Source organism: Colias philodice, chromosome 14 (assembly GCF_061535455.1).
Source record: "Colias philodice isolate Cphi_HAF_F1 chromosome 14, ilColPhil1 Martin Lab GWU primary, whole genome shotgun sequence".
Lineage (NCBI taxonomy): Eukaryota > Metazoa > Arthropoda > Insecta > Lepidoptera > Pieridae > Colias > Colias philodice.
In genome coordinates this window covers 10,959,834-11,104,012 of record NC_143099.1, presented here as the reverse complement: position 1 = coordinate 11,104,012, position 144,179 = coordinate 10,959,834, and the positions used below count along the sequence as shown (strand labels likewise).

General features: G+C 33.5%; 5 protein-coding genes across 5 annotated transcripts; all 5 read right to left on the bottom strand.

Annotated features, from left to right (window-relative positions):
• Positions 1 to 52,204: 52,204 nt before the first annotated feature.
• On the bottom strand, positions 52,205 to 55,253 carry LOC149483066 (uncharacterized). Its single transcript, XM_089703130.1, has 2 exons — positions 55,170 to 55,253; positions 52,205 to 54,106 (listed from the first exon to the last, which is right to left on the bottom strand). The coding sequence occupies exons 1-2, from the start codon at positions 55,228 to 55,230 to the stop codon at positions 53,472 to 53,474; spliced, it is 696 nt and encodes a 231-aa protein (XP_089559256.1). The 5' UTR covers positions 55,231 to 55,253; the 3' UTR covers positions 52,205 to 53,471.
• Positions 55,254 to 61,577: 6,324 nt separating this feature from the next.
• Positions 61,578 to 134,925, bottom strand: gogo (thrombospondin-1 like protein golden goal). Its single transcript, XM_089703226.1, has 17 exons — positions 134,896 to 134,925; positions 92,297 to 92,389; positions 86,981 to 87,612; positions 85,896 to 86,027; positions 81,928 to 82,106; positions 81,427 to 81,566; positions 81,025 to 81,161; positions 78,020 to 78,205; positions 74,939 to 75,079; positions 74,386 to 74,524; positions 73,682 to 73,882; positions 73,026 to 73,185; positions 71,196 to 71,385; positions 70,491 to 70,661; positions 67,530 to 67,695; positions 62,820 to 62,935; positions 61,578 to 62,501 (listed from the first exon to the last, which is right to left on the bottom strand). Exons 2-17 carry the CDS (start codon positions 92,343 to 92,345, stop codon positions 62,034 to 62,036), a joined length of 3,207 nt encoding a protein of 1,068 aa, XP_089559352.1. The 5' UTR covers positions 92,346 to 92,389; positions 134,896 to 134,925; the 3' UTR covers positions 61,578 to 62,033.
• Positions 78,625 to 80,490, bottom strand: LOC149483065 (cilia- and flagella-associated protein 157). Its single transcript, XM_089703576.1, has one exon. It carries the CDS (start codon positions 80,488 to 80,490, stop codon positions 78,625 to 78,627), a length of 1,866 nt encoding a protein of 621 aa, XP_089559702.1.
• On the bottom strand, positions 107,072 to 107,712 carry LOC149483064 (uncharacterized). Its single transcript, XM_089703229.1, has 2 exons — positions 107,684 to 107,712; positions 107,072 to 107,335 (listed from the first exon to the last, which is right to left on the bottom strand). Exon 2 carries the CDS (start codon positions 107,333 to 107,335, stop codon positions 107,102 to 107,104), a length of 234 nt encoding a protein of 77 aa, XP_089559355.1. The 5' UTR covers positions 107,684 to 107,712; the 3' UTR covers positions 107,072 to 107,101.
• On the bottom strand, positions 109,479 to 110,674 carry LOC149483063 (uncharacterized). Its single transcript, XM_089703232.1, has 2 exons — positions 110,655 to 110,674; positions 109,479 to 109,764 (listed from the first exon to the last, which is right to left on the bottom strand). The coding sequence occupies exon 2, from the start codon at positions 109,762 to 109,764 to the stop codon at positions 109,510 to 109,512; it is 255 nt and encodes an 84-aa protein (XP_089559358.1). The 5' UTR covers positions 110,655 to 110,674; the 3' UTR covers positions 109,479 to 109,509.
• Positions 134,926 to 144,179: the final 9,254 nt, after the last annotated feature.

Below are 144,179 nucleotides of genomic sequence, written 5' to 3'. Positions count from 1 at the left end.
ATATGCAGTCACTATTCCACGCGGACGAAGTCGCGGGCACAGCTAGTCTATACTAATTTTATAAAGAGGAAAGTTTTGTATGTATGTATGTATGGTTTTCACGCATAAACTACTGGACTGATTTTGATGAAATATGGCACAGATAATTAATCTTTAGACCCTGAGAAGGAACATAGGCTACCTTTTATTGCGAAATATGTACCACGGGTGAAGCCGGGGCGGACCGCTAGTCCTATATAAACATTTGAAACCAAGTCTATTATTTTATAAAATAATGCTTCATCTCTACCTACTTTAATTGTCCTTCTGAATAAAAAAGAAAATAAATCAATGTCCCTATTCAAGTATTTTTACCAGTTATATATGTTCAGTATCTTTTAGTTTTAATATATTTTAGATTTCGCGGTTTTCGTGGCCCAAGTTCGCTCAATTTAACTTCTTGTTATGCTCGACGTTAATTAATTTAAATTATATTTTTCGACAGACGTTGTTAGTAGCGAATATTGAACTCATATGTGGGAGTTCTGGGAATATTATAACATTCGTTTTTGATGTTTTTATTAGGTTTATATTCTCGTTTATGAGTTTTAATTAACCTCTAGAAACATGATATTATTTTCTACTTATAAGTAAAGTATTATTTGTGACAGTAGTGGCTGAAGAACATCTCTAACAAAAAATTTGGCGACATGTGACATCTGACTACCCGTATTTGGTAGCAACACTGCGAGAATAAAGATGAAAAAGCTTGAAAGTGTTGAAATAAAAGATGAATTTTGTATATGTGTTACGGCTAAAGGTAGGTGAGAACATAAACTTAAGATTAGCCGGCTAAACTTAGGTTTATTTTCGACGAGGTGTTAATGTTAGTTTGTTCTATCTTTAGCCGGCTAAACTTAAGTGTAACCGCAGGCCCGTGGCTAAAAATGTCGGGGTGGGTAGATTTGGTTACTATAATACATGCAAGGAACAGGGCGAGTGTTTTCTGGCACTTCGCCGGCTGCTGCCGCAGCACGCTCGCTGCGCTCGCTTGGCTCGTGCGGGTCTTAAGAGTTCTAACCTAACCTAACCTAGCCACCAGCTTTCTGCCCTGAGTCGGGGTGGGTAGATTTGGTTACTATAATACATGTAAGGAACAGGGCGAGTGTTTTCTGGCACTGTGCGGGCCCCTCAAGCCCTCCACCGGCCCGGCGCTAACCAAATCTACCCACCCCGACATTTTTAGCCACGGGCCTGCGGTTACACTTAAGTTTAGCCGGCTAAAGATAGAACAAACTAACATTAACACCTCGTCGAAAATAAACCTAAGTTTAGCCGGCTAATCTTAAGTTTATGTTCTCACCTACCTTTAGCCGTGACATATGCATATAAAATGCATGCAAGCACTCAAATATCTTATATATAAAATTCTCGTGTCACAATGTTAGTCTGCATACTCCTCCGAAACGGGTGGACCGATTCTCATGAAATTTTCTGTGCATATCGGGTAAGTCTGAGAATCGGCCAACATCTATTATTTTTCATATGTACCACGGGCGAAGCCGGGGCGGACCGCTAGTATTAATATATGAGCGAGAAAGCAACACACATATAAAACACTATCCAGTATGTATCATACCTATTAAAAGCAAAACACATTGAAACATATTACTTACTAGCTGAGCCGCGTGGTTTCACCCGCATTGCTCCGCTCGTGTTGGTTGTAGCGTGTTGAAATATACCCTATAGCCTTCCTCGATAAATGAGTTTTCTAACACCGAAAGAATTTTTCAAATCAGACAAGTAGTTCCCGAGATTAGCGCGTCCAAAAAAACAAACAAACTCTTTAGCTTTATAATATTAGTATAGATTTAAGTACTATCAGTTATCACTACTACTACACTATCTACATAGTATTATAGTAAAACCAAAACGCACATATATAAAAACATATTCTCTATAAGTAGATATAATTCAACACATCAAAACCAAAGCTACAATGACAAAGCTTTGCCATTACAAGCCCATCCAGCAAAACATCGTTTAAACGAGACTAGTTATCTATTCAGGTACCTTTTGTCTCGGTACACAAAAGGCCACGGAAGTGGGGGAGGGGGGGAACTAGTAGTGGGAGGGAGGGGGGTACTAATTGCATCCCGCCTGCAAGTAATTAGCAGATCTGGATACCTTGCTCTGTGATTAGCGTGGAATGGTTTTCGATATTTGCAAGTTTGGGTGCGGGATTATTTAAATATGATAGTTTAATGGGAAATGTTTTGAATAGACGCAAATGTAAGCAGTTTTAGTTACTAGGAGATAACTAGATAAAAATAATTTTATCTTACATTTTACACTATAATTTATATACTGGATTACATTAAGAATGTTTGGTTTTCCAAGTGTTTTCCTATGTTTCTTGATTACCAGATAATTGAATCACTCAATTTAACTTCTAATATTCAATGATTTTCTACAATTTCAATTTATACAACCCGGTTGAATTCAACGCGTGTGCTTAATCAATTAAAAAAACTAGTTCATACACTTTGAATGTTCTATTCGAAACAAACGTTAACTAATTTTAACTGCATAATTACTAGTTAGAAATTCTAATAAACAAGAAATAATTGTTGACCTCTTTTATTAAATCAAGTTGTATTTACAGTGACCGTAGGAAGTACCTATTTGTTTAGTTCCTAGTTTCTAATATTGTGGATGACATGACATTACTTCATTTTATATTTAATTTTTTGTGTGGAGCGTAGTTCGTTAATAGTTTAAATAAATATCGAAAGAGGCAAGAAATTATAAGATTAAAAGATTAATTAATTATTAATAGGTAAGACAAAATATGCTCAGCATTTTGCTGTCAAATGTTTTAATAAATGTTGACAGCGCTGATTAGTTACCCCGAACGTGCGTGAACATTTTTTTCTATTTGCATCTAAAAGTAATTAAAAACTTAAAGGATAAAACGAAATAACATGACATAGATGTGACATAGATTTATACTTTTAACAAATCCTCACTGTAAAGTATTTTAATTCCCCGTTTAATAACATAGATTCAGCGAATAATACACGCTAACGAAGTGTCATGTCCAGTCGCCATATTTATTTCTACAAAACATAGAAGCCAGTGCAGTGATCTGGGCTGACCTAATTTTATGGACGGCAAAAACTTAGCTAATGGTACTGTGTAGTGATACATTCGTTGATGTAGAGTACTGGATGTGGCGCTATTACTCTATTTTTTTTATACAGTGTAAACTCTATATAACGACACTCGATTTAACGACAAACTCTCTAAAGCGTCAAAATCAATTGCCTTTGGTTGGTTTAGCTTATCTACCATACAATGATACACTCTACATAGCATCACATCCACTCTCAATAACGACAACAATTAATTAATAAACTCGACGTCATGCATACCGAACTTTCTAAGAAATTCGTTCTTTTGTTTACAAATTGGGATTGCTTGCACGTGTAGACTGTTTTTGACCATGACTAATAAGTATGAGTCATGGATTATCTATACGTTATCATATTCTTAGTTGCTCACAAACTTTCAAACTGTAAACATGGCTAGTAAAAGAAAATCATTGTGTATTGACGAAAAAGTTTTATTGATACGCGCAATAGAAACGGGAGAGAAGATAAGTGATGTTGGCAAACGCTTTGGATTTAGTCGCTCTACCGTGTCCACAATATGGAAAATTTTACAATATCACAAGATATAAATAAAATAAGTAAAAAAATACAACAAAATTACTGGTGCAGCAAAAGACGTCAAACAAAAATAACAGACTATACACAATAGCGTTCAAGTAACATTCTTTTTTATGTACATAACTACTAACACTAGTCTGAAATAAATTTTCTCTTTTTCTAATTCTGAGTTTTCTTCTCTCCATTTAACGACAACTCTATATAACGCCATAAAATGCACAGTCCCTTCGGTGTCGTTATATAGAGTTTACACTGTATTTGTTATGACGTCGCGTTTAATTCATATATATATTTATAGACATTAGACAGCCCAGTTTTATTTGACCAGGGTTTTGAATAAAGATTTAAAAAAAATATGCTTTTTTCAGGTATTCTAGCTTTTATCATATTTCAGGGTTCCTACGACAAACTATTTATCGTAGCACGTCTACAGACTACGTTCCACTGCTACGAGCTACGTCACATGCTACGTTCGAAATAACTGACAGTCCTAATTACTTCAGTCATAGATGGCGCTGTAAGAAAACACCCTTAAATCTTATCCAGTACTAATTTAGCACTAGATCTTCGTTGGCTAAGTGACCATTAATTCGGGGCCACTCACCCGGGACAATCTAAATGACCAACCCCGAATTATCCCCTGCAACTATGAATTTTGTATTTATAATATGAAATAGTATGTACTTGTCTTTGGTTTAATGAGGGTATAAAGGGACGCTTCAAGTATTTGACTGGTTTAAATATGAAATAATAAATTGAAGATCAATTGCGGTGTTAGTTAAAATTTTAAATTATATGCTACGATTTTGTTTGAGGTCTGTATTACAATTCAAAAGTAATAATATTTTACTGACTACTTATTCATTTGAAAATAATAAGTCCTTTAATTTAGAGGACACGTATTGCCTCAGATCTTAATACTTCACCATTAAAATAATTTGACAAAAAAATTACAAATTATATAAAAATTGAGTAGAACTTTTCATTGTGAAATTTAAAAGCACCTAGTAGTTATTTTTGTCTATTTTACAATTGTGACATAAAATTTGAGATATCATGATGAGTAATGTAACGAAAAATCATTATAGATATACTTATGTTACTATAATTGTATGTGTGAGTGACTAACTGCGTATGTGTTTGTCAACTAATTGTGCCTTTAACGGTTTAAGGGGATTACTATGGTCAAAACCGAAAAACAACTTATACATATTGAATTTTGTTGAGGAAACTGTTGGTACGATTGTGTTAAAAAAAATATATGTGATACTCAAGGATATAATTAACAAAGTGTATTGTTTACTTTTCATTTTAGAACGGCCTAAACATAAAAAAAATACATACAAATCAACCCCTTTTTGAACATAAAACACATTTTGTTAGGAAAACGGCTACATATTTATACATGAAATTTATACCAAAAAATATGTTATGATATTTGTAATAACTTGTATTCTTTATTTTTTCAATTTTCATTATTATCGTTAAATTAACAAGAAAAAACTCGAATTTATAATAAAACCCACATAAAACCTCACCTCTATTGCATATTTTCGACGAAATTTGACGGTGTCAGTTCGACTCGGACGGGGGACTGTACGTGCGGTTTTTTTTGCAAAATAACGCTAAAATTCACCGAATTGAATGTTTTGTTAAATTAAACCAGATTGTAATAGGTATTTACATGAGCAGTTCATGAAATGAAAGTTAAAATTAGGTATGTAAAGATATAAAAATCTGTTTGTAAATTAGTTTTGTTTTTGAAAGGCGTCATTGAATAATATCCAGTGTAGATAATTTTTGACAGTAAATATTATCAGAAAACACATACCTATAATAAAACAGTAACCAGACTTTCCCTGTGCCTTGAATATTTTTTTTTAAAAGATTAATTGCTGCTCTATCGTATATTTTAAGCGTCCAAAACAATCCATATACTATAGGCCGGGAGATACTGACACAAAATTTTGGGTCATTTGTAACAGGATGGCGGTTCTACGGGGGTCTTAGTACGCAATGACAAAAAGAAAAATGATGGTCAGAATAGTGGTACCGGCAGACAAGTCGCGTGGGCGTAAGTCGAACTCGTCGGATAAATTACGGAAGTCAAACGATTTGTAACACAAAAATTTTAGGATTTACCGATAGCCCATAAAAAAGAAGTAGGCGGAAGTGTCATGCCATATTTTTCCGGTGTGATTTACAGCCCACAATACCGACGTGAATGCGTTGATTAAAAAAAAATTCAATCATTTGTACCAGGCTAATTTTTGCACAGGTAATCATCGTCAAGTAGCCATGTACGAAAATCACCATGCCATACTTTTCAGACAGTTCCAAATGGTCGCCATACCGCCGAAAATCAGCAATTTTTTTTTCGCTAAACGATTTATACCAGTATTGCATTTGGATTTTTGGAAAGTATTTGATAAAATGTGTCCATTATTATATTTGCCATACTTCTAGTAGGGGGCAAAGTGCTTGAAAAACTTATTTATTCGACACTTTTCAAAAATACGATTGTACAAAACGTAAAATACTTGTTATAGTATGGGATCATTAAATTCTGTTTGTATACAATTCTACCTACAAAAAGTTATCCCGGATTGCAAACATTTTTTTTCAAACAAACAAACAAACATCGAAACACATTTTTTTTCTCGTCATCATTTCAAAGACGTAAGGGATTTAAAAAATTAACCTCTAACTAACTACAAAATACATAGCAAGTCGAAAAAAAGGTGATTCTTGTCCGTTCCCCTATTTTTTTCGTTGTGTGTAGGTTGCATGCATATATTCCTACTAGGTATGAAGAGATATACCGAGAACGCTAAATACATTTGCCTGGTCACCATTACCATTAGATACACCATGACATGGTAGAGGCCGTTCTATAGAATTACGTCAAATAATGTACTCCATCTTTTATATCTCTGTAGATGAGATGTTCTCCACCCTAGTAATCATCAGGTCTCCAGAATATAGTAGAGTCCGTGTTGAATAAAATTAATTTCTAAATCGGTGCTTTCTTAACTGTTCCCCACTCTAGAACTTATAATTACTTGCTTAGTCATCTTAAGGTCTCCAGAATGGGTCACGTAGCAAAGACTTTGCTTAATACGGTTAATGTTGAAAGATGAGTCTTCCTACATTACATTTACAACCTACATAGTACACAATATTTACTATTCATAAAATGTAATATGTTACTGCCTCTCAGAGAAAGTATAAATTAGGTAGAAACTACTAACACATTACGATCAATACGATACATTTTACAATTCCATAATCTTTGGTCACTTTTACTACAACAACGATGTATATTATAGAGGGCGGTTAAAAAAACAAATTCAAATGTAGTGACAGAATCATTAAGGTCGTTGAACCGCGTAATTACGCGGTTCAACGACCTTAATGATCCTTTAAGGCAATTGCCTTAAAGGATTTCTTTGACAGACAATCCTCACGTGGATTCCGTAATTAAGTACTTACATAATGAAACATCTGGGCCTTATCCCTTTACATTACAATAAATTAAATGTTAAGTGTAGCTTCACTTAACCGAGTAGGTTTTATGAAATTGACCGAGATCATTAATGATTTTTAATGGACTTCAATCGCTAGTGTAGTATCGTAATTTATAGGATAGGATACTAACTGTTTATTAAGTTGTTATAATTAAGGAATCACGGGGCGGTTAATTTAAAGTGAGTATTTATTAGAAAAAATTGACAGAGTTTAAGGACAGACGTCTGTCTTACATCGAAGTTAAGTAGGGACTCCCTCTTCTAGTCCCATACAATTAGATTCTTACTTACTACCTGGGTTTCTCACCCCGCAACATACTTCGTTCCCACGTATACAAATTATTCTCTAAACTATCTTATCTAAACATCTGTTATTTGGGAATTTATCTTAATCACTTTATTTTACAACCTTCTCTCAAACAATACTTACGGCTAAGTACAAAGGTGCAATAAAACAATAAAATAGAGAAACTTATTTCTAAAAATGACCATTCCACATTCGGCCATACTGCTAAGAACAAAGGTGCAAAAAAACAATAAAATAGAGAAACTTATTTCTAAAAATGACCATTCCACATTCGGCCATCCTGTATCGACAATTGCCCTCAATGGAGAATGTTCACTAATTTTGATTATTAGCACTCCATATTCTCTGTCAAAAATAAAAAATACTAGTGAAAAAATTACTTCGATACGTCAATTAGTTTCCGATTTAGAAGTAAAACAAGTTGTAAACGCCCGGTGATGGTGTGACGTCACACCACAACACGCTCAATCTGGCTCACTCAGTCCGCTAGCGATCGCGCGCCCGTGCCGTCGAAATTATAATTAAATACTTTTAAAAATGTCCAATCCAAATACCAGAAAATCATGTGTTGTTCCTAAATGTAAAAATACAACTACCAATTCGCCGGATAAGTTGTTTTTTATAGTTGCAAAGGACGTAAACAAAAAATGGTCAGAGGTGTAAAACCTTTGGTGTCAGAATTTTCCGTGTTCTTACATAGTACTACATATTATATTAACATATTACAAATCTGCGTAGGAGAAATAGCCTGTTCAGAACTTCTTAGCTTAATAAATTATCGCATCCCATCCAGATCAACACGCTCAAAAGACTTATTTCATATACCAACCGCCAGAACCAATATGGGTCTTCGTGTGCCTCTTCACAGAATGTCTAGTTTTTATAATACCTATATCAATGATCTTGATATATTTTCTTGTTCCTCTTCGTCTTACAAAATGAATGTAAAAAAATTGCTATTGAACATGTAAGAATGTTAATATGTAAAGATTTTGCAAATACGTAGACCTATTTACCTCCGTCTTTATGTACGCATGAAAATATTAATCAACGATTGTCTTTTGTGGTTTTTTCCTTGTCTTTCCTACTGCTGGGTGTTGGCAAAAATAATATTATATGTTCACAGTGAAACCACTATAAGGAGGCATTTTCATGTATTTTTAGTTAATAAGATTTTTTTTTTGTTTTATATATCTCTGTCTTTGTCTCTGTATGTTTTCCAATAAAGAAAATAAAATAAAATAAAATAAAAAATATTTTGAGAACATTGCAGCTGTTTTGCGTTATCCTTTGTTTTCTATACAAGTTTTAATATATACTAGACTGTGCTTCTGCTCTGCTCGTATGGGCTAGTATAGGTAGATGGCTAGTAAGATTTTTTCTTGTTTTAAGTTGAGAATGATATGGAGAACTATACTAAAATATAAGTTGGTCGGGGGAAGAATTAAACAAAAACAGGGTATAGTTCCACACAAATTCAAATGTCAGCAGGAAAATGAAGATAAACCTCAGAGATCAGCAGTGCAAAAACGCCATCGTATAGAATATTTTGAGAAACTTTTAAATAAAGATGAAACTTTGGCATGACTGTTATTTTATTAAACGAATAATAATTACTATTATTGGACTATTAACGAAATTCGCGGACGAAAACCCATCAAAATACTGCGCAAGCTATAACACCTACTACAGCGCTGCCGACTTGATAAGTTGATACTAAGCGCGGGGGCGCGGCCGCGCGGCGCGTTGTGACGTGACGTCACAAGCGGTCACGTGACTTTAGCGGGACTCGATATTTTTCGAAACTTTGAATACGTATAAAATCAAAACTACTTGGTATTTTTGAATACGACAAAAACTAGTGTATTTGTATACATACAGGCTTTACTGAGACACAATTTCAAGGGATTTGGCATACCTAGTAACATTCTTCATTGTCCTCGTCGGCTGCTACATCTGTTGTTGTGTAGCTTTTTTCCAGACCCATTTTCTTGTGCACTTCTCAATCGCGCAATCAACCCATTGTCCTTTTCACAAACATACAATACTTCCGGTAAGGAATGTCTACTAAGCGCATCAACATGTGGCATATTTTTACCTGGTCTATGCTCTATTGTATAATTAAAATCAGCAAGCAAAATTACCCATCTCGCAACTCGCAAACATACTTTCTCTTTACTTACAGTAGCAGTAAAAGCTTGACAATCGGTTACAATCTTAAACGCTATATTAATCAGATACACTCTAAATTTCTCTAGCGCTTTTACAATAGCCAATACTTCTAATTCATAACTACTATATCTAGATTCAGCATCCGTCGTTTTTCCACTTGCATAATATACAGGATGAAATTTGCGGTCATTACAATCTTTCTGCATTAATATCATACCATACCCTAAACGAGATGCATCTGTGTGCAACTCGGTCTCTGTACCATGACGATACAATTTTAAAACAGGCTCACACACTAATGCAGCTTTTAATTTCTCGAAGGCTTCTATCTCTCTCATACCAAATACAAATTTAACGTCTTTCAGTAAATCAGTCAACGGTCGGGCAATTAGTGAATATCCAGGTATAAATTTACGAAAATACCCTGTCAGACCCGAGAAACTTTGAAACGATTTTACTGTCGTAGGCCGCGGGAAATCTCGTACAGCTAATGTTTTTCCCTCTGACGGGCGAACAGTACCCCGGCATATAAGATATCCTAAATAATCGACAGTCGTCTTAAAAAATTGACATTTCTCCCATTTTATGATTAACCCATACTTAGCTGCGTCTTTAATCACTAACTTTACTCTTCGCAAATGCTCTTCAGAAGTTTTAGCTTTAATAATAATGTCATCCATATACACTACTACAATTCCTTCACGTATTAAAGCTTTAAAAATGTAATTAATATAACTTTGGAATACCGTTGGACCAATGCATAAACCAAACGGTAATCTAACAAACTCGTACTGACCGTCGGGTGTTACGAAGGCTGTATACTTGATACTACCTTCGTCCATCCAGACATGAAAAAATCCGTTTTTCAAATCTATTAATGTAAACCAAACATCTTCGGCTAAAGCATCCATTGAGTCTTCAATAAGTGGTAATGGAGAAAGAGGTCTTAACATAATAGCATTTATCTTCCGATAATCTACACAAATTCTAAGCGTATCGTCCTTTTTTTTTAATCAAAACAATCGGACTTGCATATTCCGAAGTAGAGGGACAAATAATACCCTCTTCCAACCGTGAATTCATTAAGTCATTTACTTCTTGTCGCTCTGAAGGAGCCAATCGGCGCGGTCGTGATACTACTGGCTTATCTGATGTCAAAATTATTTTCGCGCGTATACCAACGTCACGCGTAGCTTCCGGTTTATAATTTGAAACGATCTTTTTAATTTTTTCACGATAATGCTCCTCCTTAATGTGTTATAATTCAAGTTCTTTCGTCTCGTCTATAGTGTTTATTTTATAAATGTACGGCTTTGTCTCCTCGTCTGTACTTTCGTCAGCGTCTAATTTAAAAAAAGTAACTGTACCCCGTCTAACTCTAAGTTCTACCTGGTCCAAAAAGTCAGTGCCTAGTATAACCGAACGTCTAAGTATTGAGTCGGGTACAACATGAAAATCTACATTAAACTTATAATTTTCTGCCATCATGCTGGTAGTAAACATACCTAAGGTCTCAGTCATCTCAGCTCCCAAACCTTCAAAACATACCTGCCCCCCTAGTCAAGTGGCTTTCTGTTAGCGTAGCGTTCAATAGAATAGACTACGAATGTATGAGATTGACGTAGGCTGTAGATAAACGTATCTACAGCTTACGTCAATCTCATACATTCGTAGTCTATTCTATTGAACGCTACGCTAACAGAAAGCCACTTGACTAGGGGGGCTGTTTGTTACACAAAGGTGGTGATCCTAGATTCTTGTACTCGTTCATACTAATTAACGTTAAATCGCTACCAGTGTCTACTAATGCTAAAATCTTACTGTCTTTAATCTTAATTTCCTTCTGGTATTTTTCCTTAGCAGGACGCGACACTATATACACTTCCTTCGACTTCGGTGGACACTCGGAGGCTATATGCCCAAATTCTCCGCACTTAAAACACTTTTTCCCTTTTTCTTTTTGGGGACACATCACACTCACGTGGTCTTCTCCGCCGCAGTTGTAACACTTTGTACTCGTCGTCTTACCCGAAGTTGAAGCTGCACCTCCTGGACTTCCTTTTCTTCCTTGGTTGTAGCTCTGTGGTCGTCCTGTCTTCTCCAACTTCTTCTCCGGTGGTCGTGCTTTTGATTTGGACATCTCTTGTTTCATTTTCTCGTACTGTCCAAATTTCTCTTTAGGCTGTTTAAAATCTTTAGCTCCATATAACACAGCTTTATTTACGACATCATCAGGAATACCCTCTATTATGTATTGTATCACATCTTGTATCTTTAGCTTCGCTGGTGCTGCAATCTGCAACATTTTATATGCGTATTCCTGCAGAGTTTCCTCACTCTTCTTCTTTCTCTTGCTCAGCTCTCGATGAATTTTTAAACAATCGACAGCTTCCTCGAACTCTTCTTTCAAAGATTCTTTTAGCTTCTTCCACGTTTTCGCGCACTTTTCGTAGTCCACGAACATTTTTGCTGATCCGTCTAATAACCTTTTGGCGTAGATAATCTTCTGGATCTCGTTCCACTTACAAAGCTCCGCCATTTCCTCAAAATCATCCAACCACTGCTGGACATTTGTGTGGTCATCCCCACTGAATTTCTCTAACGAACCTTCAACGTCTTTAAAGGTAAGTAATACTCGTGATTCTTCACGTCTTCGAATCACTGGAGTACGATTGACACGCTCACTATTTGTGCCATCGTCGTCGTCTTCGTCGTTGTATCCTCGGCCATCATTCACAGGATTTAGGATACGTTCATCATGGTTTCCTCTTCCTGGGAGTCCCTCAACATTGACAGCTCGAGCGTCTTCACAGTCGTCTTCTTCTTCGTCGTCTATAAGGTCTGCAATATTTTCTTCTTCATCGTCGGCTACATGATCCCGTTCCACCAACAGTGCAGCTCTTAGCCTCGCCAACAATTCTGGTTTTCGACCTGTCACCCGGAGGTTCCGGCGCCTTAGCTCCTCTCTGAGCTGTGGGACTCTCAGTCGCGGAAGTTGGTCGTCTTCCAAATCCGCCGCGGCAACACCTCTTGCAACCTGGTCAATTACACCTTCCATGGCTTACTAACTCGCGCACGTATACGAACTTTCACAAAACACCGACACGTCTTTTACACACTTTTAATTTTCCAATTTTCCGTGATCCTTGACCGTTGTGATCCCGGACGAGCCCCCAAAATGTAGTATCGTAATTTATAGGATAGGATACTAACTGTTTATTAAGTTGTTATAATTAAGGAATCACGGGGCGGTTAATTTAAAGTGAGTATTTATTAGAAAAAATTGACAGAGTTTAAGGACAGACGTCTGTCTTACATCGAAGTTAAGTAGGGACTCCCTCTTCTAGTCCCATACAATTAGATTCTTACTTACTACCTGGGTTTCTCACCCCGCAACATACTTCGTTCCCACGTATACAAATTATTCTCTAAACTATCTTATCTAAACATCTGTTATTTGGGAATTTATCTTAATCACTTTATTTTACAACCTTCTCTCAAACAATACTTACGGCTAAGTACAAAGGTGCAATAAAACAATAAAATAGAGAAACTTATTTCTAAAAATGACCATTCCACATTCGGCCATACTGCTAAGAACAAAGGTGCAAAAAAAACAATAAATTAGAGAAACTTATTTCTAAAAATGACCATTCCACACTAGTGTATTTAATGAAAAGTTATATTAAATTTCTTTTATAAATATGTAAAAAATATGGAACTACTTTATATTATGCCACTAGCTGTACCCCGCAGTTTTACCCATCACATTGCTCCGCTCCTATTGGTTTTTGCGTGATAAACTAGGACTCCAGCCTTCCTCAATACAAAGGCTATAGCTAACACTGAAATAATTTTTCATATCGGTCCCCTAGTTCCTCAGATTAGCGCGTTCAATCAAACAAACAAACTATTTACTTTTACTTTACTTTATAATATTAGTATAGATTCTCCTTTATTATCTTTTATTTTACTAATAGTTGAAATTAGTAATTATAACTTCCATAGCTTTTGACATTTTATGCAGTTAAGTTACTTGACATGAAAAATAAAGAAACAAAGATTGTGAAGTGATTAAACAACGACTTAAAAGTTTAAAAGAAAAGCGAGTTGTAGAAATGGGTTGGCAGGTCAGGCACACTGAACTTTATTAGAAGTGTGTATTTATTCTATATAAAACTAATATAATATTTCAGTTTAAAATTGAAACCCTTAAATTGTGAGAAATACAACTCAACTCATCTCAACTCAAACTCAACACTCTTATCATCTTGACTGAGACTTGACAAAAAATCCATTCAAAAGAATCGTCAAATTTCATCTATATAGGTGATACAAATACATACTGGACATTATTTTAAAAACTCCTGATAGCATAGGGAATAATTTACACTATTCAAATTGTTTAAAATTTGTTATTATGTTCCAAATAAAGAATTTTAGATTTTTTTTTAATTAATTCCACTTATAAAATGTGTTGTATGCCATAATTATATTTTACAGTTACATACTAGCGGTCCGCCCCGGCTTCGACAGTGGTACATGTTTACGTTGTCTCTATATAAGAACCATCCTCATACTTCAAGAAATATTATAAAAAATTACGAAATCGATCCAGGAATTAGAATAACGATCAGATATTCTAAAACAGAACTTTTCGGTATATTGAACAGTCACACTTATATTATATCTAGACTGCTGAATCTCGTCAATTGGCATTGTTTCAGAACTGTTTCCTGTTTTGCGCCACAGTGATAGCAATGATATTACTCATTCGAACAAAAATAAATTTATTACATGTATTATTATCATTTGGTTAATTTGTACAACTCGCCGTTAAATGACAGACACCATCAGGTATTGATCGAATTTACCTTAAACGTTGTACCAATTCTTATAAATTGGGGATATGGAAACGTTCTATTCAATTGTTAGATATTGTCATTATTTTTGTCACACATGACATTGATACGATGCCTTTATCTCTTACTTACTACAACATATCCTGATTCTTTATAAAGAAAGGTTTTAACTTAGATTAAGACATCAATGTTTTCTGTGGAAGTAAAACAACAAAAATTTCTTTCAAAATTTTATTTAACTTTCAGTACATATGCATGGGACAATTACTGAGTACATATCTTAATAAGTAACTATCAATACAATACACTTTAAATTGTTTAAGTCACAAAACTATACAGCGTTAAGACTAAATCTAATTAATACTTGAAAAAATAAAGATCATTCAATTTAATTACATTCTACAACTTATTGCCTGAATCAAAATATCCCTGAAATTACAATTTGTTTTGGCACGCTTACTTATAACTACTTATCATTACACTAATCAGTCTTGCCGAATATCTTCTTTGTTGGGCAGAGAATTAAAACGCAGACTTAGATCACATCGTATATTCGTATCACAATCGACAGCCATATTGAAAAGCGAATGAATACAAGAAAAAAAGTAAAGCGCGAGCTATACGTTGCAAGCACAGATAACAAAAGTATATTTAATCTGTAAATGACGCGCGAACTTCGTTTCACACACGAACACCTCCCCTCGAAGTCGCGAGTGCACCTTCCTTAAAAATGTCCACAACTCCAAGGTTGTTGATACATTCAAAATGCTTTCTTCTACTAAGGCCCTTGGTCAACACATCAGCAGGCATTTGATCTGTGGACAAGAATTTTAAACACACCAGACCTTCCTCACACGCATCTCTAATAAAATGATGTCTAACAGCAATATGTTTCGTACGAGGGTGGTAATGTCGGGTTTGTGCAAGTTTAATCGCACCCTGGTTATCATTAAATAATGTAATACACTCACACTCAACACACAAATTCCCAAACATGTCTTGTAAATACATGGCTTCCTTTGTTGCCTCAGAGAGAGCCATGTATTCCGCTTCCGTACTTGATAAAGCAATTGTTCTTTGTTTTGATGCTTGCCAACTGATAGGAGCACCTGCAAAAATAAAAGCAAATCCAGAATATGACCTACGGTTATCAACCGTATTTGAGCCCCAATCAGCATCTACCACACCAAATAATGGTAAACCTGTTCTTTCATACATTAATCCATAATCAAGCGTCCCTTTCAAATACCTCAAAACACGCTTAGCAGCCTTCCAGTGCTCACTATCATAATTAGTGTTAAATTGACTAAGATAATTAACTGTATATGTGATATCTGGCCTTGTGGACACGGCTAAATACATCAAAGCACCAATCAAACTTTGATAAGGATACTTACTCATTATATCATCATTCATGCATTCAGGTTTTTCTAACTTAACATTCATATCCATAGGAGTCATAATAGGTTTGCATTCACTCATACCAAAACGTTCTAAAATTTTCTCTACATATAACCTCTGATTAAGATACACTCTATTATTCTCATCACGAGTAAACTCAATACCTAAACAATGATTTATTCTACCCATATCTTTCATCTCAAATGCACATGATAGCTGAAACTTCACTTCTTTCATCCACACATTATCATTCGTTGCCAAAATAATATCATCTACATAAATTGCAATCAACATCATACATTCACCCTTTTGTGCTACAAACAAACAAGAATCTTGAGGCATTGCTTTAAATCCAATACTAGTAAGCTCTCGAACTAACTCCTTATGCCACTGCAACCCCGACTGATGCAATCCATACAAAGATTTTTTTAACAAACATACACCATTCTCACATTCATTCAAAGCATCATACCAACGTCTAGCTGTCTCCAATATTTTCTCATCATTAATAACCTTTCTCTTTGTTCCAATCTTTTGGTTAGACAGTATTCTACACAGAACATTGCCAAGTTGGTCTGGTATTTCCATGAATACTTCCTCATCTAATGTTCCATTCAGGTAGGCAGTAACCACATCCATCTGATGTATATCAAAAGCATATTCTGCTGATAAGGCAGCTATAATTCTTATAGATGAAGATCTCACAACCGGAGAAAAAGTCTCGTGGAAATCCTCCCCTGGCCGTTGTGCACATCCCTTTGCCACAAGTCTCACTTTCTTGCCTATAGTCTTCGAACCAAACACAAATCGACATCCAATAATTTTTCGATTTGTTGGTCGAGGCACCATTTCCCAAGTTACATTTTTAATTTGGGCCAGAAATTCATCTTCCAAGGCACGTCTCCACTCATCCACTCCACCCGTTTGCTCGACTTCCCTCCACGACGTAGGCTCAACAATAGCCACTCCAACTTCTTCACTATCAGATCCTCTATCTTCTATTTCTTTGTCTTTGTGTGGTACTTTTTGGTGTTGTACTTTTAATCCTGTTCTTGCTAATCTTGGTCTTCCTCTACCTCTTTTTGAAGGTGGTTCTACTAAATTTTCCCAAAACATAGTTGATGTTCTTTTTCTATTAGTTATAACCCTGTCTGTATCTTCATCTGTTTTTTTTTTCAGCTTCAAGTACTTTTCTTAACATTGTGTCATCTCTTCTCACTCTTCTTGGTCTAGGGACTATGGGTTCTATTTCTTTCTCCTCATCTTGTTTATGGCTTTCATTAGGTTCAAATAAATCGACTGTAATATTCTCTTCATCATCCAGTATTTCTTTATATTCATGTCTAAATGCAGTTTCATTCATAAATTTAACATCACGTGTCACAACCATTTTTCTGACTTTTGGATCATATATTCTATAAGCTTTTGACTGTAAATCATAACCCACAAAAATTCCCAATTCAGCGTTTGAATCAAACTTTCCTTTTTGAGTACCTTTATTCTTATAATATGCCTTCGATCCAAATATATTCATATAAATAACAGTGGGTTTCTTCCCTTTCCAAACTGTGAATGGTATATTTCCATTAAGTGCAGTAGTAGGACATCTATTCCTTATATAATTCGCCATTTGAATGGCTTCAGCCCAAAATGAAGGAGGACTCCCAGCTTGTCGCATCATACAACGCGCCATCTCAACAAGTGTTCTGTTCTTCCTTTCAGCAACACCATTTTGCTGTGGAGTGTATGGTGCTGTTAATCTTCTTCTGATTCCTTCCCTTTTTAAGTATCCATCAAAATCATTATTCACATATTCTCGACCATTATCGGATTGTAAAGTTTTGATCTGCTTTCCTGTAAATTTTTCAACATACACTTTATATTCCTTAAAAGCTTTTAATACATCGCTCTTATTTGCAAGAAAATAAACTTCACACCATCTTGACTTATCATCAATAAAAGTTACAAAATATCTTTTACCGCTGAAAGACTGACATCTCATCGGTCCACATAGATCTGTATGTACTATCTCTAATAGTTCACTTGTACGGTTCATGTTACTAGTAGAAAAGGACTTACATGTTTGCTTCTCTTTTATACAAACTTCACATTCTGACAGTTTTTCACCATCTTTTAAATTCAAACCATTTACTAAGCCGTGCTTAGCCATTGCTTTCAAGTCACGTTCATTTAAGTGCCCCAGACGTTCATGCCACATATCTATAGGCTTTTTAACCACCTGAGCATTATTTGCACTGTTTTCACTTAGTCTTACATGGTATAAATTACCTATCCGATCCGCACGCATATGGACCTGATCATTTTTATCTATGACTACTGCATCATTCTTTCTGAAACGAACTTCAAACCCACGGTCAGTTATCTTCGCCACGGACAATAAATTTGTTCTTAACTCGGACACATATAAAACCTTCTCAATATCCACTTGGCGCTCTTCGCAGCCTGTGTCAACAGATAGACTCACCTTGCCTGTACCAGATATTTTAATGCTCTCATTATTAGCTAAATGAAGTTCTGAATCTAGTCTTGAAAATCCCTTTATAATGTCTCTTTCATTACACATATGGCCCGTACATCCACTGTCGATACACCAAGTAATGTTTCTTCCATTACCTAACATCACCTCTTCGGTAGTGCTCATCAAAATAGTTGCCTTGTCTGAGTTTCGTTCTACATGTTGCGCGCTCTGCTTATACTTGTTATTATTATAAATATTTTTATTAATGTTTTTAGATTTGCACTCTCTCGCAATATGTCCACGACCACCACACCGATAACATTCAATCTGAAACTTATTATTGTGGCGTTTATTCTCATGAGTATACTTCTTTGCATAACGAGGCTTAATCAACATTGCACCTTGATCTATAGTTTTAGATTTACGTCCTTCATAGTCTTCAACAATTTTTACCTTTAAAATATCTGTTGATGGTAAATCATCTCGTGATTCCATAGCTGTACGAAACATAGAAAAGGAATCTGGCAAACTATAAAGCAACAAAATAGCAAGTAATTCGTCAATGACGTTTAGACCAATTTCTTTTAACTTCTTGACGGCGTCAAAGAAATCTGCAATGTGCTTGCGCAGGTCGTCTTCTTCTTGCATGCGCGTTAAGACAAGTTTCTTTAACAATGAGGCTTTGCGAGCCGGCCCACTCGATTCATACATCGATTTAAGTTTGTCCCATATGGCTTTGGATGTTTCTAAACCATCTAAAGCAATGAGCTCACTTGGACTTACGGCTAACAAAATGTCCGACTCGGCCTTTCCATCCAACTTCGACCACTCCAGATATTTGGCATCAGATTGCGCTGGGCGCGGGACCATCCCGCAAACATATTCCCATAAATCATTTTTCTTCAAAATGGCGCGCATGTGCACTTTCCACGTGTCGTAGTTATCACCAGTAACAGTAAGTGCCTTTTCACACGTACCGGTTGCCGGGTAGCCGGCGCCGGATACCCGGTGTCAAATAAGCTTTCACATGTCCCGGTTGATGCCGGCAGCATCGGCTAGAGAGCCGACAAGAGTACAGTCTCGTTCTATAGTTTTAAAGATGGACCGTGAACAAATAATTGCAATGTGGCTTTTATATCGAAGACGAAATTATCTGCGCCGGAAAGAAAAATCAAGAAATTATTGGGTTCATCCAATTAATATGAAAAGAGAAGCATTAGGTGCATTCTATACATTATTCCCAGATCTACGAGCACATGAAGACAGGTTTTTCAGTTTTCTCTCGCAGACTGTACCTGGGCGACTCACCGGCCGGCGCGTCTGAAAGCTAGTTGCGTGTTCCATACACCACTGTCAGTTCTGCCGCCGGCTAACCGATGCCCGGCGACCGGACGCACAATGGTGGTTCCGGCGCGCACCCGGCAACCGCCTGCCGGATAAATTACGCCGGTACATGTGAAAGCTATGTACCATGCCCATACACTTCATTACCGGGTAGCCGGCGCCGGCTACCCGGCAACCGGTACGTGTGAAAAGGCACTAAGAGGCTCAATTTTAATTGACGTTGCCATTTTATGTATGTAATTTCTTCAATTACAATACATACACCAAAACAAATATGTATTTGTACTTATTTTTCGTCGAATCGAAATCTTCTAATTAAACGCACGCTGTACCATTGTCTTTTTAAAGTATGAATACTTATGAAACTTATCTCAACTTTTACTTTAGTATACTTTATTATGTAGAATTAAACTCAAAAACACTTTTAGCAATCAACACTGGGCCCATAACCTGTTGGGCAGAGAATTAAAACGCAGACTTAGATCACATCGTATATTCGTATCACAATCGACAGCCATATTGAAAAGCGAATGAATACAAGAAAAAAAGTAAAGCGCGAGCTATACGTTGCAAGCACAGATAACAAAAGTATATTTAATCTGTAAATGACGCGCGAACTTCGTTTCACACACGAACATTCTTCACTGTGTTAACTCCGTAATTGGCATCAACAATCTTATCCCCATTATTCTTTTCATTTCCGTCAGATTTAACTCCAGTTTTCTTGTGAGTTACTTTTCCATACTTAAAATTGTTTCTTTCTTCAGTGATTTTTGCGGTAAGATAGTGCTCTTGATGAGCGCCCTGAAAAGTGCAACTGTCCCGTACGACTGAATGTTGATTTTCCAAAAACACACTGTCAGAATTTCCAATCGCTAATCCAACATCGTTATATTTTGAAAGGTTTTGAGAATGTTCCTCCCGAATTTGTTTAAGGCTTACCGCAGTGAGATTATGACGCTGGGGATTTCCAGAATGTGTGTCTAGATACTCTTCAATGTAATCTCCCATTATTACTTTATAACTCAATTTATCACCCACATAATCGTTAAATAAGGAAAAAACTGTCACCCCCACGGCTTCATAGGTTAGATTTTTCCCCAACAAACTTATTATTACGTAAAAGGACATCGTCCGCAGCTATGCGTATAACTTGGTTGCTTCCATTAAAAGTGTTGTCAATAAGCGTAATGTTCTTGGCTATTAAGTTAAGAACGGTTCCTTCGACAAAAATTATACTGTTTTCTATTAGTATTTCCTCTTTTGCTTTCATCTCGCAGAAGTTTTCCAGCTTAAAAATTTCACGTTGGGTGAAACGAATTTTTTTTTTTTTTTTTTTTTTTTATTGGTCTACAAAACTGGTTACAAATGTTTGTGATTTATTCTATTAATTATGTACTATCATGCAGTTGATTTATAACCTTCTGGATGTAGACACAGCATGCAAATTTACAAATTTCAATTGGATACCTTATCTATGTATAACAATAATTATAATAACTATTTATTTGATGAAATTTAATAATTTATTCCTTATTGAGACCAGAGAACCACTAAATATGTCTATTTCTGATCGGATACTATTTGCATAGGTACACATTCGAAACAAAGGTGCATGTTGACCAAGATTAGTTTTACTTGAAGCTGGCAGAAAACATAATCTGTTATGTAAACGAGTAGTGATACGCGGAACTGAAAGACAAATGCGCTCCAAGACATCAGGACAATCTGCTTCCCCATGTAGAACCTTATAAAGAAATAAGATATCTGCTACTTTACTGCGTGTATGTAAACCACTCAAGTTAAAGTACGATAGACGCTGGTCATAGGAAGTTAAAACCCTACATTTATGTTCTGAGTAACTAAGATAATACAAAAAACGTTTCTGGACTCTTTCAATTCTATCGGAATGGACTTGGTAACTAGGGCTCCAGACAGCTGAACAATACTCTAGTATTCCACGAACGAGGGTGCTATAAATTAAAATGGTAAGTTGAGGTTGTTTCAGGAATCTCATTTGTCTCGTGACGAAGCCGGATAATTGTGAAGCTTTTTTAACAATATGATCGTAATGGTTTCTAAAACTTAAAGAACTATCCATGATCACGCCTAGGTCACGGATAAAGCTCACTTCCGTGAGTGGTAAATTATTGATAAGGTAAGTTACGGGTGTTCGAATTTTCTTTCTAGAGAATGTAATGTGATGGCATTTATTAATATTTAAGCACATCTGATTATTTGTACACCATTTTTGTATATTATTTAAGTCTGATTGAAGTATATTAACATCTGTTTTATCCTTAATCGTTCTATAAACTTTTAAATCATCAGCGTACATTCTATAGTTTGATTGTATTACACGGGGGAGGTCGTTGATAAATATTAAAAAGAAGAGAGGACCGAGATGGGAGCCCTGCGGTATTCCCGATGGAATAGTATAGGGGGTAGATTTAAAACCTCGGATTGAGACAAGCTGGGAGCGGTTGCGTAAATATGACTCGCACCATCTTAATAAGGATCCGTGTATCCCCATATTTGAGAGCTTATGTAATAGAAGATCATGATTTACTAAGTCGAACGCCTTTCTGAAATCTGTGTACACGGCATGCACCTCGAGATTCTTATCAAGTGCTTCAGCTATATCAGATACATAACCTACTAGATTTGTGTTTGTTGATTTACGGGGCAGAAACCCGTGCTGGTTTTGATCAATTTTACATTTAATGTGGGCCAAAAGTTTAGTATTTACTATGTCTTCTAGAACTTTTCCAGGTGTACTTAGAATTGAGATAGGTCGGTACTGGGTAATCTCGTTTAATGAGCCTGCTTTGTGAATCGGAGTTAAGTGTGCGAGTTTCCAAGTAGATGGGAAGACGCTAAATTTTAATGATTCGTTAAAGATTAGAGTAAGTGGTACATATAGGCTTTTGGCACAATTTTTATAGAATATTGGTGGTATTGCATCGGGTCCTGGGCCTTTATTGGCATCTAAAAGTTTTAAGCGATTTAACACTTCTTTTTCAGATATCACCAACGTGCTAAAAGGGGCGACACCACTGTCTGTATCTGCATCATGCATATTTTTGGATAGTGTCGTTGAATTCGATGAATAAGAATATACTGATTGGAAAAAATCAGAGAAAGCATTACATATTTCTTGACCACCTTTAACAACCATATTATTAAAAACCATTTCATGTGGTAAATTTGTGCAGTTGCTCATTTTATCTTTAAAGAATTTCCAAAAATGCTTAGGACGATGACGTAAATGATCAGCCGCGTGATTTTTAAACTCTGAGTAGCAGTGGTCTAGCATGTCCTTACATCGCCTTCGAAGTAAATCAAACTGGAGCTTGTCTCTGAGATTCCCATATTTTAGGTATTTTGAATGAAACTTAGCTTTTTCTTTAAGAGATTTTATTAAGGGGCGACTAAACCATGTGGGATATTTTTCATTGCGTAGTTTGCGTACTGGAGTATTACTTTTAATAATATTTAATACAGTGTCATAGAAAGTTGTGACCATTTCGTCAACGTTGGAGGCGTTTATCCATTGGGAAGTCCAGTCAACTTGTTCCAGTTCGAAATTTATTACTTCGTAATTGCACTTATAAAAATCATATAAAACAATGTCGCTATTTGGTTTCAAATGACGTTGAGATGGATTTTCTATATTAATTTTAAGAGCGGGATGATGCGCATCGATCGAAACTAAAGGAAAATCAGCATTATAGACGTTGACATGCGACGGCTCGCTGGCTAAAACTAAATCGAGAATACGATCATTTGAATTCGCGACAGCATTGCATTGTTGTAAATTGTTAAATGCAAGGGAATCGAGGAAATATGTACTAAGTGAACTACAACGGGAAGACGTTTTTAGGTAATTTAAATCACGATCGCGTTGCCATACTAATTCCCACAGATTAAAATCACCTATCACAAAAGTGGAAGAGCGCTGAGAGTTCACGTCATTATGTATGATTTGAGTAGTATTATTTAAAAATGTTTCGAGGTACGACAAGTTAACAGGTGAAGGTATGTAAACAGCGCATATGTGTATTAAAAAACTATTATTAATTTTTAATGAGAGCCAAAGGTCTTCGCATGCTGATTCCCAGTTGGAGTTTCTTATAACACGAAAACGGTTATTCACTGCAACTAAGACACCACCTCCATCTCGTTTATTCTCACTAGAAGAAGTTGACGATCTATCTCGTCTGAAAACATTATAACGATGATCAAAAAGTTCATGGTCAAATACACTATTGTTAAGCCACGTTTCGGTTAAAATTATTACATCGTAGTTATTTAACAATACAGACTTGTAAAATTCTTCTGTTTTGGTTCTGAGGCCTCGTACATTTTGGTAATAACATTTTAGAGTGAATTTTAAAATAAATACAGTAAAGAGAAAATATGTTGTTGCTAAAGTTTACAAGGTTTTTAGAAAATCTAAATTTTTTACCCACTTTGCTTCTGATTTAATATCCTTACGAATAAAAATGCGGGCATTCCTTATCCAAATGAAGTCGTATTTCTTTTCTTTAGCAGCAAGTCTAGTGGCAGCGTGAAGTTGTTTATTGGCAGGGCTGAGATGCTCCGAGATGAATATTGGCGACTTAGCACCAGCTGCAAGGCCAATATGAGATGTGTTTAATTTCTCTCCGTTTTGGCGGTTAAAGGTTTTTACAGCGGCTAGGAAATCATCTCGGGTACGTTGGTTGTTCATTTTCAGTATAATATTGCGTGGGCGTTTTGATTCTGAATCCAACTTAGCTACTCTGTGGAAACCTGCGATGTAAGTGTCTTTTAGATCATACTTTACTGTGCTTGCTATTTTGTTTATAATGTTAAGAAGATTTTCATTTCGTTGTTCAGGGACACACTGAATTTCCAAATTGTTGTCTCTAGTGGATTGTTCTAGCTGAGCCATTTTTGTATTTAATAAATTTAATTCAGACCTGAGAAATGAGTTCTCGTCAAGAATTTTCGAAAGAGAACTTTCAGTATGTTCATTTATTTTTATTTGGTCGTCGTGTGCGTCTGATAAAAATTTTATAGACTTTACAGCTTCATCCAATTCTTCTCGTATTAAAGAAAATTGAGAGCCAAGATCCTTTAAGTCTTGTTGGACTTTAATAAGCGTGGAGTTATATTTATTTAGACATTTTTCTTGATTTTCGAATCTTGAATTCATTTCATCACGGAGCTTGCGAATTTCCAATATCACCGTGTCATTGTCTGAGGTCGTCGGCACGGAGCTTACTGGCATTGCCATCAAATCTCTAGGAACCTTGTCGTGAACGGGGGTATTGGTGTTGTCTCCCACCTTGGGTCTGGAAGCCACGCAGACAGGGCACACCCATTTTGAACGTAAACCAGTTGTTTCATTAAACTTGACACAATCCTGGTGATATAGGTGATGGCAGTTTCCATTGGTGCATTTAATTCTTTTTTGGGTTACTAAAATATTCACATTACACGCTGAGCAGGCTACCATCATGCAAATTTAAGTTGAACAATAAAAGTAATAAAAATAATTCAAAAGTCAAAGTAGCACAGTAATAAATGCTCCAATACTTCGGTGTTTTACCGGTTTTTGTAAAAAGCACACTTATAAATGCTCCCGGTTGATATTACGTTCTCAACTTGAGGGTATTCGAGAAAAGTCAGTATCATTCAACACAATTGTTAAACTTAAGTTTGTGTTTACCACTGTTAATTATTAAAACTTTTTAGATTGTGATACACTGAAGGTAAGTCCTTTGTGACGAACACGGATTTAACACAATATTTACACTTATTACTTTTTAAATTAATTATGTTCGACTGAGTGTTCTCAATACGTATTGACACAAGAAAGGTACCCGACGATCTAGTTTGCTTGTTTGAAGTTTCTCAGAGCAAATTTGATGAGAAGGAAGACTTGGTGGCGTTTTCATAACTTTTTCAACTGGTTGCCCTCCAATTGCTGGAAAAATGAAAAATTTGTATGATTAAATAAAATAAATAAAACCGGCCAAGTGCGAGTCGGGCTCGCGCACAAAGGGTTCCGTAGCAGCAAATATAATAAATTACAGTTAAATCAACCTATCTCAAAAACTATAAGAGATACTTTGATCAAACCAAAAATCGTTGAAAGAGTTAATTAGCATGCATCACCTCTATTTTTTTTAGAATTTTATACCCCGTAGTTATAAAAATAGAGGGGGGGGGACATACTTTTTACGACTTTGAGAGCTGATATCTCAAAAACCGTTCACTTTAAGAAAAATGTTTTTTAGAAAACTTTATATCATTTTAAAAGACCTTTCCATTGATACCCCACACGGGTATGTACATCGAAAAAAAAAATTTCATCCCTCAGTTACATGTATGGGGGGCCCCACCCCCAATTCTTTTTTTTACTATTTAGTGTCATATTTTTGTAGCGGTTCATACAACACATATTCCCATCAAATTTCATCACTGTAGTACTTATAGTTTCCGAGTAAATCGGCTGTGACAGACGGACAGACGGACAGACGGACAGACGGACATGACGAAACTATAAGGGTTCCGTTTTTGCCATTTTGGCTACGGAACCCTAAAAATAGTATCCAAATAATATCCGGAAAGATTTCCAATTATTATTTAATATCCTGTAATAAACAATTTTGATATGGTTTAATATCTCAATTTATGGTTTTTGATATGGCTGGATGTGAAAATTGACCGGATATTAGATCTAATAAAATTTTTTCAAGCCACATCACGTAAAACGGTAGAGTTAATACTCTATTCCTGACACGTCAAGGTCAAACAACTATGTGATCATCAAATGTCTCTATCAGAATCGTTTGCAATCAAACAATAACATAAGTGGTAAGTGGTGCCGCGGCTAGTAAATCGACGACATTTCGACCGAATGACAATTCAACTGTAGAAATTTTAAAAATCGTTAAATTAATTATTTAATTGTGTTATCTACACTTATGAGGGTTAAGAATAGTTCAATTACATACCTAACAATTTATTCTAACGACAATTGATCCGAGTTTTGAATAAACACATACAAAATCCATGATAAAAGGGCACAACACGGTAAAATTATTTGAAAATTAATCATAGATCATTTGTCATGCGGTTTAATTGCCGGGTGGATACTATTATTTTGTGATTTAATAAATTAATAATTTTCACGGTTGAACTCTTATCCAATTGAAATGTCCGCAGTTGAATTGTCGCAGTTAAAATGGCATCGGTTGAATTGTTATAGAACCAATATGAGTAGATGAACATCAAGAAAACACTTAAGAGGGCGTATAAAGCCAGATAATTCTACGATTAAGCCCCGCCCATTACGCGCCATGCCGCGCGCCCTCACAATACCCTCATACACCCGGCTCATCCAACGTACGTAAAGTTCATCGCACGCTAAATTATACACAATATTCTTCGCTCGTTCAACGCGTATTTTCGGTAGTTAGTAGGTATGTTGTCTAAAATAATTGTATAAAACAGTGAAGTTGAAATCATCACAAATTATGTAATATGTCTTTTTATTATTATTTGTTTATAATTATTAATGATAATCTATACATATTATAAAACAATAAAAAAACTGTCTGTATGTAATATATAAAAAAAAAACAATATTAGGGAAACAGTATAGAGCACGAATCCGTAAAAAAAGTCTGTCGAAATAGCGAGTATAGATACTATTTTTAAATAAACATACGCAGTCGACGACACACATTCCTCCAGAACTTTATTTTGATTAATTTGGTTATAGTCCATTGAATGAGTCCCTCCAAGGGGGGTCTAGAGTGCGTGAATTAGTAACGTAAGATGTTTCTTCGGAAACATGTCAAGAGTCCCTAGGTAATAAACATACTAAAACCCCGGGCCACTAGGAGGAGCCCCGGAGTGGGGGGAGGGGGGAAATGGGTCCATTTTTTCATTTTTCGCTTAAATCTCAAAAACGGTACATGTTAGAGAAAAACTTTCAAGGAAAAATTGAAAGGCCATAAAATTATCTACAAGTTATACCTGAATCATTTTTTCTTATATCCTACCGTTTCTGAGTTATACGCAGTAAAACATGATTTTGGCTCAAACAATTTCAACATCAATCGATCAAAAATATTTCTTTCTTCCAAAAAACTCAAATGTGCAACTTGTGACCAGTACTGATAGATTGCTCTTAATTAGGTCTATAATTGGTAAAATAAACACATTCCTCCATGGAAGCCTTTAGGAGGAATCGATTGTCAAAATATTATATTAGGGCAGTTTGAGTTACTGAACTTGATCTTTTTATTTTTTTCTTCCAAAAAACTCAAAAGTGCAACTTGTGACCGGTACAGATAGATTGCTCATAATTAGGTCTATCATTGCTAAAAATACCAGATTCCACCACGGAGGCGTTTACGGGGAATTGAATTTTATCAGGGTAGTTACGATACATGAACTTTTTATTTTTTTTCTTCCAAAAAGCTCAAAAGTGCAACTTGTGACCGGTACAGATAGATTGCTCATAATTAGGTCTATCATTGATAAAAATACCAGATTCCACCATGGAGGCGTTTACGGGGAATTGAATTTTATTAGGGTAGTTAGTTAAAAAGTTCATGTATCGTAACTACCCTAATAAAATTCAATACCTCCTAAAGGCCTCCATGGTGGAATCTGGTATTTTTATCAATGATAGACCCAATTATGAGCAATCTATCTGTACCGGTCACAAGTTGCACTTATGAGTTTTTTGGAAGAAAAAAATAAAAAGATCAAGTTCAGTAACTCAAACTACCATAATATAATATTTTGACAATCGATTCCTCCTAAAGGCTTCCATGGAGGAATGTGTTTATTTTACCAATTATAGACCTAATTAAGAGCAATCTATCAGTACCGGTCACAAGTTGCACTTTTGAGTTTTTTGGAAGAAAGAAATATTTTTTGATCGATTGATGTGGAAATTGTTTGAGCCAAAATCATGTTTTACTGCGTATAACTCAGAAACGGTAGGATATAGGAAAAAATGATTCAGGTACAACTTGTAGATAATTTTATGGCCTTTCAACTTTTCCTTGAAAGTTTTTCTCTAACATGTACCGTTTTTGAGATTTAAGCGAAAAATGAAAAAATGGACCCATTTTCCCCCTCCCCCCACTCCGGGGCTCCTCCTAGTGGCCCGGAGTTTTAGTATGTTTATTACCTAGGGACTCTTGACATGTTTCCGAAGAAACATCTTACGTTACTAACTCACGCACTCTAGAACTTTTTATTCAATGGACTATTAGATTGTACGACATTTTTCGACTCAGCAATTATTCTAAAAATAAAAATAAAAATTATCCTTTATAAAATATTACAAAGTTCTTCGAAATTTACGTATTATTTTATCGAGAGCTGGTTACTTTAGCAGGTACCTTTCTGGAGTATTTTTTTCTGCGTGGCAATAGTCAGTAGACACAGGTTGAGAGTGAGGGTCCACATTTTCCAAATTTAAAATTGTTCTGTGAAATTAGTAAATTACTTTCAAACAGGGTCAATTTGATTGATTGCATTTGCAAGGCGACCGTAGGAATTAGGTACCTACATAACTAAGTATAAAAAGTGTCTTTGTAAATTGTAGGTACCCACTATGAATGTAGGTATCTATAAATATCGTCGCATGAATACTCAACTCGCGGAAACGAATTTACAGAATTTACACAAATAATAATATCCAAACTCGCCTGGATAAACTTTCTCAAATGAATCTATAGTTTAGGTGGTCTGTTGCGGTTCTGCATCAGGTGTTTCAGTTTTCAAAATAAATTATTATTTTATATTTCCCGGATAATATAATAGTACCTACACAACAAAATAACTTTCATTCAAATCCGTCCAGTAGTTCCGGAGATTAGCGTGTACAAACAAACAGACAAACACAGACAGTTTTTTTTATTTACGGGATAAAACTCATCCTATGACCTTTCTCAGGTCTCAAGCTATATCTGCACCAAAATTAGAGCCCAGACATACATACAGACAGACATACAAAAATTCTAAAAACTATATTTATGTATAGATATGTACTACATATTACTATGTAATACAGATTATGAATATATTATATATATACATATACATATGTATATTATAAAAAAATACCTATTCAATGTAAGTACAGTTTTGACTTTCGTACGAATTTGTTATACCTATGTATAGATGTTATGTATGATTATCTAATACAGATTGTAAATATAATATATATGTACTATTCACAACCGGTTTACATATTATTTATATTATTATTTACTGGAGCGAACATAGGATCTGACTATAGTAATAATAATAATATAAATCTTTCTTGACTTGATTGATTGCACCGCGACTGTAAGAATTAGGTACCACTATGAATTTTATTTACCTATCTATAGTTGCTGCTGCTATCGCGTCAATAATCAGCCCGCGGAAATTATTTTACAGAAACTAAACTTTCTCAAATAGGTAAACCAAGACTTATCTTTTTATATTATACTTATTATTTATTAATATTATAACAATACTATTATATTATACATTATATACATTATTACCTTCGACATTTAGTTATCTTTTCAATTTGAATCTTCTTTAGTTCTCGTTTCTTAAGTCTTTTCATTTTGTTGTTTACCATTTTCAACAAATCAATATTCGGCGTACACGGCGCAGCAATTTTAGCGTGGTCTACTCGTCTCAACGGAGCGATAGCGTCTGATGTATGAAATAGAATTATGTTTTTAGCTCCCGGAACGTGCGATGGAAGATGATTTCTTGCGTAATTAAAAATATAGTAAGCGCCAAAAGTGTTTTATCGTGATTAAACCAAAACTAAAAGTAATTACACAAAATGCTCTGACAAATATCTTGCAAATGTTTTAATATAATTGTTTATGAAAAAAAAATCATAATAAGTATTACCATGTCCAGTAAAAAACGTAAAAGTGTGAAATTTAGAGGTAACTTCGTGAATTTTTTCTATCGAGTCAATTTCAATATTTTATGTTTTTGATCAGACAATATAATCGAAAATATCATCAAGTTTTACATATATTTTATTTTTTATATTTGGTCTTGAATATTACACGTATCAACTAAAAGTTGATTGGTGATTTGACTTTATACGCGCCCTTAAATTAAATTACTTTAAAAATTATTATTTTTTTTGGGATTTTGAAGAAAAAAATTTTTCATGGCCGTTCTGAGGTTCATTTTGTTTAATGAAGGCTAGCTCTATCCCGGCCATTTTTTCTCTTAGCTACATAAGGAATATTCTAGGCGTTATCAGTTGATGAGTCACCTTGTTTGCGCTTCAATTACTGGGAAAACCAAAATACTTGGTAAATTATTATAGGCATGCATTGATATCGTATTTCACAGTAAAAATGTGGAATACAATATTGTTGAAAACAATATCATCCGTTCACGTGAGTTGTATGTGACCAGTCTTCCCAAATGAGCGCTTTCGGTAGGTATTTGAAGAATATTGTAGGCATCAACAGTCGATGAGTAAACTTGTTTGTTTAAATGAACAAATCGATGGATGGAATATTCCTGTTACCAATCCTGGCATAGCAACATCATTCAAGGTCATGCAAAATATAATGAGGATAACATGAGGCTCATCCTCAAATGTATAACTTTAACTTTCTCGCTAAGAAAATCGAAGATTTTCAAAAATCAGGAAGTTATTTGTTTTACCCTGTTTTGCAAAAATCAAGTTTTTATCAGATCGGAACCTACCAAACGGCGTTCTAAAGAGTTCCCAAGGTATCAATTTTTTCTGTGGAAGTGAAACAACAAAAAGTTCTTTCAAAATTTTATTCAACTTTCAATACATATGCATGGAACATTGAACGCAGACAGATTTTGATAAATAACAATCAATACAATAAGATATCATCCCGATGTTACTCTCATCAAGAGCTTTCATTTGAGTACCCACATGAATTTTTATATATTTTTTATATATTTATATATCTGGGGGCACGGTAGTGCCCCCGCCAAGACGAGCCAAGCGAAAGCGAAGCGCACGGGCACTACCTACCTTTTCTCGAAGCGCTTCGACGTTTTTTTGAACCCTCATAACTTGGGTTTGGATTATGCTAGATCAACAAAATTTTCGGGATATATTGTCAATAGCGGACTTATTGAACATATTAAGTTTTAATTGCATTAGCTTTTATACTTCAGATTTTATTTATATCTAAAAAACGCTAATTTCGTCACTGACTCACTGATGATCATCAAAATTCTTAAGGTATTTCCTAATGTCCTAGAAAGCTGAAATTTTGTATGTAAGCTAGTTTTAGCACACAAACAACAAAAAAATTATAAAACTTGTAACTTTCATCCCCCAACCCCTTAAACTAGGGGATGGGAGTTTGTATGAGACCTGTAATTTTAAATTAAATTTTGATGACGCTAGAGGTCTAATCTAATAATCTAAAACTTGGTTCCCCTAGATATATATATGTATAGGTACTCCTTGTTAAAAAAAAAATTTAAAAATTTAATCGACATAATATATTGAGACATATACTTCAGATCAGATCATATAAATATGAATGAATAGAAGTGTTGCGAACGTCTCCTGCCTCTTACGTCCACACAGTAGCTAAAAAAAAAAAAAAAAATGTCCTTGACAAGAGAGTGGGCTATAAAAAAAGGCGTCTCTGATGTGCAAGAAATACACCCCAAAAAAAGAAGAAAAAAATAAAAAAAAATTTTGTTACAAACAACTTACAAAAAGAAATGAAATCCCACCAAAAACATTTTCATGTAAAATGTTGCCAAGACGAGCCCATATGACTCGCACTGTCAAAAAGTTATCAGATCTCATGTAGAGCCAAGCTTCTAACACTACACGCCCTAACTCTACAAGGCCTAACTTCACAAACTCTACACCTTAGTCAAAATATGTGGCTTGGCCGTTCGTTACTACAAGAACTATTGTATAATACAAAAGTAATGAACAGTGAATTAATTTTTCACCTTACGCCGATGTGAATGTAGCGAAATGGCCAAGCCACATATTTTGACTAAGGTGTAGAGTTTGTGAAGTTAGGCCTTGTAGAGTTAGGGCGTGTAGTGTTAGAAGCTTGGCTCTACATGAGATCTGATAACTTTTTGACAGTGCGAGTCATATGGGCTCGTCTTGGCAACATTTTACATGAAAATGTTTTTGGTGGGTATAATATATATAAATATATGAAAAATTGATGTGGGTACTTAAATGAAAGGTCTCGATGAGTGTAATGTCGGAGTGAGCTTATATAAGATATAAGCTCATCCCGATGTTACACTCATCAAGAGCTTTTATTTGAGTACCCACATGCATTTTGATATATTTTTCATATATTTATATACATAATATATATAAATATATGAAAAAATGATGTGGGCTATAACAGCGGTCACCCATCCAACTACTTACCTCGCTCAAACCTGCTTACTTTTGGTGATATTCGTGCAGCTTTAAGTTCCCATCTGCTGAGCTGCTATCTTCTGTGACAATGACTCTATGAAGTACATAACGTATCAAATGTATATAAACATATAAAAATTAATTTCATAATATATTTTGATGGGCTTTAATTATTTATTTTACCAAATCTCATTATTACATCACATTTATTTGAATAATAAAGTCAATAATGATGTTAATTTTAAGCAGGAGCAGAAAAGACCAAAACATCCCATAGGAAATGTTTTATGTTGTATGTGACCAGTCTTCCGAATTAAGAGCTTTCGGTAGCTGTATTTAAATAATATTGGAAGGTATGGAGGAAAAACCAAAATTACTGAATACTATATTTTATTGTCTAAAACAAAATTACATTATAGTTATTTATCAAATTTCAGCTCAATATCTCAAAAATTGAGCTGGCGCAAGGGGGGGTCCCCTTTCCCATTTAAATAACATTGTAAAATTTCTTTTTTGTTTATTTTTAAAATAACTACACGAATAAAATTTTTTTTTCAATTTTGCTCTCAACATTCTTATAGGAAATTTAATTCTCTACAAAATTGTTTATGTTCATTTTTTTCCTAAACTCAACAGAAACGAAGTTACAGAGGGCCGAATAGGAGGAAAAAAATAATTAATGAATTAATAACAGAAAAAAATTTATTAATTTAACTTATCAATGATTTAACTCAAAATACTTCATTATTCATCAAAAATTTTTAAATTTAATATTATTAACTTTATATTTCGAAATAATAAGAAAAAATAAGTTTGAAATAAAACAGAAATTAATTACAATTGACATATTTATACAGTTTTTTGTTCACTGTTGATTAGTTAGATTTATATAATATTATTTATTGCACGAAGAATTTAATGTAAATTCCTTAGTGTAAAGGCAATGTACAGTCAAATTTATTTCATGCTGGAAAATGCGACAATAATCGGAAATTATGGGCTTGAAGGCATTTGAACTTCGAGAAATCGCATCAGTTCTGGTATGGTCAATTGTCACATTGAGCCACATCAAAAATTACACATGGACATATCAAACCATAATTAGATATATCAAGCCATGTGAGAAAATTTTTTACGGGATATTAAATAACAATCGTGAAATGTTTCTGAATATTATTCTAACACTATCTTTTTTTAATTGATTCTACTGATCATTACTGTTTTGAAATGAGATATTAAAGTATGTTTAATTTAATTTGTTGAATTCTTTGTTTTTCCAGATATTGAATTGCATCAAGTTCAAACGAAATTGTCGACGCCAGCACCGACTACAACATCGACGACGATGCCGACGCCGACCCGACCAAATTATTCTCCTAATAGAGAGGACCAGTTTTTGAATTGCCCTCTTTTAATTTATGAAGAGATAATTATTAAGCAACAGAACATTTCTAACCTGCAAAATTCTTGTCACCTGCAAGCAAGTCATCGTATAATCATAGAAGACAGTACAATTTCGCAGGGAAATATACGTCTCGTCTTAATTGCCAATCGCATCGAGATTCGTAGAACTACCTTTATTGGAAACAACAACAATATAGCCATATATGCGGAAAGAATAGACTTGATTTCTAACCGATTCATTGGTAACCAATCATACTATAGAGCTCAGGGAATTAATATTTCTTCATCCGAGAACCACTATCGGGGTGATCATTTACATTATAATATGCTGGGATCTTACATTGAGGAAAAATCAGACATGTTTATCGGAAACCGTCAGCAACTTGAGTTAAAAACAGTCGATATACTACAATATTATTCTTCAAAAGGTAGGAAAATATTGCTTGCCACGCTTATTGGAGTTAGCATCGAAAATGCTCAAAGGATTACTGATGAAAGTAAATATATAGCGCGGCAAGGTTGCATCTTTTCGGGAAAGGTTCAATATAACAGGGTTGAAGCACCTCTCATCTGCAACGTTAATAATCAATTCATAGTTGATGACTTGTATCTCAAGGAAATCGGAACGAAATGCTAATGAATTACAAAATTACATGTTTACACTAATGATATTTTCAAGTTTAGAGGAAATGAGTATGATGTTTTGTAAGACTTTCTGTAAGCAGTTGTAATGATAGCTAACTATAATGTAATTTTGTTTTAGACAATAAAAAATAGCATTCAGTAATTTTGGTTTTTCCTCCATACCTTCCAATATTATTTAAATACAGCTACCGAAAGCTTTTAATTCGGAAGACTGGTCACATACAACATGAAACAATTCCTATGGGATGTTTTGGTCTTTTTTGCTCCTGCCTAAAATTAATATCATTATTGACGTTATTATTCAAATAAATGTGATGTAACAATGAGATTTGGTAAAATAAATAATTAAAGCCCATCAAAATATATTATGAAATTAATTTTTATATGTTTATATACATTTGATACGTTATGTACTTCATAGAGTCATTGTCACAGAAGATAGCAGCTCAGCAGACGGGAACTTAAAGCTGCACGAATATCACCAAAAGTAAGCAGGTTTGAGCGAGGTAAGTAGTTGGATGGGTGACCGCTGTTATAGCCCACATCATTTTTTCATATATTTATATATATTATGTATATAAATATATGAAAAATATATCAAAATGCATGTGGGTACTCAAATAAAAGCTCTTGATGAGTGTAACATCGGGATGAGCTTATATCTTATATAAGCTCACTCCGACATTACACTCATCGAGACCTTTCATTTAAGTACCCACATCAATTTTTCATATATTTATATATATTATACCCACCAAAAACATTTTCATGTAAAATGTTGCCAAGACGAGCCCATATGACTCGCACTGTCAAAAAGTTATCAGATCTCATGTAGAGCCAAGCTTCTAACACTACACGCCCTAACTCTACAAGGCCTAACTTCACAAACTCTACACCTTAGTCAAAATATGTGGCTTGGCCATTTCGCTACATTCACATCGGCGTAAGGTGAAAAATTAATTCACTGTTCATTACTTTTGTATTATACAATAGTTCTTGTAGTAACGAACGGCCAAGCCACATATTTTGACTAAGGTGTAGAGTTTGTGAAGTTAGGCCTTGTAGAGTTAGGGCGTGTAGTGTTAGAAGCTTGGCTCTACATGAGATCTGATAACTTTTTGACAGTGCGAGTCATATGGGCTCGTCTTGGCAACATTTTACATGAAAATGTTTTTGGTGGGATTTCATTTCTTTTTGTAAGTTGTTTGTAACAAAATTTTTTTTTATTTTTTTCTTCTTTTTTTGGGGTGTATTTCTTGCACATCAGAGACGCCTTTTTTTATAGCCCACTCTCTTGTCAAGGACATTTTTTTTTATTTTTAGCTACTGTGTGGACGTAAGAGGCAGGAGACGTTCGCAACACTTCTATTCATTCATATTTATATGATCTGATCTGAAGTATATGTCTCAATATATTATGTCGATTAAATTTTTAATTTTTTTTTTTAACAAGGAGTACCTATACATATATATATCTAGGGGAACCAAGTTTTAGATTATTAGATTAGACCTCTAGCGTCATCAAAATTTAATTTAAAATTACAGGTCTCATACAAACTCCCATCCCCTAGTTTAAGGGGTTGGGGGATGAAAGTTACAAGTTTTATAATTTTTTTGTTGTTTGTGTGCTAAAACTAGCTTACATACAAAATTTCAGCTTTCTAGGACATTAGGAAATACCTTAAGAATTTTGATGATCATCAGTGAGTCAGTGACGAAATTAGCGTTTTTTAGATATAAATAAAATCTGAAGTATAAAAGCTAATGTAATTAAAACTTAATATGTTCAATAAGTCCGCTATTGACAATATATCCCGAAAATTTTGTTGATCTAGCATAATCCAAACCCAAGTTATGAGGGTTCAAAAAAACGTCGAAGCGCTTCGAGAAAAGGTAGGTAGTGCCCGTGCGCTTCGCTTTCGCTTGGCTCGTCTTGGCGGGGGCACTACCGTGCCCCCAGATATATAAATATATAAAAAATATATAAAAATTCATGTGGGTACTCAAATGAAAGCTCTTGATGAGAGTAACATCGGGATGATATCTTATTGTATTGATTGTTATTTATCAAAATCTGTCTGCGTTCAATGTTCCATGCATATGTATTGAAAGTTGAATAAAATTTTGAAAGAACTTTTTGTTGTTTCACTTCCACAGAAAAAATTGATACCTTGGGAACTCTTTAGAACGCCGTTTGGTAGGTTCCGATCTGATAAAAACTTGATTTTTGCAAAACAGGGTAAAACAAATAACTTCCTGATTTTTGAAAATCTTCGATTTTCTTAGCGAGAAAGTTAAAGTTATACATTTGAGGATGAGCCTCATGTTATCCTCATTATATTTTGCATGACCTTGAATGATGTTGCTATGCCAGGATTGGTAACAGGAATATTCCATCCATCGATTTGTTCATTTAAACAAACAAGTTTACTCATCGACTGTTGATGCCTACAATATTCTTCAAATACCTACCGAAAGCGCTCATTTGGGAAGACTGGTCACATACAACTCACGTGAACGGATGATATTGTTTTCAACAATATTGTATTCCACATTTTTACTGTGAAATACGATATCAATGCATGCCTATAATAATTTACCAAGTATTTTGGTTTTCCCAGTAATTGAAGCGCAAACAAGGTGACTCATCAACTGATAACGCCTAGAATATTCCTTATGTAGCTAAGAGAAAAAATGGCCGGGATAGAGCTAGCCTTCATTAAACAAAATGGTTCCAGACCTCAGAACGGCCATGAAAAATTTTTTTCTTCAAAATCCCAAAAAAAATAATAATTTTTAAAGTAATTTAATTTAAGTAGTTTAATTTAAGTGTTTTCTTGATGTTCATCTACTCATATTGGTTCTATAACAATTCAACCGATGCCATTTTAACTGCGACAATTCAACTGCGGACATTTCAATTGGATAAGAGTTCAACCGTGAAAATTATTAATTTATTAAATCACAAAATAATAGTATCCACCCGGCAATTAAACCGCATGACAAATGATCTATGATTAATTTTCAAATAATTTTACCGTGTTGTGCCCTTTTATCATGGATTTTGTATGTGTTTATTCAAAACTCGGATCAATTGTCGTTAGAATAAATTGTTAGGTATGTAATTGAACTATTCTTAACCCTCATAAGTGTAGATAACACAATTAAATAATTAATTTAACGATTTTTAAAATTTCTACAGTTGAATTGTCATTCGGTCGAAATGTCGTCGATTTACTAGCCGCGGCACCACTTACCACTATTATGTTATTGTTTGATTGCAAACGATTCTGATAGAGACATTTGATGATCACATAGTTGTTTGACCTTGACGTGTCAGGAATAGAGTATTAACTCTACCGTTTTACGTGATGTGGCTTGAAAAAATTTTATTAGATCTAATATCCGGTCAATTTTCACATCCAGCCATATCAAAAACCATAAATTGAGATATTAAACCATATCCACTCAAGTGCTGAACGACCGGGAGCCGGTCGATCCACATTCAGGGGCTTGTGCGTTGCGACCGGCTCCCGGTCGATCAACAGTCGTGGGTTTTGCGTTCGCTTTATAAAACGGTCTAATAACCTTCCTCTTTCTAACTTATATGACATGTTAAGGAAAGAACAGGCTAGCTATAAATCAAGATAACAACATAACCACATGATTTAAGTGGCCCACTTTTCATGACACATTGAGTAGGTAGTTTTTTGTACAAAAAAATAAACAAGGAATGTGTAAAAAAAATGTATGGGAGGGTATGATGTTTTTATTTTCTCGTAAGAAGAGTGTAACAAAGGATCAATAAATATTAAAATCTCACTGAACAGCTGTTTTAATTTTTTATTAGCAGACAAAATGTAACAAAAATTACAAGGGTACATTTGCTTTGACTTACAAGTTGTTTTTATTTATTTAAATGTTACCATGTTTTGACAAGGCATAGACTATTTTATTATCTATGAATATACATATATACTTGCAAATGTGCTAGATAAAGGAATCTGAGATAATCGACTTTAAAAAAATATTGGACCGCCAAAAACCCCAACTGCGGCGGCACCGGGAGCCGGTTCCGCACAAGACCCGATTTTTGCAAAATGGCTCCCGCACTTGAGTGGATATCAAAATTGTTTATTACAGGATATTAAATAATAATTGGAAATCTTTCCGGATATTATTTGGATACTATTTTTTTATTTAATCATACAAATTTTTCATTTTTCCAGCAATTGTAGGGCAACCAGTTGAAAAAGTTATGAAAACGCCACCAAGTCTTCCTTCTCATCAAATTTGCTCTGAGAAACTTCAAACAAGGATTCGTTTCACCCAACGTGAAATTTTTAAGCTGGAAAACTTCTGCGAGATGAAAGAAAAAGAGGAAATACTAATAGAAAACAGTATAATTTTTGTCGAAGGAACCGTTCTTAACTTAATAGCCAAGAACATTACGCTTATTGACAACACTTTTAATGGAAGCAACCAAGTTATACGCATAGCTGCGGACGATGTCCTTTTACGTAATAATAAGTTTGTTGGGGAAAAATCTAACCTATGAAGCCGTGGGCACAGATTAGAGAATAGTTACTTCGTAACAGATACATCACTCCCATACAAAAGCTAAAATACCTACGCTATATTTACCTACAAAATGCGCCGCAACTCGGCTGCAGTAAGAAATGTACTCTACGAACACGCATCGAGAAGCGAGTTTCCCGCGCACGCCGCGTGATTGCGTCATCAAACGAAAACTTTAGGGTTGTACCGAGCGCGTAAATTAAACACAGAGTTGCTGAAACACTTAATTTTTTATTGTTAATTATATTTGTTACATTATACAATAAAAAAATGAAATCTTATTGATAGTAGTTGTTTCCTTCGGTTTCACCCGCGTGGACCCGCTATATGTGTCTCCTGGATAAAAAGTAGCCTGGTAGGTTTGTTCCTGTTTAGGCAATTGAAAAAAAGACAATTCCTTGTTATTCACTCTTGATCTTGAACTCCGACACCCGTCCACATCGCAAAAACCGGGCATCTTGGTAGCGAGCGCGGGAAACGTGACGCGGGTGCGCAGTCTCGCGTGTGCCAACCAACTGCCGCTTGGGTCGGTACCGACCTACTGTGCGGTAGGCACTTATAGCGCGACCTTGAGCGAGTGACGGAGGCCTGCCGTGGGGGTGACAGTTTTTTCCTTATTTAACGATTATGTGGGTGATAAATTGAGTTATAAAGTAATAATGGGAGATTACATTGAAGAGTATCTAGACACACATTCTGGAAATCCCCAGCGTCATAATCTCACTGCGGTAAGCCTTAAACAAATTCGGGAGGAACATTCTCAAAACCTTTCAAAATATAACGATGTTGGATTAGCGATTGGAAATTCGTAATTCGTAGGGTAGTTCCGTACCTACAACGGTTAACAGCTGTTTTGTATCGTCTTAAGTAATAAATTAATTTAAAGTGATATATGTATATGTTAAAGTGTTTTCTATTGCTAAAAGTGATCTTCTAAGTTCATCCCTACAAAATAAATGTAAAAGCCGTTGAAAGGGGACTTGTTTAAGGTACTGTACTGTGTCTAAAAATCGTTACAAAATCTCCACTTCCCGATTATACTCCAGAATTTATAACAATTTCCCATAAATACTTATTTATAATGCACTGCTCAGCTTGCTATAAAACAATGAAAAAGGAAGAGCTTGAATGTTCTAAGTGCAAGGGCTGCTATCATCTAATGTGCCTTAATATGAGCATCGCTTATTTCAATACAAATTATAAGGAAAGTAAACAAAAGTGGTTATGCCCTACTTGTTCCAATATTACTACTCGGAAAAAGGGAGAAAACACACCCGTTAGACGGCTTCATGAACCTTCTTTGGAGGATAGTATAATGTCCTGTGAGGACGTCACTCAGGACATGTCTATTGCATCCGTGCCCATAGATCAGGCCACTATTAGTATACAACAATTCTCTTCGTTGCTCGAGTCTAAATTTGAAAATTTGGAAATGAAACTTACCAAAAATCTTAGCATCGAAATTTCGGCAGCAATGGATATGTTGAAGAAAGAGTTAAATGATACTACCGACTTATTGTTTGCTCAAGTAACACAAATGAAAAATGATTTATGTACATACCGCGATCGGATAAATAAATTGGAGTCTGAAAACTCGTCGCTGCATTCTAAATTATCACAACTTAGTAAACAAAATCTCGACGCCGCCGCCACTTCTTCCATGCTTAAAACAATAAAACAACTTCAATCCGAAATAAACGAGCGAGATCAAGCAAGTTTACTCAATGACGTTGAAGTATATGGTATACCCGAATTTGAAGGTGAATCAGCTACGCACATCGCGATTACTTTGGCAAAAAAACTGGGAATAACATTAGAGGAACGCGATATAGTGTGTGCGCGACGCATCGGCCCCAAGCGCCGGTCAATTACTACCGGTGTTAGTAATGATTCATCGAGATTGATCGTAGATAAGGATCGCCCCACTCGTACGCGTCCCATTTCAATTAGTTTTACATGGCGTTCACTTCGAGATGAGCTCCTGAAAAACGCTCGTGTGCGACGAGGTACTTCTACTTCCGACCTAGGTTTACCTAATCATGATGTGAAACGCGTACATTTACATGAAAGGCTCACACACAAAAATCGTGTAATATTTGGTAAAGCCCGTGCCCTGGCCAAAATTAAGCAATGGCGATTTATCTGGACCAGGGATGGAAAAATATATGCCCGTCAATCTGATTCTAGTAACGTTTATGCTATTCGTTCCGAGGAAGATATTGAAAGTGTTTTTACTTTACTCCCTAATCATATACCAACTGTCTAATTCTATAGTTACATTAAAGCTGTTTTATATAATTAACAATAGTAATAGTACCTTGTCACTCTTTTACTGCATTTATATAGATAGTTTGTGTTGTTACTGTTCAACATTATTTTTCACACATTCCGCTCATTCAAATATTTGTAATATTTATGCCATATTTAAATTGTATAAATTTTTGGGTTGTTTAATAATGTACACTAATGGTCCGATTGTAACTTACTTAAACTTTCTTCAAATAATGATTATGTCAAATAAAAACCATTTTATTTTACTGAATTGCTATGATGATGAATATTATGTAATATTATGCCTGATATATTATAATGTAAATAATGCGTACTTTAATCTGAAAATTAACTTTGTGATTCTATATTTTGTGATAAAATATATTTATGCTATAGTTTCCAGATATATATCTATGTTTTACGTACATAGGCAAAACATTGTATTTTATAATGCTATGCTCAAATCATATTATAAAAATTTCATAATTTATAATTCATTTCACTACTTCACTATTTATTCACATCATTATATTATTATTTCCTATCTCAAATTATATTATAAAAATTTCATAATTTTTAATTCATTTCACTACATCACTATTTATTCACATCATTATACTATTATTTCCTATGTAATAATTTATATAGTTGCATCTAAATTATGTTATTATTCTATTGTTATTTTCCTATATATAAAAAATGGTTAAAAATATTTATTTAAAAATTGGTTTGTTTAATGCTGGATCATTATGTACTAACCATGATGAGTTCCAAGTCGCTTTTGAGAAACATATGCCAGATATCCTTGCAATTAATGAAACCTGGCTACGAAAAGGTCATGAAGGGCAAGCTCCGCGTCTCCCAGGTTATACTTTTCGTCACATTCCTCGCCCACAAGGCACGCGATCACGTGGTGGTGGAGTAGGATTTTTTATTAGTCAACAGCTTTCTTTTCGTATATGTAAACACCCTAATAGTAACATTAATCACTGTATTGAACAGATGTGGATATCTGTCAATATCAATTGCAACAAGATATTAGTTGGGACTGCTTATCGTCCACCTTGGCAAAGTATAGACATTTTCTTTGACGCTCTTTCGGAATCACTTTCTTATTTTTCCGATTTTGATAACATTGTTTTACTTGGAGATTTCAATATAAATATTCATAATAGTCAGAGTAGTATGTCGGTTAGTCTCAAACAATTCCTTCAGTGCTGCGGTTTAGATAACCACATCACCGAACCCACACATTTCACATCTCACAGCGAATCTACTCTCGATTTACTATGTACAAATATGTCTGTTTTTTCCACACACGTTTGCCACATCCCTGAGCTTGGCGGTCATGCTATGGTCTTTGCGAACTTTAAAATTAAAAAACCTAAATCAATTAGTACTTTTATCACTTACAGACCTTTAAAAAATATCAACTTGGTGGATTTCAATAACGACCTTGCCTCAATTCCTTGGAACGATGTTTACCAAATGCTAAACGTAAATGATATGGTGACTGCTTTTAATTCATATATTATTTCTCTGTTTAATAAACATGCTGCTAAAACCACCATTTCGCTCAAGAATAGACGCTCTCCATGGCTTACTAGTAATGTCAAACATCTGATGTCGGTTCGGGATGATGCTCTCGTTAAATACCGTAAAACAAAATGTGAGAAAGACAAGATCTATTATAAATCATTAAAAAGTTTTGTCAATATATGTTTGCATCAAGAAAAGATCTCATTTTATGATTCCCATATTAACGCTCATTTACAAAATAGCAAAGTTTTGTGGAAAAAATTAAAGAGTCAAGTTTTACCTAATTTTAAAGCTAGTGCCGTTTTGCCTGACCATCTTCGAGATCCTAATACGATTAACTCACATTTTTTGAATATTCCTGGAACTGGCAATGTAGATCAATCCATCCTTGACTACTTTAGTAATAATAATTACGGTAAAGGTGTCTTTAAATTTGATCTTGTTGATGAAAATGCCGTAGCTAAAATTATCATTACTTTGAAGTCCAATGCTGAGGGTTATGATGGTATTCCTAGAGATATGATTTTACTCACACTTCCTACGACACTTGAGGTAATTACAGCTATTATAAATCGCTCTCTAGCTACATCTACGTTCCCATCTGTTTGGAAAATTGCGCTCGTTCGTCCTTTGCCTAAAACTGACAACCCAGAGGACTTTAAAGATCTCAGACCTATAAGTATACTTCCATTTCTATCTAAGATACTCGAAAAGGTTGTTTACTTTCAAGTTGTGAAATACTGTGAAAAGCACAATATTTTTCCGGAGCTGCAGTCGGGGTTTAGAAGGCAACGAGGCACTACAACAGCTTTGCTCAATGTCACCGATGATCTACTAGCTAATCAGGATGAGGGATATGCGACAGCGTTAGTACTTTTAGATTTCTCTCGAGCTTTTGACTGTTTAAATTTGCAGCTTATGGTCGCTAAGCTTTCCTTCTATGGGTTTGACAATCGTTCCTTAGATTGGTTTCAAAGTTACCTAGGAGGTCGCTCACAGAAGGTTATTGTTAATAATAATGATGGTTCGACTTGTACATCCAGTGAACTTTTGGTGACACGAGGTGTACCTCAAGGATCCATCCTAGGTCCACTTCTGTTCATAATATATGCAGCAGATATTACTAATTGCCTTAACCTATGCAAATATCACATCTATGCAGACGATCTGCAGGTATATTTGCCTGTAAACTGTAAAGATTTGTCCTCCTCTTTAAATAAAATCTCTCAGGATTTAAATGGTATATCTCAATGGTCATATAATAATTCATTAGTGCTGAACCCTAATAAATCAAAATATATGATTGTTGGATCCAGGCGACAAGTGCAAGCAATAGAGAACTCTAATATTTCTCTTTATATTGAAAATGTTCCCATACAGAAGGTTGATGAGGCTCGTAATTTGGGTGTTACTTTCGATAAACATCTCAACTTTGAAAGCCATGTCCTTGAAGTCGTGCGTAGTTGCTTCTATCGATTAAAAGTGATATACAAATTTCGGCCTTACATAAACACTAACCTCCGTATCCTTTTGGCTGAATCTCTGGTATTATCTAAGTTAAATTATTGTATAAATGTGTATGGCCCTTGCTTACTTCAACGCTCGCAACGTCTTATTCAGAGAGTGCAAAATGCCTGTGTTAGATACTGCTTCAATGTCCCTCCGAGATCACATATAACACCTTTCTTAAACTCCGCCAAAATGCTTAACATGAAAGGTAGACAAGATCTATATTTGGCTTGTCTACTTTTTGATCTGTTCAAATCCAAGTGTCCTTCTTATCTGTACCAAAAATTAAGATGGAGGAAAGATCATGGTCGGAATCCAGTAAGGAGCGCAACTAATGCACTGTCCGTCCCTCGGCATCGATCGCGAGCATTCCGTGGTAGCTTTAAGTACTGTGCGACGAAGTGCTGGAACAATATCCCACCGCCGATTAAACAAGTGTGCTCAAAGTACTCTTTCAAAAAATTGTACAAAGCCCATTTACTTGATACACAAAGTAAAAAATAGATTTATATTTAAGTATTTCGCTCCACACCGCACAGACTTAGGGCTGCCACGAGAAATCTTTTCTTTTTATTACTATGATATTCTCACGTTTTATTTCTACACACTATCGTTATTTTATGTATTATCTTATTTATATTTTTATTTTATTCATATCACTTTTATGTATTTGTTTTTTCTTTAATCATATTTTCTATATTTTATTTCTATTATATACACAAATATTATTATTTCATACTATCTACATATTATATTAATTTATGTTTGGTACGCTGAACTTCCTCGAACGGGTCTTGGCAGAATACCAGCGTCATGGTTCAAAGAACTATGGCAATGTGCTGAGCCAAGACCTTTTCAGGGAATATTGCTTTTTATTTTTATTTTTTTATATATCAATGTAATTTTAGTTTTTAAGTAAGTAAGTATTTTTAAATTGTTTAGTCTTAAGAATTAATAATTTCCTGAATAAATGATAAATAAATAAATAAATAAATAAATAAAATTCTGACAGTGTGTTTTTGGAAAATCAACATTCAGTCGTACGGGACAGTTGCACTTTTCAGGGCGCTCATCAAGAGCACTATCTTACCGCAAAAATCACTGAAGAAAGAAACAATTTTAAGTATGAAAAAGTAACTCACAAGAAAACTGGAGTTAAATCTGACGGAAATGAAAAGAATAATGGGGATAAGATTGTTGATGCCAATTACGGAGTTAACACAGTGAAGAATGTTCGTGTGTGAAACGAAGTTCGCGCGTCATTTACAGATTAAATATACTTTTGTTATCTGTGCTTGCAACGTATAGCTCGCGCTTTACTTTTTTTCTTGTATTCATTCGCTTTTCAATATGGCTGTCGATTGTGATACGAATATACGATGTGATCTAAGTCTGCGTTTTAATTCTCTGCCCAACAGGTTATGGGCCCAGTGTTGATTGCTAAAAGTGTTTTTGAGTTTAATTCTACATAATAAAGTATACTAAAGTAAAAGTTGAGATAAGTTTCATAAGTATTCATACTTTAAAAAGACAATGGTACAGCGTGCGTTTAATTAGAAGATTTCGATTCGACGAAAAATAAGTACAAATACATACAGGTAAATTAGCTTGGAGAAATTTTTGCGTTTGTAGTAGTGTATGGTCAGCAAATAAAAAAAAAACAACATTTTATTTTTAGTTTTTATTCAAGTATACATATAATATTAATATTATTAATATTTTATTAGTTCCAAATATTACAAGCAGTGCCGATTTTTCTTCAGTGAAGACGTGTATGAATTAGGTGTTCTCCGGCCAAAAATGTAAACCACGGTAAAAGTGAAACTGTTCGAACGGTTCCGAACACTGCTTTGTGTAGCGCATGTCGCGTGACGGTCGGCTGCCGAGTGGGTATACCTACTCGGCAGCCGCGATACACGCGACATGCGCTACACAGACCAAAAAGTTTGAGACGATGTAATAAAAGTTTCACTTTAATAACAAACAATAACAACAATAACAAACAATAACAACAATCAACAAATACAAAATTTAACAATTAAACTACGTAATAATTATAATTTTCGAATGAAATGTGTGCTTTATGTTCTAACGGTACCAAGCGACTGACGCCGGACTGCACGAGGCACATGCGGACAGCGTAAACTGGTTTATTCTGGTTTTGTGCGTGTTTCCACTTTCCACTATCAAGTGACGATTTATTTATTTGTTTTGTTTCGTAATTATTATGGTCAAATATTAATTACGAAACAAATTATTATGAACAAGATATTTTATTGTTTCACGGTATTCGCCTTGTCATTGGCTCAAGGACGTAAAATTGAATGATATATTATTTTTTTTATAAAGTCAAAACCATTTTCTTTAAAACATAAATCAGAGTATTGCTAGGGATAAGTATAAAATTAAATAGTAATGTTAGGATATCGAAACATTTTTGTATAGGCTAGAACGATATAATGGAAACGCGCTCTAAGATCTGAGTAATATACACACCACTACATATGCAAAAATTTCTCGAGACTAATTTCACTGTATTTGTTTTGGTGTATGTATTGTAATTGAAGAAATTACATACATAAAATGGCAACGTCAATTAAAATTGAGCCTCTTAACTGGAGTTACTGGTGATAACTACGACACGTGGAAAGTGCACATGCGCGCCATTTTGAAGAAAAATGATTTATGGGAATATGTTTGCGGGATGGTCCCGCGCCCAGCGCAATCTGATGCCAAATATCTGGAGTGGTCGAAGTTGGATGGAAAGGCCGAGTCGGACATTTTGTTAGCCGTAAGTCCAAGTGAGCTCATTGCTTTAGATGGTTTAGAAACATCCAAAGCCATATGGGACAAACTTAAATCGATGTATGAATCGAGTGGGCCGGCTCGCAAAGCCTCATTGTTAAAGAAACTTGTCTTAACGCGCATGCAAGAAGAAGACGACCTGCGCAAGCACATTGCAGATTTCTTTGACGCCGTCAAGAAGTTAAAAGAAATTGGTCTAAACGTCATTGACGAATTACTTGCTATTTTGTTGCTTTATAGTTTGCCAGATTCCTTTTCTATGTTTCGTACAGCTATGGAATCACGAGATGATTTACCATCAACAGATATTTTAAAGGTAAAAATTGTTGAAGACTATGAAGGACGTAAATCTAAAACTATAGATCAAGGTGCAATGTTGATTAAGCCTCGTTATGCAAAGAAGTATACTCATGAGAATAAACGCCACAATAATAAGTTTCAGATTGAATGTTATCGGTGTGGTGGTCGTGGACATATTGCGAGAGAGTGCAAATCTAAAAACATTAATAAAAATATTTATAATAATAACAAGTATAAGCAGAGCGCGCAACATGTAGAACGAAACTCAGACAAGGCAACTATTTTGATGAGCACTACCGAAGAGGTGATGTTAGGTAATGGAAGAAACATTACTTGGTGTATCGACAGTGGATGTACGGGCCATATGTGTAATGAAAGAGACATTATAAAGGGATTTTCAAGACTAGATTCAGAACTTCATTTAGCTAATAATGAGAGCATTAAAATATCTGGTACAGGCAAGGTGAGTCTATCTGTTGACACAGGCTGCGAAGAGCGCCAAGTGGATATTGAGAAGGTTTTATATGTGTCCGAGTTAAGAACAAATTTATTGTCCGTGGCGAAGATAACTGACCGTGGGTTTGAAGTTCGTTTCAGAAAGAATGATGCAGTAGTCATAGATAAAAATGATCAGGTCCATATGCGTGCGGATCGGATAGGTAATTTATACCATGTAAGACTAAGTGAAAACAGTGCAAATAATGCTCAGGTGGTTAAAAAGCCTATAGATATGTGGCATGAACGTCTGGGGCACTTAAATGAACGTGACTTGAAAGCAATGGCTAAGCACGGCTTAGTAAATGGTTTGAATTTAAAAGATGGTGAAAAACTGTCAGAATGTGAAGTTTGTATAAAAGAGAAGCAAACATGTAAGTCCTTTTCTACTAGTAACATGAACCGTACAAGTGAACTATTAGAGATAGTACATACAGATCTATGTGGACCGATGAGATGTCAGTCTTTCAGCGGTAAAAGATATTTTGTAACTTTTATTGATGATAAGTCAAGATGGTGTGAAGTTTATTTTCTTGCAAATAAGAGCGATGTATTAAAAGCTTTTAAGGAATATAAAGTGTATGTTGAAAAATTTACAGGAAAGCAGATCAAAACTTTACAATCCGATAATGGTCGAGAATATGTGAATAATGATTTTGATGGATACTTAAAAAGGGAAGGAATCAGAAGAAGATTAACAGCACCATACACTCCACAGCAAAATGGTGTTGCTGAGAGGAAGAACAGAACACTTGTTGAGATGGCGCGTTGTATGATGCGACAAGCTGGGAGTCCTCCTTCATTTTGGGCTGAAGCCATTCAAATGGCGAATTATATAAGGAATAGATGTCCTACTACTGCACTTAATGGAAATATACCATTCACAGTTTGGAAAGGGAAGAAACCCACTGTTATTTATATGAATATATTTGGATCGAAGGCATATTATAAGAATAAAGGTACTCAAAAAGGAAAGTTTGATTCAAACGCTGAATTGGGAATTTTTGTGGGTTATGATTTACAGTCAAAAGCTTATAGAATATATGATCCAAAAGTCAGAAAAATGGTTGTGACACGTGATGTTAAATTTATGAATGAAACTGCATTTAGACATGAATATAAAGAAATACTGGATGATGAAGAGAATATTACAGTCGATTTATTTGAACCTAATGAAAGCCATAAACAAGATGAGGAGAAAGAAATAGAACCCATAGTCCCTAGACCAAGAAGAGTGAGAAGAGATGACACAATGTTAAGAAAAGTACTTGAAGCTGAAAAAAAAAACAGATGAAGATACAGACAGGGTTATAACTAATAGAAAAAGAACATCAACTATGTTTTGGGAAAATTTAGTAGAACCACCTTCAAAAAGAGGTAGAGGAAGACCAAGATTAGCAAGAACAGGATTAAAAGTACAACACCAAAAAGTACCACACAAAGACAAAGAAATAGAAGATAGAGGCTCTGATAGTGAAGAAGTTGGAGTGGCTATTGTTGAGCCTACGTCGTGGAGGGAAGTCGAGCAAACGGGTGGAGTGGATGAGTGGAGACGTGCCTTGGAAGATGAATTTCTGGCCCAAATTAAAAATGTAACTTGGGAAATGGTGCCTCGACCAACAAATCGAAAAATTATTGGAAGTCGATTTGTGTTTGGTTCGAAGACTATAGGCAAGAAAGTGAGACTTGTGGCAAAGGGATGTGCACAACGGCCAGGGGAGGATTTCCACGAGACTTTTTCTCCGGTTGTGAGATCTTCATCTATAAGAATTATAGCTGCCTTATCAGCAGAATATGCTTTTGATATACATCAGATGGATGTGGTTACTGCCTACCTGAATGGAACATTAGATGAGGAAGTATTCATGGAAATACCAGACCAACTTGGCAATGTTCTGTGTAGAATACTGTCTAACCAAAAGATTGGAACAAAGAGAAAGGTTATTAATGATGAGAAAATATTGGAGACAGCTAGACGTTGGTATGATGCTTTGAATGAATGTAAGAATGGTGTATGTTTGTTAAAAAAATCTTTGTATGGATTGCATCAGTCGGGGTTGCAGTGGCATAAGGAGTTAGTTCGAGAGCTTACTAGTATTGGATTTAAAGCAATGCCTCAAGATTCTTGTTTGTTTGTAGCACAAAAGGGTGAATGTATGATGTTGATTGCAATTTATGTAGATGATATTATTTTGGCAACGAATGATAATGTGTGGATGAAAGAAGTGAAGTTTCAGCTATCATGTGCATTTGAGATGAAAGATATGGGTAGAATAAATCATTGTTTAGGTATTGAGTTTACTCGTGATGAGAATAATAGAGTGTATCTTAATCAGAGGTTATATGTAGAGAAAATTTTAGAACGTTTTGGTATGAGTGAATGCAAACCTATTATGACTCCTATGGATATGAATGTTAAGTTAGAAAAACCTGAATGCATGAATGATGATATAATGAGTAAGTATCCTTATCAAAGTTTGATTTACAGTTAATTATCTTAGTCAATTTAACACTAATTATGATAGTGAGCACTGGAAGGCTGCTAAGCGTGTTTTGAGGTATTTGAAAGGGACGCTTGATTATGGATTAATGTATGAAAGAACAGGTTTACCATTATTTGGTGTGGTAGATGCTGATTGGGGCTCAAATACGGTTGATAACCGTAGGTCATATTCTGAATTTGCTTTTATTTTTGCAGGTGCTCCTATCAGTTGGCAAGCATCAAAACAAAGAACAATTGCTTTATCAAGTACGGAAGCGGAATACATGGCTCTCTCTGAGGCAACAAAGGAAGCCATGTATTTACAAGACATGTTTGGGAATTTGTGTGTTGAGTGTGAGTGTATTACATTATTTAATGATAACCAGGGTGCGATTAAACTTGCACAAACCCGACATTACCACCCTCGTACGAAACATATTGCTGTTAGACATCATTTTATTAGAGATGCGTGTGAGGAAGGTCTGGTGTGTTTAAAATTCTTGTCCACAGATCAAATGCCTGCTGATGTGTTGACCAAGGGCCTTAGTAGAAGAAAGCATTTTGAATGTATCAACAACCTTGGAGTTGTGGACATTTTTAAGGAAGGTGCACTCGCGACTTCGAGGGGAGGTGTTCGTGTGTGAAACGAAGTTCGCGCGTCATTTACAGATTAAATATACTTTTGTTATCTGTGCTTGCAACGTATAGCTCGCGCTTTACTTTTTTTCTTGTATTCATTCGCTTTTCAATATGGCTGTCGATTGTGATACGAATATACGATGTGATCTAAGTCTGCGTTTTAATTCTCTGCCCAACAAAGAAGATATTCGGCAAGACTGATTAGTGTAATGATAAGTAGTTATAAGTAAGCGTGCCAAAACAAATTGTAATTTCAGGGATATTTTGATTCAGGCAATAAGTTGTAGAATGTAATTAAATTGAATGATCTTTATTTTTTCAAGTATTAATTAGATTTAGTCTTAACGCTGTATAGTTTTGTGACTTAAACAATTTAAAGTGTATTGTATTGATAGTTACTTATTAAGATATGTACTCAGTAATTGTCCCATGCATATGTACTGAAAGTTAAATAAAATTTTGAAAGAAATTTTTGTTGTTTTACTTCCACAGAAAACATTGATGTCTTAATCTAAGTTAAAACCTTTCTTTATAAAGAATCAGGATATGTTGTAGTAAGTAAGAGATAAAGGCATCGTATCAATGTCATGTGTGACAAAAATAATGACAATATCTAACAATTGAATAGAACGTTTCCATATCCCCAATTTATAAGAATTGGTACAACGTTTAAGGTAAATTCGATCAATACCTGATGGTGTCTGTCATTTAACGGCGAGTTGTACAAATTAACCAAATGATAATAATACATGTAATAAATTTATTTTTGTTCGAATGAGTAATATCATTGCTATCACTGTGGCGCAAAACAGGAAACAGTTCTGAAACAATGCCAATTGACGAGATAAGCAGCGAACAGAACAAATAAGGAAAATGGGACTTGTGGGTCTACCCACATATAGAATCCTCTTGTCTCAGAAGAATTCACTAGATTCAGCAGTCTAGATATAATATAAGTGTGACTGTTCAATATACCGAAAAGTTCTGTTTTAGAATATCTGATCGTTATTCTAATTCCTGGATCGATTTCGTAATTTTTTATAATATTTCTTGAAGTATGAGGATGGTTCTTATATAGAGACAACGTAAACATGTACCACTGTCGAAGCCGGGGCGGACCGCTAGTATGTAACTGTAAAATATAATTATGGCATACAACACATTTTATAAGTGGAATTAATTCAAAAAAAATCTAAAATTCTTTATTTGGAACATAATAACAAATTTTAAACAATTTGAATAGTGTAAATTATTCCCTATGCTATCAGGAGTTTTTAAAATAATGTCCAGTATGTATTTGTATCACCTATATAGATGAAATTTGACGATTCTTTTGAATGGATTTTTTGTCAAGTCTCAGTCAAGATGATAAGAGTGTTGAGTTTGAGTTGAGATGAGTTGAGTTGTATTTCTCACAATTTAAGGGTTTCAATTTTAAACTGAAATATTATATTAGTTTTATATAGAATAAATACACACTTCTAATAAAGTTCAGTGTGCCTGACCTGCCAACCCATTTCTACAACTCGCTTTTCTTTTAAACTTTTAAGTCGTTGTTTAATCACTTCACAATCTTTGTTTCTTTATTTTTCATGTCAAGTAACATGCTAACTCCAATAAGCGTGGCAAGCAATATTTTCCTACCTTTTGAAGAATAATATTGTAGTATATCGACTGTTTTTAACTCAAGTTGCTGACGGTTTCCGATAAACATGTCTGATTTTTCCTCAATGTAAGATCCCAGCATATTATAATGTAAATGATCACCCCGATAGTGGTTCTCGGATGAAGAAATATTAATTCCCTGAGCTCTATAGTATGATTGGTTACCAATGAATCGGTTAGAAATCAAGTCTATTCTTTCCGCATATATGGCTATATTGTTGTTGTTTCCATTAAAGGTAGTTCTACGAATCTCGATGCGATTGGCAATTAAGACGAGACGTATATTTCCCTGCGAAATTGTACTGTCTTCTATGATTATACGATGACTTGCTTGCAGGTGACAAGAATTTTGCAGGTTAGAAATGTTCTGTTGCTTAATAATTATCTCTTCATAAATTAAAAGAGGGCAATTCAAAAACTGGTCCTCTCTATTGGGAGAATAATTTGGTCGGGTCGGCGTCGGCATCGTCGTCGATGTTGTAGTCGGTGCTGGCGTCGACAACTTCGTTTGAACTTGATGCAATTCAATATCTGGAAAAACAAAGAATTCAACAAATTAAATTAAACATACTTTAATATCTCATTTCAAAACAGTAATGATCAGTAGAATCAATTAAAAAAAGATAGTGTTAGAATAATATTCAGAAACATTTCACGATTGTTATTTAATATCCCGTAAAAATTTTTCTCACATGGCTTGATATATCTAATTATGGTTTGATATGTCCATGTGTAATTTTTGATGTGGCTCAATGTGACAATTGACCATACCAGAACTGATGCGATTTCTCGAAGTTCAAATGCCTTCAAGCCCATAATTTCCGATTATTGTCGCATTTTCCAGCATGAAATAAATTTGACTGTACATTGCCTTTACACTAAGGAATTTACATTAAATTCTTCGTGCAATAAATAATATTATATAAATCTAACTAATCAACAGTGAACAAAAAACTGTATAAATATGTCAATTGTAATTAATTTCTGTTTTATTTCAAACTTATTTTTTCTTATTATTTCGAAATATAAAGTTAATAATATTAAATTTAAAAATTTTTGATGAATAATGAAGTATTTTGAGTTAAATCATTGATAAGTTAAATTAATAAATTTTTTTCTGTTATTAATTCATTAATTATTTTTTTCCTCCTATTCGGCCCTCTGTAACTTCGTTTCTGTTGAGTTTAGGAAAAAAATGAACATAAACAATTTTGTAGAGAATTAAATTTCCTATAAGAATGTTGAGAGCAAAATTGAAAAAAAAATTTTATTCGTGTAGTTATTTTAAAAATAAACAAAAAAGAAATTTTACAATGTTATTTAAATGGGAAAGGGGACCCCCCCTTGCGCCAGCTCAATTTTTGAGATATTGAGCTGAAATTTTAGAAGAATTTTTTTTTATATTAAAGCAACTTTTAAGATAAGCTTAATCGAAAAAAAAAAAAAAAACTTATTTTGACACAGTCTAATACTACATACTGCCTTTACACTAAGGACATACATTAAAATATTTAAAAAAAATTAACTAATCGATAATGATCGTTAGAAACAATAAATATTTTGGAAGCGTTTAATAAACACAATTAATACTCACGCGGTGGTATGCACGTCGCCATGTGCACAGCGAGCACAAAGGCTAGTAATTTTGCGAACATCTTGTTGAAGGTGCTGGAACACAACTGTAAATTTCACAATTTGTTTTCAGCTTTTATAGGATCGATTATCAACATGCACTGACGTCAATTCTGAAGTCAAGGTCAAATCATAAACATTTCTATTATCAGCTTGTTCTTGGAATGGCTTCCGGACCAAATAATTCCTCTTATCAAATGACCTATAACCACACGAGTTTTATGTAACGGGTATTTCCAATTGAGTACTTTCGATAGGTATTCAGAAAATATTGTAGGCATTAACAGTCGATGAGTCAACTTGTTTGTTTCAATGAACAAATCGATGGACTAGAATTTACTGCATTATTTTCTCCTATCTAATCGATGCGCTTCCACAAACAATTAGTACCTGCTATGAATTGATAGCTTACTCCCCACCAATTGTATTGCATCTCTCCAAGGTTTGAAAAGCTTATCGTCAAATCAAGAACATTGATTATCAAAAAGGTTCCTTTCCTAGATTCAGTAGACTTTAAGTTATAGATAGACACTACTATTCAGCGGAACACTAAGTATTTGTTCCAGAACATTCAATTGTTAAGCACCGTTCAGGTGGACACTGAGGTTCTTAGTATCATAGCAACTGATGGGTAACTAATTTTCGTGGGGTGTGATTTTGAGTGGTGTATTTAGTCTTGGTAAAGAGTGAATTGTTGACGACCCAAGAGTCGATAAATGTGACAGCTGTTCTCGAGTTGTGCGCTTAGCAATAATTTTAGCGTTTCATTTTTTTATTATAGACTAGCTGTGCTGTGCGGTTTTACCCGCAATGCTCTGCTCCTGTTGGTCTTAGCATGATGATATATAATTATATGTACTTATAGCCTAAAGCCTTCCTCGATAAATGGGCTATCTAACACCGAAATAATTTTTCAAATCGTTCCTGAGATTAGCGCGTTCAAACAAACGAACAAACAAACTCTCCAGCTTTATAATATTAGTATAGATTTTAATTCATAAGAAGGGTTATATGTAATGTTTTTCAGTGTAAACCGTTGACTAAACCAAGAGATAACGTAGCCTATAAATTATTCAGCAATCAAAGGCTGCAATTCTCACTTGAGACACTTGCAGACATCTGTGTCTAGACTTTAAATACGTGTCTTCAGTCTAATTGTGAATCTCGAGAATTGCCTGAAGATTTTGGGAATTAAAGCTATTGGAACTTTAGTTACACGTATTTCAAATATCCATATTGAGTAACATAAATAAATTTCTAATAAAATTATGAAAGTAATTATATAATTCTGAAGAAGATTGGATATTTTCATAATTTAAATAATATGGAACTTAGCTAATTCGTCTCTTATTAATTATCTAATTACAAGCTGCGCTTCGCAGTTTCACCCATGTGGCTCTGTTCCTGTTGGTCAGCGTAATATTATATTATAGCCTATGCCCTATAGCCTACCTCGATAAATGGGCTATCTAACACCGATAGAATTTTTCAAATCGGTCCAGAAGTTCCTGAGATTAGAGCGCTCAAACAAACAAACTCTTCAGCTTTATAATATTAGTATAGATTTTCTTCTCCTACTATAATTACTAGACGCTAAATGGTAAGTTACTTACACATTCACGCGAAAACAACGGAACGAATTTGTATGTTTGACAAAGACATATATATAATACGTACTAGCTTTCCACCCGCAGCTTCGCCCGCGCAGTCAAAGAAAAACCCGCATAGTTCCCGTTCCCGTGGGATTTCCGGGATAAAACCTATCCTATTTCCCGGTGTAAAAAGTAGCCTATGTCCTTTCTCGGGTATCAAAATATCTCTATACCAAATTTCATGCAAATTGGTTCAGTAGTTAAGGCGTGATTGAGTAACAGACAGAGTTACTTTCGCATTTATAATATTAAGTATGGATTCTGCAATAGCATAGAGCATATTTCTATACACTACATATAAGTGACGTCATAAACAAGCATATATTTCAGCGTAATAAAAACAAAATCCTCCCATGAAAACCAACAAACAAGAATTTACCGCAAGCATACTGAAAAAACAAAATATTCAAAACTTCTGCTCCATTAATATGAAATTGCGTTGCGTCGTAAATTCCAGCTGTTAATAATAATATCACGTTATTAGTAAATAATTTAATATCAGTGCTCCAATTACGCTGCATGCCGCGTGACCACGGATCGATTAGTTCGAGACAAGCTTGTCAGTTCTTAGGGCGACTTTCCACCAGAGTTGTGCCTGTTGCCTTGCCATGTTGCCTTTGATATCCACCAATCAAATTCATGTGCATATAGTTTAGTACTGGTGGGAATGGATTCAACTAAAGTATGTTTTACTATGGATTGATTCGTGCTATGGATGTGCATGTGGGAGATTTTTATGAGGATAATAGTTTGACAATGAAAAATGCGCTGCGCTACGCTTCGCCATATCTGCGTCCTAACTTCTCTACAAAGTATAAAACAAAGTCGCTTTCTCTGTCCCGATGTCCCTTTGTATGCTAAAATCTTTAAAACTACGCAACGGATTTTGATGCGGTTTTTTGATTCAAGAGGAAGGTTTTAGTATATAATTTATTAGGTTTTAGACAAAGTGAGCGAAACCGCGGGCGGTAAGATAGTTCGGAATAAATTGGACAATGTTTTTGGGTTTGATTAAACATAAGTAAATTAAAAAAATACTGTGTGTGAAAATTACCGTGTTCTAGAAATTTGAACCTACTCAAAGTCAAAGACTACCGCTTCTGCATAGCTGAATCGTAGGTATATAAATAAATAAATAAATAAATCATTTATTTGCACCATTAGATATATCTTACAAAAATTTAATGACCCAGGCTCCTAATATAGTTGTAAACTGTTTTTCAGGAGTATATGACCACAATAATTTTGTTTATTATTTCAAAACTAGCTTACCGCCCGCGGCTTCGCCCGCTTTGTCTAAAACCTAATAAATTATATACTAAAACCTTCCTCTTGAATCACTCTATCTATTAAAAAAAACTGCATCAAAATGCGTTGCGTAGTTTTAAAGATTTTAGCATACAAAGGGACATAGGGACAGAGAAAGCGACTTTGTTTTATACTATGTAGTGATGATTGAATAAATTACATTACATTTAACGCTTCATTACGCAAACAAAAGCGTTTAGTTCGATAACAATGACGATAATAAAATCCTACTTTGTTTTATGTATAGACTAGCGGCCCGCCCCGGCTTCGCCCGTGGTACATATGAAAAATAGATGTTGGCCGATTCTCAGACTTACCCGATATGCACAGAAAATTTCATGAGAATCGGTCCACCCGTTTCGGAGGAGTATGCAGACTAACATTGTGACACGAGAATTTTATATATAAGATTAATTGATTTCTCTTTAAATATTTGTACATTTCAAAATATAATGGGATCATATTATTTTATTGGAACGAAGTTCCTTATCACGCGTTATGAAAGGGGGCTAGACGGAAAAAATTCTTACGAAAAGTTGTCACGACACTTTTTGCTAGAGTTGTGCGGCGTGCGGCGTGCGCGTGGTTCTCTGTCTGTCTCTCTCTAACTTAACACTTCGTTTCATCCTTGACATCGCCCAATTTTTTTTGTACTTGTAATCTCTATACATTCTTAGAGAATAACGAACATAAAATTATTCTCAAAGGTCATAATATTATTTAAAGGCTATGAAAATGAAACAAGTATTCAATAAAAACACTTTATTTTATCACAAACAAAAATATGGCAATACTTGTATTTGTATATGAACATCCATTTTACATTTCTAAGTGCAATAACTTAAAATTATATTTTTTATATAAAACAAATAAAAATCATACAATATTTTTTAATCAAATGACTAGAAATAAATAATTGAGATCAAATTAAAATATTAACGATTCTTTTTTTAAATATCCACTTACAAAGCTATTTCAATGAATCCTGCTAACTAATGAATTGATAAATAACTAATGAATATGATTTTCTATTTAATGTGTTTTGATGCTTCTCCTTAATAAGAAATGCTTTTTTAAATAATAACTAGCGGTCCGCCCCGGCTTCGCCCGTGGTACATGTTTACGTTTTCTCTACATAAAAACCATCCTCGTACTTCAAGGAATTTAATAAAAAAAGAATTATCGAAATCGGTTCAGCCGTTCTCGAGTTATGCGCTTACCAACACATTTTGCGATTCATTTTTATATATAAGATTATAATATAATATGTATGTATTATGAAATTAATTTTTAATTATTATAAAATTGATTTCTTATAGTATCACCTATTGAGTATAATATGTAATTAATGAACTAAAATTCAAAATGTTTTAATAAAAAAGAATAATATAAGAGGTTTGTAAAATACTAAAATTACCTAACTCTCTTTCTAATATTATAGTCTATTGTTACAATTTTAAGCAGTAAATAATATTATTTGTTACAAAAAATATTACAAATGAGAATTGATAAACGACTTGTGTTAAAACGTGTAAATGATGTTTTTGTTCATAAACAAAAATACTTTACATAATATAAGTACAGCAAGTACTTTAAATAAATAAATTTAAATCAAATTACCTATGCGCAAAATTAAAATAATATGTACTTATCACGTAAAATATTTTAGAGGTTCATCATATTATATACTATGTAAAATGTATATGTAATAGGTACTTATTGTTCATCAATACAAACTAAGGCCCATTTATTAAAAATTGTTTACCTTTCTCTATAACTGTCATATTAATAATATGACAGGAAAGAAAGCAACAATTTTAAACTATATTAATTATACTGTATGGGTCTGAAAATTAAATTAGCAATACTAAGGGGTAATCAATATAATAGCATAAATAGTTGCAAATACTAAACAATTTTTTCTACATCAATCCCATATCCTCAATTTAACGAATTCATATCACATAGATATTATTGTTTTTCTAAGAATATATTAATTTATCATTTGTTAAACGCTCATATTACAAAGATTTTTATTATTGTAATAAAAAAAAATAATTATTATTATCTTAATATAAAATTGAGTTATATTTTATGCTTAGTAAAAAAAAATCCGTATTAATTTCGTGCTTTAACATGAGCGTATTACAAGTAATACAAAAACGTTCCAATCGATCTAAAATATATCTAAAGAAGGACAATTTTGAATAATTTAATGTATTGCACTGCCCGAAGTCAGTCTTCAAATAAATATTAAAAACAGTGCTTTTATACTTAAATATTGTGATACAATTACTCTACATAATTTTAAGGTTATAAAACTCTATGATACTTTATCGTTCTACAATGGGAACTGCTGTTATACAAAACTGCAGATTTTTTAGTGAAACTTCTTTATCGGGGTTGGAAAAAAATTTACTGTAACATTTTTTCATTACGCTTGACATTTTTCCGTTACGTGCCATCATTTTTTTATCCCTACCACACGTGATTTGACGAATTTCTGTAAAGTTGCATATAGTAAATTATTTTTTGAAAAATAAGGCCATAAAGAAGTTTCACTTCTTACGTGTGAACGCACGCACACATTTTTTTTGTAGTCTATTCGTAATGTATGAAACACGTTTATTGATTTCATGTTTTACAATAATTTACCATATACATTACTATACGTGAATTTCACTAATTCTCCATTGCAAAACAAATGTAATTTTCGGCAATAATGTAGCACGTAGAAATATATGAAAAAATATTTCTTGTGCAAAAAAAAATAAGAAAATCAAAGGTTGAAACTTTGAAAAATAATTATGAAAACAATATAATATACTCCGTAATCAATTTAAAACTTAGAAAGTAAAATATTAAACTGCTGTTTTGTATAACAACACAGTTGATAATATGTTAAAAATATAGAATGTGATAGATTGATGATATGAAGGTATTTATTCACAATTTGGTCCTTTACAACTAATCGGAAACTACGGTGTTATAATTGTGTAAATAAATTAACGGCAGTTGAATAAGAGCAGTACGGACCAAATCTATATCAAAAAAAGACGTGTGGCACTCGGGGACTGCCGCGGTAAAGCTATTGCATAGCATGTCTTCAAGCCACACCTCCGTGTCCGTCGGAGTGGGGAGCGTGAGGTTTTTTTGTTACGGAATTTCTCGATTCGGTCCCCGCGCTCAAGGCCCGCGATAGAAGCTATGCAATATCTTAAAAATTAACTTTATTTTATTTATTGATGTGATATAATTATTTTATTAAATAATGTTGGTTTATTACTAAAATATTATAAGTAAGTTGAATATATTGCTCATATTATCATGATGTATATTAATTTTTGTAGATTAAACATTTCGATACTATTGAAGAAAATATTCATTTCGAGAAAGTAATATTGAATAATTGCACTTTCAGTTTTTGTAACAGCTTATATTATTATGTCCGTACTGCTTTTCGTATATTGTTACTACAATAATTAAATCAATTTAAATAAATGCAAAAGCGTAATATACATGATGCCTTACTCTATTTTACAAGTTGGATAATTCGCTTTGAGCTTGTGAGTCCACGATTGTAAGCAAATTAGGAAATTTCTAAATTTTGTATATACAGTTTTTCTAAGTGCGTTTATAATATTGGTAAGTTTCCAATTATAACAAAAACTTATTACGCAATAACAAACAATTATTAATTTGTATGTCTGTTTACTTCGGTCTTATCTCTGAGGACCTAATTTCATAGGTAGGTATTTAAATTGCCCATACGTGATGTTTTAAAGTACTTGGGTTCAGTATATTTCGAAAAAAATATTAATAAAATGTTCTTGCTATAATTGGAAACTTTCCCGAACTCAACAACTTTACACTTTAACATCAAATCTATCAACTAATCGATTACTATCTGGCGAGTCATCCGCGAATTTTATCTCATTAGACGAATCGTCTGCAAATCGAATATCATTGAAATCGCTTCGTTTCAACGTGGAGTCCTTTTCTCTGCCCTCCATTACTCTTTTTAGGGTCGAGTCGTCGGATTTTTTATGTACTTTTACAGGAGACATTAGTGTTAGTTCCTTCATGGGTATGTTCACGGGATTATCGCCTTTCTTCCTCTTGTTTTTCCTGGCGAGTTTAGGCGAGTTTTGCAAGTCGCTAATGCTGAAGTTCAATGGGTGGATGACGCTGCTCCTGTCTATGACTTTTCGCATGCATTTTATGGATTCGTTCGATCTGTTGGTCGGGTTCCGTTTGAGGGTGGCTGTTGGTCTGTCTTCAGGTGACTCTGTGTTACTGCCCGGGTCTGGTCGCAGTTCCTTTGGAACGATTTCCTGTGAGCAATTCACTTAAATTAGCATTATACATAGTATTTTTATGAATTGCCACTATAAAGCGTATTTTGATTGAATATTTACTTGGCAAAATTTTTTCTTTGAGTATTAAAACATAGCATCTATTACAATTACTTATAAATCTATCAACCATTAAGTTGAAATATTATGCCTAGTTAACACACATTTTTGCATTATTATACTCTATAAATTGAGATTAAGACATTCGGTCAAGGGATAAAAAATAAGGTATATTGTAATTACTTTCAAAGGGTTTTCAAAAATTAACATTATAGTATTATAATCTACCGCACTTACTTCATAAATAGGAGCTTTGTTGTCATCAACCTCTCTCATGATGTCCCCCTCCTCAAGAGGGGGTATCCAGACTAAAAAAGCGGGATCCATTCCTAGATACGAGCCAGGAACAGAACCTAGGACAATGTGATATATCATTTCTCAACGATACTTTACTATGGTGCCTTAGATTATTTTATTAAGTATATAAAGAGTTTAATTTTATGATTCATACAATTATACAGGGTGTCCCACTGTTGGTAGGTATACTAAGCTCAAAGGAGGTTATAGTTTTGCATACGCTGAGTACGTAAAATACTTATAAAATTCCTTTTTTTTTAGACTCAATTTTTTTTCAAATAGATCAGTGTATGCAAAACTACAAGTCCCTTCGCGCTTAGTATACCAATAGTGGGACACCCTGTATTACTAGTATTTTTAGATTCTTATTAGAGGAAGATCAGAGAAAGGAAAGGCTTTGATTTTTGGATTAATAAAAATAATTTCAATCATTAAAACAATTGTTATTATTAATGATCGAGAGGTGTTTAAAATATTTGGAGAATTTATTCATTCATTGACAAAAATTAATTATTAATACAGTTGTACGACAAAGGAATGGAAAAGCAAAGATAGGATTAATACAAAAATTATCTTTTAATGTCTCTAAACTGGGTGCTATTATTCAAATTTATAGACGCAATCAATCAAAATACATTCGATAGACTATTTGTTAACCTCATTATTCAATAGTAAGTATATAATATTGTTAGTCAATTGAATATTTCCTCATTATTCAAAAGAAGGTTTATAGTATTGTGAATCGTTAATATAATTCTTGTTTAAGTGAAAACAGAATACACATGTTTTCCTTTTCCTTAACGTAACTGGCTAAGGGTAGCAACCCTCTGTATGTTTGTATTACCGGATTCAGGGAAAGAATGGATAAAAACAAAGCTACCCTTTCCCACCTTGAAGTAGGGTTCCGCTTACCGGATAAACCCTAATGAAACAAACGTTGGTTTGATTTAATGCGTGTTTTTGGGAATGAGATAAGTATAATTCTGTGCCTCCAGTGAATAAGGGAATAACTCAAAAACAGCACTTTTCAGGAGAGACAAAAAACTGTATATCAATACTAAATCTTTAGTAATTCAAAATTTTAAGCTTGTATGTGTAAGATATGATGTTTGACTATATTTTTACATAGGATCACATATTGTAACAACCCCATAAATATACTTTTTTCGTGTTTTTTTGTAGTTGTGGCCTTATGAACGAGTACTTCATGGAATAACTCAATGTATTCACATAATTTTTTTTTTACTCTTTGCAATATAACGACTTATGCCCTTATGCACTATGTTCATAATCGCACAACACGACTTATATTATTGCCAGTTTTGGTTTTATAGAAATGATGTGACTTATTATGCTTGAAATTTGTGTACTTTATGACTCAATTGAGGCATTTTAGTGGAAAAACTATGCACGTAGCTTGAAAAACGAATGAAATCAACGGGTTTTTTTTCGTTATTAGATAATAAAAACAAAGCAACATTTAGGTATTTATGCATTTAACCCTAGAAGTCCAATCTACGTAAATTTGACGTATGAACTCTTCTATATTTACCATCGAATCGCTGCAAAATCCAGAACCAACTTATTAGCCGTCGAGACCTAGCAGTAAATAGTTGGCTCATACAGGTAAATTCCGCCATTTGGTTGTAAAGAGGATGTTGTGCGTCATTTTGACGTATAATTGGGCTTTTCGTAACTTTTAAGATTGTTTCAAATTTTTATTTTGTGATTTATTTGAATAATTTTTTTCCAAGTCACGTTTCACATGATATCTATAGTATTATACTATAGATTGAGTATAAAATGGGATCCAGACAACTTTTATACTAGGACGAAAAACCTTCAATTTTAGTAAATGACGATTATTGTCCTCCGCTGGATTTGGACTTCAAGCAAGGGGATTGGGTGGCTGAAGATGTTGTCCAGAGTAAAACCGAATATGTTATGGGGTTTTGTTACCCATGTATAATGAAAGTCGTAGATTGTAAAATAAACGTTTAATCGATCTTTCAAAAATACAGTACTATGTTGTTAATGCTATACAATGTTTCACCAGTCACCACAATGAGCCTAGTCTGTACACTATACAGGTTAGCAGGAGACAATCATTGAGTATTGGTATTAAATACGTATCAACTGCGTATTGCGTTTTGCGTATTAACTATTGTCCTAGTGAAAATTAATCGTCGAATCAATTTAAAATTCGATCAAGTGCGTTCCGTTTCGTAAAATATAGATAATAAAAGTGGCAACGCCACAATGTCATGGTGGTATACATTGAGGATACAAGCACTATAAAGAGATAAGAGAAGACCGAAAACCATATTCCTGTATGTTCAGTTAATACAGGAAAAGTTATAGGTGGTCAGTGGCGATTTTTTACGGCATGATATAGAATTTTAACAATGTCTATATCATATAATATCAATATAATGTAGATAAATAAAGAAAATACAATGAGCCGCAAAGATTTTATGCAAAATTAAGCACAGATTTGAAGGTGCCTTGGATGCAAATACGACTTGTGGCACGCACTTTGAAGAGACTCTACGTGACAATAGCCCAATTTTTTCAAAATATGTGGTACCAGAGTATCCATAAAATGTTTACGAAAATGCAGGACCAAAGAAGTATCGATATTGCGGATTTTTTTCCTATAAAAAAGGCAAATTACCAAAGCACAGTGGCTAAAACGCTATATGCGGAGAAAACAATATTCATAATTATTGTCAAGCCTGGTTATAAATACTTTTTTTTATGCGACTATTATAGACTATAATATTATTGTCTTGATTATTGTAGTTAGATAATTTAAAAAAAAAATTAAAAACGAGTTTTTTTTTTAAACTTACCCAATTATTTAAGAAGAAAATATAAGTTTAACATTTTTGTTGGCTTTTTTTAGATGATTCAATTATCGTTCTGTATTTATATAAACAAAGAGTATAATATCATTAAATGCACTTAATGTGATAACTGTATTTTTAATATCTATTGCAAAAAATAGTTAATTTCCATGGAAATATATTAGTATCCCAAGTTAACTGATAAATACCTTTTTTAAAAAATATAAAGATTTGTTGTTGGAGATTTATTGAAAAAAACGATTTAAAAATAATAAGGAATAGGTATGGTGTGTTGTTTCCGTGCAGTATTCAATTAATAGACCAATAGCAACACGGCATTAATGCCAAACTGTCTCATGTCGTCACTTGAACCAATGACACTAAAAGAGTTGTTCCTTTATGCTCATGTTAGAAAAATGACACAAATGCGTTTATACTAAAATAGTGTTAGGACTGATGGAACAAAATGAATTAAGTCTTTATTCAAAAAGTATAACTACACATACGTCTTTGTGTTCGCGGGTACTTTTGACTCGAGACGAATAGTTCCTTTGCGATTGCCTAAAATGATGGATAAGGTAACTTATACCGTTAATCACACCCTACTTATACCGTTTGGGTCATTCGAAAAAATGGGTTAGGACGCAGCTAGAGATATGACCTTTTGATATGTTGTGTATTTTGACGAGCTGAATCCAATGGTGCAATAAAAACCAAAGGGAATAACTCGTCTTACTCCCTTATTCACTGGAGGCACAGAATTATTTTAATGAAAATAAGCTAGCTTATTAGCTTTTCGTAATCTGGTATCTAAAATTTGTTTCTTGTTTAAAATTTCAATGTTGATCTACGTTATGATTTTGTTGAAATATTGATGAAAGCGATTGTAGAATTTTCTAGACGGCTTTATGTCATACTCAATTATAGTCTTAGAGCGTATACGCACTATGCGGCTACCGCAGACCGCACAGTGCGCATAGAAATGAATATTCCGTACATAATTGTGCTTGCGGTCAGCCGGACGGCTACCCGCAATGCGGCTACCCGCATAGTGCGTATACGCTCTTACCATGCTATTAAATTTATATTATAAAGGCAATCTATTGATAAAAATAGTGCCAACTCATATTTAATGCCAATGGGATCATTGGCACTAATTGTAATGGATTTTTTAGATAGTTTAAAAAGCATTTAGATTTCTAACTTCTAACTTAACTTACTAGAGAATTTATTTTACTACCAATCAGATTATTTATTCATGATTCATAAATTACGATAAAAATCAATACGTCATAACAAGTTATTTAAAAATTAGAATAACAATCATAGTTCATCTATTAATCGCGTAACAAATAACACAATGATATTATAAGTAAAAAGATGTAGATCAGTTAAAGCGCTACAGGAGTGGCACGTTAAAATGTGGCTAATTAGCAAGAATTTATTTCTATTGTATCTTTTTCACTCACCATAATTAATTTATGCTATCTTACTTTGACGTCTATTGTTTACGCACACACACAGGTTATTGTGCTATTTTTGTAGATCAAATGTGTTGGTAACCTTTAACACTTTACTTATAATACATTGATATTAGAGTTCTTACAGACGAACGGCAAGTTGTGAACGACAGAGGCTACTTGCCGTCGCCGCCTTTCAACAGTCGGCGGTAGCAGTCAATAGGTATTATGTCCATGTGGCGATGGCCAAATTGCCTCTGCCGTTCACAACTTGCCGTTCGTCTGTAAACAACACTTACACATAAATTAAAGTACAACAAAACAAAGCCAATATTCACATTTACCCGCATTATTGACTTCATAGTCATAGTAGTCGATCTCCATTTCGGGGTGTGAAGTGAGGCTCAGATCGGACCGTAGTAGCCGCCGATTTGACGTTTCTTTGGTGCGTTTGGCGTTGTCCCGCACGCGGGCGGAGGACACCCCACTTAAGGCGGGGGAGTACCAGCCCTGGGTAAGAGGAATTTTTAGGTAATTGTACTAATATTATGGGTAAAGCTGAAGAGTTTGTTTGTTTGTTTGAACGCGCTAATCTCAGAAACTACTGGTCCGATTTGAAAAATTATTTCGGTGTTAGATAGCCCATTTATCGAGGAAGGCTATATGCTACAATATACTATCGTCACGTTAAGACCAACAGAAGCGGAGCCACGCGGGTAAAACCGCGAAGCGCAGCTAGTAGTTATGTTATATAAATAAGGGCCGATTTTTCAATGCTTGGATAAAACTTATTCGTCGAATAATGTATAAAACTACCATTTTAAAAACGTTTTCTAATTGCCCGTATTTGACAGATTACGTGACATTTTAATATTATCGTGTAATACTTTATTGGGCGGATAAGTTTTATCCAAGCATTGAAAAATCGGCCCTACATTTTTAAATATTTATTTATTTTATTTTATACACTTTATTGTGCTGCCAACATAACAAAAGTGGGTACAATAGGACTTAAACTAGTACAAACAACACAGAGGGCGGCCTTATTACTAACAAGTAATCTCTTCCAGGCAACCAACAGATTGTGTGAAAAACAATATTACTACAGCGGAGGTAGGTAAAAAGTTAAACATAAATAGATGTTACTAAAAATACAGTCATAATATACACACTAAAATAAGATAAAATATACCATACCAAAAGATATACAATACATATAATAATATAATGCTATAAATAAAATAAATATAATAATATATAAATACATCATAAAAATATAAACATAATATACTATAAAATATACTACAAATACAAAATACTATATCGATTCAAACGCAAGATTTAAAAAGTGGTCACGTATGAGGCTCTTAAATTTAGATAGAGTTTGAGCTTGCCTTATGGGTATAGGTAAGGAATTCCATAGATTAATGGCCGTAATAATAAAAGAATCACCATAAAAGCGCGTGCGATGGAAAGGTGTGCACAGGACAAGCCTATCCACTGAACGAAGGGAGTAGCTTTCACAGTGTAGGAAGTCAAATTTATTTTTAAGGTATGAAGGAGTCTTAGGGTCAAAAAGGACACGATAAAGTAACTGCAAGTAATGCACATTCCGGCGAAAGCGGACTGGGAGCCACTTGAGCTTCTTGCGGAAGGAAGAGACATGGTCGTATTTGCGAAGACCAAATACAAACCGGATACCATAGTTCTGGAGGCGCTCAAGTTTTTCTATCTGCTCGACTGATAAATCAGGAAAGCAAGCATCAGCGTAGTCAATAATAGGAAGGAGAAGGGACTGTGCTAGCATAACTTTGGTCGATATGGGTAAGAAATTACGAAGACGCCGCAATGAACTGGAAGCAGCATAAAATTTCCGACTCAGTTCCTGAATGTGATGCGACCAAGATAGTGTCTGATCCAGGTAGACACCTAAATTTTTGACGTGCTCGCTATAAGGTATGATTTCTCCCCGAATCTGTACAGAAGGCAGTATACCCCAATCAACCTCCGATATTTGGTAAGGACTACCGATAACGATGGCCTGGCTTTTCGACGGATTGATTTTTAGGCCAAATTGATCACACCATGTTACTATGTTGGTTAGTTCGTTGTTGATGTTGTTGTAAATAGTTAATTGTGTATTCATTTGTTTATTACGTTGGTGTGTTGTGCTGTCCCTGATAAAGGAATAATAATCCTTGTTCTTTTAACTTTTTCGTTCTTTTAACTTCTTGTTCTTTTAAATCTTTCAATTGAGGTCTGAAATTTGCAATATCGATATCGGAAAGCTTTCCGCATGAAAAGTCGTTCATGAATAAGGTTCCAGGGTAACTTTATAGTGAATGAATAGAGGTATTATAAACATTGAGTGTCAACCTTATAGAGACTGGACTAGGACTTTAAAGAGCTCTTTTAGGAGATTTTTCCTAGAATCCTTGTGGAAGCGAAATCAAGTAACATATTTTTAAGCTATTGCATAGCTTCTCTCGCGGACCTTGAGCGCGGGGACCGAATCGAGAAATTCCGTAACGAAAAATCCTCACGCTCCCCACTCCGACGGGCTACGAGGTGTGGCTTGAAGGCATAGCATGCAATAGCTTTACCGCGGCAGTCCCCGAGTGCCACACGTCTTTTTTTAATGTAATTTATAATTATTATTATATTGAGTATTTTGCCAAAAACAAGAAACAGAACATGACTAAACAAATATACTTACACTCTTCTTAAAGACATTGTATAGATAAAAAAAATCATAAAATGTTTAGCTTATTCTTTGAAACAAAATAATTTCTTACGTCTTAATATCTTGTAATTTCTAAGTTTCTGTGTAGCTTTTGAAATATTAAAGAAATAAATTGTAAATAAAAACACGGTCGAAAGATGTTCAGTTAATTTTCTCTAGAAACAGTAATATAAAATTAAAACAGAGAAAATTAAATAGAAAATAAACTCTAACAGTGTTTAATTACCTACACGAAATAAGTCTGAACACTTTTAAAATGGTAAAAAGTATTTAAATTACAATAACACTAGCTCCCCCCTCACGCCCCGGCTTTACCCGTGGACCATAATATTATATTATGTAATATGGACCACGGGTAAAGCCGGGGCGTACCGTACCTACAGCAAGCACTCAGAGATCACTTACATATCCAACGGTGAAACAATGTTTTAAATTAATCCAGTCGTTTTTTAGATTAACGCGTTCAATCAAACAAACAAACAAGTAAACACGCTCATATAGATTTTTAAAAATATTTAAGTAGGTAATTATATCAATATTGCCATCTTCTCCACATACTCACGTTAGTAAGAGTAGCAGCTGAAGTAGAAGACACAACACTCTCTCTGTCCTTGTCCCACACACTGTCTCGGTCCTTCTCGCTGCAGCTGTCCCTCTCGCTCACACTGGTCACACTTGTGCTGATTTCTGCGGTAATAGCTTCGCTCGTAGAGGCTTGTTGTGGTGACGTCACCTATTTAATTACAAAATTAATTTCTATTTAATATCATATATCGTGATAATTTATTTATCTTGCCAAATAAAAATCTTATAATAAGGCTATATTATGAAATATATGAGGAACAAAATGAGATGGAAGACCGAAGACACGACATTCCTTTCACCGTCAAAATAAGTTTTTTTTCCATGCTGCTCCGTTACTCCCTTCGTGCGTTGCTGAATTAGGAGTTTTGCTGTTTTACGTATATTTTTTGTTTGTCTCTACAAACGAGAATGCGTTTGAAATAAAACAGATTAGACATATTTCCATTGAATTTTGGTAAGCTAGACTTTATTATAGACGTCAAGTTGAGTACGATTGTGTTGTATTCGTTTGTTTTGTTTCATGATTCCCTACCCCCTCAAGAGTTGAATTATTCAGCGACAAAACGTATTTAGGTTAAACAAAATCCTTATATTTAATACCAGCTGATAAATTTTTGTTAAAAAAGATAAAGATTTTTTGAAATGCTTTATTATTACCTACTTTAGACGATATTATACATACTTGAGCAGAAACATGCGTGGACACAGTATGGGATCGTCGCAAAGGTGACGCTTTAGCCCCACTAGTGACGGGCGCACTGCTAGATGACACGTTCTCAGGCGTCACCGTGGCCTGTGACGCGTGGCTCCCCGCACTACACGCGCTGGCGATACTTGCTGCGTCTTCCGCGTCGGATATATCGTCTTCATCCCTGTGGAATGTCATTATTATTAGCCTTTTTTGCTATAGGGTTTAGGTCTAAATAATAGTAAATTTTATTTGTTTCAGTTTGAATCAGAATAAAGATTAGAATCATTACGCACATTACAATCGTAAAATAACACAGTTCATACAGATTTTAATTAGTTCTAATAAAACAATATCTCGTATACATAATTTTGCCAGCTAGTTAGATAAAAGGATTTTATCCATAACAACCCTTAAATTAATTCCAAAACCAAACACAAAATACGAAAAAAAATAAAACAATACATTACTAAACAATTCCATTTAATCAGAATCAACAGCGCTCGATCAAAAATTGATTTCAAAGTTCATTGACAGTGAGTAATATGAGCAATTACCCTTCAAACCCGAATTCAAGTACTCCAACAAGGCTCCATTAATTGTGTGTTACATTCAATGGCTTGAACGTGTACAAACAATGAGTCTATAGGGCTCTAATTACACCCTGAAGCCCTAGACGTATTTCGGTCATAATTAGTGTTGTACTTGATCACACGTTTTGAATGGATGGAAAACAAATGCCTTATTGCTGTGCCTTATTGAGAGTAGAAATGTTTTTGTACAGGTATTAAACGGTCAATAATTAAGCATTGTGTGGGTATTTAATTTCTTTCTAAACAGGTCTTTGAGAATAAAAAAAGTTGAAACAAAAATAACAATTAGAAAACTGTTTTATTTGAGATATTCCGATTTTCTATAAAGCATTTGATTTTTTATCAAAATTTGCTTCAATTTCACTGCTTTCAAAATAGTTTTGAATTAGTCATATTAAACAATTTAGATACAAAGCATTTGAGTAGGTGCTGTCGGAAAATTTCTCTCGTAGTTACAAAATATTATTATAATTCAATAAACTATAACCGCAGACTTTATAAAATATGAAATTTCAGTCAACGTATCAAAATTGGAACCATGCCCATCATAAAGAAGCGGTAGCAGCCAAGTTTGTAAGCACGGCTGAATTTTATATCACAGTTGTCTGAACTTGTCTCTGTAACTTCGTTTTTATCAAAAACAATTTAAGTTAAAGTATCTGCAAATGATCGCAAGAAGTTTTAATTTTATTTTTGTAAAAAAACTGAGCGTGAAGAAGATTTCATTGTAGAATTATTTTATTCTAAAGTTTATGGAAGGTCAAAGTTGAAACTGAATTTTGTTTGCATGCCGAGTGCCGACGTTGTTATTAATGATGAAATATTGGTACCAACACGTTATTCTTCGGTAAAATTTTGCTTTACGATTATTTTTATAAACCACAAACGAGTATAGATAATAAGTTTATTAGCAGATTTTTTTAGGAAGAACCAGAATATAAACAAGGTAACTTGTATACAAGTAAGTATATCATTTAAAAACATTTATTTCTTTTATTGTTTTGATCGATTATTATATTCTTTATAATTCCTTGTAGCTTAAGAATATCTAAAGACTACAAGTGGTCATGGTTAAAAGCAACGGAAACACTTCCAAACAACATCTCTTCATTACATTAAACATATTCCAACATGTCTGTATACATATTATAACGTATGAAACAACCTCTACATTAGTATTATTTACGTAGACATAACAGTTAAACTAACTTCTAAATTAGTATTTACCAACCTCTGATCCACAATCTCCGAGCCTCTATCCGCGTCCCTTAACCTCGTGTGTCTTGTTCTAGCTGGCAGTAGGCGCCGCAGAGACACTCCCCCCACCACTTCACTGAGCAACGTACTGCGGGATCCTGAGGTCGCTCCTAGCTCTAGTGATGCTGAACATGCTGTAGAGAGATTAGGAGATGACGAAGATATTCTACATTATAGAGAATAATACAGAATAGATAGTGTATCAATCTAAAGAGCTGGCGATGCCCTTGGTGTCAAGCCAATTGCATTTGTGCAAGTACTTGGTTTTAGGTGATTACTGTCGCCGATAATAATAATCGATATGCTAAGGCCTAGAGACATTATTACGATTGTTGTGACAATTAAAATAAACGTAGACAAAACAATAATAAAACAAACAAACGACAACATCGAAATAAATGTTTCTCTCGTATCACAGGATTTTGGAGTGACAGAGGAATATAACATTATAACCTTATTATTTACCCGAATGATTGAAATGATGATTTTTTTTTCATTTTATTAAACAAAATCTACAATTACCTACTCTTTATTAGACCCATAATAAAATCCCTTATCACATAAATGAAAGCCACACCAAATATTTAAATAGGTAGTTTTAATTTAGTTAGTTTGGTTAAACATTTGTACCATCACTGTCAGTAAGCGACTCCTTGTCGGCAGCCCGCTGGTACGCCCTAGTGCGGTGCGCGCTGTGTATAGCCAGCAGTACTGCGGCCACAGCGGCCAGCGCAGCGAGCGCAGCGGCCGCAGCCCGCGCGCCGCCGCCGCCGCGCCACCACGCTGCTGTGGCTACACTTGCCCATGCTGCGGACGCGTTGCGTATGGGCTCTGGACATGAAGATTTAATTTATAAAGAATAGAAAAAATTCGATCACGAGGTGGGACTCGAAATTTTTTTCTATTCTTTATAAATTTATATTAATAAAGAATATTATCATTTGAATGCCATTAAACCAAAAATATCAAATTCATGAAGATTTATGTCAACTTCGTGTAACCCAAATATTATAAATACGAAATTTACAAGATGTACGCTTTCACAGCTAACCACAGAACTATAATTGTTGCTTGTGGTCGTGATTTTCTCCGCGCTAGTAAGGTATAGCAGTAAGTAAAGATATACTGTCGCTACACTAACAGCTACGGTTTCTAAGATATGGTTTTCTACTTCTCCCAAGAGAGATTCATTAACACATTTATTCTTATCACATAATGTTATCTAGATTAATATCAAGCTTTTTTGTAATTCCAATTAAGAAAGTCTTCAACAACGTGTGTATAACATGACATTTTTATTTTTGAAATCAAGTTAAATACTAATTGATACTTACCTATTTGTGTAGCATGAGCCAGAAAGCCTCCCGTACACCGCTCGCTGGTGTCAGCTGACCGCAACTCAATGAGGATATGCCTGCCTCCAGCTATCTCCACCATACCACTGCTATCTGTCGTCGTTTCTACATCTTCTGACTGTGTAAATAGACATTGTATTATCACCACCGTGTACTACTTACTACTTAATTTTCAATGTTTAACATAGAATTGATTTCATGAGTATAGTTTTCGTTGTATGTTATACAACGAAAACTATACTTATATTATAGGTAATAATATAATAACATTTAAAAAAATCTTTAACAAATATATTACACAACCTGCTTCATGTTCTTGCCGAATTTCTTGTTTTTATTTGTTTCTACAAAGGCAAAGCCATGGCACAGGTTAACGTTTACTATCGTAACAATTTATTATTGAAGAGTTCACATAAAAATCACCAGGAAAACGTATCAGCACATGGCACTATACCAAGTTTCATCAGAAGAATTCGCAAACACAGCACGCAAAATATATCTCAGCAAGTGAAATATTTAACTATATACATACCACAGCAGCACTATCAGGTCCGTCCCAAGAAGCTAGCAGTGGGGATCCTAGAGAGTCCCCATTACGGGCCCGCAGGGACTGCCCTGCACAGGGCAAGCGCACTGCTTCAAAACGTACACGCACTATAAGTCCTTCTTCAGCCTGTAGAATAGAGATACATATTAGAAGGTAACTAAAGAGTGTCTAGTGTAGTGAACTACCTCAGATTCTCAGAGACTTTGTGTTACAAGGGTGCCAAAATTGTTATTTTTTTGGCATATAAGTACATTCGTATCAAATAAAATTTTGTTTTACTTGCTTTAGGTTAGTTAATAGAAAAATTAATTTTACATTATGCTTTTTGAAATGCTTTTATTGGTAACGAAGTAGGTACATCTAGTTTTAACGATATTCCGTTTTGAAAGTATTAGGTATATGTAACTCAAATCTATTTCTATCTATTGAATAGAATAGTATAATCTTCAACAAGAATCTTGTCACAGCGACATACAATAAATAAGCTGTAATCCCAGCAAAATATCTTCAATATAAGTTCGTAAAACCGATACCGTCAATATTGTTGTAGCGTCGCCAGTTGGCTAGGCTAGATAATAATATTTTGTTAGGGACAGTCACGTTGCAAGCCTGTCAGTTCGCAAACAGCGAACTTCGAACTGTCGAACTAAGATTGGAATTGTTTATTTGTATGGAGCTAAAGTTCGAAAAGCGTTGATTATTAGGCTCAGATTACTGTAGTTTCTTTATCTTTGTCTTTTTAGGTTCAGAATACTTTGGTGATAATATCCTGTCACTATTGATTTATGATATTTATTTGTTAGTTAGTTTTATTGGAACAATACGTTTTTGTTGTTGTAATGCGATAGTGTAAGTGTAAGTGTAGTGTCTTTAGAAATAATAAGAAGTATACACATCCTTTTAAGAATAACAAATGCAGAATGCATTTGTTCTTTCTTTAAATTTTTTCCAACGATGCTACTTTGTTTACATTTTCAAATTTATAGCAACGTGAAACATCATATTATAGACATCCAGTTGTGAAGTTCTTCTAACTTAATTTGTGCAGCTTCAGCTAATTAATTACACTGCACATCAAACATCATCAAAAAGTGCATCCAAAAGTTATCGAGTTAAAACAAACTCGGTTATTCACTGCCAGCAAAATTTATAGTGTCTAAAACGATGTCAAGCGCTGAAAATTTATGATTTCCTAGTTTCCTGGAAAATTATTGAATACCCGGTAAACTAAACGAGCCTGTACGAGAGTTATCGATGGAAGCAAGTTTTGATGGCTTACTGAAATTCAATATAACTTCCATCGAAATAGAAATGAGATACAGTTTTAAATAGTGTTGAGAGTCGAGAATCAATTTTGGTAAATAAGCTAGCAATAATGTTTTGTTTATTTGAGATAAAATAGACATTATAATAAATTTTAAGTACGAAATGATATTGAAATAAAATCAAACTATTCAAAACATGCTTTGTACTTTGCTACAACTTTGCTAAATACGAATTAAAATTATAATATTATTTCGAAAGTAGGTATGTAAGGTTCATCGTCATTTCTATCCATTTAAAAACCTTAATTGCCAATTATTTTAGCTTCCATATCTTAATCTTAATACTATTATAAAGGCGAAAGTTTGTTTGGATGTATGGATGTATGGATGTTTGTTACTCTTTCACGTAAAAACTACTGAACCGATTACAATGAAATTTAGCACACATATAGAGGGTAACTTGGATTAACACATAGGATAGGTTTTATCCCGGAAATCCCACGGGAACGGGAACTATGCGGGTTTTCCTTTGAAAACGCGGGCGAAGCCGCGGGCGGAAATCTAGTTTATATATATATCTGTATTTTTTTTTACCAAACGCAAATATTCGTCATAAGAATAAACGTATCTGAAATAACCTTTTTTTAAAATAAAATGCGGAAAATTTATTTTTTCAGTAAACTGCAATACGAATGTTTGTAAACAAGCCGCTTCATTCATTCACTTATGTTTATATTATCAATAGTGTTTCGAAGCAGAATAAATACATTTTCATTGAAACTGTGTGTTTTATTTATATTTGGGAGTTGCGTAAAATTATTTGTTTCCGTAATATTTAAGTAGTTGAAGAATTATAGTGCTTGGATATAGTTTTTTAGGGAAGTAAAATTATGTTTGCGTATAATGTGACTGTACCGTTACGTCCACGTTTATTATGGTTTTGTTAAGTATTCATAATGCATAAATTTATAATTGAACGTTTCTGTAAAAAACAGCCTATCTCTTCAGCTATTTTTATTTGAAATTTTCTATTTGTGTATATGTATAAACATGTGTTTGAACTATCAGTAACAGTTGTGTTTGTTTATATTTGAGTAAAATAATAAAATGAACACATAAATAACTCTTACCAATCATATAGAATATTTGAAACTTTACCTAAATAATGCAACTATCTGAACTAATTTTGATCGAATTTAAAACTCTTTCTGTAGGGAGGTAGGTAGGAGGATACTATTTAATGAAATATTACTTAGTATAGCAATTATATTATCTGTAATACGAAGAAAACATTAATTATTCGTAACTGTTTCGTAAAGAGCTCTGCATAGTTTCCCTTGTACATAATATAACGATATTGAGATGCCTTAAATGGTCTGACGAAATTTCTGGGCAACTCAGTCGTAATTGCCATCCTCACTCATAACTCACTTATTGCATCGAGTCTAACTTGTTTAGGGCACTCAAGTTTGGGCTAGCTTAGACCGTATCAAAATCGTCCTTTAGTTTGTATGTGTTATGATCTTAGTTACTCTTACAATTAAAGTATATTCGTGAAACTAGGTTTAGTAGTGAACATTATAAGCATTTCTAACTATTATTTATTCAATAATCGGACTGTCATGTGATCGGCATGTCTTTTGTTCGTTCAAAAATGGCTGATCAAATTTAATAATAATAATTAGTATGCTGAATTTGTTTCTGCTTAAATTTACATTTAAGAACTGTTTAAAAATTTACAAAATAAGTCCCGTGCAAATTTGGGCAGGTATTTTTTATTTCTACTTGTAGTTAAAATTACCTGCAAAAGCCAGAACGATCTAGCGGGGCAGACCCTAGCAGACCCCGCAAGTAGTCTGGCGATGGGAGCTAGATGCAGGACGCAACCACAGCGACATCTCGCACCGATTTCTGCTACCACCATTGAGGAGTCTCCCGCCCAGGGTCTGGCAGAACACTCGCATGCTGCTAATTCTACTGCTTGGCCCTGGTAATGAATAATTTATTTTAGGAATAGACAGACATTAGCACTATAAACTTATTTGACGTAAAGATTGTAAGGTAATGTAAAAATATTGTCCATAGAAGAAGGAATATTTAAGAGGTTTATTAAATTGTGTGTGAGCGGTTTCTGCGTAATGTGAAACATAATAACAATGTTTATATATTACTATTGTAATGTAAACGTAAAAAAGAGTTGGACGTGATTTTTATTCGCTTTTTTCGCTTTTAAAAACAGCTGCTGCTTTAAAAATAACAACACAATAGTAAATGTAAAAAAATACAAATATCTTAAAATAAATACTTTATTTCAATTCAAAACACTTGTGAAAAAATTCTCTAATGTCAAATACCTCATAGAAAAAATAATTTATATACGTTTACAAACTATGATTAAGAACTAGTCTAATCTTCTTTCTGTTCCTCTGTCAGTTGCGCATCCTCATCTTTTTCACCTGCATCATCCTGTTTCCCCGTATCTTCCTCTTTTACTCCTTCACTTTCCTCCCCCTCAACATGCTCTTGACCATCATGTTCCTCAGGTCCTTCACCTTCTACATGTTCACCGTCTGCTTCTTCAGGAACTTCTAATATCACCGACTTAGATTTTCTTTCAGCATCAAGCCTTGCTTTCGAAATCATCGCCGCTTGTGAGTACTGCAAATCTTTGAGTATAGACTTCTGTATTTCCAATTTACTGTGTTCCAGTTTTTGACCGATACTCATTTCACTTTCTGGTATTTCTTCAAGTTCACCTTCGCTCGAGCTGACAGAAGACTGCGTTGAAGTCATGAAAGACGGTAAACTATCTTTTGGTACTAGTGGTGGTTCTGTCGATGGCGGAACTAGTTTGACGCTAGGAATGGTCTTTATGCTTCCAAGAGATGTTGAAGAAGCCACAACTGTCTCTGATGAACGTTGTTCAGCTCCAACTGATTCTTTAGATGGAGCTTTTGCCATAGTTTTTGCAGCTTTCTTTTGAACTGGTTTCGGCATAAACCCAAGATCACCTTCTTCGTACACGCGTCCAAATGAAGCCAACGTGTCCATAGATTCTGCTCGTTGCATTTCTTGATATTGTGATATAATTTCCAGTAAACGTGCAAGTAGAAGTTGCCTATCCATTATTTCTCTTGACGGATCTTTTGTCGCCCAATCATCCAGTTTTAGAGCAGCTTGAACTGCTATTGCAGCTTCTCTTAATATTTTCTTTAACTTTGCACACTCTTTAAATACTTTCGAAGCTTCCACTGTAGCTTTATTTTGATCACTCATTCTAGCATGTAGGTTTTGTTCTAAAATTCGTACTTGTAATGATAAATTTTCATTATCTTTTGATAGTTTTTGTACTTTTGCCTCAAGTATTTCGAAATCATAATTTTTCTTTTCAAAAAGTGCTTTTTCTTTTCGAATATCTTGAAAGGCGGACGTTAATTGATCGATTACTTTGACTTGAATAACGTTTTTATTGATAGCTTTATCTCTTTCTTCTTCAGCAAGTTCTTTTGCCACACGAGCCGCTCTTTCACTTTCTTTGTATTTCTCATTCTGTTCAGCTAATTTTGCTTGTGTTGATAGAATGTTATCCAATTCATTATTTATAGCAATATTTTCTCGGATGACCCTATGAGTAGAAGCAGCTATTCTTAGCTCAGTGGCATCTTGGAAATCTTGTGCAAGTTGTAAAAGTCTGGCTTCCATTTCTTTTTTCAGCTTATCTTTGCCTATGACAAACTTTTTTTCAGCATCATAAATAATCCTTTTATACTTCATTTCTTGATCTTTAAAAGCTTGTTCTTGGTTGTCAAACTTCCTCATCAAGTCGTCTCGTATTGCCCGGAATTCTTCTAACGTATTTAATTTGCCCGCGAGAAGTTTATTTTCTGACGTCAACTGATCTTTCATTATTGTAAAATTTCTTTCAAGTTCGTTAACAGTTTCTTTGAATTGTGCTGTTTCAATTTCTCTCGTTTCCTCTAATCCCTTAACTTTTTCTTTGAGTTCATTATTTTCTTCATTCTTCAAGTTGAGAGTTTTCTTTAAGTAGGCGATAATATCAGCTCTATCTTCATCCAATTTATCGTAAGCTTTTTGAAGTTCTTCGTTGCGTTGTTCATATTCATCAACTGCGGCGCGAAGTCTTGCTATTTTACGATTGCAGTCGGTAACTTGAAGTTCTAAAAATGTTCTTTCTACTTCGGTGAATCCTGCTCCCCCTTTATGGCCTCCCTCTTCTTTGCCCTCTTTACCTTTATCCTTTTTTGGAGCCATATTTGTGTATAATATTTAACTAAAATAAAAAATCCAAATACAAGAATGCGCGAATGTTGACATGACATATATATTGAACAAACACTGTGTTGCTAGGCAACACGTAAAGGTCGGTTTCTATGGCGATAATAATTATGCATCAAAAGAGTTTTTACTGTATAATTTATAAGTTGTGAGTTGACCTTATTGTGCTAGAACAACAATACCTTACCAATGAATAGGTTATTCAATCGTTCTGGCCCTTAAAATGTTATAAACGAATACGAATAGAAATAAGTAAACAACTAACAATGCAACATATTTTATAAGTGTTCAAGTATGCAAAGAACATGGATGGATATTTACATTAATTAATGTCTTATATTTTGTATTTTACTTTGTATATTACACAGTGTTAAACCATCTGAAACATTTTTAAATACAAGTCATTGTACACATAAACATCTTTCCATTAGTTGGATTATACCAACACACATAATATAATCGGGTACATTTACACCAAACTTCATAAAAGACATGTAATTCAGTACATACCTCACAGTACTTAGCTCCATAAGCGGGTGGAGGGGAGTCGCAGAAGCGATGCCTGCTTCGCGTGCGCGTGGAACAGTGCGCGGGCGCAGGGCACGCTGACCAGGGAGACCATTCTCCCCAACCCCCAGCACCACCGTCTAGTTAATAAATAAAAATAAAGAGCGTGTGTGTGGAGCACACGTGTCAGAAGTGAAACTTCTTTGGCATGGTTCAAAGATACCAAAATCGTCGCCTTACTCCATGACGGTATTGCTGCGACCTTGAAATTTTACTCTCAACGCGCCTAAAAAAGTTTCACTTCAAAATTTGTTCAATCGTGAAGCTAAATTTGAAACATCCTTTTATTTTCCGTAGCAACAAAGAAGCTTTAAAATTATAGCTATATTTACAGTATTATCATACCTGATAAAGGCAGCGTTGGTAGGCAGTCCATCCGTACATCCGCGACCGCGCCCGTGACAGCCTGCGACACGTATACGAAGCAGTACTCTGGATACCGCTCGCTGAAGAGACGGCAGTCGAATGTTGCTGTGTGTTGACCACTGCATAAAGAATATAACAACATAAAAAATATAATATGTTAATGTACTTAAGTATTAAAAAAATACGCTTTACACGCTTTACACGCAATTTATACACAAAGAATAATTAATGATCTACCACACATTATATTATTATAATAAAAGTGAAAGTCTTATCACTGATAAGCGATCTCTGCCAGACAATATTTGAATCAATATAAGGATTGTCAATTAATCTATTTGTTTAAAGTGGTAGGTTAAAAATTTAAACTATTAAATACAAACATTGTTTAAGCTAGCAAAAAAAATCTGTTATATTGATAACTTGATCGAAGCAATTTTCGAGATCTTGACATAAAAAATATATTATTATCCAACTTACCGCCGCACCCGCCGCTCGGCCACGTATCTCAGCCGCTCGGCGTCACGACCGAACACGCGCACCCGGTCAGCACCGTCCAGCACGCACTCGGGGTACTGAAAGAGGACTCGCACGCCGTCCCCGCATGGAAACACGGAGCCACCATGGACGTTGAGTACGAATTGGTCTGACCAATCCGCCTGGCAGAATAAGATTTACATTGTAACTACATAATTAATTAGTTTTATTTCCATCCTATATTTTGCTGGTTGTATAGGAGAAACGAGATACGTGGAGTTATATCACATCATCATCTACAAATAAATAACAAGTATTAAAACATAAACATTCATAAATGTTAATTACATTTCCCACAGCCGGAGGCCCCAAAAGAAACTCAGATATACTTAGAAACTACATTTAATGGCTAAAATGAGACTTTTACACCCATGTCTGCACGATGCAGACCGGAGTTTAAGAATGAATTTATACATTAATAATTATAAAGACGTAAGCTTGGATGCTAACTCAGGGAAATCGGACCAACATTCTATTCCCGTGCGAACGGCGTATTCATCAGTTTCGTATGAAGGCAGGGCCGTAACTCCTCCCGCCGAAGTTCAGCGACCAGTTTTGAATTTTGTGAAAAAATGTTGCTGGAAGCTGGGGCTCATCTGCTCATCTGTGGTAATCTATAAAGTATGTGTCGATCTGCGTCACATCATGTATCAAATGGCCAAAATTAAGACTGCACCAACCAGAATTATGTATATAGGGATAGTGGTTTGATATATTACAGGATCCTTTTCTATAGCGATAGGGGTTTGCATTAAAACTTGCTATTGGATTTTGTGCAAATCTTCCAAATTAACTGAGTTGAGAATTTCGTATCTTGTATATTTATTTCTTATGTCCTTGATATCTGTACCGCTTATCTTCAGTCAGTGGCTGCTCCTTAATTTTGTCATTTACATTATAGGTCTTGAAATTCTCCGACTCGTACTGTATACATCCAGTAGGTATAGTTAATAAGAATGTACCTTGGAGTATCACGAAGTCCTCACGTTTGCATTTATAGTGAAATTTTAGATGAGCGTGATAAAGATAGTACGTATGTAATGTCGTTCATCTAATTCTTGCGTCGTTTCTTTTGAGAGTGAAATAACTGTCGTCTCGCAGGAACCATTTAAGGTTTGATTCTTAATCTGAATGAAGTCCTGAATACAGTCCGGCTTCGTCTGAATTTGATTTTTTTTTTCGATTATATTATACTTCGGGCATTCAGCCTCTATGTACAAGAATAAGTTACTGTTAGTTGCTATATAGGGATAGGAAGGGATGAGGGCCTGCCTATTCTTATTTGGAAAAATAACTAAATGAAATAAATCAAGAATATCTGTAGAAACTAATGGAAATTTAAAAATTACTACAATATGCTTACTCGAAAAGTAGTATCCAGGCTTAAGTATATTATAATTTATATTACTTACCTATATTTTAATTCTAATATTTTATTCTTATCATAAATGATAACCTTATTTCTTAATCATCTTCCTATGTTCTAACTGTTTCCATACGTACCTAACATTGAATGATGAACTTAACATATCTAATAAGGTTTATTTTATTTAAGAATTGAATTAATGTGAAATTAATTTTCTTTTGATTTTCCACCATCTGAGAAAGAATACTATGACGGCTATTTTACATCATTAGATGATATAAACTGAATGCTGATTTTTTTTGAAAAGCTTAAATGAAATTGTCATATTTTATAGCATTTTTGTAATCCAAATTAATACCGGTAATATGATCGATCCTAATCTTCACAGTCAGTAAAGCTATTACAAGCATAGTGTGTAAAGTTCGGATCATATGTATACCGATAAGGCGATTCACTATACGAATAATAATTCTCGGAATAAAAGTCAGGGCCGTACTCAGTTGGATATAATTGGTGTATATTCATTTCACGCATTTTCAAATAATTTTGTGTTAAAGGTAAACCTCTAACGAGTTTCGAATTACTTAAATGCTTTTCTATCATTTTTAGTTTTTACTAATTATTAAAATTATTTTTATTCTGTAAATAAGATGCATTTATTCTTCGTACAAAAATTCTAAATATTAAATGAAATGAAATGAAAAATTTATATTTCACAATTTTTTAACGCTTTTTCAATTAAAATCGGCAAATCATATAATAATTCTTGAACCTAAGGCTTCCTATAAACCGCAAGTAAAGCTTGTAGAATTATTATTGTGTCGCAAATGCCAAATTATTATATAGAGTGGTTTTGTCTTTTTGATCCTGAAATTATTTATTAATGCATTTTGAATGCCTACTCAATTTTAGGTATGCAATTCGAATTAATAAATCGCGCAGCAGAAACGGTAATTTTATTTAATTTATCATTGATTAAGAAATTAGGCTAATCACTATAACTTTATAATCTAGTTCTAGTTAATCTAAGTTCTAGTTATATCTAGTTAATTTTAAAATAAATCTCTACTTTTTTCTAAAACTAGTCTACGAGCAGCCTTACTTAATGTAGTGCTCTTGGGAATTTGACTTTCACGGATGGAAAATCATGGAAAGGAAATTAGGACTAAAAATATAAACTAGTGAAAGGAAGCAACACAGAACTATTCTATGTACTTACCAATTATTAATCTGGTTACTTTTTGGGATCGATGTTTGATTTAGCCTCCATACCGCAGAAACCGTAGATTCTGGATCCTCAGCTCCGTAGCGATAGCAAGGTTACTATCTATGCCACGTTTTTTGAGGATCCTACCGACTGCGCCAATTACATTTCCCACAGCCGGAGGCCCCAAAAGAAACTCAGATATACTTAGAAACTACATTTAATGGCTAAAATGAGACTTTTACACCCATGTCTGCACGATGCAGACCGGAGTTTAAGAATGAATTTATACATTAATAATTATAAAGACGTAAGCTTGGATGCTAACTCAGGGAAATCGGACCAACATTCTATTCCCGTGCGAACGGCGTATTCATCAGTTTCGTATGAAGGCAGGGCCGTAACTTGTTTATAAACAATGAATATGCGTATTTTATAAACATCCAGACACCAGAAAATAATTGAGTAAATTATACAAACGAGAGGGATTCTATTTTTAGGAGGCTACGGATGTGAATCTTTCGTGATGATACAATATTAACTGCATTTTAATATAACGCCTTGTTATGTCTGCTCCACGTCAAACTTTATAATGTTATTTTATGTAATGCAACACAAAAATTAAAGTGTTATCTTCATAATCTGTTATGAATATGCTTTCAGAATCCCTAAAACAATGAAATTTAAATAGTCACCGCCATATTAACACGGAACGGCCAATGAATAAGTAAATGCCCAAAAGGAGAGGTAAAAATTCATCCACAACGCGATAAAACTCAATAAACAAAACTTTACACATTACGCGGTTCGGATAGATCCTAATAAATAAAGGGTCTGGATGAAATATTGAGAGGCCACTCCAAAACAAATGGCGAAGAACCTGTATTGAGTTTACGGGAGTTTTATGACGAAGTAAAGAGATCAGATGCATAATAAACTGAGCCCGATTGAGCGATGAACTGCTTTATGAATATTGTAATGGGTTTTGTGGCTGCGGAGTTGTGGTTTTATGGGATTAATATGAGGTAATGTTATTAAATTTTAGAATAGCTTCGTTATATGGGTGATAGGTAAAATAAGCTGCTGTTAATTTAGTGCGAGCTATAATTATAACACCTGATTAAAATATGTTCATCAGTAAAAATAAGTCAGCAAATATTATTATTTTTGTCAGTTTGTATCATAATTTTAACTTCGTCATCTATGATTGATTAAAATCTATGTATTCAAAACAAAAAAAATTGCCATAGGGAATGAAAACTTAATTAATATCAACGATGCAATACTAAGTAAGATTATTGCTGGTTAGAAAGATGATTGAAAACATAATTAAAACCTTACCTTAACAAAAGCCATAGCTAAGTCTTGAGGACCAGCTGCGGCTGCTGGTCGCAATGTTAAAGCATAGTCTCCCGCCTGACCGAAATGTTCACAGCGTAGTGTCATGGTTCTACGACCAGGGAACCCGTACATCTGTTGATAAACATTAGTTATGTAAAAAAATATTGGGTCTGAAGTAAAAATCAAGTACTATAAACAATTTACATATTTTATAATATGAGAGACGAGCAAATGAATAAAAAATTCAAATCTTCGAATGTATAGCTAAAAAAATATTCATATACATACTTCTTCCTACTTCTTCTAAATAATTTCGCTTTATTAAAAACAAATTCAACTTTAAAAGAATTTAAGAAACACAGCAAAAAGATTCATTTGTATTTCACGAGGCTTTATTCCACAGTTTAAGGTTAAGCGTCCTCTTTCAAATATACAACTTCGTATTAATTATAGTGAATCCTTTAGAGGATTTAGCGAAATTGCACCTGAATATTTGCATTGCACTTGAATCAAATTACTAAAGAGCTTTCAACTGCTTCCATCACGTTGTCATTTAGATTTATTTCACAAAAGATTTAACTGAGATTTCTTAAACGTAACGTACCTTTAAGAAACCTGAGTTAAATCTTTTGTGGTGAAATCACAGTTAACTAAATAAATAAATATTTATCAAGACAATTTTCACACACGGCACGATCTGATCCTATACTAAGCTTTCGCTTGTGTTATGGAAATCAGATGACTGATAAACATACTTTTGTAATTGTATATAGATACTTAACTTCCAGACACAGAGCAAACATCTATATTCATCACACAAATATTTGCCCCGGGTGGAAATCGAACCCTCGACCTCTGAATGCTGAATGCTTAGAAATAAAAAAAAAGACGTATGGCACTTGGGGACTGCCGCGGTAAAGCTATTGCATGCTATGCATTCAAGCCACACCTCCGCGCCCGTCGGAGTGGGGAGCGTGAGGTTTTTCGTTACTAAATTTCTGGATTCGGTCCCCGCGCTCAAGGCCCGCGATAGAAGCTATGCAATAGCTTAAAAACCATTTTAAATTCTGTATAAATTCACCAACCTGTTCTGAATAGAGTACATGAGCGTGCGAGCTGATATTTTTACCATCGCACAACACAGCGCCACCACTCGAATGGCCACAGTATAGAAGTTCTAACCAAAAATCTGCACTCGTCTGAACTGGAGTACACACAACCTTCGGGAACTCCAGAATCGCTGTCACTTGCCTCTCAGGATACGTCTGAATTTGTTCCGGAGTGACATCCAAGCTAGCTGTCGGCCACATAACATCAAACTTCCAGGATTTCACCACACTATCCCCCGTTTCCATGATTCCACCATCGGACACTTCTCTCTTAACTTTAACGGTATTGATGGTGGTATTTTCAAAGTCGAGGAAGGTTTCTTTGTCAGCGACAATTTCTAGGTAGTAAATGCCTCCTCTAGAGAAGTAGCCACAGGGTAGGGTGAGTCGGCTTTCCGCGTCTAAAGCTAATGGCATGGTTGCTAGGAGGGTGCGTCCGTCGTCGTCATCTCGGGCGAGGCGCACGCGCAAGCTGCCAGCGGTCGCGCCACGGACGTAGATGTGGACGTCCCCGCCCAAAGCGACCAGGGTCGTGGGTATCTCGACCCATACTTGGTTGAGGTCAACGCGTTCTTCGCTCGTGTAAGGATTTACGAAGAATGCTCCACCTGTAATTTAATATTTTGTTTAAAGATCTCAAAGCAGACTAGATAAGATTATTATTTTTAAAAGGAATTCAATACAAAGTTCTACTAAGTTGGGATTGTATTTTAGAAATTAATTTATTATGTAGATTCATAAGAAGATTATTATTTCAGTAAAATGAGTTAAATTCAGACATAATTATTCTTAGAATAGAATTGTATTTCAGAAACTGATTTGCTCCGTATTATTGTATCAAATAGCAGAATAAACATCTTTTCAATGCTATAATCAATATAAATTTCTTAGAAAGATAAAACTGCGATAGACCAATTTAATATACAAAATTATGATCTAAAATTGATTAACCTTCAAGAGAAATGATATCTAGTTTTGTATCATTTCGTTATAATTTTGCCGTTTTTTTTTTAATTCGTTACAACTTTACAATGTATTTCAGAGTTTTAGTATAAAAATGATAGCAATAACGCTCATTTCTTACTAAAAACATTTTAGCAGGCTCATTTCGCGCATAAAATGTCTATCACTCATTCATAGACTTCATTTTCATAAAATATATCTACTTAAATTCTTCCATAAATTGTCTTACAGCGGTTTCATTAGAACACCACTTTAAATTCATAAGCGTTCTTGAACATTACCGTCTTCACTTTGAACGTAAAAACTAGGTTTCATAAAGTTGAAAAATAATCAAACAGAGCTCTAATGGAGTGTAAAACAGTTCTAAAGGACAGAGATTAATCTTTCACAGAACGTTGGCTGTGGATCTCAATTAAATTTTGGATATTGAATTGAAGGGACTATGTATTATCGCTTTGGAGTATTCTGTGCTCCTTGTAGACAGGATGATTGATGATTGGTAATTAAGTCATCATGTTTGTTAAAGATTACCTACATCTCAAATTGAAGTAATTGGCGACGTGTGATTTCGAAAACACGCTCATTTTTTAAAAAGTAATTAATAAGATAGTAATACATGGTAATACTTATCTATCTATATATCTATCTTAATACTATTATAAAGGCGAAAGTTTGTATGGATGTATGGATGTTTGTTACTCTTTCACGTAAAAACTACTGAACCGATTACAATGAAATTTAGCACACATATAGAGGGTAACTTGGATTAGCACATAGGATAGGTTTTATCCCGGAAATCCCACGGGAACGGGAACTATGCGGGTTTTCCATTGAAAACGCGGGTGAAGCCGCGGGCGGAAATCTAGTCTAATATATATTATAAAGGCGAAAGTTTGTAAGGATGTATGGATGTATGGATGTATGGATGTTTGTTACTCTTTCACGTAAAAACTACTGAACCGATTACAATGAAATTTAGCACACATATAGAGGGTAACTTGGATTAACACATAGGATAGTTTTTATCCCGGAAATCCCACGGGAACGGGAACTATGCGGGTTTTTCTTTGCAAACGCGGGCGAAGCCGCGGGCGGAAATCTAGTTATTCATAAATACCATTTTAAACATAGTTATATTCGTAAAATCTCACGTTCAATCAAATGCTGTTTAAACCTTAAAATAATAGATGAAAAATGTTTTATCGTGTTAAAATTAGGGGACAACAGCCACTATAATTAGTATATAACTAAAAAGTTAAAACGCTTCTGTGAAAATATTTGACGTTTTCTAGGCAAGGAAAAATTAATAAAATTTTAGGTAAAATAATTTATGCCCGTCTCTTACTTATTTACGACACCAACACTATCCTACCTAATTTAACTTCTATTTAGCTAAATCGTACCAAGCAAAAGGTTTAAGTAGTTTATTATGTACATTGCCACTGTAAACTTTAAAAATCTAAGGTCCCAGGCAGTCTCGTATGCAATATTGCTCCCACGATAAAAAATGTTCACTTAAAAATTTTCTTCAAGCTCAACTCGATTCCCACGGTCGTCAAATTATGAAAATTGCGCAAATCTCAATGTTGATTATTTTGGACATTTCTCACGGGACGAGGAAGAAATTGTTATTCATGAAAATGACAAATTGTTGGAAAAACAGTGTAAAAATTAAAATTTCATATGAAATCTTGTATTAAAAAATCTTCCATCTATACTAATATTATAAAGCTGAAGAGTTTGTTTATTTGAACGCGCTAATCTCAGGAATAACAGGTTCGATTTGAAATATTTTTTCGGTGTTAGATAGCCCATTTATCGAGGAAGGCTATAAGCTATATAATATCATTATGCTAAAGCCAACTAGAGCGGAGCACTGCGGGTAAAACCGCGGGGCTCAGCCAGTTATGTATATCAATTGTTTCAGGTAGAAATACCTTAAGTTTGTTTTCTTCAATAACAATAAAAGGGTTTCCTACTGTTTATTGAGATTATCCTAAGTAAACGAATTTTCTCTTCGTTTTCAAAAACACTCTATCATCATACAAATACAATTACAGGTAAGTTTGTTAATAAAATTTTGTATCAATATAAATTATTAATAATATTATAAATGTGAAAGTTTGCATGGATGTTTGTTACTCTTTCACGCAAAAACTACTGAACCGATTACAATGAATATTAGTACACATATAGAGGGTAACTTGGATTAACACATAGGATAGGTTTTATTCCGGAAATCCCACGGAAACTGGAACTATGCGGGTTTATCTTTGAAAATGCGGGCGAAGCCGCGGGCGGAAAGCTAGTAAATTATAAACCATACAAATACAAAGAACTCATTAAACACAATTATTAGCTTAAGTATTCAGGAACAATAATATTAATCAGAGCTCAGAATAAAGGGATAAACAAATATAATTTAACGCCCGAAATGTCTTACATTTTCAGACCGCAGAAATTGTTGCGTCTTCAGCTAACCAGTATAACTTGACCCCTACGTTTTGAGCGCCCTCTGAAATTACCCACAAACTGAAGTTGTGAAGTGATGGGTCAACGTAAATTGGTTAACATAAATTAAGATGTACCATTAATTCAGGAAGCTGATATAAATTGCAAGTTTTATTTGCGAAATACATTTTACGGTGTATAAGTGTGGCGGGAAAAAGATTTATGTCGTCTTATGAGATCAAAGTGTCGTTAGAGATTGTTGATTACGTCTTTATTCTATTTTCACTCATTTGTTGGGGAAACTTGGACCGTTTTGAGGGGTTTTTGTAAGCGGCAAAAGCGGCTTTCATCATTGACATGCTAATGTCATATTATGTTGTGTTGTTATATTATGCTTTGCTCATTGATAAGATGCTTTTGTTATATGCTAGATATTACGTAATAAACGGAATAAAAATTATTGCTACACTATAAAATGGCACTTATATAAAGCAAAGTGTGTATTGCTACACTATTTAAAAATGGCACTTAAATAAGGCAAAGTGTGCTGGAAAAACGAAAAAATACGGTGATCTAGACTTGACATCCGTATCAAGATGATATTATAATATATTGAATAAATAAATTGTTGTCATTACTCAATCCCATTTATTGTTATTGTTAGTTTAAATAAATAAAAACACACTTTTCAAAATCAACGTTACCAGACGGAGGTATTACTAAAATAATCCATTCATAAGCGTTATTGGTAGCTTTGGCTTTGCGTGTATTACAGACTAAATAAATGTGTCTGCTCTCCGCCCTTAGGGCATTTACACGCGAACGACTGAAACGCGACGTTTTTCTTAGAACTAATTAGCAATTCAAATTAAATAATTACCAGGAGTATCATTATTTGTATATAAGTGTTGATATTTAACAAATGATTACTAAGCTATGCAAGCATTCAAGCAAGCTTATGCATTGCATTTTTTTTGCTTTGCCAATTGCCAATATAAGACGATTTTTTAGTCATCTGCACATAATATCGTTACAAAAACATAATAGATCTAGGATTTAGTATCTTAGATCTAACATGTTTTGTGCCAATTATGCTAAAAAAGCCTTTGTAATTTAACAGATACAATAATAATTGTACAAAGACATTGTACATAAACTAAACAATACAAATTTTCCATGAATTACAAAATGTTAAATAAACGCTAGTGTGGACAAAACCATATTTTGATCTGTTATCATAAAACGTTGTTTTTCAAAGCCTTTGTTTACGTCGACTTGATAATTTATACAAGGGGTTGCGGTGAATAAAATACTTTTTCGCTTGCTAATGTTTTTGTTAAAAGATTTATGGAGTAACTTGACCGGCGGCTAGCGGGTTTGGGGAATTTAGATTCTATTTCAAGTGTGCTAAGGTACTTTTTCGCTTAGTAACAATTTTATTGAGGTGTTAAAGTACATACTTGTAGGTAGTTTGTAGCGAAATAAAATTGATGAATGATGAGTATTTATAGAAAAAAAAGTAAGGCGAGATTCAAACCTGGTTCATCCCACCAATGCGATGCTAGACTTTATAAATTAAAATCTATAAATCTCTCTGTATAAAAAGTAACCCTATCACTATTTAAATAATATGAGACTCGTTCAGTACTGATTAAAATACATTACAATCAAATCTTTCATCTTTATAATATTACTAGCGGTCCACCCCGTCCACACATGTTTAAACTATCCTATCTCTCAAGTAGGATCGAACTGCACATGGTGTGCGAATTTTATTATAATCGGTTAAGTGGTTTAGGAGTCCTTTGAGGACAAACATTGTGACACGAGATTTATATATATATATATTAAGATTGTTGTAGATTAAAAAACACTAACCAGCCAAAACCAGTAGCCGCAAGACAGCGGCGATGTGCGCGCGGCACATCGCGTCACCGCGCCATCAATCTACCCTCCGCCCAGCCATAGTTTCTGTAACAAAATAATATCATATTTAATAAAGTTATTGCTTGTATAACATAGATTTATTTATTTATTTATGACACTTCATTGTACATGTAAGAGAAATTTAAAATAAATGAATACATAAAATTGAAAAGTGTACAATAGGCGGCCTTATTGCTTAAAAGCAATCTCTTCCAGGCAAACACAAAAATAAAGGACATGTAAAACATTGTTAAAAAGCGAGGGCGCATCATAAAGATAAAAAAAAAAGATAAGATAATTCAAATAATTAATTAATAGATCACAGCCATACCACAGTAAATACGTACAGTTCACTAACACACACACAACGGTGCATTTACATCAAACGAGCGAATGGTCGTTCTAACGCCACTATATCAAATTCTCTTAGTGTAAACAGGCGTAGAGCATTTTTTCATTGTTCTTAGTGCGTTCGAAAATATTCTATGTAATGTTCTAATACTTAACAACACTGAATACGAGTTTTCGTTCACACTAAAAGATCACGAAATAATGCTCTTTCTCTAACTCTAGCGTTCTGTTCTTTTGATGTACATACACCGTTAGGCAATTAAGTTTTAGTTTCTGTACTATACGTTTTCCATTTACTGTGTCTATAGAATATGTAACAAAATATTATACATTTAATAACAAAGTATTACACGCTTGTGGACATACGGAGCTGCGTAATAAGCTCCTTAGTAAATAGCAATAAAAATGTTTAAAAATGCAATTAATGCCCTAATTTAGTAAAATTTAGGTAATACATATTACAGAACAATGCAACGGTTGTGCTAATCTTACATTGAAATTACAAGCGACATCTATTAATCAAGAGCCTAACATACAAACAGCAATTCAAACTAATATTGACCGGTCCGGGCCAGTAATAACCGGTTATATCCGGATATAACCTGCTACAGCCGGCTACGACCGGATTACGACTTTCATAAATTCGCAACTGGTTCATATTCCGTTTGATGTTTGTGTTCGAACGATTAAACGTGAATATTAGTGATTATGCCCTCACTAATCTAGGGATTAGTGAGAAACTAAGGGAAAATTAATTCAAAGCTTGGTGACATAGATACTAAACTAAGGACACATTTCAATGCCGTTGGTAAATTTTTAATTAACATATTTTGAGTCTTCTGTGTTGAAGTAATCGCTTCTTAATCTAGGGATACAAATAGACTTATACAACAGTTGCAAACATAATTATAATGTTATGCATATATTATTAAATAAATACCATTAGGTATTAATTTTACTTCGACTAAAATAATTTAATTTTATCGTTATAGAACAATCAGTTGATTTTTATCAAGTAGTCGTCGTTGCTCCTACAACTGTGGTTATGAAAGAGTATAATAATAATATATTATCTGAGGAATATAAAACTGATTATTTAGACCTATACTCATAAAATTTTTTCGCGAGTAGAACACGGGAAAACTGATATAAATCTTAACTTAAAACATCGATAAACTCTTGATAATATTGTTCCTTTTCAATACAAAATATTTTTTTTTATATTTGACGATAATATAACAAACTAGTTTAGTGATGAACTGTTATTAATTTCCCACTATCTGTAAGATTATAATATACAAACAGGAATAACTTGACCAAAGATAACTAAACTAAATGAAGTGGCAGAGAACATTCAATAAGCCCAGGATGAAATATGGCCGCTACAAATCAACATGGCCACTGACCGAGCCCATTATTTACGCTAAAACACTGCTTTTAGGAATGATTGAATTGAATAACTGAAACAAGAACATAACTTCATTAATTAATTCTGTATTTGGGGCATGGTTCATGTACAGGCTTAATAATGAAACATGTTTATATGTATAAGAAGGAAACACTACCATCCATACTAATATTATAAATGCGAAAGTAACTCTGTCTGTCTGTCTGTTACTCAATCACGCCTGAACTACTGAACCAATTTGCATGAAATTTGGTATAGATATATTTTGATACCCGAGAAAGGACATAGGATAGGTTTTATCCCGGAAATCCTACGGGAACGGGTTTTTCTCTGAAAACGCGGGCGAAGCCGCGGGCGGAAAGCTAGTATAGCTATATATAAAGGCTATATGTAACATAATATATGCCAATATACATAGATTTTTAAAATACTTGACGGATTTTGATGCGAATCGAAAGTAGTTTGGTAAGTTTTAGATAGAGCGGACAAAGGGAGAGGAAAACTAGTACTTAATATGTAAAATAGAGATTAGGAGTGGCCATTAAATTTCTTTGACCTCCTTGGTACAGTGGTTGACGCTTGAGCGTAGAACCGAGGGGTCCTGGGTTCGATTCCCGGTGGAGACGAAGAAAAAAAAATGTCTCGGTCTGGCAGGACACAGAAGGCTGATCACCTACTTGTCCCTAAATAAAATCGATCAGTGAAACAGATGTATAATGCATCTGCCCCTTACACCACTAGGGGACATGGGACTTCACACTTACTACAATAGGTAATTGTATTTTATGCTCCGTCAGGCTTCAACGACATCTGAATTCTGAATATCATCAAAACAACTTTACTCTTAATATGATGTTCTCTTCACATCTCCTAATAACAAAGATAAATAAGTATTTGTATAAAAGAACACACTGAAATAAATTCATCTATGGGTATCAAACATAGACCCACAAGTTAAAACAAAATAATTTTTATTTAATTTGTACATACATTTTATACACACATTTCATAGTTACATTTTTAATTTGTGCAGTCATTACAATTACATTTTGCGTGCATTCGGTTAACCACAGAACAGTTCTCGCACGACCAATATTGTTGAGGTTTAAATGAAATCATTATTGATAATTAAATTAGATTCAGCATTTAATAACTGATATTTTCAATACTTGATCGTTAAGTGTAGAGTTCGTCAGGTTAGATTTTTTAAAACGCATTTACTAGCTTCACCTGTATGTTTGTATATACAATATACATGTTACAGTCAAAACCTCAGTCAATAACGGTTTTGACCGACACCTCTAGTCAATAACCTTATTGACTAATTTTACCGGTCAATAAGGTTTTTGACTGGTTAAGGGTTTTGACTGTAACATATACAACTCCTTCAGATTCGATTTTCACGGACAGATTCAACTCAAACTTTGTGTATGTACCTACACTAATCAACGATCGGTGACAATACAATAATATCATTAGTAATCGTGTATTTTAAACTGTATTAATTATTGTATCTTGATTTACTTTAAAGAAATTAAATCAACTACGAAGGCTCTCCTAATATTTTACTTAGTGATACGTAAATTGAGAGAAAACCAAGTAATTTCTATTTAAGTACTAATTTTATACCTAATCTATTCTATGTATAAAATATCATAAATTATAAAGATTTTTGAATGTTTGTAACAAATAAACTCAAAAACAACTAAACAGATTTAAAAATTCATTCACCATTACAAAGGTACATTATTCCTCAGTATTCACACATTTCCTCTTTATTTTTTGTCGTGAACCCGGGCAGAGCCGGGACAAACGACTAGTAATTAATTAATTTACTTTAAACTCACCTGGGAAATGTATCTATTTTTGTATAATTTTTATGAATTATGAATATAATTCTCGTGAGAAAAGGCTTGAAATAAAAAGCCTTTCCCGGGTCGTAACGTTTTAAAAAGCCCATTAATAAGTTAATTACTCATTAAATAAAGCGTCGCCTTAAACATTGAGACCATTGCGCAAATTTTATTTTTGATAATTTAAACTGAAGCTTTTTTTTTAGGTGAAATTCTACATATTTCACTTCTGCCACAAACAACTTATGATACCAACTCATAAGTTGTTTGTGGCTAACCTTAACATCTATAGAAGTATATTTAAATCTAGATTATGTTATATTATATGATGGTAAAAAAAAGCGTATATTCAAGATGCCTAATCAGTAAATTGATTTAATTCATAGAATCTGTAAAGCTGTAAAACGTTAGAAAGATTGTGTTAATTAGAATAATTAATAACGAGAAACTAAAATCGCGATTAAAATCCTTTAAAAGTCTTTATTTTCCACAGAAACTCTTTTAAAACTACCCCATATCTTACAGCTTTCTGCTAATCCATAAGTTCAACTAAAATCAGTTTCAATCCGACGGTGATCGAATGAAGCACTCTAACCATTGTATGAAACTTCAGGTGAGAGTTACTTAGCAAGTTTTCTCATTATGAAGATGTCAACCGCCTCGTTAACAACTTTTGTACTGTTACATGAGTGTTTTGAATACAAATAAATATACTGGATTGGTTGTTAGAAGAGCTATGTTAGTAGCTAAGTAGCTAATTGACTGCCTGAAGATCGTATTTGTTATAGTTTATCCATGAAAAGCTTAAAGAAACACTACACCTACAGTTTTCAGCAATATTATCCATACTAATATTATAAATGCGAAAGTAACTCTGTCTGTCTGTCTGTTACTCAATCACGCCTAAACTACTGAACCAATTTGCATGAAATTTGGTATGGAGATATTTTGATACCCGAGAAAGGACATAGGCTACCTTTTATTGCGAAATATGTACCACGGGCGAAGCCGGGGCGGACCTCTAGTAATATAATAAATTCGAAAGTGTGTTTGTTTGATTATTTTTGTTTCTTTGTTTCTTCGTCACGTTCATGTCAAGCGTAACTGAGCGGTTAAATATGTGAAATGTTTCAAAATATAAATTTTTTGTAAGTATCTGAAGATAGGATGCTAGAAAGTGACATAGGCTACTATATGCCGCGGAATTACATCTCATACCCATTGGAATTTTCTTTTGACTACACGGGTAAAGCCGCGGGCGGAAACCTAGCAATATAACAATAGCATAAAAAACATGCATATTATTTACAGGGTAGAGAAGTACCCAGGCGCACTCTACTTTTGGTGTAATATGCAAAAATAACAGAAGAAACAGTTTTATGTATCCTATATGATATAGCCTTCTAAATTTCGATGCTATTTATAACATAGGTAGGTATTCACTCCCTCTGGGCTGCTATTTAGTATATTATCAGTAATGTACTACGCTGTTAGTTAATTCCCAAAGTACTTGTAACTTTGTGGGAGGCTTATTTAGTACCCGATGTTTACATGAGATCTAATCTTGTTTCGTATTTGAGATTAATGAATAATAGACATAATAATATAACTTACATTCTATTAATAAAATAAAGTTAAATTAACCAAGAACTGTTGAATTGAAAGATTTTTATTTTATTGAATTGTCTAGAATAAAAAAATTATAAAAGTAGAGCCGGGTCGTAAAGATATAATGTTTTTGATCTGTTTCAACAATATACTTTTACAACATATAATATGTATGTACTTGGATTGTTTATCTATATATAAAAATGAAACCCGCTTCGAGTTGTCACGGCATCACGTGTGAACGGCTGAACCGATTTCGATAATTCTTTTTTTATTATATTCCTTGAACTACGAGGATGGTTCTTATGTAGAGAAATCGTAAATATGTACCACGGGCGAAGCCGGGGCGGACCGCTAGTATACTATAATGTCATAACCAGACGTTGAACATTAAAGAAGTAATAACAATTTCGTACCACATTTTAAAAACAAAACAAACTATAAACCGCGTGAAAGTAACGTTATGTGCAAAATTGTCTACAACTGTAGACGCCTCTTCATCGAATACATTATTTACCCTCTTTAAAAACATTAAATGATTTGCATTTTCAGTTCATTTAAAAGTTAACCGTGATAGATACTAAAATCTAATAAAGTCCTTGAAATTAAGTTTCTCGAATCTCGTGTTACACGCAAAAGAACGTTCTTGATTAATTATGCCTTATATCGTAAATGCAGTTTGATTGCAGGTTCATTGCATTATTTGTAATGCAGTTTTGTGGTTATATTAAGTGTTAATTTTCGTGAAAATGTACTGATAAATAAGATAGGGTATGTGTTTGAAGTCAATTATGTTTTTATGTTGATCGCAGTGAAGTTTTTGCGTAGTTGAGCTTTAGTTCAATTTGTTTTTCAGCGTCTAGTCGATTCTCTTTATAAGATAAGAAAGTTGGATAAACTACACGTATGTATGTATTTTATGTGAATTTATCTCAATATACATTTATTAATTGCTTCTTATCAAGAACCTACATAAATAAATTTGGAATAAATACCACTACATTCCAAAAATTATAAGTAATAATACTATTTATTCAAGATACTAACTGTGTCCCGCGTTTTTACCCGTATTGTTCCGCTCGTATTGGTCTTAGCCTGATGATATATTATAGCCTACAGTCTTCCTCGATAAATGGATTATCTATCAGTCAAATTAGACTACTGGTCTAATTTGAGAATTTATTTATTTATAAGATTAGCGCGTTCAAACAAACAAACTTCAGCTATAAATTATAGTATAAATTACTAAAACGGTACATTAATTGACCAAAGAACATTTGAAATATACGAAACAATTATTCACAGTATAATAGCAGTATAATAGACGTAATTACTGCACCATTAATATTCGGGACAGTTACTTAATAGACAAATGGTTTCTTGTTCGGACATTAGACGTAGGCAGGTGCTTGTCTTGGGATTAACAGTACGGATGTTGTATGGTTTTACTTGGCATATTATTATAATAGTAAAACTGAAATTAATCTATATTATTTAACCATTTTGATTTTGCTCTTACTCTGTGTATGAGTCTCTTTATGTGTGTGTAAGTTAATTCAGTTTATAAAAAAGTTATAATAATTATGAGCTCTTTTTTGAAAGTTACATATAAAACTAACATAAAATAAAAATTATACCTTAAATTAATTGTATATTGTGTTGTTGTATGATTGTTCTTCTGTCTGTATCAGTAAAGTAATAATTAAAGTGCAACATTTAGGGCCGATTTTTCAATGCTTGGATAAAACTTATCCTATACAAATACGGGCAATTAGAAAACGTTTTTAAAATGGTAGTTTTATACATTATTCGACGAATAAGTTTTATCCAAGCATTGAAAAATCGGCCCTTAAAGTAGTAATTGAGTAATTAAATTATTATAAAAACGTCATGCAAAATATATACAGGGTGTAATCGTTAAGTGTGCACAAGCGATTATTCCGTAACTATTGCAGATATCAAAAAACTTTAAACTGATATCGAAAGTACTTAACCTAATGAGTAAAATGGCCATAATAAATTTTTAAAAATAAAACGAGAAATAACCAAAAATGTTACATTAAACGCTCCCATACAATTTATTTCCTATACATTTTGTATTCATAGTAGATTTTCGAAGTGACGTCCTTATTGTGCAATACAATGAGGAGGTCTATTTACAGTTTCTAAATGAACTTCCCTCCAAATTTGCGAAGTAATTAAAGCAGAAAACCAAAAAAACAAAAAAAAAAAAGCTAAAATCTTTCATATTAAATGTATTGGTTGATCCAAAAGTAATGATAATTGGGTATTTCCTGTGCACATAAAAATATAAAATAAATGTTTTATGCTTGCTCATGTAATCACTAAGTTATCACAAAATAATTATATCTACAGGCCACGTTTCCAAGTATTAACATTAATTTTAATGTGAACAGTGCGAGCCAGAATGTTTCCCGACGAAAAGAAGAAACAACGATTCGACATTTAGAGGGTGAATTTCTAAATTTTTAATGAGATCAGGATAATTTTTTGTCACGATTTGTGACCATGGGCGTTACCTGGGTTCACCATGTTTATGCTGAAACCAAGAAACAATCAATGGCCTGGATGCGAGCTTCCAAAGTGACGGTGAAGATTTTCAAAGTGAAAATTAGTGGGATAGATTAAAGCCGTAGTTTTTTGGGACGCTGAAGAAATGTGGAATATTTTAAGAAGGTAGCCACTACTACACAGGGCTCTTACTACACAGACCAAATTAAAAGATTGCGGGTAGGTTAGTAAGAAAAAGAGACATGGCAAACTTCGGTCTTGAATGTTGGTTCACCAAGACAACGCACCAGATCACAAAGCGTCAGTTGCGATGGCTGCCAATCAAAAATCGGCATTGAAAATGCTTGAACACCCACCCTGTTTGTAAGATCTAGCTCCTAGTTAATTCTATCTCTTACCTTGGCACAAGAAACACCGTCGATACAAGAAATTTTAAGACGACAGCGAAGTGATGGCCGATTTTGAGGGGTTTTTGTAGATGAAGTCAAAGCTTTTTTTTCTAAGTTAAGGAAAAAAAATATCGAAGTATATTATCTAGTTAGAAGACTATCTAGAGAAATACATAATTATTTTAACTGTAATGTTAACCTTGTTTAATATTGATTATCATTACTTTTGGATCAACCCATGTACATGGGATATTCATATCTCATACTAAATGTATGGGAGGGTTTAAAGTTAATTTTTTAGATATTTCTCGTATTATTTTTTAAAATTTATTATGGCCATTTTACTCATTAGGTTAAGTACTTTCGATATCAGTTTAAAGTTTTTTGATATCTGTAATAGTTACGGAATAATCGCCTGTGCACACTTAACGATTACACCCTGTATATAGCCGCGGACTGCCCAGGGTTGCAGTATCTCTATAGTGCAGTCATGGGCAGGCTGCGGCTGGTGTCCCACAACACATTAAATTCTCTAAAGGGCCTCTGCGTGTTGGACCTGTGTCCCCAAGTCCCCCTGTAAGCCTTCCAAAGGCCCTGGTATCTTCCTTCTGGTGGTACCCATGTATTATGTAGAATGAATAATTCGCATTTAAAGTCTTTAATTTCAAATCGTTATGTAACATTCGATATTATGTGATATAGATATTAATTAAGACGGTTCAAACGTCAAGATATTAAATGATTTAATAATCGAATTCGTAAATGATAAAGGTATTTCTAATACAATGTCCTAAATTGATTTACTAAATGGAAATTGAAGGAATGTAGGCAAGGCTTAAGAGAATTCCCAATTAATTGAATCACAAGGGTTTGTGCGACAAAAGCCTTGATTAGTGAAATTGTAACCCAGCACGTGTACATAGGAACGTATTAAATTTGACATAAATATTGATTTGGTTATTAATATTTATGGATGTAGTGATATGTTAGTTTTAGTTTCTTGGTTCAGAATAAGCAGACATGCGTTACAATATTTTATGTTGTATCTCTCTTATTTATAAATGGTCGAAAACAGTTAGTTTCTCAGATATACACAAATCAATTTAATTTCATGAAATCTAATTAAAAAATAATACAGCCCTAGGTAATATTTAATTTTTAGCAAACCTGACTGACTTTGCATCTCATTTAAAAAATATTATGTTTCTTAGCTTACAATAAAGCTACTTTATTTATAGTTATTAGTAGGTACATTAAAACATAAGGTAATCAATTATATTATATGACGTCATCAATTCTCGATAGAAACATATCTAACTATAATAAGCGACGAATATATTTTAATATTCAATTAGTCTTTACTAACGAGGATTTATTTTTGTAAAGGTTAAGAATTCCCCAGAAATGCTAATCACATTAATTAGAGAATGGGGTATTTGTTCGTCTATTGTAATATCTATTCGAGTGGAAATCGTTTATTTGGATTCTACGAAAGGTCCGGTTTGATGTTTCATTTCATGTCCTTTGTAATTTGAAGATATGAAATGTATGATAGATCCATGAACTTGTTTCTATAGTCAACTAGCGGTTCGCCCTGGCTTCGCCCGTGGTACCTACATTTTTACGTTTTTTTTCATAAAAATTAAAAACTATCCTATCTCTCAAGTTGGATCGAACTGCACATGGTGTGCGAATTTTGTAATCGGTTAAGTGGTTTAGGAGTCCATTGAGGACAAACATGAGATTTATATTATAAAAAAAATTATGGTATTTGATGACGGTAGAGGTACTTGAACCTGTCATAGTAATAGAGTATGATAGAGTTGACCTGTATTAGTTCGAATTGAATTAGTATTGTGATAATGTAGCTTTTTACTAGGTTTTTTATACGTACAAAAGGACGTTATCAAATCAGGTATTTACGTGACATTAAGCACACATTGAAAAAATCAAATATGCGTCCTGCATCAAATAAAATATCCAAAAAAACATAATCCATATTATAACACTTTTTAAAATTATAAAAGTACTTAGTATAATATGACCAATGACCCTCCAGTGTATAGAAACATACACAATAATGAAATATCCACACAATATAGAAACTATATTTATATTACAGAAAAGAGCCATACGCTCTATAAATAATTTGCATGCTCGAGACTCACTAAGAGATCTCTTTAAGAATTCTGGTATCCTTACTGTACCGTCGCAGTATATATTTAATAATATTTTATATGTACACAATAACGCTTACTTACACACAAAAGTAGGAGATAGACATTGTTATGACACAAGAAACAGAAATAAAATTGAAATGCCATTTTTCCGGCTAGCTAAAGTTAAAAATTCATTTATGGGTCGAGGTATACGCTTTTACAACAGAATTCCTCATAATATTAAAGAGTTTAGTAGTTCTAAATTTAAAACTTATATAAAAAATGTACTAGTTCAGACGATAAAAACAGCCTATTGGACGATAAAAACCCATGGAGGGTTGTCGGCTTGTCGCGTAAAAACCACAGGACAGTTCTTTGGCATATCACTATAAATTATTATGATGTTACATAATATGTAATTTGTAAAATTAAATTGTAAAACGGACATGATTAAAAAGAGCAACTAGGGAGTTTCTTGCCGATTCTTCTCCGTAGATACTGCTTTCCGAATCGGTGGTAAATATTAAAAATATTTACCTATGACGTTTCAAAAGTGCTTCTAGAAGAAGTCTAATTGAATAAATAAATGTTTGAGTTTGAGTTTGAGTTTAAAGGGTTAAATCGACTTTACCAAGTACCCAAAGATCTTACGATTGATAAACTTGCACATTATAACCATACATTATTCGAATTAACCCGTAACTTGCCTGTACCCTCGCGGGTGTTAAGGTCCCAAGGTCCCAATGTCCCTGCAAATATGTTTAGGGTACAAAACTTAGTCAATGGTGGATTAGTAATCTCGTAGAGTGGAAAGATACCGTTTTGGAGAAGATTGTATTAAATTTGTACTTGTATCATTGTGGAGATTTAAAGCTGGTCTACTGACTATTTCAATGAAAACAAACTCAAACATTTATTTATTCAATTAGACTTCTAGAAGCACTTCTGTTCATCGTCATAACATCGTTTTACGATTTACCACCGGTTCGGATTGATTCTATTGTATTTTATTAGGTAAGCATTTATTTTAATAAACATGTTTTTTTTTCAAAGAAATTTATTATATTCCGTCGGTAAATATTCAGTCATTTAATAAAATGATTGTGGAAATAAAATAACTTTGTTTGCACCTTAAAAGACTAGAACGAAAAATATTTTTAATAATAAACAACAAGAAATATAATTCAAACTAAACCCTTTACTAATCCCGCGTGTGTACGCAAACAACACCTGTATTTAAGTGCGTTATTAAAATTTCACATCACACCCGGGCTAGGGTTAATATACTCGCTATAAACCCACCTCTAGAGTGTCATATAACGTTAGTGTTGCAAAATACCTCAACTGTTATACCGCCTCTACACGCTCGTGCGAACAGCGAATACGTTTGTGTGAGCGGTAATATAGGGTGTTTCAGCGCCGATTTTAAACTTTCCGATTTGAAGAGTGCATTCACCATGATGGAAGACATCTTGACGGTGTAATATTCTGTACATAAAATCCGCACTAATACACTTTAATTTACTACAGTAAAAATATTATGAATACAATTTGTTTTTTTTATACAAATTTTCAAAGTTTAAAATCGGCGCTGAGACACCCTGTATATGCACCTTCGCCGTTCTTCGAATGTGTGAATGCGGCATAATATACCTCGCGACGAAGAAGTATCGAATCAAATTTTGTATTGTCAATGCTAGAGGTTTGGTATGGATTGTTAATTTGTATGTTCTATATTAATTTAGATAACAAATGCTTTAATATTATAAAAATATCTATTAATTACCATAACCATGAGATTCATTTCATTATTCGACCATAATGCAAATGGTAATAATAACAAAATGCGACACAATATAACACAAAACCAAAGCATAAAGCATGCTATTTATGAACATTAAAAGCTTGCACAGACAAACTTAATTCAGTCTCTCAAACATTGCTAAACTCCGATCTTACCCCCGGGGAGGTGAAAAGTCAAATTGAAAGCATTGAAAGTTGTGTGCATCTACGAATCCCTACCGATTTGAATATCTCACCGAGGAAACTTATTTCGCGGGACTCAGTTATATCTGTACGATGTGCATTTGTTTATATTGAGCGGGAAGTTATATTGAAATGTTCGCTCGCTTCGCTTCGGTTTTGAGTGGGTTTATATTGAGAGGAAGGAATGAATCTTAGAACGGTTGGGTTTCTGGAATGTGAGTTTATGAAATGTACTAAGTACATATTATATAGTTTTGTTGGTGAAAAGAACTGCTGTGAAATCAGTATAGGACGTACCCTACAGACTATACTCTACATGTTTTAGTATCTTGTTCGCATAATCTTCTTATATATAAAAATGAATCGCAAAATGTGTTGGTAAGCGCATAACTCGAGAACGGCTGAACCGATTTCGATAATTCTTTTTTTATTATATTCCTTGAAGTACGAGGATGGTTCTTATGTAGAGAAAACGTAAATATTATGTACCACGGGCGAAGCCGGGGCGGACCGATATTATATATTATTATCTAACATCAACACTGAAATCAATAATTTGTAGAGAATATGTACTGTCATGGATTGTATGAAATTATGTGTTTTAAAGCTACTAGTATTTTTTAGTAGAATTGTTGAAGAACGTAACGAAAGATACGAAAAATACATAAACTCTTCTCAGCGTAAAAACAAGTACAAAAATGATAAAATGCCGTTTATCAGAGATAATTTCATACTTCGGAAAAGTCATACGATCAAACGTGACGAGACCCAGCACGGATTTCACACTCCAGTGGTGTAAAAGTGATTGATTTTGAGTTTTGCTCGAACGGGAGTAACAAATGATTGGTGCTATTTGGTAGAGGCTTTTTAGTTTTTATGTAAGCTAGTGTCACTAATGTGAATATAAGTGTAATAATTATTGTTGTGTTTGTGGAGCAAACACGCATCATTTGTAAATGGTAGATAGATGTTATGATAGATAGTGAGAAAAATTTATAAACAAACCGCGAAATGTTGAATGAAAAATAGTCGAACTGCTAAATTACCTAGCAGGAGTTTTCCTTCACATTTGGACTTTAAGTCGTAAGTATCAATATATGTATAATAATCAAATTAATAGTGTGTTGTTACTGACATTATTAAGATTATAAATAATATTGAGGAATAAAACTTTAACTTTGCATTGTTACTTCTTACACTGGACATTTGCGAAGTCCCTATATTGGGTGGGGTCATAACCAAAGAAGAAGAATAAGAAGTATTGTTACTTGTTGATGGAACAACATTTGAGACCAGTATAACTTTTTGAAGGAACAACGTTTTAGACTATAAATATTGTAGTATTTAGAATAATATTCCTTGTACCTAGTTCACTGTTCAGTCGATTCATCCTAACCATAGATCCTGACTACTCATGTCCGAGCAAGGTACTAAAATCCCATCCTGTTTTCACACACACAATATATCAAGGCAATGGAGTAGAATTGGCAACAACGCTCCATTTGATGCTTGCCAAGAACATTCGACTTTGATAAAACTTTTATATTTTGTATTTTGTACCTCTGCATACGTTTTCTGCATAGACGCAAGAAATATTTGAATACTACCTACATGTGGTATTCGGTAGTGAATAAGAAAAACAATACATACATACAAATAGTTTAAAGTAAAAGATTTTACCACGATTATTTCGCTGTTAGATAGTCTACTCTTTATTATCGAAGGTCATCACGCTATGACCAATAGGAGCGGACCAATGCTGGTATAACCGCGGGGCACAGCTAGTTTAGAATTTTAATAAGCTATTTTTATAAAAAAAAAAAAATCATTATTTGTTTCAAAATTATTTATGTTTAATTGGAAGGTTTAAGTGATTGCCTCTATCGTTGCTCAGTCATATATATTAACATAAGTGTGTATCTAGAATTGAGATCTAGGTACATTATAATATTTTGAACATAATTAATCATTAGTGGTTTACAAATTACAGTAGACATGTAGTTCAGAGTGGTCTTTATTTACACACTATAGAACAATTTGGATGATAGATGGCGAGGAGTGTCCCTTACGATAAGAGTTATAGATTTATTATATAGATTTATGATATGGTGTCAAGAGCGATGTTGTTTGGCATTATGAAAGGAAGACACTTTCAAGATTTATAATTTTACTTCGTAGCTATATTTTAAATTATTTATGATTACGCTTTGCATTGTAGAGTCGTAGAGTCCCTCTTAAACTAAGAAACCTAGCATAGTGTATTAACATTAAATAATTCTAAGATAGTAATGTGTGTATGTGTATGTGTTATGTGCGTCTATATCTGTGTTTGTGTAAAGTATTAATCCGTCAGTCCTCGGATCACAGACACAATAGAAAATCTATTGTGTCTCGGCCCGATCGGGCCGCTCGGTGGTCAATGGATAAAATAAAATAACAAATAAAAATCAACAATTTATTCAACTACCAAATCAATAATAAGAATACAGATTCCGGCCCGGGTAACCGCCATAATATCCTCTGCTGTAGTACGGCCGGTACGAGCCATAAGATCCGTAACCGTTCCCGTAACCGCCGCCGTAACCGCTGCCGTAACCGTAGCTAGGGTATTGACCGTAACCAGAGTAGTAGGGACGGCTATAGAGGTAGCCCTGGGCAAAGCCGAGGGCTACCATCAGGCAAGCGAAGATTAGGACGGATTTCATCTGAAATTAAGTTTTATTGTGATGAAAATCAACAAAAAAATACGTTTGTTTTCATCACATTTAAAAGCATGTTTGTCGAAAAAATAATGTATTTATTAGTTTCTAATAAATTTCACATTTCACTCATTTTGCTTGATTTTTGGAGTTCATTTTGGTATTTTTTTGCAACGATGCAAATACTTACATCATTCCGAAATAGATAAATAATATTTTTTTATCAGCATAGAACATAATAAAGTAAAAGTATTTTAAACGTTTACTCAAATAAAAATTGAACACCTTTAAATATCTCTAAATACTGTAGAATTTTTCTAATAATGGTTAATAATATTAAAAAAAAAATCTTACCTTGACACCAGTTTTCCACCAGAAACCAATGTATTATAACTAAGGATGAAATAAATTTCCTTATATATATAACATTTCCTAATTATTACATTACTCAGCTATCAGAACAAATCGATTGCTTCATTAAAAGACGATCATACAAAGTGGAAACGTCTTATTTTAAAGATATCATATTTAAAAAATGCATCTGGTAATTCCCATACAGATAATTATTCCTAAACTAAACAACATTAATATTATGAGTTCGTATAACGATACAAATATTAAAAATATTTTACTAGTAGGTACTGTAGTTTACTAAACACTATAGTTGCACTAAATACTATGCTAACAATGGCTAACAATCAAGGTCTGTTTGTAATAGTTTAGTATTTTAAAACATTGTTTTATATTTCAGTGGGTCACTTACATTCTTCAATTAAAATATGTTTTAACAATACTACACTAAAAATAACAAACCTTTTATTTTATTTCATTAAGGGCCGATTTTTCAATCCTTGGATAAAACTTACCCGTCCAATAAAGTATCACACGATAATATTAAAATGTCACCTGTAAACATTGAGATAATATTACTACGTATGGAGGAGACACCACGAACAAAATCTGTGCGCCATTTTTTTGCTCTAACTAAGTTTTAAAAATTATTATCTAGTTAGGTACTTAACGATGAAAGTTATTCCTTTGCACTTTTCCGTATTATTTGTATTATTTGTGCAATATCGTAACACACACGAAGGCATGTTTGATGCGTTTCACTTTAAAACCATTAAAAAATACCGCTCAACATACGTTGAGTGGAACATAAGTGATGTAGGCGGTGTCGTCTCCATATTAATATTATCTCAATGGTTACAAACCGTCAATTCCATCAATTTTCTAGAACGTTCCAAACTATTGGAAACTTATGCATAGACGTAGGAAATTTTTGAATACTACATGTGGTATTCGGTAAAGAATAATAAATACGATTCATCTGTACTAATATAATAAAGCTGAAGAATTCGTTTGTTTGCTTGAACGCGCAATCTCAGAAACTACGGGTCCGATTGGAAAAATTATTTCACTGTCCTTCCTCGATAAAGTGCATTTATCGAGGAAGGCTATATTATAGTGACGGAGAAATACGGGCAAAACAGCACGGCATAGCTAGTTAAGAATTTAAAAAAGTTATATTTCATGTTTTTTGTAGGTAGGTAAATTATTGCCTTTATTTTTGTTAAGTCATATATCCTTAAACATAAGTGTGTATCTAGATCAACTAAAACATAATTAATCATTAGTGGTTTACAGTAGACATGTAGGTAGCTCAGAGTGATCTAGTATTTACACACTATAGAACCATATGGATGATAGATGGCGTGGAGTGTCCCTTACGATAAGAGTTATAGATTTATTAGATTGCTGATATGGTGTCATGAGCGATGTTGTTTGGCAATATGAAAAAAAGACGTGGGGCACTCGGGGACTGCCGCGGTAAAGCTATTGCATGCTATGCCTTCAAGCCACACCTCCGTGCCCGTCGGAGTGGGGAGCGTGAGGTTTTTTCGTTACGGAATTTCTCGATTCGGTCGCCGCGCTCAAGACCCGCGATAGAAGCTGTAATTGTGCTTTTAGCGTATTTTCAATTGTATAATGTAGGTAGAGTCACTACGGATTCAGAAGATTAGCTCAGTATTTTCACATTCATTAAAAGGAGATGGAAATATATTTAATATGTGTAAGTGCAAGTGTATCTGTGTGTGTGTGCGTCTATATCTGTGTTTGTAAAAGTGTTTTAAATAAAATACCATCATTAAAAATCAACAATTTATTCAACTACCAAATTAATAGTAAGAATACAGATTCCGGCCCGGGTAACCGCCATAAGATCCGTAACCGCCTCCGTAACCGCTGCCGTAACCGCCGCCGTAACCGCTGCCGTAACCGCTGCCGTAACCGCTGCCGTAACCGCCGCCGTAACCGCTGCCGTAACCGTAGCTGGGGTATTGACCGTAACCGGAGTAGGGACGGCTGTAGAGGCAGCCCTGGGCAAAGCCGAGGGCTACCATGAGGCCAGCGAGGATAAGGAGAGATTTCATCTGAAAGTTAGTTTTATTAATACACATTAGCAATAAAAATCAGCAGTGAATTTGTTTTAATCGTTTGTTTTATCTCATTTAAGCGGTTTTGTCGCAATTATGTGTTTATTTGTTTCTTATTTCACATTTCACTCATTTTGCTTAGTTTTCGGATTTCATTTTTGTATGTTTTTTGCATGTTAAGAATAAGAATAAGCATATAATACATTTATTAGAATCACCAAAGTACCACCACCACATAAAAAAACAATAACAAAAGCACTCTTAAAGACTATAGAAAATAACAGGGATAAAAAACAAAAAAAAAATTAATAGCTAAAAATCTATTATAAATATTTGTGTAGCGACTGGTGACCTAAAGGGTAAAGCCACTCAGCATATGCTACGCCGCACCATGGTCGGCATAGCGCTGGTTTTCAGGGCCCAACCTGTGTATGTAATACATATATGTATGATGTCATACTGAAAAACAGTAAATCCATACTAATATTATAAATGCGAAAGTCACACTGTCTGTCAGTCTGTTACTCAATCACGCCTTAACTACCGAACCAATTTGCATGAAATTTGGTATAAAGATATTTTGATACCCGAGAAAGGGCATAGGCTACTTTTTACCCCGGGACATAGGATAGGTTTTATCACGGATATCCCACGGGAACGGGAATTATACGGGTTTTTCTTTGACTGCGCGGGCGAAGCCGCGGGCGGAAAGCTACTTATATATATTTATTTTTATGTAAGCTAGTGTCACTAATGTGAACATAAATGTATTGTTATATTTTAGCATAAAATATTTTTTAAAATGTATATAAAAATTGAACACCTATAAATATCTCTAAAAACTTTAGCATTTTTTTATAGTACAATATTTAAAAGACAAAACTTACCTTGACACCAGTTTTCCAACAAAAACTAATGTAGTTTGACGACAGAGTAAATAAATTTCCTTATATATAAAATTTCCTAATTATTACATTACTCAGTTATCACAACAGATGGATTGATTCATTAAAAGATGATCATACAAAGTAGAATTATAGTTTTTTTAAAGACATCATACTTCACTTCACTACATAGTATAAAACAAAGTCGCTTTCTCTGTCCCTATGTCCCTATGTCCCTTTGTATGCTTAAATCTTTAAACTTAAGTAACGGATTTTGATGCGGTTTTCTTTAATAGATAGAGTGATACAAGCGGAAGGTTGCAATTTATAATTTAGTAAACTATATAACTTTTTTTTTACGTGGGGAAATCTTCCAAAGATACCTATATCCCACGGGGAAGGAGCCGTGGGTTATGTCGGATTCTTACCGACTAAAACCCCACTGTGTTCCGTCGAGCCGCGCAGTTAGCCGGGGCCGCGCGCTGGTACTCAAATCGACGACCCCAGTGCACTAAATACTATGCTAACAATCAAGGTTTGTTTGTAATACAGTTATAAAGAGTTATATTGTAAAACATTTTTATATTTCAGTGGGTAAATTCACTTACATTCTTCAATTAAAATATGTTTTAACAATACTACACTAAAGGCTGATTTTTCAATGCTTGGAAATGTCACGTAAACTGTCAAATACGGGCAATTAGAATACGTTTTTAAAATGGCAGTTTTATACATTATTCGACCTTAGTATTCGACGAATAAATTTTATCCAAGCATTGAAAAATCGGCCCTTAAAACACATTTAATAAATTCAATGTAAAGTAAGTGTTACAAATATGTATCGATCTTTTATAAAAGTATTCCGTCAATTTTCTAGAACGTTACAAACTATTGGAAACTTATGCATTTAATCTCAAGGAATACGTTCATACGAGTGAGGAAATGAAAACGCTTCGCTGAATACCAAGCAAGGCGTAATGTATTGAACTTTTTATAAAAACATCGAGTTTATAGAATAAATCAAATGTATTGGAGTTGTCTTACGTGTGAATAATATTTATGTGTCGAGGTTTTTACATCTTACTAATATAATATGTATCTACATTTCTTAATAAAAATATAGTATTTTAAAAAAATATTGTTTATATAAGAGTTTTTCATTTTCGTTTTCACCAGTAGAAAGTAAGATAATTTCTGAATAACATACTGCCGGTTTCACAACTTTATTTTTGTACTGTATAACTATTAGTAAATAATTTATGAAAATGTAATCAAAAAGTGTTAAATATGCTATCAGGGTCAGAAAGGGGTGAAACTTAGTTTTACCCAGATAAAATGGAAAGTGAAGCGTTTAATGTAAAATTATGTAGATTGTAATTATGACAAAATTTTCTCATAAATATATGTAATAAAATTTTCACTACAGCATCTGTTTCAAAATAATTTTCCTAAAGAACTACCTAATTTTACCAGTTATTGGGATACACTAGCAATCTATTAACGCATATAAAATGCTACAAAAAAGATTATCAACTCCATAGACAGCCTTTTGAAAGTCAAAATAGTTGTAAAATTGCATTCATTTGAATGGGAACCGAGGCTAGCGCCGATGTTCAGGAAATAACGCTTTCAGCTGAATATCAACTGTTGCAGACTAGATTGAAGTAATACATTCTATACTTGCTTTCCAACCACGACTTGCTTACTATGAAATTTTAGTTATGTTAAGCATTAATCGTATAAATGTGCAATTTCAGTTTAATGATGTGCTTTATGGATATCGAATGTCTAATAGTGGTATTTGTGCATCGTTTCATTACTTGAAGATTAGTTTTTATGGATATAGAAGGAACGTTAAGACGTGGTGTGTGTAAAAAATTGAGATATACCAATTCATGTATTTAAACTATCATATATTTTACATGAGAAGGGAATAGCGAATTGATATATTATATTTTGAATTTATGTGATATATTAACTATAAATTTTTCCAGTTGAAAACTATGCCACTTTGATATTTCGATAATAACAAAAAATGATTATGTGCGGTGTGAGTACATTTTACTAAGTAATGCAAACACACATGATTGTAGACATTGAAAAAATACTTATTAGAGGTTAAAAAGCAACATTCACAGTTGATAAAAATTAAAACAAACAAAATCACATTTCTTATCATTTATTTGATCAAGCCATATCAATTATAACTGTGCCGATTCCTTGGATTTCCACAATCCTCAGGGATACCCAGGGGAATATCCCCCATTGGAATATCCATTACCGGGGTAATCCCCATTAGGGTATCCCCCATTAGAATATCCCCCATTAGGGTATCCCCCATTAGGGTATCCCCCATTGGGGTATCCCCCATTAGGAAATCTAGGATCGTATCGGGGTATGATTACTCGGTTGTACCGCTTGTTGTGATACCGGCGTCTAGCTGATACCGAAGCAAATAAAAACAGGGCTACAGAAATTAGTATGAGTTTCAAGTTCATCTGAAAAAAAAAATATTTGTATTTGTATCTATCTGCTTTGTTATTGCACGTAAGAATATATAAATGGATATTAAAATGGTTGATCGAAGTTGGAAAATCATTCTTCAATGCATTAAAATTAATTTAAGAATAATTTATGATAATAAAAATAAAACCATATACCTCTGTAACAGGATAATCCAAAGAAACAAGCAAACTACCGTAATTTAGTTCTTTTATATCGATTGATATTCTAATGACAGAATATTAAAAATCTATTAACACTAATGTTTTAATCGATAAAGCGATTATGATGTAAACCGTACAAACAAATAAGTTGTTGATATTATAGCTGTTTAAGGTACTATTATAGAAAAAATAAACTCGAATAATAAACTCTTCTTGACCGAATTTTGACTGCAGACAGACAAGCCAACTGCAAGGGAGCCGATATTATACTATTTACATGTACCTACTTATTTCTGTTTTAATTTATCACTAGCTGTTGGTCTTAGCGTAATGATATATGTATAGCCTATAACCTTCCTCGATATATGGGCTATCTAACACTGAAATAATTTTTCAAATCGGACCAGTAGTTCCTGAGATTAGCGCGTTCAAAGAAACAAACAAATTCTTAAGCTTTATAATATTAAGTATCTATAGATAAGCTGATAAAGGGGTTGCCCTTAAGTAATGATGTATAGCCAAAAAAATCAGTACCTAAATACGTGACATCTACAAATCCGGGAAACTGATTTTACTGGCAAAAAGTGTGACGATATTATAGCTATATCACTATATTATGTAGTGAGACTAGTATTTTTTCTTCAGAAATTTAATTTAAATTAAAGGTCTAAAGAGTACTTAGACCTTTTAACTTCGTATCAATAATGATTACTATTATCTAATTTTATAAAAATGACTACTGATTTTAATAAGACCGATTGATGCATAATAATATTATGTATGTCGAACATTAAATATCAATAAGGAATATTGTATACTAATTAGTTTTGTCTTTTGCGTTGTTCCAAGTGGTTGTTAATTAATTATTTTATACCAATAATATCAAGATAAGTATTTTGTGATTTTAAAAAGTGTGAATTATTATTTGAGTTTTCTGAAATATTTATTTTTAAAACATTGAAATGTTTTAAAAATAAATATTTTAACTACGAAATGTCGGTTTACTAACATATCTCTATGAATTTAGTAGCTGTTAACATTGTTCAATTTTAATTTATTCACTCATTAGCTAGAATCACAAATTAGCAAATTAGCACAGTGCAAATTAATTAGTATTTTCACATTAAACAGGCGCTAGGAAATTATTTTCCATTTGCCTGCAAGTGCATGGGAAATCAGTTAGTTCAATTATTATTTTTAATAATTAAACAGTTATAATTTAAATGTAATATGGTGTTATAAGGTTTTTATTCTAATGAGATAATTGTGAAATTCGAGTATATTAATTGCATTGTATGAATAACTCGGAATTAATTTTAAGTTTTGTGGTTACGATATACCATTTGGCAGCGGGACAGATTCGTTTCAGAACTTATTATAGTCCGGGATACATCGCCCATTTTTGCAAGTGATTACTGATTACTATCAAGCTAATTTTTCGTGAGTAGCTTTATTTTGATGAGATGCCCAATAATTTCATGAACGAAACTCTCGATTGTGGTAGCTTACAGAGGTAACAAGGATAAAATTTTTTGATTTGACGGTTCTCAAATATTTATTACGCAATTTGTAGGACAATATGTCTGTTGAATTATATAAGTATTAAATAAGTGAAAATAAAAAAATCAGCTGGTTAGTAATCATATATGATGACTTCGTTATCGATACACATCGGAAAGGGGGACTCTTTGATCAAACCATAGATTTTGTAGGACAAATATTTTTTCGAATAATTTAGATAATTATCTTGAGATTGAACAAAAAAAAAACATTCAGTTAGTAATTAATATTTGAGAACCATCAAATCAAAATATTTTATCCTTATTGGGCATCTCATCAAAATAAAGCTACTCACGAAAAATTAGCTTGATAGTAATCACTTGCAAAAATGGGCGATGTATCCCGGACTATTATTATTTTATAAGTTTAAAATTTAAATGATAATTGCATTAACAATAATCCTCTCTTGTCATCTTGAAAGTATAATAAGTAGCGATAATTCTGTACTTTTAATATACTTAAGAACACAATATAACTTTTATAATCAAACGATATAGTTTTTTTTTTCGATATAATATGTAATATTAGTAAATTATAGAGCAGTTAATAAGTGTTCCTGTCAAATAAATGTGTTTCCCTGATTGATAATTAATTAAAGAACATTTATTTTGTAAGAATCTTTGAGAAAAACTGTAAACCTACAGAAAAAACTTAAGCTGCATCATAATATTATAAAAATAATTTGGAAAATCCAAAAGTGCACGCCTCATAATTTTTTTTTAATAAATATTTAGTAATTATTATTTTTGTTTATTTAATAACAATTAAACCACATCGAATCAGACCCTGAAAAATGAAAGGGTTCTATTCCTGAGCATACTCAAGCGTAAGAGAAAAAAAAAGACTCGATTAGTAAAGTATTTCGGTCGCTATCGTGTTAACAAGAAAAAGGATCCGCACATACAGACACACGGACGTCCAAGACAGAACTTTTTTAAACTGTTTTTTAACTAGTTTAAATAACAAAAATGACATCAAAAATATCATGAACGTTAAAAATAGTGTTTTTTCTTAATATGTGTGTGTATGTATTATCTTACAAGTGCAATGTATGATACATAAAGACATTTTGTTTGAAAAATCAGATGTTTTGCGCGAAGTGACAGTAGTACCCACCTCAACGCTTCGCTTATGAGGCGTGCAATAGCTAACTTTTTTCATAGTTCTATTCTATGTTTTTTCAGATGAAGTATCAAATAATATTATGGCTTGTGGTTGCGTCTATGACGTGGCAATGGGCATCTGGGCATAACCGACCAATTTATGATGATCACACGTCACAAGGACGAGGCTTCTTGCATCAGCTCTTTCATCATCGGCCAGGTTATATTTCGCAAAGACCGATATATCCAAAAGTTAATGTTAATGATTTTAAAGTCGGTTCGCCATTATTGGAAGTGTATAGACGGAGATTGTCTCGTGGTGGTTGGATTAACTCTTAAATGAATGAAATAAAACTGCATATTTTGAAGAAAACATTCAATATTGAACTAATCATGTCTATACCAACCTTAAGTCTATAATTTAAAAATGTAGAGTAAAATCAATCCAAGAAATTCGTCCTTGTATAATTTTACTTATTCTTATTGTCTGTCTGTATGTGTAGGTAGTTATTGTTAGTAAAATGTATAATAAATGTATTTCCTCTTATTTTGTGTTTTATTTTTAATTAAGTAACTCTTTAAGGATGTTTTTTCGTTTTAGCACAAGTTTAAATACATTCGGTCCTACACATTACATTCTTCTACGCAAAAAAGTACAAGCTATCCCTATACTTTTTTTCTGTAAATCATGGATAATATACATAATAAAGAAAAATGCAAGTTCAATTTCAACATTTATTCAAACTACAACTTCATCTAATAATATACAATTCTAAGTGGTGAATTTGATACTCTTCTATAGGGATACATATTCTTCCTTACTGGATACACAGCTTGATTCCAACCACGCTGTATGGGAAAACGGAATGATATTCTATCTAGATTTAGGTTTTCGAATGACTTTTGGAATACACTTTGTAATGGGCGTTGGTATACACTTTGTAACGGGTTTTGGTATACACTTTGGAATGGATTGCGGTATGAACTTTGTATCGGGCTGCGGTACGAACTTTGTATAGGGCTGCGGTATGAACTTTGTATTGGGCTGCGGTATGAATTTTGTATTGGGCTGAGGTACGAATTTTGTAATGGGCTGCGGTATGAATTTTGTATTGGGCTGCGGTATGAATTTTGTATCGGGCTGACGTTTACATTTTGAAATGGCTTGCGAGTTACATTTTGGAATTTATCGCGGTTATTTCGTAGGGGCTCTTCACTTGTACTTTCGATTGGACTACTGTATAAATTTTGAATTGGTTGCTTTTCAATTTGGAAGGGGCTGCGATATATATTTTGTAATGGCTTGCGATTTGCAATTTGATATGTGTTGTGATTAAAACTTTCAATTGGATTACGATAAAACGTTTGAAGTGGGCTTTGCCTATCAATTTGGAAGGGATTGCGGTATGAAGATTGTAACGGGCTGCGGTAGCTTTCTAATGGGTTTTGCTTTACAATTTCGAATGGGCTACGATTAAGAATTTCAATTGGAGTACGATATAAACTTTGGAGTGGGTCTTGACTTTCAAATTGGAATGAATTGCGGTACGAATTTTGTAATGAGTTGTGGTATGAGTTTTGTCGTGGATTTTGACGTTCAATTTGGCTGCGGTATAAACTCTGCAATGGATTACGGTTTACAATTTGGAATGGGTTACGGTATACAGTTTGTAAGGGGATTCTGTTAATAACTTGGAATGGGCGGTATATATTTTGGATTGGATTGCGGTATAACCTTTGTAATGGATTCTGGTAGCCACTTTCAACTGTGTTGCGATACAAATTAGGGTATAAATGCGAAATAGCGAACGGGTTTGACTTCTCGATCAAGTTCTGGTACGATTTTTCGAATGTTCCTGGATATAGAGATGCTGCAGAGGGGAACGAGCTGTGGTAGGCATTTTTGTAGAAATATGAGTTGTGGTTTTCATTTGAGTACGAGAACGGGAAGACGTTCTCGTGTGCTGTTGGCATTGATAGTAGTGGGTTTGTTTGCGGTGTATTCTTCAAGCGATATCTCTGGAGATTTGGCCAGGTATCAGGAAGAGAAGCAGGCTTGTTGTACAGTTGTTCTTGATGGGATGGATCCCATTGATCCCACATTTGTTCAGCCACCGCCGATGTGAGGCATATAGCAATACTTAAAAGAAGCTTCATCTGTAAAAAAGGTAGTTTTATAATTTTCAGAACTGATCATCAACAAAATACAGTAAATATAATAATGCGCTATCTAATTACATTCGTAAACAAATTAAGTAATTAGTTTATAATATTAACCACAGACCTCATCATTAATACATAGAAAGTACCATTTTGCATGAAATGGATATTTTGAACACTATAATCAATAAATACGTGTATTATAACGAATGAATGAGTATAAAATATTCAAATATATACTGAAATATATGAAATAAATTTTATTAAAGGCTTAATAGTTGTATACACTGATAATCCTTATAAAAATCTATATAAACAAAAATTGTATAGGCGGATAAGAATAACTTTTATAATTACTTCAGGGCAATATTAAGGGTATATAGATTTTAGAAGCCTCTTCGAGGACTCCTCAGTTGAGATGGTATTCTTTTAATTAAGCTTACAACCCTCATAACTCTTGAGAAATTTCGATACGCGCCATTTTTATTTGAAAATCAATTTTTTCTTAGTTACTTATTTTATCAACAAACTGAATTAAGTTTGCTGGTATTTAAATAAGTGGTATTTAAGACAAAGTTTAACTGAAAATAGTACTTCATACATTGTAATTGTATTGTATTACAAGTGAAAAGGAAATTCACTGATTTTGTGTGTCTGAGTGAACCCCCGAATTCATAATCATTGGATAATAAAAAATTCAATTAAAAATCTTCAAGCATTTGTTATTTATTATAAGCCGACCTTTTTAAATGTATATTTTTCTATGTAAATCAAAACAATTTCGATAATTTCATATTGTTTAAGATCATTGATCTTTATCTGCGAATTATAAAATTTTAATTCGGCAGATTATTATTCACGAGAATTGAACCGACGGCCTTTTAATTATTATAAACTAGGTACTTACTTATTAACACTTGCGCAAAGTATATTTAAAAAAATAATAGAAAACTGATTATTTTTTTTATGTTAAATATTTATTTAAAATTAAACTTACCTTGAAAGCTGATGTTATGATGAGTGATCAGCTTCTGATGAATAACATTTACTTCCCGGTCTTTTTATATTAAATATAAGTACAAATTAATAGAAATGTGGTTACAAAAATAACTGATAACAAAATTCTGTATCAATCTTATCAAGATCGTTATTTTATCAGTCTATTAAGATGCTCTTTTATCTTGCGACAAATGATCGAATTGTAATTATTACAAGAAAATGAATTTAGTTTTCTTAGTTATTCTAACGAACGTAGTTAGCTCTTCAAAACACTTTTTAGTAAGTCTCATGAAGAAAATAATATAATATTATATTATGTAAGTATTTTATACGGAAATAACCTAATTTTATATCATTATGTATGTCTGTAAACTCAAGTAAATTTTCTTAAAGTACTTAGGAACAAAATTAGGATAGAAACGGGTATTAACTAATTCAATTCTTTTGAGTTTTAAGATATGCATTTTTAATGAAAAGCTCTATTTGTTGTCAAAATAACAACTTTATAATACACTAGGTTTCCGCCCGCGGCTTCGCCCGCGCAGTCAAAGAAAAACCCGCATAGTTCCCGTTTCCGTGGGATTTCCGGGATTGCGTCATTTTCCCGGGATAAAAAGTAGCCTATGTCCTTTCTCGGGTATCAAAGTATCTCCATACCAAATTTCATGAAAATTGGTTCTGTAGTTTAGGCGTGATTGAGTAACAGACAGACAGACAGAGTTACTTTCGCATTTATAATATTAGTATGGATAGTCTAGTAATTGGCCATCCGTCTTTTATTATTAACCAAAAATTCAGGGGTATGATTTTTTTTCGCGACAAATACTAGAATTAGTAATTTCTTATTGCTTAATCAATCTCTGTTCCAAATATCATCAAAATTCGTTGAGTCGTTTAGGTATTTCATCGTAGAGGGACAAATATAATTACTTTCACTATTTTAATATTAGTGGGAACTAGGGATGTATTTATTGCCTTCCTCCGTACTTCTTTTCCTACATCATTTTAATTATAACCTTATTATTATTTTAAACGGGAGATATTGCAGCTTTTAGGAGATTTATTTAACCTTCAATTCCTACACTGTCAGCATTAATAACTTACCTTATCTATACGAGAGATAACCTACAAATTGGAAACCTATATCCGACTAGAGCTAATCAGGGACTCTAAACAAAACATACGACGCAATAACCCGCCTTCAGTCGAGTAATTACAGAAATAAATTCCGTTCAATTTAGCACAAGAAAACATTCAAGTTTAAAAAAGTAATTAAGGAAACTTTTTAATTCGTTTTATTAGAATACGATTAGAGAATACACTTTGCAAATGAAAGTTTTTAATGAACTTAGTTGTTTTCTTGCAATTGTGATTTTTGTACAGTGTTGGGCAATTAAAATAAATTATAACATTGAGAATTTCATTTTAGATTTGCCGTTTTAACTTATTCTATGAGAAATTGTTTTTAATGCTTGCTAATCTAAGCTTACTTGTTCAAACTCAAACTCAAACATTCATTTATTCAATTAGACTACTATTTAGTAGCACTTTCGAATCGTCATTACATAAGTATTTTTAACATTTACCACCGATTCGGAAAGCAGTATCTATGGAGAAGAATCGGCAAGAAACTCCATAGTTGCTCTTTTAAATCATGTCAATATTACATAATATGTAACTTATATCTAACTAAATAATAATATATCATAATATAAATGTTATTCCTCACAATATATAAAAGAAATTCTATATTCTTTACTAGCCTTAACTATTTAAATATAGCCACGTACCTATTTCACAATTCACGTCACTGGTAAAATAGTGTTCGAAATCATTAGTTCTCAACGTTACTTCATAAAATTAAACTTATAAACATCACCTTGTTATATGTATTACTACAAATTAATTATATTATAATATAATTATTTTAATACACATTCTTATCTAAATATTAATTAAATTAATACACATTCTTCTGATTTTTAGCGATATTTGTGTGTAATACTGCTTAAAACTTAGTTTATTATGATCGGTTTCAAACAATATTCTTCCCAAAAACTAAAAGGCCTTGGCGCCAACGACAGTCTGGCACCACTCGAATTATTGTATATTTTGCAACAATTTACACAGAAAGCATTGCCAATTTCGCACCTCCCAGTTTTGGGGAAAATGGCCATAAAACAAATGAAATGTCCCGCTGTTCCCCACAAAAGAGATTCAATTCCTCTAGGAATGGCACTTCACCGGGTTTCTAAGGAAACATAATGTAAATAAAAAAGTTCTCAGTAATATTTTTGCAGAAGCTCCCCGTTGAGTGTTGTCGCTAAATTAGTATTAAATATGATGGAATGCCGGTTTAGATGAGAGTTTTTATTTACTCCAGAAATGTATGGAAATACTCAAATATTTTGTGTTATTCAGAGAGACGTGATAATAAAACGAGTATTAGGGAAATAATATTGCTATAAAAGGTACCATAGTATCATGGAATTTATTCTACACTAGCTTACCGCCCGTGGCTTCGTCCGCTTTGTCTAAAACCTAATAAATTATATACTAAAACCTTCCTCTTTAATCACTCGTTCTATTAAAAAGCCGCATCAAAATCCGTTGCGTAGTTTTAAAGATTTAAGCATACATAGGGACATAGGGATAGAGAAAGCGACTTTGTTTTATACTATGTAGTGATTTTTAGCAATTAATTTGTTTGAAATAAATATTGGAATAACTGTATCACAGTTCTTTATATTTGTTATGTCTGTATGGTTTCCAAATACTCTATTAATCTATTTAACTGTCGATTCAAGTCCTATCAATGTGTGCCAATAATTGGTATGATCAAATTTAATTAAAAAGCATTTAAAAATTATTTTGACAATCATCATGCAATATACAGGTTACCTATATGCATTTCTGCCTTATTGATGTAGAGGCTAGTAATTTTTACTATAAGTAGGTAGGTACCGACTATTAGATCGTGACACCTGTTTGTGTATGTACGTACATTAATATCTATAGGTACGAGTACTAATATTATAAAGTTGAAGAGTTTGTTCGTTTATTTGAACGCGCTTATATCGGGAACTATTGGTCTGATTTGAAAAATTATTTCGGTGTTACATAGCCTATTTATCGAGAAAGGCTATAATATTATATCATCACGCTAAAACCAACAGGAGCGGAGCACTGCGGGTTAAACCGCGGAGCACAGCTAGTCAATCATATATTCAAGATAAGGAATCGGTCAGGATGAATATTATACTCGTTCATTAGGAAATCGAAATAATCCCCTCTAACAGAACACAAACTAAGTTTTCGGACCGGTACGACCGTCGAAACGCAATTACGTTTATGATTGTTCCTGTTACGTGGAATGTGGAGTAATCTACGGAAACCTAACTCTGGGATGAGGCATTTTGAACCTGTCTTTTTCGACTTTACTGACCTAATAAGCAAATGTATACCAAACTTGCTAACTGGGATACAATTTGATATGAGATAAACGGTGAGATGAAATGCACTTCAAATATTAAAACCAAGATTTTATTTATTTATTTACTAAGGTCCATCCAACAGTTGTTACACAAGCAACTCGCTATATAATTACAGTAACTTTTATAATTTTTATAACACAACATTCACAGAAGCAAAAATAAATTAGGCGAAATAATTCATTAGGAAACATATTCTTATATATAAAAATGAATCGCAAAATGTGTTGGTAAGCGCATAACTCGAGAACGGCTGAACCGTTTTCGATAATTCTTTTTTAATTATATTCCTTGAAGTACGAGGATGGTTTTTATGTGGAGAAAACGTAAATATGTACCACGGGCGAAGCCGGGGCGGACCGCTAGTAGTAAAAATATATTTTGATAAATAATAGAATAATAGAAATATAATTAGAATTCTGTTTATCCTAGAAATCAATGCTGTTCAACATATTAATTTAAATAACACAATATGTAGGTACCTTCTTATTTTACTTTTTAGAGAGACGTCCTCTCCTAGCACAACATATGGATAAATATTTTCTTCGCAACGTATAAAAAAACAAAAACTAAAACATCTAGCATATTCGATGCAAAAAATTTTGTCATGTCCTTATGAAAATGAAACTAAATCTACAACATACGTAGAATAACGGATTAAAAACGAATTCACAGAATTGTTAGATTTTTATTTAAGCCGGGAAAATCTGTGTAGAGTTAAAACATTTTGCTGTTGCTAGTTTTTACGAGAAATACGCCAATTTATTTTATTTTAGAATGTACTGGAATTAATCATTTTACTATGGATTTATATTTTAAACTAGCGGTCCGCCCCGGCTTCGCCCGTGGTACATATTTACGTTTTCTCTACATAAAAACCATCCTCGTACTTCAAGGAATATAATAAAAGAAGAATTATCGAAATCGGTTCAGCCGTTCTCGAGTTATGCGCTTACCAACACATTTTGCGATTCATTTTTATATATAAGATTCAAAAAACGTTCTTTGAATAAAGAAAGTTTTGCCGAGGTAAAGAAGTTACTGTTCACACGGAGAATATTTAAAACTATTGGAATTGTGTAAATCTATTCTTTCTCCGTGGTTTCCAATTTACATGTCAGCAGTGTAATTGAATTGAAATAAAAGGAATAGAATGTAGTTTTAGTGTAGTTATAATGTGTGTCCAGCTACTGGATAGGAAAATCTCTACATTTTAGTAAAACTAAATCTTATTCTTTATATCCGAACTTAAAAATCAATTTCGTTGACTAAGTTGTGATGACCACCTTAAGATGTTTTTTCTTATATTACATAAATTATATGGGGAAGGAACTGATATCTTTAATACAGGTTACCTACTCGGTAATCTAGCAAAGATGCCAGTCTTGAACCGTTGATTGATATATACCTATCATTATACAGTTACCACCAAATGTATTTAGCTCTAAGGTTAGGTTAAGTTAGACTGAATAAATGAATTTGAATTTGAATTTGAATTTGAATCTTCAAATTCAATTGCAAATACAATTATATTTGTTCTGTTATCTACTAATTTATAGCAGGAAAACCTTGTTCCTACGGTTTTTTTTACAGCCAGGTTAAAGTTCCTACTACGTGACTAATCGTTATAAACACGAGTGACCTTGTCCCTTTCTTCATGAAAGTGTGAAGAAAACTTGTTTGTACACGTTAACCTAGCGTGTAAGTAAAATTTACTGTTCTGTGGTAAAATTCATTACCTCCCTACATCTATCAAAAGGTAGGTCCACACAGAGCGCGCAGCCTCGCGAAGCATTTTCCGCGCGAGGCTGTTCTGGAATAATGAATGAATGAATGAATGAATACTTTTTATTGTACATACACAGAAATACAGTTTGTTACATGGTTGAGATAACGTATGACTAAATTAACTTATTATATATATAATTATATTGGAATAATTATATTGGTTGCAAGTAAAAAGGTGTAGACAGGTTATTACCGCTCCGGTCGTTTGCCACTTTCACTTCAGTGTCTCTTTTTGCTCACGATAGTTGAATCATGTCATAATACTTTAACGTCTGCTTGTGTATATACGCATACGTGCTCCTTTTGAAAATCTAATGTTGTGTTTGGTAACCTATCTACACCTTTTTACTTTGAAGTATCATTGCTGTTCAGTCTGTGTGGACGTTTTTTCTCCAAGGAAAGTGCAGGTACGTAAGCAGTAAAGTTTGCAGCCGCTTTCTTCATCCACATAGACCGAGCTTCACGCGGCAATTGTTCGCGAACCTGCTCGCTCTGTGTGGTCCCACCTTATAAACATTTATCAATTACGTTCGCGTGTAATTCATCATGCGCTTGACGGATAAAACAACGTTTCTGAAACAATAATAATCATTAATGGAGCGGAAAAACTGGTGTCGCTCGCAAGTTTGGCTCTGGCTTGTTGGAACTCGATTATTTCATTGTTTTGAAGGATTGACTGTGTAATGTTCTTGGATATGCGGTGAGGACATGAGCATTTTTTGTGGCTACTAAATGTATTTTCTTATAATATGATCGTAAAGGTCGGTAATGCAACTTCAAGGTAGGCATTCTTCATTTTAATTGGTCGTTAAAAGTGTATAATTTGTTTTTTTTCAGGAGGTGATCAATTACGAATTCTGGTGATGATCGAAAGACAGAAAATGATGTTTATCTGTTCAGTATCATTCAGCTTTGTCATGCAAATAAGAAATTATAAGTTATACACTTTATAATAATAATCACAGTTAAGACATTTTATAAATACTGAAAAATAAATTGATTAATATAAATTACACGACAGACTGACAAACTTACTACGTACCACGTACATACGTAAAAAAGCTTCTGAAAACGTCTATGATCAAACTCTAATAATAATCACTCTAAAAATACAACTGCCATCTAAATTCTTCGAATCACAATCTACGAGATTAACAGCTTATTGCGAGCAGAAAATAGACGGTATACTCGAAAACGAATGCTAATAGTTACTCGAAATAGCATTCGGAAATCGGAGGAAATCCACCGGTTCGATGGAACACAAACTGAATTATTTGACCGGTGGGGACTCGCAGTCCCTCCATGATTGTATTGTTCCGTAGAACTTGATAGAAATTGCAAAAGATGGGGAATTTAATTGTTTTGTTGGTCTAGAATTGTAAAATCGATTTATGATATTTGTATCACAGAGTAATTTGTAGATATTAATTGGTACTTATGATAGCAATAATGTCAATGTGGTGTCCACTGGAAATCAGTGGACAATATAAGTGTCTTATTATGTCCTTAGATACTCAAACCACTGAGTGGAAATTATCCATTTTGTGCCGTTGTAACTAGTTATAAGTTAATTTTATTTTTTATGTATTAACGTGCATCGGTACAAATAAATGTATTTTCTCTCTTTCTTTCTTTCTTTCAAATAATTGTAGATATTTTCTTAGATTTTAATAATAGTTTCATATAATATGTATCTACTAACTTGGTTGATAGATTGGAAAGTTTTTACTCTACGATATGCCTTTATGTGATCTTGTTGAGGCAAATTAAATTATTTAGCATACATCTTAATCGCTATCATTCCAACGATTATACAAAAAATATATTAATCACTGACTATGAGGCTATTTTTATATCTAGTTATATTTTTAATTTCTCCTGCCTAGCTGTTTCATGTAATGTAATAAAAATTATCTTTTATTTCTGCAGCTGAGAGGAAGAGCGACTTAACAAAGTTTCACAAAGCCTTTTCAATTACTTATTCGCGCTTTTCCTACATTTTTCTTTATTTGTTATTGTTACAGTTCTTTAATTCAAAGCAAATCTTTTAGATTCGAGATATAAATTGAAGGTAACACTTTAGAAATCAATTCGGAAAGTGTAATAAAGTAAGGTTAGTATTTTTAGTATAATATTAAGTATTTATTGAAAAAAAAACATCAATTCATCACTTATTCGAAATTTGAGAGAATTCGAATTTTCATATAAATAATTAAATAGTGGATTCATAAAAAGGAACGAATATAATATCATTTTCTATTTATTGTAAAATATCACACCTGTAAAATATTACACGTCTTATCTCATTCTCTCAGCAATAAATATTGAATATCTGAATTTTGAAAAATTGCAAGATCTATATTACTTTGCACGGAATAGAAATAAAGTGGAGTGAACAATAATGTATGTGTCCATAAATCTTAAATAATTTGGAAAATCCAAAAGTGCACGCCTCATAATTTTTTTTGTAATAAATATTTATTAATTATTATTTTTGTTTATTTAATAACAATTAAACCACATCGAATCAGACCCTGAAAAATGAAAGGGTTCTATTCCTGAGCATACTCAAGCGTAAGAGAAAATAAAAAAACTCGCTTAGTAAAGTATTTCGGTCGCTATCGTGTTAACAAGAAAAAGGATCCGCACATACAGACACACGGACGTCCAAGACAGAACTTTTTTAAACTGTTTTTTAACTAGTTTAAATAGCAAAAATGACATCAAAAATATCATGAACGTTAAAAATAGTGTTTTTTCTTAATATGTGTGTGTATGTATTATCTTACAAGTGCAATGTATGATACATAAAGACATTTTAAGTTTGAAAAATCAGATGTTTTGCGCGAAGTGACAGTAGTACCCACCTCAACGCTTCGCTTATGAGGCGTGCAATACAAGAATATTAAAATGAAAATTAATGTGTATTAAGTTTCCATTACATATTTACTATAGGTGTGTAATAATAATATTGCCCTAATTGAATTTTGGTTTTGTTAATATGCTGCTTTGTTGGATAATATTGTAATTTAAAATGATGAAAATGAGATGTATTAAAATTTTATTTGATCCTTACTTACTTATGTGTTCATAGCAACCTTTTCGTTTTTAATTTTTATTAATTAAACCACTTACATCATATTAAATTGAATTAGGCATACAAATGCAACGGAAATCGCGAATAATCATACACAATAATTATACAAAAGAATGCAAATCTTTGTATAACTGCTCTGTGCAGATATCTGACAGATATAAGGACATGTAAACCTAACAGATAAAACAAAATACATAGAATCGATTCTTGCAAGAGTGTTACATTGTTACTTCACTAGACATATAAATTGTCAACGACATGACTCAATGGAAAGGCCTAGCATAACGAGCTGATCGATGCAGTCTGCACGAATGTGGGAAATATTTAGTGCAGCAGGTGCTCTATGCCTTTTTAGTTCTGTAGTGATGTGGAAATTTGAACTTTATTGCTAGGGGGTTAGAGTTTAGAATTGATTGGGTGATTTTATTGAACGATGATTTAGAATGTATGGGCATAGAAAATTAAGCGTATTTTCTGCGTCCGCTGTTAATTATTTAACATCGAAGATTATTATTTTGTTGATGGAAATATAAAGTTAATTATGTAATGTAAACTGGTGTAGTTGGTAAAATTTATTAATTACCTTTTTGTGCATTATTTTAGTTACGGAAAATGTGAAACCTATCTATGTTTTGATAGATTTAGCAATCCATACTATATAATATTATAAATGCGAAAGTAACTCTGTCTGTCTGTCTGTTACTCAATCACGCCTTAACTAATGAACCAATTTACATGAAATTTGGTATAGAGATAATATTTTGATACCCGAGAAAGGACATAGGCTACTTTTAACCCCGGGAAATAGGATAGGTTTTATCCCGGAAATCCCACGGGAACGGGAACTATGCGGGTTTTTCTTTGACTGTGCGGGCGAAGCTGCGGGTGGAAAGCTAGTATACAATATACATTTACAATCATCATGACGTGACGTCATAACGTAAAAAATGTGTGTAAATGTAAACCAAAAATAATTTATTACCAAAATGAAAATATAATAACGACGTAATGTAATAAATAGGTAACTCTGAATATAAGAGCTTTTAGAGTATCCATTATAACTTTTTGTAACATTAAAAGAATAACTTTGCTTGCGAAATTATCATTGTGTCTTTTGGTTTTGAAGTCACACAATTTTATTATTGGGAATATGACTTTTAGAAATATAAAAAATAAATAAGATGTAATAACCTAATACATTTAAAACTCTAGACATAGTTGACTAACAATTGGTTAAAAACGTGCAATTAAGTATATTTATTACACAACCTATTATTTATTTATCAAAACATTTTTATTACCTTTCAGAAGACATTAAAGATATTACAAAAAGTATCACCCCTGTTTGTAATTTTCCTATATTTGTACCGAAAACATAAATCGCCACTCAGCAGATTGCACCTTTTATTTGATAACTGTTTTAAGGCCCTCGATACAGAAATGTTAGTAAGTATACTTCTTGTTATTACCAGGCTTTTGAATAAAAACAGTTTTCCTTCTTGTTCAGCGACATACATAAAGTGACAGGTTTAAAATATGATAAATGTATCAAGATCAAGTAAAATTTTCATTATAAAATCGTAATTTGAGATAAGCATGCACCGGAATAATAACTTGATTTGTAAGTTGATATGGGATAGCCAAGATAAAATCGGCAAAGGACCAATATTCAATAATCATTCTATTATCCTTCTATTGGAATACTTAATAATAAGTAGGTAAATTGTATGAACACATCCGCTCAGTTCTTTGAATAAATAAAACAACATTATAATCTCGCAAAACAGCTCATTTTGAACTCTTTTAACCCTGTTAAGGTGGGTCCACACTTGATCATTTTCGCGTATCACATCTCCGTCGCGTAGCGTCGACGCGTATCATGTTTGCTATTGTGGACGCAAAATGATCGCGATCATGATACACCCCCATCGCTATTAACCGCGTATCTGATACGTGTCGTATCGGATACGTAGGTATGGTATAATATAAATATCGTATGGTTTTTGGCCGAACCGTGGCTCACGCGATAAAAGGTACGGTATGGTCAAAATGGGCGTCCACACTTAGGATACGCATTACGCATACTCGATACGATACGCCTGATACGAATACGATTACTTGATACAAATGTAAATTAAATAAAATTAAATTTCAAATTTATTTATTTGTTTCACAATTTTTACAACTCATATAAATTGTAGTAAATCCCTGGTTAACCCACTAGGAAAAACCTGTGCGGGGTCAACAAGTGACCTCCGTCGGCTTAGCATAATATTTTTAACAATATGATTTTAACAGTACATATTTAGAGACAGAAATTTTTGTGTAGGTACAATCTTCAAACTTAGTTAGACTTAACTTTAAAAAAAATAAATAAATATATAAATAAATAAGATTAATATACATATAATATATATAAAGATATTCATTATAAAATGGTTTCTTACAAGTTATCTAATTATGTGAGTATGTGTGTCTGTGTGTGTGAGTGAGTGTGTATGCGCTTGCGTGTACGTGTGTGTGTGTATGTATGTGTGTGTTTGTGTGATTTTTAGAGGATATCATACAAAATTTTTTCAGTGTCATCATAGCTTAATCCTTGAAACCAGTCGTGTGCTACTGTTCGAAGTTTGTAATTAGATAGATTAGATATTTTAAACTCCTTATTAGCAAAATTATATAAGGCGGGGCCCAAGAAATTTATATGATTTCTGCTTTTTTTTAAGATTAGTTCTAGGAATAATAAAAACTTTATTCTTTTTACGCTTTGAAGCCAGGGTTAAGTCACTATTATCTCTAGGGAAACTATGCTGTTTTAAAATAAGGCTATGAAAGAATAGTTGTCGCACTGTGAGAACTTTAAATTCTTGATATAGGTCGAAGGTAGGGAACAGAAAAGGTTTGAAAGTAATAATTTTTAAGAGCATACGCTGAGCTCTTTCGAGACATATTAGACGCGTTTTTGCAGCTCCACCCCATGCGAGTATACAGTATCGAATGACAGATTCCTCCAAAGCCTTATATATTCTCATTTGAAAGGGATAGTCGCCAAGGTGTCTTATTGTTTTAAAGACCTTACCAAGTTTTCTGATCCTACCTGCGAGAGACTTAATGTGATGGTCCCACCTGAGGTGGTTGTCTATCGTTACATCTAGATATTTTATTTGTGCTACTCGCTCCAATGCTGCACATAAGCATTGATCCAGAGAAGCGCATCTATGAGCCTTAATTGTGAAATCGACATCCGGCTGTGTTTTAGTGGTCGTGGAAAAGGTGACATATTTCGTCTTGCTGTAATTCAACGTCAGCAGATTTTTGTTCAGCCATGAAATAACGGCATTTAGCGCGTATTCTGCGCTCCTCTGGACCAAGTCCCATGAACGGCCCTTTATGAGCAGGACTGTATCGTCAGCATAAGTGATTATTTGGCAGTTAGGGATGTTGAGGGAACAGAGATCGTTGATATATATTAAAAACAGGGTGGGGCCCAAAATACTGCCCTGCGGCACTCCGTATTCTATTTCTTGTACGTTACTGAGGGTAGAATTAATTTTGACCGTTTGTTTGCGCCCTGTCAGATAGGATCTAAATAAATTAAAGGTGTCTCCCCGAACACCAAGGCGTTCAAGTTTAGAGAGGAGGATTGGTACTGAAACCGTATCAAACGCCTTGGCTAGATCGAGGAAAATACCTACGCATTTATTTCCACAATCATTATTCAGGTTAACGAAATTAGTTAATGCTTCAACTGCATGGCTGGTGGACAAATTTCTACGAAAACCATACTGATTTGCAGATAAAAAATTTTGCGAATTTAAGTAGCTGATCAATCTATTGTTTATAATGCGTTCTAATATTTTCGATAGGATTGGTAGAATTACTTTTCAATTTATTTAAACTTATTTCCATTTATACCATGTATCTGTATTTACGATTCAACAAATTAAACAAAACCAAACGTATAGGATTTTCATCAGGATTGCGGTCGTTCGATCGCAGCAGCGCTGCAAAGTCGTGCCGTTTAGAAAAGCAGCGGAGATTGCAAAACCGCAAGCGAATGTCGAGATATTATGTGATGCATCTTGCAGCGGCTTTATTAGCTGTATTCACATTTGGCTAAATACCAAACCGTTAATGATATTAGTTGAGAGAAATATGATGCTGGTATAAATTGGATGACATTTTGCAAACATATTAGCATATCTTTCGTTTATGTTCAAACCAATGTTCAAACTCACCAATTCACTAGTTATTATATGATCAATATAAAATAGATGTTTGTAATAATAAAATAACCATTTTATTATTATATAAAATGTCCTTATCGACGTGAGAATGCGTGTTCCTTCACAACAGCTATCAATAGTAAAGCATAACAGCTATAAACTGATTCAATAACACGAAACATATTGGCAGTGTATTCTATCCAATGCCATATCTATGCCAAAACTAACCATAAAACCGTGTACAAGTATACATACACATAGTATATAAATCAATATAATATAGGCGACTGGCACCGCACCCACGCAGCGTCGCGCGAGAATGTTTCATAATATAAATTCTAATGTAATAAATGTATGCAATTGCTTTCAATGTGCATGTTTTTTATACAGCTGATACTCACAAGAAACTTTAGAATACGCAATGACGCTGCTTAGCGTAGCGACGTAGCGTGCGAATGCGTCATCTATGTGTATCAATTGCACGCACGTGAATGCGATTTCTATATATTGTACTGTGCGTATTTTCTGTACAAACGGATCTTCTAAGTATCTACTTAGAAGCAACGTTAGAATGGGCACTCGATAAGCTGATTGATGCAGGGCACGCAGCATAGCACGCGAATGCGTTATCTAATGTTTGCAATTGCATGCGCATAAATGCGTTTCCAGAGTATTAGTAACGTTAGAAAACGCACTAACGCACTACGCTGCGTTTTGCGTGGCAGTGTGCCAGTCGCCATACACTCGTAACGTCCGAACCAGCGTAAGTTGATCCGACTTGTTTGGACATATTCCAAAAGCGTGTTTCCCAAAATTATGCACTTCGCTGTCACATGCATGGGATCATTAGGGCTATTGGTCGTTTGGTTCTGCAGTTCTATAAGTAATGATTTATTTGGTTTACAGTGTTTATGTGGCTTTAACTTTATAATTCATGTGCACTTATGGAACAAATTGAAAACTCAACAGTTTTCAATTTGTTCGAATTAATAATAGATAATAATTTATGTTCATTTTTCTGCCAGTATTCTGGCAATATAGGTATGAAATTTATTTAAATTTAGAGACAGATTACATTTTTTAATAAACGCCAACAAAAAGTTCTACAACGACGAACGTACTCTATATCAATTTTATTTGGATGCTATAAAATATTATTTATTTTGTCTAAAAAAGTTTGTTAGTAAGTAAGTTTGTCTAAAAATACATATTAAAGTTTCAGTAAAGAGTCTTAACTAATAATTAAGTTGAAGTGTAATCTACCTATCTTATCAGTGGAATACAATAGTTAAAGGCGCTACTTGAGTAAGACAAAAACGACTCGTACTTTTTATATAATATTTTGACGCTTTTATTAAAGTTGTATAATAAACACTTATGGCTCAGTCAAAGGCGAAGATAATGTTAACATCTGTTTCTTAATATACTTAGTTAATAAAGAACTACCCATGTAGAATTAATACAGAATCAAATAATTTATGTAGATACATTAAAATATATGTACATATTATAATAACACCTAAAACAAACTTATCTAGATACACACTCATTATAAAGTTAATTATTTCAACAAATGTTATATTGGAACACACTTATAGAAGAACATTAGTTTTCTAGCTAGCTCTAATTAGTATTTCAATTGAAACCTTGTATGGTTATGATGTAGGGCCAGTGGCGTAGCGTGGCTTAAGAGGCCCTGTATCATTGTGTAGAGGCCCCAAGTTTTTACAAATATCTCAAATATCGAAATATTTGTTGCCTTTTTAGAAATTTCGATAGAAACCTTTTATCAGCTTCATTTGTGTTTTTATGCAACCGACTTCTTTAGACTCGATTTTGACTTTGAACAGACTGATTTAATGCAAACTTTGCACAATCAAGGATCGTTGACAATACAATAATTTCATGAATTTAAGCGTGTTTTAGTGTTGTTATTTTTATTAATGTGTGTGTATAGTAAAATAATGAATATTTACTATTTTAATTAAGTATTTAGACATATTAAATATTAGTTATTTTATGATACATAAACACATTAGAGCCCCTCTTAGTTGGGGCCCCTACTTAATACTATAAAGCTGAAGAGTTTTGTTTGTTTGAACGCGCTAATCTACTGATCCGATTTGAAAAATTCTTTCGGTGTTAGATAGACTATTTATCGAGGAAGGCTATAGGCTATATATCATTACGCTAAGACCAATAGGAGCGGAGTAATGCGGGTAAAACCGCAGGGCACAGCTAGTAATTCATATGACTGATAGAGTACGCCCCGTAAGGCCTAAATATGGCGCTTGGATGTTGTCCAACGAATGTTGTTGATAAGTGAGAAAATTATGCTCGTAACCTAGATTGTCATCATCAATCATAATTACTAGACTAGACTTGATTTCTTTCGGGCAAGGTAATATATCAAAGGCGTATAAAAATGTGTTTTACGTGTTTCTTTTCTTTTTGGTCAATTACAAAGTGACGTCATTGGTTTATATTAAGAATACAGATATTTTAGGTCAAAATTTGCGTAGAGTTATATTCAAGTACAATCGATTCTCTTTGTAAATAACTAAGCCGCCCACGCTACAATAAGTTTAAATCATGTTTCATTATCTAATAATTGTATTGCTGTTTGTGTTATTTTGTTGGACTGATCACTGAAGACATAATAATACAGTCAAAAACATATAGCAGGTACCTGTTTCATCATTTGCTAGTAAAAGCCATCTTTCTTAAATAATAATTTATCAGTATACCTGCTAATACATATCCAGATGCTATGAAACTAGCCTTAAAATACTTACAATATTATATTAATTACATTTCATGTTCTATTTTACAACGTGGTAAGTACATTTCTCTTGAATGTAGAGCCTACTATGAAATGTCAGAATCAATTTCTATGCACCAGACCTGAAAACAATCTAATTGTTACGCAATTAATCGTTTCATTATGCAGTTTTTTTCGTATTACATAACATTTACAAGTACAAAGTACTTAGGTACCTATCTTAGTATCAAAAAGTAGATGAAAATGTTGCTCTATGTTATAATTTTGGAATAAATAAGTTAAAGTTGCCTTTAGCAATTTATCTGAAAGTGTTCGTAAACTTTAAAATACACAAACAGGTTTAAGAAAAATTGAGAGTATTAAAATACTTACGTATTGCTGCAGGATTTATGTAATCTGAAAAAATGCAAAGCTTCATTAGAATAATAAATAAAATTTACATTATTTTCTTAATTCATTAATTTTAAAATCCAAAAAGTACTGTTTTATCGTGCTAAAGGCTTAGTTTTGGTCAATTTGACCAATTTATATAAGTACATAATACTAATTTGAAAACGCTTAAAAAGATTTAACTAACAAACTGTACTAAATCAAACATAACAATGAACAGTGTTAACAGCTTAAAGCGACACCTCTATATTTATTATCGAATAGGTTATTAAATTAATTGAATTAATATTTAATTAAGTAATTCAATATAATATTAACTAAAAACATAGTCAAATTCAACACATGTTTAAGGAAAGCTCACACAATGTTTGCGCAGCTGGATAAAAACGCCTAAGTACCGCGCCGCTTTTCTTGCGATGAAATTTATTGTGAAAACATACGGAACGAGAACATGAATATTAACGACGCGGCCGTCACCGGAAAAATTGTATGATTTTTTTACAGTATCTTTCTTTTGAAGAAGATATTATAGTTAAATGTGTTCCCCGACGAGTACAATATGGGAGTCCTCAAGCGAAGAGTAAACCGGTACCTACTAAGAAGCGCGTACCATCTTAGACGACATCTTAGCTTTTCTTCAGGCGAAATTGTGATCAAGCACTTCCCTATCTAGAATAAAAATAAATATTATTTTAATGAAATTTACTAAGTATTTAATTAAGATAGAAACTTAATGTATGAAGTAATATTTGTATGAATATTTGAATGTAATATTTACAAATAAAGCTATAACTTGCCATAAAAGGTATTTTATTGTTCTACCATATTATCTATACATTACGCAATTGGTTAAAAATGTATTTCTAAACAAATCTAAATTGCACGTAAAATGCTATATTCAATAAAGGGCAATTACGTTACATAACCTTATAACGAGATGTTTGAAGAATAAATAAGGATGAAACATCTTTTCAATTGGAGTCGTACAACATACAACAATCGTAACAAGATATTGTTCAAATATAAATATCGACTGCTTGCTCTCAACAATTGGGAATCAGTTCACAAAACTTCTCATTGTTATTATCATATCCAATATAATGTTATCATCATCAACCATAATACGATCTAAAAATGCGAATCCCACTTCCTGAAATATTCAAGGAATTTCCGCGCTCATTTTCAAGTTACGTTCGTTAATAAATCGTCTCCGCGCGCTATATACCGTCATATATTTCAAGCTAAGACGTATTCGCTAAGGAGGTCGGGTCACAGTAATGAATTTGAGAGTTCCAGTCACTCTGAGCACTCTATATCACAGGGTGAAATACTTTTTATTTTTATGCTAGTGGAGCGGATTGTTCCAATTAAATTCCCTATGTTTTTACCTGATGTGACGTTTTGAAATAATTGGGGCGTTCAAAGATGGATGGTTGGGTTATGTTGGAGTTTGGAAGGATGAACAATATTATTTATTACTTTTTAAATATACTTTAGACCGGCAAAGCACCTGCAACACTTCTAGTGTTACAAGTGTTTATGGGCGGTGGTGACCATTAAAAAAAACTTGGTATAGTAATTAGTACTATGTATATAACAGGTATTTTTGACGCCTATCATTCATCTTAAAAGTAAGGTTACGTTGTAAATTTCGTTGTTGTCAAAAAGGTAATTACGTCATATGGAAATTTTCCTCCATACATCCGATGAGAATTAGTCCGGGATACATCGCCCATTTTTGCAAGTAATTACTATCAAGCTAATTTTTCGTGAGTAGCTTTATTTTGATGAGATGCCCAATAATTTCATGTACGAAACTCTCGATTGTGGTAGCTTACAGAGGTAACAAGGATAAAAATTTTTGATTTGACGGTTCTCAAATATTGTTTACGCAATTTGTAGGACAATATGTCTGTTGAATTATATAAGTATTAAATAAGTGAAAATAAAAAAATCTGCTGGTTAGTAATCATTTATGATGACCTCGTTATCGATACACATTGGAAAGGGGGACTCTTTGATCAAACCATAGATTTTGTAGGACAAATATTTTTTCGAATAATTTAGATAGTTATCTTGAGATTGAACAAAAAAAAGACATGCAGTTAGTAATTAATATTTGAGAACCATCAAATCAAAATATTTTATCCTTGTTTCCTCTGGTAGCTACCACAATCGAGAGTTTCGTACATGAAATTATTGGGCATCTCATCAAAATAAAGCTACTCACGAAAAATTAGCTTGATAGTAATCACTTGCAAAAATGGGCGATGTATCCCGGACTAAATGTTCTATAGAACCAAAAAATAAGTTACAATGAAGTACCTAGACACATAGATGAAAATGATGTAGAGACATGACTCTGGTTTCACCGCAAAGCCTACATTCTGCCTTTCTGTTAATGATATTAACAACTTCAAAGGAAAGACATTTTGTGATGACATCTCTTTAAAAGAACATGGTTACATTAAAAGAATTAACGCGTGGAATGACAGAATTTTAGGTGTATGTAGTCAGTACTAGGTGTGATGTTTGCTCTCTTTTTTCATTGTCCCTTTTTTACATTTAATACAAAATTATGATATTCTGCAACTACAAATCCTTATTTACATCATAAATGCGAAATTTTATTTTATTTTTGTTTTTATTCTACGACTCGAAGGAGTTTTTCATAATATGATTTTTATATCTAGAGATCTAGAGAGGCTTCTTTTTGATGAGGTGAAACATATCATTCTTATAATAATTTACTTTGACTGCACGAGCGAAGCCACAGGCGGAAAGCTAGTTGTACAAATTTACTCATACTAACTAGCTTGTGATGGAAAATTTTGTTATGAAGATACAAGATACAGAAATATATAGTACCTATCTTATATATAATTTATAAATGAAATCATTTTACCACATTTACTTCAAGAGTAAACGAATTTAATTGACCAAGTAATACAATATTAATTTTATTATTCAATTAATTAAGCACGAATCCTCTTGTTATCTGTAATATTATATAGATATATTTATTAACGTAGGATTTATTATTTTCCCAATTAAGGTGACATCTGTCGTATTTGTTAGCCAATACTTTTATTAGAAATATAGTTTTTCTATTATTACGTGGGATATATCAATTATATTTGTACTAGTAGTCCGCCCCAGCTTCACCCGTCGTACATGTTTACGTTTTCTCTCCATAAAAACGATCCTCGCACTTCATGGAATATAATTAAAAAAAAATTGGTTGTCTGTAAAGTCGGTTTACTGACGATAGTTGAACGTGACAACGTCCGATTGTGCTTCTTTGTCGCTCGTTCCGCGCTCTGGAACGCCTACATGGAACGCCTCAGAGCGAGGTAACGCCGCATGAGTCATGTTTTTTCATGCGTGCAGCTGGCTCTATCGAATTATAAGACGTTGTCACGTCAAAAAAATTTACGAAATCGGTTCAGCCGTTCCCGAGTTTTGTGCTACGCAATACATTTTTATTACATATAGATAAGATTAATGTTTTAAACCTACTTCAAATAAAGAGGGACTGTATTTTTATGGCTGAATCAATCGATGTCCCATTAATTAAATTTGGTATAGTTCTGACAATTTAAAAACGGTTTATTTAAGTATAAAATATTTTTTTTATTGTAAATAGCATTGAAAGAATGCTTTGTAAAGTGGGAACCATTGTTAAAAATTTAAGAGCTTGGAGTGCAAAACTTAAAGGTTGGAGAAAAGTTTTAGGGAAAGTTTAATTAAGAAGATTTTTGAAGAATCTTTATTCAAATCTTAATTATTTACTGAGATAATAGAAAAATGTTTGTAATCTGATAATATTTTGTACTAATATATGAGCATCAAAAAAATGCCCTATCTCATGAACGCAGCCTAATGCTCATTTTTTAATAATCTTTAAAATGTTTTATTTACAAAGCGTTTGAATGCTCATAAACTAAATATTTAGAACCAAATAGTAATATAATTTACTGATTAAGAAAACCAAATATTCCTAAAATAAAAAGCCCAGAACTTACAGTATAATCACATTCACGCACAATTTACGCAATTTTTCAAACACTCCCTAGGGTCACAAAAAGCGTGTTTTACGTAAGCAATCGTCACCCATCACGTGACGTCGCGGTCGGGTCCATCGCACATCCCTAATCTGTATTTAATCGACCGACTACGAATGTGCTAGTCCGTGAAACCTGTCAACCCTAGCCAGTTTATAGGTTACATTTTTATAGTGATGTTATAAAGGAGAGGCTTGTTTAGTAATTTTTTTAGTCCAGCGTAGCATGTATTTAAGTTTTCTGTGTATGTATTGAAGTTTTCTGTATTATTATTTTTGTTTATTATTTTATTGAAGTGAAACTTCTTTATCGGGGTTGTAAAAAAATTTAGTGTAACATTTTTTCGTTACGCGTGACATTTTTCCGTTACGCGCCATCTTTTTCTTATCCCTACCACGCGTATTTCTGTAAAGTTGCATATAGTAAATTATTTTTTGAAAAATAAGGTCATAAAGAAGTTTCACATCTTACGTGTGTACACTAGTACTTTTTATTATTATTTTTTTTTATTTTGAGTTATTTGTCGTAATCTTGGAAATAAATACGTTCTTTTGGTGGTTTTTGTTTAGAATAAAAATGGCTGAAATATATCATCACTCCTTATTTTTAAAACCTTTTTATTAGCTTAATATGTACGTTTATAATTGTATGTTTGTTTATTATGCCTCCATGGATCGATGACAATTCAATATTTTCATGAGGTTATCTCATTATAGCGTGTTTTTTTAATTTTTATCTAGCTATATTTATTCTCAAAGCAAACCTTTGTCACGTAGCCTATTGCACTGAGCTTATTGTACCCTGGGAAGATAGAAAGGAATAAAACAATATACTTTGTATTATTTATCTTATTTTCTATAGCATTGTTTGAAACTGCGAAATGACTGGCACTGAAAAATAATAGAAATAGTTTTTGTTCCGCAGCACAATTAAAAAAGATTCAATTCATCTGCAGTTTTTATTTCTTTGTTAATGCTTTTAATTAAATGCGTCGTTAATTATATTATTATAAAGAAATTATTTAGAACATCTTCCAGCCATTTCTTTCACATGTCATCTTAATTTTGAGCATATTTTGTCACTAAAGACACCGATTTTTCAATGCTTGGTTAAAACTTATCCGTCCAATAAAGTACTACACGATTATATTAAAATGTCACGTAAACTGTCAAATACGTACAATTAGAATACGTTTTTAAAATGGTAGTTTTATACATTATTCGACGAATAAGTTCAAGCATTGAAAAATCGGCCCTTAATCGAAGTTAAAATCGAACTCATATAGTGGCACAAGTTTGTATTCGTTACATTTTTTTCTGTTTCTACTCTATTTACTACAGTTTACATGACATTAATCAATATAATGTTCCTGACACACATGCCTCATTCCTTATTTCACAGTTTGAGTCTGAAAAGCAATTTTTTTGGGTCAATTACGACAAAATTGTACGCTTGTGTAAACATTATTATGATTAATAGTAGAGATTCTGTCATCAAAATATATGAAGTTAATAAAATAATACTTTTAAAATGGTGTTATTGCTACTATTATTTTATAACTATGTTTACTTAGTTCGCATAGTCCATTACAATTAAATATACACACTCACACATACACTCAATCATTTAAAAAGTCACACAGATACATAAAATTGAAATGTATATTTACGTAGGTATTACATTATAATATAACCTCTTATTGATTTTCAAACGAATTATACAGGTACAAAAAGAAAATCGCAAAGGGAATATACAGGGTGATAAGAATTCGAGATTACACAAGTGGCTAACTAGGGTGACTGCAATTCAGACACCCTCGATCCTCAAGCTTCTTGCCATACAAAGGCGAGCATCCTACTTGAAAAATGATCACCCTGTATACATATTTTTTGTATAAAATAGCTCTTAAGACAAAGGCAGAAAGGCCAATATGGTTTACTTTTTTTGCTTGAACGTAGTACTGTGAAGGTTCTCGATTTTATTGAATGTTGGACTATAGATAATCCTGGTTTAGTTGTTTTTTATCAATCTTTAATAAGAAAGAAATTATTCCGTTCAATATTTAGGTTCTGTTCTTGTACAAAAATAGATTGATATTTTCTGTGTTCGTAGCTAGCGCATAACTCGAGAACGGCTTAACCGATTTCGTTATTTTTTTTTTTATAATATTCCTTGAAGTACGAAGATGGTTCTTATGGAGAAAAAACGTAAACATGTACCACGGGTGAAGCCGGGGCAGACCGCTAGTTATATATCTATAAATTATTATAATATAACACTGTGACTTCGCCTGAAAACAGAAGTAGGCAAACAGGCTACACATTTATCATACTAACGGATGGATGGATATATGTTTGTTATTCTTTAACATAAAAACTACTGCACAGGATTGGATGCAACTTTACAAGAATATAGGTTATATATCAGAATAACACATGAGCTATAGAAATACTTGATTTTACATGCGGCTTCGTCCGTAGGTGAAACCGCGCGGCACAGAAAAATACTAAAATTTGCAGGCGGGTTCGTCCGCGGCACTGCTAAAATGTTATATTTATTATAATTCTATATTTTTGCCGGGTAACCAGCAATTAAATTAAATGTCCAGAATTCGAATTAAGATTAATTCCAAAAAGCACTTATACCCTAACGTCACACGTATCTCATACCAAAATCCGAACCGTTTTCAGGATTTTAATTTGTCAGTGACGCGATGTTAATGGAGTATTTCAAACTGGACCGTGACTCGGTGGAATTTTAGGTTTTCATCGTCACCATTTATAACGTTTTTTCAATTAAAAATGTAGGATAAGGTGTTTTTGGTTGGTGGTGTTTTTGGAATGATGCTGTAATATTTTTAGGTACCTAGCTGTTTACTTGCTGGTGTGTAAATGGCAATTTTTCTTTTGTTTTTATTTTTAAGCTATTGCATAGCTTCTACCGCGGGCCTTGAGCGCGGGGACCGAATCCAGAAATTGCGTAACGAAAATCCTCACGCTCCCCACTCCGACGGGCGCGGAGGTGTGGCTTGAAGGCATAGCATGCAATAGCTTACCGCGGCAGTCCCCGAGTGCCACACGTCTTTTTTTATGTAGTTTCTCAAATAATAATTTTAAACTATGCTTATATTTTTCTCTTGTTTTATTTTTTTTTATTTATTTAATACTTTGTAATGTACGCATAAAATAGCTGCCTTTTCATATTTTTCATCGGAATGATATGAAAAGAACACTTGATTGAAATCTAAATATAGCTATCAGAAAGATCTATCGATTTTACTCAGGGCCTCATAAACCGCGCCTAGTAATTTCTTAAGGGTAGACACAGACACGAATGGATATATTTAGAATGATCTGAATTCAAAAGTATACTATAATCAATTTAATTAATTTATTTTTATGAGATAATATCTTTTTGATTTTTTTTTCCGACTTAAAAATGTTGTAATTCAGAAACTCAGAAACATTTGACTGGGTGAAACGATTTTGATAATTATTTTTACTTGAAAGCTGGGGCCTGTCCTGACCATTGAAATTTGCTTCACTTCTGAAAATTTTATGACAGTTTTAAGGCTTTTGTTAAAAAAAAATCTTGTGTGGTTTTATGAAACCACGGTAAAAGTGAAACTGTTCGAACGGTTCCGAACACTGCTTTGTGTAGCGCATGTCGCGTGACGGTCGGCTGCCGAGTAGGTATACCTACTACGGCAGCCGCGATAGACAACCAGATATTTTAGAGGAACTATGGAGTTTCTTGCCGATTCTTCTCCGTAGATACTGCTTTCCGAATCGGTGGTAAATGTTAAAAACATGTACTTAATGACGTTTCAAAAGTGCTTCTAGAAGAATTCTAATTGAATAAATAAATGTTTGAGTTTGAGTTTGAGTTTGAGTTTGATACAGACCAAAAAGTTTGAGACGATGTAATAAAAGTTTCACTTTAAAAATAATCTTATATATAAAATTCTCGTGTCACAATGTTAGTCTGCATACTCCTCCGAAACGGGTGGACCGATTCTCATGAAATTTTCTGTGCATATCGGGTAAGTCTGAGAATCGGCCAACATCTATTTTTCATATGTACCACGGGCGAAGCCGGGGCGGACCGCTAGTTATCATATAAAAGAATGAGGTTAATACCCTATAATGATTGATATATCTCAAGTAAACAAATAATAAGAAGAATTGTACAACAAAGAGCCTTTAAACTTCACATTTGTCGTTTGTAATTACTTATTTACCGTGTTGGTCTTTAATTAGCTGCAGTTAACTTCACGTAGCGTGTCTTGGCTCCAATTTCACTTTAATCACGATCAACTGCCACGTCTTTATTGGCTTTCGTTCTAGTGACGGATGTTTATAAATGATAGTGGGTTTCGAATAATGCTCTATGTTTTTGGATTAAATCGATCTTTTGGTTCATTGAGTGATAGGTACAACTACGAGTAAAAGACATGGTTTTGTTTTTAATAGACCTAATCTTTGATAATCTTTTTGATACAGATAGAAAAGTTTATCTAGGTTCTATTGAATGGTATTTTAAATTAATTTGTAATTTACGTCGCACTTAAATAACTAATGTAATGTAAAACAAAACATTTTCTCTACATTCTTGCATGATACGGTTACATAACTGATTTTTGTAATTTTCTTGTCATTTTGCTTCGGCCGATCTCAATTATAAAAACAAAATAGTTTCATCAAAACAACTTCAATTGGCAAACAAAGGGAAATCTCTGGCTTTACTATGTATATAACACCTGATTGAGTGATATACATACATAATTATACACATAGAATGAAAATAACCGACCACAAATGTGTATTCCACATAAATGGATGTAATTTATGACAAACTTCCCCTTAATAAATAGGTAATCCCATTCATACCTGTTTTTCTTTTATTTTTTCCCACAATTAACTAGGACTTTTATCTAACGAATTACCGGGGACACGTGTAGAACAAAAACATCTTTATTTGGCTTCTTCACATGAAAAAATAGAAAACCTCTTGATCCAGAGTCGCTCTTAATAAAACGTATACTTAGCTTTGTATATCACATGGTTTCGTCTTATATTGTGTTTCTCGTTAACTCATACCGAAATTAATCGTTCCTTTGATTAATTATAATCATCAAATGTATCAAGAGACATTTTCTCTTAATAACGGAAAATGTTTTAGACTTGGAAAATTAATCCATAA

Excerpts from the sequence above, each read along its gene's own strand:
- LOC149483066 (XM_089703130.1), bottom strand. The coding sequence starts at position 55,230 with ATGTTCGCAAAATTACTAGCCTTTGTGCTCGCTGTGCACATGGCGACG. Across the intron at positions 54,107-55,169 it reads GGCGACGTGCATACCACCGC|ATATTGAATTGCATCAAGTT; the intron begins GTGAGTATTAAT and ends TTGTTTTTCCAG.
- LOC149483065 (XM_089703576.1), bottom strand. The coding sequence starts at position 80,490 with ATGGCTCCAAAAAAGGATAAAGGTAAAGAGGGCAAAGAAGAGGGAGGC.
- gogo (XM_089703226.1), bottom strand. The coding sequence starts at position 92,345 with ATGTGCCGCGCGCACATCGCCGCTGTCTTGCGGCTACTGGTTTTGGCT. Across the intron at positions 87,613-92,296 it reads GCGGCTACTGGTTTTGGCTG|GTGGAGCATTCTTCGTAAAT; the intron begins GTTAGTGTTTTT and ends ATTAAATTACAG. Across the intron at positions 67,696-70,490 it reads CAGCTGCTACTCTTACTAAC|GGCTGGTACTCCCCCGCCTT; the intron begins GTGAGTATGTGG and ends CCTCTTACCCAG.
- LOC149483064 (XM_089703229.1), bottom strand. The coding sequence starts at position 107,335 with ATGAAATCCGTCCTAATCTTCGCTTGCCTGATGGTAGCCCTCGGCTTT.
- LOC149483063 (XM_089703232.1), bottom strand. The coding sequence starts at position 109,764 with ATGAAATCTCTCCTTATCCTCGCTGGCCTCATGGTAGCCCTCGGCTTT.